This window comes from Bufo gargarizans, chromosome 6, assembly GCF_014858855.1.
Source record: "Bufo gargarizans isolate SCDJY-AF-19 chromosome 6, ASM1485885v1, whole genome shotgun sequence".
Classification (NCBI taxonomy): domain Eukaryota; kingdom Metazoa; phylum Chordata; class Amphibia; order Anura; family Bufonidae; genus Bufo; species Bufo gargarizans.
Genome location: NC_058085.1, coordinates 248,975,909 through 249,120,087, shown reverse-complemented (window position 1 = coordinate 249,120,087; position 144,179 = coordinate 248,975,909). Strand labels below are relative to the sequence as shown.

General features: G+C 44.4%; 1 protein-coding gene across 1 annotated transcript; it reads right to left on the bottom strand.

The window, feature by feature from the left end:
* Positions 1–31,698: 31,698 nt before the first annotated feature.
* LOC122940999 (anthrax toxin receptor 1-like) lies at positions 31,699–124,068 on the bottom strand. Its single transcript, XM_044297970.1, has 18 exons — positions 123,879–124,068; positions 95,560–95,631; positions 91,578–91,649; positions 89,825–89,906; positions 88,817–88,850; positions 88,194–88,273; positions 86,540–86,608; positions 83,340–83,420; positions 81,937–81,997; positions 48,360–48,458; positions 47,225–47,294; positions 45,388–45,466; positions 43,780–43,875; positions 42,965–43,003; positions 37,451–37,549; positions 36,546–36,713; positions 36,376–36,456; positions 31,699–35,410 (listed from the first exon to the last, which is right to left on the bottom strand). The coding sequence occupies exons 1-18, from the start codon at positions 123,995–123,997 to the stop codon at positions 35,189–35,191; spliced, it is 1,623 nt and encodes a 540-aa protein (XP_044153905.1). The 5' UTR covers positions 123,998–124,068; the 3' UTR covers positions 31,699–35,188.
* Positions 124,069–144,179: the final 20,111 nt, after the last annotated feature.

Here is a 144,179-nt window from a genome sequence, read left to right as displayed (position 1 = left end):
TGTGTGCATCCGTGTTCTTTCACGGACCCATTGACTTGAATGGGTCCGTGAACCGTTGTCCGTCAAAAAAATAGGACAGGTCATATTTTTTTGACGGACAGGATACACGGATCACGGCCTCGGCTGCAAAACGGTGCATTTTCCGATTTTTCCACGGACCCATTGAAAGTCAATGGGTCCGCGAAAAAAAACGGAAAACGGCACAACGGCCACGGATGCACACAACGGTCGTGTGCATGAGGCCTCACACTGATATTAAAATAAGACTTTCACCAATATATTCTTATATATCCGCTGCCGGCATCCTCCATTGTATGCAATTTTGCTGGGGATTGCTGCTAGCAACGGATCACATGTGCAGGATTTGCTCCCCCGGTTAGAAATGCCCAACAGCATATGGGGTCTTGAGCATTTTCTGCCTTTTAAGACCAATTTATTCAGTGATTTTGTCTGCATATGTATGCCTAGAGGTGAGGCAACCTCAGGTTAGAATGTGCCTTGATTTTGATCCATGGGTAACATTCAGGTGCACCTAGTTAGCCTGCGTCACATGAGACAGTTATGGGTGGGACTCACAGCCTCTTCCCATTGTATGTGTGATTTTACGCTGGAGGTAACTGGGAGCTGCTGGCTCTTTGTAGGACCTTATGCCCAGGCATGGGATTCAGACGGTTTCCTCCGGTTCTCCAGATCCGGTTGTTAAAATTACAGCCATATCGGAGAACCATGTTACCGGCTGAATCCCAATCTGGTGCGGCGGGATATGAGCGCTTGCATTGTGGAAGTGCTCATCTCCCTACATTCATCTGTATCACCGTCCTCAGGACGGCGATGCAGATGAATACTGCAGCAGGGCAAGGGAGAGGCGTCTTCCTTCCCTGTTCCTCTGATAGGCTGCAGACACTAGGCCGGAAGAGGCCTGCATCGCATCACTGACAGCGTGGTGGTAAGTGTTTTTTTTTTTTCTTTTCTGTTGTGCACTGGGGGCATTGTTGGCACATGGGGGACACTATTGGGGTATCTACTGGGGGCATGGCTGGCACATGGGGGACACTATGGGGGTATCTACTGGGGGGCATTGCTGGCATATGGGGGACACTATGTGGGCATCTACTGGGGCATTGCTGGCACATGGGGGACACTATTGGGGCATCTACTGGCACATCCTTGGGGACACTATGGGGGGCATCTACTGGGGACATTGCTGGCACATGGAGGACACTATGGGGGCATCTACTGGGAGAATTGCTAGCACATGCGGACACTATCGGGGCAACTACTGGGGGCATTGCTGGCACATGGGGCATCTACTGGGGGCATTGCTGGCACATGTGGGACACTATGGGGGCATTACTGGCACATCATGGGGGACACTATGGGGGCATCCTATACTGGTACATTATGGGGACACTATGGTGTTGGAGGGGGGAAAGAACACTATGGGGACATATTATATAGGCAAATTATGGGAGCGCTAAGAAGGGGCATTTATACTGGCACATTCGGGGGGACACTACGGGGGAATCTTATACTGGCAGATTATGGGGGCATTATGGGAAAGAGCAGAGGAGCACTATGTGGGCATTTACTTGGGGCATTATATAGGGGTATTGTATACTTGCACACATTATGGGGCATTATGGGGATATTAGCTCAACTGGGGCACTGAGGGAATTTTTTGTACTGGCAAACGGAACGGGAGCATTTTTTATCCACCTCAGGACCGCCTAACGCAGTTGTGCGGTCCGGAGGTGGCAGCGCTGCGCACAGTCACGCATATACGCGTCATCTCGCGAGACGCGAGATGACGCGAGTATGCGCCCGCGCGTGCGCAGTTCGCGCCGGCATTTAGTCGAGAAGTATTTCGTCAGCAACCTGCCAGCCAATGATCGTGGCTGGCAGGTTGCTGATTTTTAAAAAAGCCAATCAAAGTGCCAGATATCAGATCATATTAGTAAATATGATCTGATATATGGCTGCCTGCTCCTCTGCTGGTTCTTTTCGTCGGTTGGATCCAGCAGAGGAGCAGGCTTCACAGTGAGTACACCAAACACTACACTTTAGCCCCTGATCACCCCCCTGAACCCCAATTAACCCTTTGATCACCCCTGTCAATCACAAGTGAAAAGAAAAAAGTGATCAGTGCAAACTGTCACTTTTTTTTTTCACTGTTATTGACCGTTAGGTTTTAGGTATAGTTTAGGTCCCTTGGTTAGGTAGTTAGCACCCAGCCCACCGCACCGCAGTCCGTTATTCGCTGATTAGCGTATCGCTAATCAGCATTTGTACTTTTATAGTATCTGGAAGTGATCAAAACTGATCACGGTCAGATCTATAATAGTACTAGTGTCACTTTAGTTCGCCCTCCACCCAAAACGCAGTGTTTGCCCGATCAGGCCTGATCGGTCGCCCACACGTGCGTTCGCCCACACCCGCCCCACCGCAGTGACAAAAAAAAATTTTTTTTTGATCACTGCACATTCACTTTACACGCACTGCGGCGATAAAAAAATCAGTTTTGATATTTTTTATCAACCGCAGCGGCCTCCGGTACTTCGCTAGCCTCCCCTTTGTAAGACAGGCTTGCTTTTTTTTTCTTGGGTAGTCTCAGGAATACCCCTAAATTTAGTTGCCCACATGTCTAACAGGGGGTATTCTTCTGAAGAGGCCTACAGGCTTCTGACCCAGTCGGATGAGGAGTGGGAACCCTCATCTGATGAATCCAGCGGGTCAGAATACGAACCTGTAGAAAGCAGTGGCTCTCTGACCCAAAGTTCGGACGAGGAGGCTGAGGTCCCTGATACCACCAGGCGTACCCGGCCCCGTGTCGCTAGACCGCAGGTTGCGCAGGATCCGCTTCAAGAGCAGCAGAGTGGGGCTGGTGCTGTCGGATTACGTGGTGAGGCATACACCAGCAGCCCAGCCCTTCCTGGACCTAGTACCAGCACTGCCGTACAACCTGGTGAAGTAGCGAGCACCAGAAGGGCAGTTGAAGCTGGTACGGTGGCACGTGCAGTAGTGACCCCGTCGCAGCCACCGCAAAGACGTGCCCGTAGAGCCCCTAGAATCCCAGAGGTGCTGGCAAACCCTGATTGGCAGTCCCCAACTTCAGCCGCACCTGTAGTTTTCCCTTTCACTGCCCAGTCTGGAGTTCGGGTTGAGACAGCTCAGATCGGTTCGGCCCTGGGATTTTTTGAGCTGTTCTTGACTGCGGAGCTTTTAGACATAGTTGTGGCCGAAACAAACAGGTATGCCACACAATTTATCACCGCTAACCCGGGAAGCTTTTATGCCCAGCCTTTCCGGTGGAAACCAGTCCAAGTTTCCGAACTTAAAACTTTTCTGGGCCTCCTCCTCAACATGGGCCTGACAAAAAAGCATGAATTGCGGTCATATTGGTCCACGAACCCGATTCATCACATGCCCATGTTCTCTGCTGCCATGTCCAGGGCACGTTTTGAGGCCATCCTGCGGTTCCTGCACTTTAGTGACAACACCGCCTCCCGTCCCAGGGGCCACCCTGCTTTTGACCGGCTCCACAAAATTCGGCCCCTCATAGACCATTTCAACCAGAAATTTGCAGATATTTATACCCCAGAGCAAAACATCTGCATAGACGAGTCCCTGATACATTTTACCGGGCGCCTTGGCTTCAAACAATACATCCCAAGCAAGCGCGCCCGGTATGGGGTCAAATTGTATAAGCTCTGTGAAAGGGCCACAGGCTATACCCACAAATTTCGTGTCTATGAGGGAAAAGATCAGACCCTGGAGCCGGTCGGTTGCCCTGACTACCTGGGGAGCAGTGGGAAGACAGTTTGGGACTTGGTGTCACCCTTATTCGGCAAGGGGTACCATCTTTATGTGGACAATTTTTACACAAGTGTGGCCCTCTTTAGGCATTTGTTTCTAGAACGGATTGGCGCCTGTGGTACCGCGCGAACTAGTCGCGCGGGCTTCCCCCAACGGCTCGTTACCACCCGTCTTGTAAGGGGGCAGAGGGCCGCACTGTGTAACGAAGAACTGCTCGCGGTGAAATGGAGAGACAAGCGTGACGTTTACATGCTCTCCTCCATTCACGCAGACACGACAATACAAATTGAGCGAGCAACCCGTGTCATTGAAAAGCCCCTCTCAGTCCACGACTATAACCTCCACATGGGAGGGGTGGACTTCAATGACCAGATGTTGTCTCCGTATTTAGTTTCCCGACGCACCAGACGCTGGTATAAGAAGGTGTCTGTATATTTAATTCAATTGGCTCTGTACAATAGTTTTGTTCTCTACAGTAAGGCTGGGAGAACTGGATCCTTCCTCAAATTTCAGGAAGAGATCATCGAGAACCTCCTGTATCCAGGAGGTTCCGTGGCCCCAACCACCAGTGTAGTTAGCCGTCTACACGAGCGACATTTCCCCAATGTCGTTCCTGGTACCTCAACCCAACAGTCACCCCGAAAAAGATGTCGTGTCTGTAGCAGGAGTGGAATAAGGCGTGACACCCGCTATTTCTGTCCTGACTGTCCGGACCACCCTGCCCTATGCTTTGGAGAGTGTTTCCGGAAGTACCACTCACAGGTACACTATTAGCATAGGGATCATCTCACCAGGACAGGCACACAGGGCTATTAGGGCCCATTCACTCACTGCTGCTGCAAACGTCTCCTTTCACATGGGACAAAGTGCATAACGCACTTCGCCACATCTTTGGGCGATTTGCGCTTTGCACATTGACCCATGGGGAAGGAGAGGTTTGTTCTATAAAGGTAAAAAAAAAAAAAAAAAAACACACCAGTAAGCAAACACGTTAATGTTCAGTTAAAAAAGTTAAAGTTTATATGTTCTGTTGCAAAGTTAATAAAATTATTGCGTTGCGGCCTGGTTTTTTCTTTTTTTTTTTTTTTCTTTTTTTACCTTACAGGTGGACCAACCGATCGATTAGCTGCAGCACCGATGTGCATTCTGACAGAAGCATTGCGCTGCTGTCAGATTACACGCAAGTCGGTGTATGCGGCGCTGCAAGACGGGATTTTCTCCTCTGCAGTGACAGATACGTTTGCCAAGGCATACGAGCTGAGGAGGAGGCGGCGTTCCTATGCTTTGGCAAACACTTTGTATATATATATAAAAAAATTAAAAAAAAATCCCGGCAATGATTTATTCATCCACATCGATTGATGTGAATGGAGAAATCTGGTTTGCCAGGGCATACGAGCTAAGTGGGTATGGATGTAGGGCGGAGCTCCTATGTCCTGGCAGACGCCTTTCCCCTCCATTTATTTTTTTTGGCAGAGATTTTTTCATCCACATTGATCGATGCGAATGAAGAAATCTGTGCCGTTCATTTTTTTCTTTCAGCCCAGAGGCTGAACGGAAAAAAAAAATCTCATTACCTGTATGCTCAATATAAGGAGAATAGCAGAAACTCCTAATGCTGGCCATACATGTAATGATTGCGGAGACCCTCAAATGCCAGGGCAGTACAAACACCCCACAACTGACCCCATTTTGGAAAGAAGACACCCCAAGGTATTTGCTGAGGGGCATATTGAGTCCATGAAAGATTTAAATTTTTGTCCTAAGTTAGCGGAAAGTGAGACTTTGTGAGAAAAAAAAAAATATCAATTTCCGCTAACTTATGCAAAAAAAAAAAAAATTCTATGAACTTGCCAGGCCCCTCATTGGATACCTTGGGGTGTCTTCTTTCCAAAGTGGGGTCACATGTGGGGTATTTATACTGCCCTGGCTTTTTAGGGGCCCTAAAGCATGAGAAGAAGTCTGGGATCCAAATGTCTAAAAATGCCCTCCTAAAAGGAATTTGGGCCCCTTTGCGCATCTAGGCTGCAAAAAAGTGTCACACATCTGGTATCGCCGTACTCAGGAGAAGTTGGGCAATGTGTTTTGGGGTGTCATTTTACATATACCCATGCTGGGTGAGATAAACATCTTGATCAAATGCCAACTTTGTATAAAAAAATTGGAAAAGTTGTCTTTTGCCAGGATATTTCTCTCACCCAGCATGGGTATATGTAAAATGACACCCCAAAACACATTCCCCAACTTCTCCTGAGTACGGCGATACCAGATGGGGTACCTTGGGGTGTCTTCTTTCCAAAATGGGGTCACTTGTGGCGTAGTTATACTGCCCTGGCAATTTAGGGGCCCAAATGTGTGAGAAGTACCTTGCAATCAAAATGTGTAAAAAATGGCCTGCGAAATCCGAAAGGTGCACTTTGGAATATGTGCCCCTTTGCCCACCTTGGCAGCAAAAAAGTGCGACACATCTGGTATCGCCGTACTCAGGAGAAGTTGGGGAATGTGTTTCGGGGTGTAATTTTACATATACCCATGCTGGGTGAGAAAAATATCTTGGTCAAATGCCAACTTTGTATAAAAAAATTGGAAAAGTTGTCTTTTGCCAAGATATTTCTCTCACCCAGCATGGGTATATGTAAAATGACACCCCAAAACACATTCCCCAACTTCTCCTGAGTACGGCGATACCAGATGTGTGACACTTTTTTGATGCCAAGGTGGGCAAAGGGGCACATATTCCAAAGTGCACCTTTCGGATTTCACCGGTCATTTTTTACAGATTTTGATTGCAAAGTACTTCTCACACATTTGGGCCCCTAAATTGCCAGGGCAGTATAACTACGCCACAAGTGACCCCATTTTGGAAAGAAGACACCCCAAGGTATTCCGTGAGGGGCATGGCGAGTTCCTAGAATTTTTTATTTTTTGTTGCAAGTTAGTGGAATATGAGACTTTGTAAGGAAAAAAGAGAAAAAAAAAACATCCATCATTTTCCGCTAACTTGTGACAAAAAATAAAAAATTCTAGGAACTCGCCATGCCCCTCACGGAATACCTTGGGGTGTCTTCTTTCCAAAATGGGGTCACTTGTGGCGTAGTTATACTGCCCTGGCAATTTAGGGGCCCAAATGTGTGAGAAGTACCTTGCAATCAAAATGTGTAAAAAATGGCCTGCAAAATCTGAAAGGTGCACTTTGGAATATGTGCCCCTTTGCCCACCTTGGCAGCAAAAAAGTGTGACACATCTGGTATCGCCGTACTCAGGAGAAGTTGGGGAATGTGTTTTGGGGTGTCATTTTACATATACCCATGCTGGGTGAGAGAAATATCTTGGCAAAAGACAACTTTTCCCATTTTTTTATACAAAGTTGGCATTTGACCAAGATATTTTTCTCACCCAGCATGGGTATATGTAAAATGACACCCCAAAACACATTCCCCAACTTCTCCTGAGTACGGCGATACCATATGTGTCACACTTTTTTGCTGCCAAGGTGGGCAAAGGGGCACATATTCCAAAGTGCACCTTTTGGATTTCACCGGTCATTTTTTACACATTTTGATTGCAAAGTTCTTCTCACACATTTGGGCCCCTAAATTGCCAGGGCAGTATAACTACCCCACAAGTGACCCCATTTTGGAAAGAAGACACCCCAAGGTATTCTGTGAGGGGCATGGTGAGTTCCTAGAATTTTTTATTTTTTGTCGCAAGTTAGTGGAATATGAGACTTTGTAAGAAAAAATTAAAAAAAATAAAATCATCATCATTTTCCGCTAACTTGTGACAAAAAATAAAAAGTTCTATGAACTCACTATGCCCATCAGCGAATACCTTAGGGTGTCTACTTTCCGAAATGGGGTCATTTGTGGGGGTTTTCTACTGTTTGGGCATTGTAGAACCTCAGGAATCATGACAGGTGCTCAGAAAGTCAGAGCTGTTTCAAAAAGCGGAAATTCACATTTTTGTACCATAGTTTGTAAATGCTATAACTTTTACCCAAACCATTTTTTTTTTTTGCCCAAACATTTTTTTTTTTATCAAAGACATGTAGAACAATAAATTTGGCGAAAATTTTATATATGGATGTCGTTTTTTTTTGCAAAATTTTACAGCTGAAAGTGAAAAATGTCATTTTTTTGCAAAAAAATCGTTACATTTTGATTAATAACAAAAAAAGTAAAAATGACAGCAGCAATGAAATACCACCAAATGAAAGCTCTATTAGTGAGAAGAAAAGGAGGTAAAATTCATTTGTATGGTAAGTTGCATGACCGAGCGATAAACGGTGAAAGTAGTGTAGTACCGAAGTGTAAAAAGTGCTCTGGTCATGAAGGGGGTTTCACCTAGCGGGGCTGAAGTGGTTAACTAGTGCACTTTATTATTATTATTATTATTATTATTATTATTATTAAAGGTGGCAGGTGAGTTGTTAAGAAGGTAGGAGGATGATGGAAAAGTAGGAACCTAAGATGGCTTTTGTCAAACTGCAGAGACGAGAGATGGGTGAAAAATCATCTTGGTGGTCTGGTCTCAAAGGAGAAGGAGATATTGTATATGTGATTATGTGAGTGTAGTGTCTATATAGTCTGTTTATGTATGTATACCTCCCAACCATCCCAGATCTGGCATAACTACTGTGTGAGACTAAGGCTACTTTCACACTTGCGTTCAGAGCGGATCCGTCTGAGACGGATCCGCTGATATAATGCAGATGGTGGATCCGTTCAGAACGGATCCGTCTGCATTATATTGTAAAAAAAATTCTAAGTGTGAAAGTAGCCTCAGACGGATCCGTCCAGACTTTACATTGAAAGTCAATGGGGGATGGATCCGTTTGAAGATTGAGCCATATTGTGTCATCTTCAAACGGATCTGTCCCCATTGACTTACATTGTAAGTCTGGACGGATCCGCTTGCCTCTGCATGGCCAGACGGACACCCGAACTCTGCAAGCAGCGTTCAGGTGTCCGCCTGCTGAGCGGAGCGGAGGCCAAACGCTGTCAGACTGATGCATTCTGAGCGGATCCGCGTCCACTCAGAATGCATTAGGGCTGGACGGAAGCGTTCGGGGCCGCTTGTGAGAGCCTTCAAACGGAACTCACAAGCGGAACCCCGAACGCTAGTGTGAAAGTAGCCTAAGCAGGGTGCGGACATGTACAGATAGACATTGGGAGGAGTTAGATGTGAGGGCCAGCACTTTAAAAAAGACTTTGCGCGAAACTGATAGTTTAGCTCCTTAGGCTTTTTAAAAGTTTTGTGGTATGTGTGTAGTGTATACATGGTGTATATGTGTATGTGTTCCATGCATATGGTGTATTTATGTGTGTTGCATGTTTATGATGTATGTATATGTAAAAATGTGTCGTGACACCGCGTATCTGCCTTTGAGTAGGGAACCTGTTGTTAAAAATTTGAATCCCACCCCTGCTTAAGCCCCTATCAGAAATTTCCCATATGGCATAGGTAGGTTAGCGTTAGGTCCCGTGCCATATTGAGATACCTTGACAGGCAGCGCGGCTCTGGTATGTTCTTGCTATAAGAATTGTAAGAAGGAACAAGGAGCCGTCTTTGACGGAAGATACGTGTCACCGAGGTTCCTGGCCTCGGTGAGGTAAGAACCGGGTTTTTTCCTGAAGTGTCAGGTCTGTAGTGCAATCTGACACTTCAACTGTTAGAATGGCTGTAAAGCCAATCCGGGCCGGTTCTTATTGGGAGCAGCCAAAGAGCAGGGTGGGTGGCTGTTCCCCACGGTTCCAGGCCGGGTTTTGGCTGGAATATAAAAAACCCAGCCAGCATGTTCAGGTGGTGGATTATCCTCCATGACAGAGGAGCTGAGGAGTCTGTGGTTTGGAGACACTGAGTCATCTGTTTGTGTGAGCCATAGGCTGGGGAAACAGGCCACTAAAGACTGCTGCGGACTCTGGGTCATCTGCTGACCAGGTGACGTCTTTTTGCACTGTGAACTTTGTGTGGTGTGAACAGGCACCAAAACTGAACACTTTCTTTTGTCTTGTTTTCTTGCTATGTGTGAATAAACACTGAACTTTGATTTAAACCTTGTTTTTGCGTCTGTACTGCGTCCGCTTACCCTGCCTACCAAAGCGAATCCCCACATTGGGTGTCGGATGCGGGCAAACGCAGTGAGGCAGGCCTGAAGGCCGAAAAGTTTTTGTTTATCCGGGCACAAGTGCATGTCCTACATTAAGCCGGCAAGGTTACGACCCGTATCCCCTGACAAAATGGAGGCGGTCGTGAAGGCCCTTGTGGAGGCTAACTTGCAGCAGCGGGAGGCTAACAAGCAGCAACAAGAAACGAACCAGCTGCTATTGCAACATGTGATGGCGTTGCAGGCGTCAGGAGCGTCCCAGAATGTCCACGATGCCCGGAAAGCTGTCCGCGCGGCGATTCCGAAGATGACTCTATGACCTATCTGGCGGTCTTCGAAAAAGTGGCCGTGAGGGAAAAGTTACCCCGAGACCAGTGGGCTGAGGTCGTTGCTCCGTTCCTTGCGTCCGGTCCCCAGCAAGTATTGTTTGATCTCCCCGATGATCAGGCGGCTGACTACCCGACAGTAAAAGGTGAGATCCTGGCGAGACTCGGGGTGAATGTATTGGTCCGGGCCCAGAGGGTGCATCAGTGGGAATTTAACCCGGCTGAACCCGCTAGACCACAATATTATGATCTGCTGCACCGTTTGCAAAAATGGCTGCAGCCGGACATGTTGACTCCCACTGCTATGTTGGATCAGCTGTTGGCGGATGTGTTTTGGAGGGCTTTGCCGTACCCTCTCCAGCACTGGATCGGCCAGGTGTCTCCGAATAATGCCCTGGAGATGGTCGACCTGGTGGAGCGCTATGAGGCCACCAGAAATCTACAGGGGGGTTCTTTTGGGAGGGGGCCAGTCAAACCCCGGAAAACTCCACCCCAGACCCGGCGGCCGGTGCCAGCTAGACCCGCCCGGGATGTACCCCCTGCCGACCCCAACCCGGTGGTCTGCTGGCGTTGTCAGGAGCCTGGACACATAAGGGCTGACTGTCCCCATCGGGGGGAACCCATGGACACCAACTATGGCTTCCGCCACTCATTATATGCCAGGATGTTGTGTGCCACAGGAACTTCAGAGACTATGGACAAAAGCCACCTGTGCCAGGTGGAAGTGGGGGGCACTCTGGCGGTGGCTCTGCTGGATTCAGGGAGCCTGGTGTCCCTGGTAAGAGCTGCCCTGGTGCGGCCGGCTGAGTATACTGGCCGAAGAGTCGGTGTTGTTTGCATACATGGGGACTTAAAGGAGTATCCCACCGCCCTGGTCTCTCTGTCAATGGTGGCCGGCAGGTGGATGCATGAGGTGGCCGTCGCCACAAAGCTACCATATGACTTGATCATTGGGAGAGACTTCCCCGGGTTCCCGGCACTCTGGCCGGATACGAAAGTTACCCGGGAGACAGATGTACCCCTAGCAGAGTGGCCTGACTCAGGGGGGAGGCCAGAACCTTGGGAACCGGAGTCAGAAGGACCAGCTGTAGGGGTGACCGCCACTTCGGTGGAAGAGGGGGAGACAACCCCGTTAAGTGTGATGGTGGGAGACGTAGAGGATTTGCCGCCGGGTCCTGAGCTGGCAGACCTCAATGTCTCTAGGGATAATTTCGGTACAGCACAACACCAGGATCCGACTCTATCTCGAGCCTGGGAAAATGTGGTAGTAGTTGAGGGTGAGCCGCAACAACCGGGGGCCGAATCTATGTTACCCCGTTTTGTGGTTCAACAGGAGATGCTGTACCGGGTAAATAAACTACGGGGTGAACATATTGAACAGCTGGTGGTGCCCCAGGCATATCGCAAGCTCGTGTTGAAATTAGCCCACCAACATGTTCTTGGGGGACACCTGGGCCAGCAGAAAACGCAGAACCGGATTTTACAGCGGTTTTACTGGCCCAGTGTGTTCAGAGAGGTAGAAGAGTTTTGCAAGTCTTGCCCAACCTGCCAGATAACCAGCCCCCAGCCACATTTCCATAGTCCTCTGGTCCCTCTCCCGATTATTGAGGTTCCCTTCGAGCGGATCGCTATGGATCTTATAGGCCCAGTACCGAAGTCAGCTAGAGGGCACCAGCGCATTCTGGTCATCCTCGACTACGCCACGCGGTACCCGGAGGCGGTGCCATTGCGTCATACGTCAGCCAAACTCATAGCTAAGGAGTTAATGGAAATGTTTTCTAGAGTGGGTCTGCCTAAGGAGGTTCTAACTGACCAAGGGACCCCATTTATGTCCAAGGTCATGAGGGAACTCTGTAAGTTGCTCCAAATAAAACAGTTACGGACATCCGTGTATCATTCGCAAACGGATGGCCTGGTAGAGAGGTTTAACCAGACGTTAAAAAATATGCTGAAAAGAGTGGTATCTAAGGATGGGAGGGACTGGGACCTTCTTCTGCCCTATCTCATGTTCGCAGTGCGAGAAGTGCCCCAGGCCTCTACTGGGTTCTCGCCCTTCGAACTACTATACGGCAGACACCCTCATGGTTTATTAGACGTCGCCAAAGAGGCGTGGGAACAACAAACCACACCGCACAAAAGTGTAGTTGAGTATGTCACCCAGATGCAGGGACGGATGGAAACAGTGTTACCTCTGGTTAGGGAGCATATGGAGGCAGCGCAGCGAGCCCAGAGTAGGGTCTATAATCGGCAGGCTCGGGTCCGAAACTTTAACCCGGGTGATCGGGTGTTGGTTCTGGTACCAACGGTAGATAGTAAGTTCCTAGCTAGGTGGCAGGGGCCCTACGAGGTACTAGAAAAAATTGGACCAGTAGATTACAAAGTACACCAGCCAGGGAGGCGAAAGCCGGAGCAGGTGTACCATGTGAATCTGCTCAAGCCGTGGAAGGAAAGGAAAACCTGTACGGAAGACAGCCCACGACCAGGGTTCCTAGGGGAAGCGGTTTTGGCCCCTCAGTCTGAAGCTGGGGAAGCGGCTGTCACAGTGAAAATTGCTGACAGCCTCTCCTCTAAACAGGCTCAGGAAGCCAGGGAGTTCATTAGTCGGAATACGGATGTGTTCTCAGACCTCCCTGGACGCACGTCCGTAATCCGGCATGACATTGTCACTGAGCCTCAGGCGAAAGTCCGGTTAAAACCTTACCGGGTACCCGAGGCTAGGCGACAAGCCATCACGGAGGAAGTGCAGCTAATGCTCCAGCTGGGTGTCATCGAGGAGTCAAAAAGTGAGTGGGCCAGTCCGATAGTATTAATACCCAAGCCAGACGGGACATTGCGGTTTTGTAATGACTTCCGCAAACTTAATGAGGTGTCCAAGTTTGACGCGTATCCCATGCCCCGTGTGGATGAGCTTATTGAAAAGTTGGGCCAAGCCCGGTATTTTTCTGTGTTGGACCTCACCAAAGGGTACTGGCAGGTACCCTTGACGGAGGCTGCCAAAGAAAAAACGGCTTTCGTCACGCCAGAGGGGCTGTATCAGTACAAGGTATTACCCTTTGGTCTACATGGCGCTCCCGCCACGTTTCAAAGGTTAATGGATATTGTACTCCGTCCACATCGTCGATACGCTTCAGCGTACCTGGACGATATCGTTGTCCATAGCAACGACTGGGAAAGTCACTTACCTAAAGTCCAGGCTGTAGTGGACTCCCTTAGGAAGGCTGGCCTAACCGCTAACCCAAAAAAGTGCTCGATAGGGTTAGAAGAGACCAAGTACCTGGGGTATGTCATTGGGCGCGGAGTGATCAAACCTCAGGTGAACAAAATTGAGGCAATTAGGAATTGGCCCCGACCTGTCTCTACTCGGCAAGTAAAATCGTTCCTGGGTATGGTGGGGTACTATATGAGGTTTGTCCCCAATTTTGCTACAGTCGCCGCACCATTGACAGGCCTTTTGAAGGGACGCAAGTCAGTGACGGTCCACTGGAATGAGCAGGCGGAAAAGGCTTTCTCCGCTTTGAAGTCGGCCCTGTGTGGGTCCCCGGTTTTGGTGACGCCCGACTTCAAAAGGGAGTTTATAGTGCAGACCGATGCCTCCGAGGTAGGTCTCGGTGCTGTACTATCTCAAGATATTGACGGGGAGGAGCATCCCGTTGTCTTCCTCAGCCGGAAGCTCACCCCAGCCGAGACTAGGTACAGTATAGTGGAGAGAGAGTGCCTGGCCATCAAGTGGGCACTCGAGTCTCTCCGCTACTACCTTTTGGGGAGAAGGTTCCGTCTGGTGACTGACCACTCCCCTTTGAAATGGATGAGCCAGGCCAAAGAGAGGAATGCTCGGGTCACCAGGTGGTTCTTATCTTTGCAAAATTTTAAGTTTTCCGTGGAACACAGGGCAGGCAGGTTACAGGGAAACGCGGATGCCCTATCCCGCGTACACTGTCTGGCAAGTGTTCACCCCCTCAGGGTTGAATAAAGGGGGGAGGTATGTAAGAAGGAACAAGGAGCCGTCTTTGACGGAAGATACGTGTCACCGAGGTTCCTGGCCTCGGTGAGGTAAAAAACAGGTTTTTTCCTGAAGTGTCAGGTCTGTAGTGCAATCTGACACTTCAACTGTAAGAATGGCTGTAAAGCCAATCCGGGCCGGTTCTTATTGGGAGCAGCCAAAGAGCAGGGTGGGTGGCTGTTCCCCACGGTTCCAGGCCGGGTTTTGGCTGGAATATAAAAAACCCAGCCAGCATGTTCAGGTGGTGGATTATCCTCCATGACAGAGGAGCTGAGGAGTCTGTGGTTTGGAGACACTGAGTCATCCGTTTGTGTGAGCCATAGGCTGGGGAAACAGGCCACTAAAGACTGCTGCGGACTCTGGGTGAAAATCATCTGCTGACCAGGTGACGTCTTTTTGCACTGTGAACTTTGTGTGGTGTGAACAGGCACCAAAACTGAACACTTTCTTTTGGCTTGTTTTCTTGCTATGTGTGAATAAACACTGAACTTTGATTTAAACCTTGTTTTTGCCTCTGTACTGCGTCCGCTTACCCTGCCTACCAAAGCGAATCCCCACAGAATATATTGTTGAAAGTCTCATTTTAATATCAATGTGAGGGTTAGCCATATATTGTCAATTGCATTTACCATTGTAGTGCACCATTTCCAGTGATTAATATATATATATTTTTTCAGACAACTACTATCTGTTTTCGGAACTGTCACTCTAGTGCTACCTATAGGTATTTACCCTGTATTGCATGTCCTATCTCTTAACCAATGTCATGTTTTAAGGTACTTTATCAGCCACACCAGTCACCCATCAATACACATGGAGCAATAACTTAGATACAGTACTTCTGCGTATATCTTGTCTTGAATAACTGATGTTCCAAGGGTCAGGCATTTACTTACAGTCACTTTAAGGTGGCACTAGAGAAGCAGTTTTTTTTTTTTTGCTTCTGGAGAAGAGATATTTTGTATACCTTTTTCTATGGACCATTACATTGGGATCATTCAGATGAGCAAGTTTCTGTCCGAGTTTAGGATTGACAGAACCCAGACTGAATAGTGACCCATTATAGTCAATAGGGGTCATTTACTAAAGACTGGTGTTTCACACACCAGCCTTAGTAAAAACATCACTGGAGGAAGATCAGTCCAATATATTAAGAGACACATGCCTCTTAATAAATTTGTTGCATCTTCTATGGTCTTTACAACCAGAACAGAAATTCATTTTGGCCAGGAGTCGCAGTAGATTTTTGGTTTAATGCGTGCCAGTTTTATACTCATATATACCCCCACGAGTTTCATGATTGAGGTTCTCAGTTATCAATACATCTGTAAAAACTAGGGACGAGTGAAGTGAGCTTCGGAACCTAGATTCACTCAAAACTTTGGCTTAATGCTGTACGGAGATCTGTCTCTGTGCTGCATTAAAATGTACGGCCTCTGACGAGGCGAAGTCAGTTATTCCCGAAGACTTGCGAGACTTCAGTGAATAACTTCGGTAGTTGATTTTTAAACTGAAAGTCCATTAAACTTGGATCTCAAGTCGGGTTCGGGTCCAAAGTACTAGTTGAAACCAAAGTCGACTTCTAATCCAAGTTTTAAAATGTTTTTGCAGTTTAACAATCAAATACTGCAATTATTCACCAAAGTCTTCGCCTCGTCGGAGGCCATACATTTTAATGCTGTACAGAGAAGTTACTTCGGATCTAGGATCTGAATCTCGCTTCGCTCATCCCTAGTAAAAACAGTAAACACATAACTATGCAAACAGTATAACGTTAGCAGCAAGACAGGGTAAACAGTAAACTTAAAGGGAACGTGTCATCAACTTTGTAGCTTTGGCTGGCTTATGGTCTCTTTACCACAGTGACAATATAAACCCATACTGGCAGATGGACATTTGCACCCAGAACTTGCAATCACAGAGGATATCTCCTGTTCCTGTCTTTACGAATGCCTCCCACTTTTGAAGCCTCCCTATGACTATGTTCCTCGGATCCACGGTGATTGCTTCCTTCATGGCCACAGGGGTTCGCACTGTTTCTTCGCCAGGTGAAGCATTCTTGCTTACAATAGCAGATACCACATGACTCCATCCACATGTGGTGCATTTAAAAATACATCTGTATTTACCAGCCAGAACACGGATGAATTTAACACTGTTCATCTGAATGAACCTTAACGTTTTTTTTCCGGTACAAAATTACATTGTATCTAGTGCCTGCAGTCTGCCTCCTGAACCAGAAGATTCATACTTACCTGCTCCACGCCGCTACAGTCCTCTGTGCTGCCCCCCACTGTCTCCATATTTTTGTCCCTGCACTATTTACATACGGCTGGCTATTGGCATGGTCAACATGACTGTAGTGATCAGTGATCATGTGGCCACAATCAGCATGTCACCACTGAAGCCAGTCATTGGCTGGAGCAGTGCATCTAACCATGTCCGTAGTCAGCCGGATGTAAAAAGCACAGGGACCACAATATGGAGAAAGCAGGGCAGCGTGGAGGAACAGTGCGGCCGGGAGCAAGTAAGTATGAATCTTCTGTTACCAAAAAAAACCTTTAAAGGGGTTGTCTGGTTTCAGGAGAAATTTAGCCAACCCTCGGGGCGTGATTGAAATAAAGACCATTACTTACCTAGCAGATCCTGCGTTGCCACTCCTAGTCTCCCTGTTGGACTCTTTAGATCCAGCTGCAGTGGTGACATCATTGCGAGAACTTGTGACCGCTGTAGCCAATCATTGGCCACAGCACTGCACAGGGATCTGTTAGGTAAGTAATAGTCTGTTCTTTTCAGGCATGCCCCAAGTGTTGTCCAGCTCCTGGCATCTCTACATTGTATAGCAGATGTGCTTGGTATCGCATTCATCTAAGGTTGCCACCCAGCCGGTATCTCACCGGCAAGGCCGGTATTTTAGTGGCCCTGCTGGGGCCGGTAATTTTTTTTCTATGCCGGTATTTTCCTTTTACTAATAAGCACTTCCATTGCTGAGGTTTCATTATTACAGCCCTTAATTTCTCACCTCCTTCATTTGCTCGCACTGCTGACTGGATGTGCAGGACAGGACCTGTGAGGTGTCATCACACTGGAACGCAGGTCCTTACAGTCAGCAGGAAATGTTCACAGTAGAGCGAGCAAACGGAGGAGGTAAGTGTTGTTTTTTTTTGCAAAGCAGAAAAGGGGCACTAATGGGGGGCATTATTCTTCCTGGGGGGCACTAATGGGGGCATTATTCTTCCTGGGGGCACAAGTGGGGGGGCATTATTCTTACTGGGGGCATTAATTCTGAGGTGCACTAATGGGCCCATTACTCTTACTGGGGGGCACTAATGGGGGGCATTAGTTCTGGGGTGCACTGATGGGGGCATTACTATTACTGGGGGGCACTATTGGGGACATTAATATTACTGAGGGCACTAATGTGGACAGTATTAATTCTGGGTGGCGCTAATGGGGGCATTGCTATTACTGGGGGCACTAATGGGGGCATTTATATTTTTTGGAGCCACAGTATGATAGTGACTTAACACCCTTGCTGGTATTTTTTTGGGGGAAAGTTGGCAACCCTACGTTCAACCCTACACGTTAAGAAATTTTAGTTAACAGAGGGAGTGCTAAACATGATACATCTGTATTCACTTCAATGGGGCTGAGCTGCAACTAGGCCATATGACCGGTGTACAGTGATGTTACATGGCCTAGGAAGAGGCCGCCGTGCTCACGGAGCACTGGCCTCTTCTAATAACTGATCCTGGGTGTTGATCCCCTACCACTCTGATATTGATGACCGGTCATCAATATTAATTACCGAATAACTCCTTTCGTGAGGCAGAACTGTCTCTTGAGAAATTATTGTTGACACTTACCAGATATGACCAGCAGATGGCAGGTTAATACAACATATTTCTGCAATGTGCAAAGCCGCAACTTTTTCAGGCAATTACACCAGGGCTCAGTATTATGCAGATTAACCATTTATATGCAAGAATATAGATAGCATAAAGATCCATTAACATTTCAATAGTAATCATGATTTTCCTTGAAGGACCATATTTCATGTTTGCATATATGGGAAATAATTCTGTAATCTGGCTTCTCTGTTGTATTCTGTATGCAGCTGAGAAGAAAACCTATGCTTCTCTATGAAATCAGAGGGATACAGAGGTTCAGTAGGGCCCAGAAGGGTTTGCAAACGTGGGCATTTACCAGTTGCCAATTTACTATAAGTCCACTCATTTTAATACACCACTAGCAGCTTTATTATTAAATCCTTCATTTCCTAGACCATGTAGGACTAGTAACCCCTCCAATATTTAGGTATTATATAACAGTTACTCACCTCCTTGCCCCTTTTCAGTGTTGCTCTCCTACCAGTGGCCACTAGCTCTCTGCACACCGCCATGGGGTGCAATGACTGACCTGCTCAGAGGACTTCACAAAACTGCAACTTTAAAAGAAAAGATCTCGCTGGACAGCAGTGATTGTGTATAATGGCAAAATTACTAATCTTATAGATGGCGTAAATTTATATAGCCACGTAGACCTGCAGCAGATTTATCACAGGGGCTCAGGGTGGAAGAAAAATCTGTTGCATGGATAGACACTTCTGTGTATCTCTATAGCAACTATTGGTTGGTATCTGTAGTGACACTGTATCTGAGGTAATATATACAATATACAGTCAGGTCAATAAATATTGGGGCATCAACACAATTCTAACATTTTTGGCTCTATACACCACCACAATGGATTTGAAATGAAATGAAATGAACAAGATGTGCTTGAACTGCAGACTGTCAGCTTTAATTTGTTTCTGTCAACTCTCAAAATGAGATCCAAGGAGCCGTCTCTATCAGCGAAGCAAGCCATCATAAGGCTGAAAAAAAAAAAAAAACATCAGAGAGATAGCAAAAACATTAGGTGTGGCCAAAACAACTGTTTGGAACATTCTTAAAAAGAAGGAACGCACCTGTGAGCTCAGTAACACCAAAAGACCCGGAAGACCATGGAAAACAACTGTGGTGGATGACCATAGAATTCTTTCCCTGGTAAAGAAAACACCCTTCACAACAGTTTGCCAGATCAAGAGCACTCTCCAGGAGGTAGGTGTATGTGTGTGAAAGTCAACAATCAAGTGAAGACTTCACCAGAGTGAATACAGAGGGTTCACCACAAGATGTAAACCATTGGTGAGCCTCAAAAACAGAAAGGACAGATTAGAGTTTGCCAAACGACATCTAAAAAAAGTCTTCACAGTTCTGGAACAACATACTATGGACAGATGAGACCAAGATCAACTTGTACCAGAGTAATGGGAACAGAAGGGTATGGAGAAGGAAAGGAACTGCTCATGGTGGTGGTAGTGTCCTGGAGTGGGCATGTTTGCTGCCAACAGAACTGGTTCTCTTGTATTTATTGATGATGTGACTGCTGACAAAAGCAGCAGGATGAATTCTGAAGTGTTTCGGACAATATTATTTGTTCATACTCAGCCAAATGCTTCAGAACTCATTGGACGGCGCTTCACAGTGCAGAGGGACAATGACCCAAAGCATACTGCAAAAGCAAGAGTTTTTTAAGGGAAACAAGTAAAATGTTATGAAATGGCCAAGTCAATCACCTGACCTGAATCCGATTGAGCATGCATTTCACTTGCTGTAGACAAAAGTGAAGGGAAAATGCCCCAAGAACAAGCAGGAACTGAAGACAGTTGCAGTAGAGGCCTGGAAGAGCATTAACAGGGATGCAACCCAGCGTCTGGTGATGTCTATGTGTTCCAGACTTCAGGCTGTAATTGACTGCAAAGGATTTGCATCCAAGTATTAAAAAGTGAAAGTTTCATTTATGATTATTATTCTGTCCCATTACTTTTGGCCCCTTAACAAGTGGGAGGCTCATATGCAAACTGTTGTAATTTCTACACCGTTCACCTGATTTAGATGTAAATACCCTCAAATTAAAGCTGACAGTCTGCAGTTCAAGCACATCTTGTTTGTTTCATTTCAAATCCATTGTGGTGGTGTATAGAGCCCAAAATGTTAGAATTGTGTCAATGTCCCAATATTTATGTACCTAACTGTGTATATATAAATATATATATATAGATAGATAGATAGATAAATCACTGTTTTTGGTAGAAGTGAAATAATTTACTTGTAAGAAGCGAATAATTTCACTTGTAAATAACAGACACAACAATTAGGATAAGCATGCCGCTGTTTCTGAGTAATCGAATCATTAATTGAAAGCGGCGTTCTCAAAATAATATCAGTGAGGAGTTTAGTTGGTGTAGTCACTCATTCTTTGCAATAACAGGTGTCAATGTTGGCCCTTATTTAAGGTAGGATGGTGGCAAATGTTGCACATGTTGGTTATAGTGCATTTCCTTCTGAAATACTGGGGAAATAGGTAATTCCAGACATTGTTCTCATGAAGAACATACTTTAAGAAGTTGATTGGAGAGGGAAAAACATATAGAGAAATGCAGAAAATTATAGGCTGCTCAGCTAAAATGATCTCAAATGCCTTGAAGTGGCAACCAAAACCTGAAAGACATGGAAGGAAGCGGGGAACTAGTGTTCAAGTGGATCGAAGAATAACCAAAATGGCAAAGACTCAACCAAAGATCACCTCCAGTAAGATGAAAGATCTGAAGTTACCAGTGAGTACTGCTGCAATCAGAAGACTAATTATCAGCAATAACTCCCTGCCAAGTCCCGACATGTCCTAAATAGGTCAAAATCTGCCAAGAAATTGGACTGGCCCAAAGAGAAATAGTGCAACATTTTGTGAACTGATGAAAGCAACATTATTCTTTTTGGCTGAACAAGCCATAGTACTATGCAGACTGGAAAGCATGGTGGTCCAAATGTCATGATATGGGGATGTTTGTCATACCATGGTGTTGGGTCTATTTATCACATACGAGGCATCATGGTTCAGTTTCACTATATCAAAATAGTTGAGGAGATCATGTTGCCCTATGATGAAGAAGAAATGCCCTTGAACTAATTGTTTCAACATGACAATGACCCAAAACACATCAGTAAGCGAACAAGATCTTGGTTACAGACAAACAGGATTGAGGTAATGGATTGGCCAGCCCAATCCCCTGACCTCAGTCCCATGGAGAACTTGTGGGGTGACATAAAAAATTTGATTGATGAGGCAAATCCCAAAAATGGAGAAGAACTGTGGAATGTAGTCCAATTGTTCTGACTGGAATACATGTTCAGAGGGGCGAGAAGTTGTTTGGCTCCATACAACACAGATGTCAAGCAGTTCTCAGCAACTATGGTTATGCCGCTAATGTTGAAGTATCAAAAAAAAAATTCAGTTCATACATTAAATTTCAGAGCTTTTAAAGAAAAATGCTAGCACTGCTATTTTTTGACCAGCCTAATATTCCTTTTTCTCTACTTTCGTTAAAGGATTAACACAAACTGGATAACTGCTGTTATTGTGTTGATTTGGAATTGAATGTGTAATATTCCCACTGCATTTGAATTTATAGAAATAAAAGTTATTATAATGATTGTGCAATGTGTTGGCTTTTTTTTAAAACCTTACAGCTACATTTTTTAACACTACTGTATAATATAACGAGAACAACTGAGTAAATATGGCTAGCGGGTAAAGGGTCCTACTCTGTTTTGCCCCTGGCTCATTTTATAAAGCCAGTCCAGTGCATGAGGTGATGCTTTGCAGTGTCTGCAGTAGCATTCTTCAAAATTATTGTCTAAAATCTAGTTTATTTGACTTTGTATAATTTGTGGAAAATATTGATTTGTGCATATCTCTAAATATGTTTGAATGCCTGTGCAGCAAAGAGGAATACATGAAGCAGCTATGTGTGCTGCTCCCAACCTCACATTTGACTTGCGTTGCTCCATAATGCACTATGGCTGCAAGTCATCTCTAAGATTGGTTATGTGAGGCGTATGAAGCCTTCATGATTACAAAGACAGAAGCAGGGCCTCCACTGACAAATTGTTTGTGGCAGGCGGGTGGCCTGCGGTTACAAGGGTTGGTGAAAAGTCATCCAGTGTTTGTGTTATTCCACCATGACAGCAGAACAGTCCACATCTCTGTCTTCACATGACGCTTTCAATAAGATGTCACACTAACGATGGCCATTTCTTAGCAGTCATTCCTTACATTTCTTTATTAGGACAAGAAGAAAGCGACAATCCTTTCATTTGCCAGAAAGCTTTCTATAATGCTCAACATGTTAAGCTATTGACAGCTTAGCTTAGACTTATGGATGAGTGCACAAGGGTCTGCACCTAGGCTTCTGTTTTTTTTGTGTATCTTTTAAATTGTAAGCTCACATGGCAAGGCTCTTCTACCTACATCTTGTATTGTCCATTTGATATCTTCTTTATCATTCAGTGTAATCATACTTTTTTTTTTTTCAGAATCTGATATGGTGCAAAAGACGCTGTTTGTAGATTCTGGCTTTTTTCCTCCTTGAGTTTTCTTTTCCTTTAACTGGATCAACACTGCAGGATAATGAGTTGAACTAAATGAACCATTGTTAATAGGATTTTCTAGGAGCTGTAAACATGGCTGCTTACTATGGTTATCTGCCTCTAGTCTCTAGTCTCCACTGAAGTGAATGTGTTGCAAGCACTGGTTTTGGAACAGAGTAGCCACATTCAACTTAAAAGAGCAGACAAAAAAGTCCTGCATGCAGGGCTTTTAAAAAAGAAGTCACCCCCTAACAGAGCATAATAAATGAAATTGGTACACGGCTTAACCTTACTTTGAATGTCCAAGTTTGTACTCCATATAAGTATTAGATCCATAATTCTGTGCTGACTAATTTCTAAGTACTGTATATCTGTCATTGCTTTTCTGAAACATACTGTAGTTTTAAATCCCCTACATAGACAAATGATAAACTCCTGGCTGCCTGCAGCCACTATTAGGGGAGGTGTTTACTGTATAAGGTTTATACCCCGGACGCAATAATAAATGTGTATGTTGTAAGCTCCTAAACCCCCTCTGTATGACCTGGTTGAACAGCCATGCACCTGGATGGGGTTGTTGTGGGTGGATTTCTGCAAGTAGGTTTCTCAGTAAAATTTGGAGTGAGTTGGCTGGATGTTTACCTTGGTGCCTTTCCCTTCTCTGTTTTGGTGCTTAGGTTTATCCCAAGTCACACAGGAGCACCTATGTCTCCCTGATGCCGTCAGGCTGGTCGGTATGCCAGAGCTTCCTTTCCATTCCTTAAGTAAGCCTGTGTCTCCCTCTTGTGGAATATCTGAACTGTATTTGGAAGGAATGATCGTTGAGGGAAGGAATGATCACGATCCTATATAAGCGGAAGGGGGAGAGATGTGACTTGGGAAACTGACGTCCCATCTCTCTCCTGAACGTGGACTACAAGATCCTCGCCAAGATACTGGCCAACCGGCTGAAGGTCGTCATCGGCGGAATTGTCCACCCGGATCAGACCTGCGGCAGCCCTGGCCGCCGGATCGCAGACAGCCTCACTCTTGTGAGAGACACGGTACACTACATCCAGCACCGTCGTGTTCATGCCGCCCTGGTCAGCCTGGACCAGGAGAAGGCATTCTACCGGGTCTCTCACGAGTTCATGGGCAAGGCGCTGCGCAGGCTGGGTCTAGGCAGGAGGTTCTGTTATTTTGTTGACCTAATGTACCTTGACATTTGCAGCATGGTGTTGGTGAACGGCTGGAAGACTGACCCCTTTCCTGTCCTCTCTGGGGTCAGGCAGGGCTGCCCTCTTTCACCTCTCCTTTTTGTTTGTGTTATAGAATCCTTTGCGGAGGCTATCCAGCAGAACAGAGAGATCAGAGGGATCACCGCAACAGGACCAGGACACTACGAGGTCAAGTGCTTGCTGTACATGGACAATGTGACCGTCTTCTGCGCTGATCGGCATTCTGTGACTGCACTCGTCCAGACCTGCGAGGAGTTCGGACAAGCTTCAGGGGCCAAAGTCAACTGCGGCAAGTCAGAAGCCATGCTCTTCAGGGACTTGCAAATAGCCTCTTCTGCCCCCTTTCCATTCAACATCAAATCGGACTTCATCAAAATCCTCGGAGTGTGGTTCGGGAAGGAAGGCACAGCCCTCAAGTCTTAGGAAGAACGCTTGGCTAAGGTGAATCAAAGAATCGGACTGTGGAGCCTCGGACTCCTCACGATTGAAGGGAAAGCACTCCTCCTGCACGATGAAGTTTTGCCTATGCTCCAATACACCGCACAGGCATGGCCCCCTCTTGCCACCATTTCCAGGGTCATCACCAGGACAGTGTTTCGCTTCATCTGGGGATCTAAGATGGACAGAGTGAAGCGAGCCATCATGTATAAAGAGCCCCGCAAGGGCGGAAAGGGCATACTGGACCTGCCCACTTTATTGCGGATCGTCTTTGTTTGTGACAGCATTCGCCGGACTCTGAGGGCTGACAACAGCTCTGCGGGCAAGGCTTTGTCTCGCTTTTTCCTCCTACCCCTCTGGAGGGGTCTGGGCTGGGACAAGTGGGACAGCTCCATCCCTTACAACTGGCACGCTCCCTGGTTCTATTGGGACGTCGTCAGGTTTGTGAGGGAACATCAGCTGGAGGGCCTCAAGCCCGACTTGTGGAAGCCAAAAACTATCCACAAACTCATCAGAGCAAAGGATGTGGTGGAGTTAATTCCAGGGATCCATGATGACACTGCAGAGACAGTTTGGACTAATGTGTCGTCAAACAGGTTGACCAACGGGCACAAGGACTTATCTTGGATGGCCATTAAGGGCGGACTGCCAATCCGGTCATTCATGCATGCCCACAATCTATGCAAAACCCGGTACTGCCCCAGGTGCCCTTTCGTGGAGGAAACATCTTATCACCTGTTTTGGGAGTGCCCCTTTGCACAGCACCTGTTGGACGCCCTGGAACATGAACTCAAAGACTCTGTGCCCAGGAATAGCCTGCAATGCACTTCGTTGTTGTATGGACTATTTCCTGGGATTCATACTGTTGGGGCCATCCAAGAGGCCTGGCGCATCAAGAACTGTTTTAAGGATGCTATTTGGGTCTCCAGGAACTGGCTCGTGCTCAGGAGCGAGCGTGTCCGTCCTTGACTGCCGCAGACTTATCCACAGCCTGCTGCGGGATTACAACATCTCCGAGGACGTCAACCCCTCTCCTTCCCCCCTTCTCCCCCCGTGTGTTTTTGTCTTATCAATAAAGCTTCGGGCATATGATTTCCTTCTCCCTACCCCCTCCTTCCCACCCCCCCACCCACATCACTGTCTGTATGCTTTGTTGTAAGGTTAATTGTGATTGAATAGGTATGATAGTGTAGCATGCATTGCGATGTATAGCGTAGGTTAGCCTGTGTCTTTATATAACAATGCCATGCTCGCCAAGACGATTGTTTGTAATTTATTGAGTGCTGTGCTGCGTCACAGTACCACAGTATGTATGTATGACGATTGATTGTAATAAAGGCGTTTCAATCAAAAAAATCGGAACTGTATTTGGGGGTGTGAAAGCTGTCCAGCAGTTTCCACTTAGCAGAAGCCAGCCCTCCCACCTCTACAGACAATGGACAGGACACTGTGTGTGTCACAAAGGAATAGTCAGCGGCTGGTCATCAGATGACATCACAAAGGGCCCTGATGGAACCCAAAACAATAAGACCCGGACATCACAATCAACAATGGTGTTTTTTTTTTACTTTCAGCCAAGATAGGCCTGGACAGGAAACTGTGAATCTCTTCAAAGGGTTGTCTCCCTTCAGCAAATGCCATTTATCAAGTAGACAACGTTAATACAAGGCACTTACTAATGTAAGTGATTGTCCATATTGCCTCTATTTCTGGCTTGATTCATTTTTCCATCACATTATACACTGCTCGTATCCAGGTTTTACGACCAATCTGCAATTCAGCAGCAGTGACCGTGCTTGCACACTATAGGAAAAAGCTCCAGCTTCTCTGGAAAAAAGCAGTGTATAATGAGATGGAAAACTGAATCAAGCCAGCAAAGGAAGCAATATGGACAATAACAATACATTAGTATGTGCCTTGTATTAACTTTGTCTACATGATAAAAGCAATTTGCTGAAGTGAGATAATCCCTTTAAATACTTATTTTTACATTCCCCTAAGTGTTTGCCAGCAGCATGTGCCCCATAAGTGAATAAGATGCCACAGCTCTGTGCCTACTGAGGGTCAGTCACATATGCCCCCAAAGTGTATATGTTGACTTTTGGTTAAAGGGGTTGTCCGGGTTCAGAGTTGAACCCGGGCATACCTCCATTTTCGCCCCGGCAGCCCCCCTGACTTGAGCCTTGGAGAAGTTCATGCTCCGATGCTCTCCTTTGCCCTGCGCTAAATCACGCATGGAAAAGGCATCTTTTGGATATCCGGTGATGTAACGGGGCTCTTCATGGGGCTGCCAGGAAGCCTTGTGATGTCACCGGCACTGATGCGCAGGATTTAAACTGTAAAACAGCTAGGGCAGCGCTAAAGCCCGCCCATCAGAGCCGGTGACGTCACCAAACACACTGCCGGGCGGAAGTTTCCGCCCGGCAGTGTGTTATTGAAAACAAAAGAGACCTTGCCCTGCACGATTTAGCGCAGGGCAAGGGAGCACATCGGAGCATGAGATGCTCCGAAGCTAGCCTCAGGGCGGCTGTCTGGGTGAAAAGAAGGGTATATCCGGCCGGGTTCAGCTCTGAACCCGGAAAACCCCTTTAAGAAGACAATATATACACCCATTTGTCTTTGCTTATATGGGCTATTGAGGGGGATGATATTTCACAGTAGTATTTGGGGAATACAATATCTCCTTAAGGAGAGCGTCTTAAATGGCATGAGGAGTCTTATAGGCCAGACAATGCTCCCCTGGAGTTCTGGGAAGAGGGTATGCAAATGCAACAGGGAGACAGAGTATAATTGCATTGTTTTCCTTATGGATACCATACCAGTTCATAAGGCTTTAACAGCTGGAACATTTCTCACATGGTTCACAGCTAATACAATATGAAAGCATACATCTAATGAAGCTGACATCTGTATGTACGTATCCTTTAATCATTCAGTAACATTGACCAGTACAAATTGTGCTTATTAATACCTTGAAATGCGTCACTGCTCAGGCACAAATACTTCATAAAGACTACGGGAAATATCACAGAAGCTATCATTTGCAAACATAAGAATTATACAAAAAAGAGTTTTATTGACACCATTTATTGACTGTTTGATAGGAAAGGATTACAACATGACTTTATAAAGCTTGAACACACATGTACCTGGAAGTGTGTCATAGAATACGATATAAACATTGACAAACTGAAACTAGAACACTCCGTATTAATACTTCCTTCCTCATAGCTACTTCTTTGTGAAAACCATCAGGGCAGCCCATGTGACTGATATGGGTGCCCTGGAGAGGGGGGGGGGGGGGACCATTCTGGTTTGATCTTGTCTCTAAAATAGTAAGACAATGAGAACTTGCACAACAAATGTACTTGAGTCATGAAAAATTGTGACACCAGATCCTCCTATTGTAGGTGGTGAGGAGTGTGGTGGTCTCAAGCAGCTCCTGAAAGCCTCCCTCATTCATATTTTTTTACTATGAACCCCTTCACCCACCATATGCAACATAGTTAATATAAGGTCACTTCCCTTACTGAACAGCTTTGGATTTAGTATTGCCTTAAAGGCTGGAAGCAGTTTTTTGAGCCAGAACCAGAAGTGAATTCACAAGGAATGGGATATATAAAGGAGGAATTTAAACTTCTCCTTCCTGCTGGATCCATTTCTGGTTTTGGCTCCAAAAAAATGCATAAAAAACTATATTTGTTTACCAGCTTATGGTTGGTTTACACACAAGTTTTTTTGGCAGCTTTCTTGAGCCAATATAAGACGTGGGTTAAAAGGGAATGGGATATATAAAGGAAGGTCTTACACGTCTCCCATTTGATTTATCCACTTCTGGCTTTGGCACAAAAACTGCCACAAAAACCTATGTGTGAAACCACCCCAAGAGAGTCTGTTACAATGTCTAACCCCCATAAACTGGTGAAATTGTATTTGCACTCATTGGCATCCCCACACTAGTAGAATTGCACTCTGCAAATTTTCTTAAAGGAACACTTCCATCAAAATGTTTAATGTTACATATTATTAACCTATATGTGAATTTTTATTTTAAAAAAACGGTCGATGTTTTTCTGGATATAATTGTTTAAAGTCACTCCATGTATCTCACTTCCTGTTCTGGCTCTTTAACTTCCTCGTTGTTTGGGCATTTAGCACAGCAAACAGTCTTGCTTAACATTTCAGTCAAACCATCACTACAACCAGAGAGAGACCCCTGTAGTGACTCAATTAGAACATGACACATTACACTAATCAATACAATGCACTTCTTTGAGCAACTTCATCTAGGTCTATCAAGGGAACAAAAAGGCTGTCATACTGGTGTCCCAATTCTACACGTACTATTATCATGCAGATTACCATTCAGATAACATCTTCCCCTCTCTTTATTGCCACCACAACAGTACATAATAGGCAGAGTGAACTGGAGCAGAGTGAACTTTTCTCTACGCGGTGGACAAGACGTGCGGACATAAATATTAGGGATACAGAGGTTATAATTGGCCTTGGGTGCCTTATGAAGTCAAATGCCTATACCAGACAGGAAAAAAAACAGGACTATAAGTGAAAGTAGGGGGTTCTGGGATACATTTTGCATTTGGGCTCGGGAATTTCAAGTTACAACTTCAGAAAGAGGGAGAGACAATAAAGTTTAAAAGCGTCTCATACACATATGGTTGTGGTAGTCTGAGTTGCAGTAGAAGTTGTCAGCAATATTGTTTTCTGATTCCATTTCCCCGATGTAGCAATCATGCAACACATGTTCTAAAAGACAATAGTGCATCGGAACATGTTCTAATCTAGACAACCTTGGAAAAAACTATTAAATGTTTGTTAATATAAGAAATCCTATATAAAAATAGTACTGAAATGACAATGATATAGACCAGTTATTTGACCTGGAGTAATTCATCATCACTTTAAAAGATAATTTACAAGAATTGATGTTCAATTTAACTACACACCATTACGCTTAAAAGTCCATGTCCATCTTTGGCGAAACTTCCTTAGCAGCCTAGCCTTTCGACCAAGAGTGTAGATACCATAGAGGCAGTTCATGCAGCTGCAATTGGGCTTGAAGAGAGATATGGCCCTATATCATTTGCTATTGGCCATGCTCTGTACAGGACTTCCCTTTTGAGAGAATTATATTTTTGGAAATCAACAGTTGGACCATGAAAGGAAGTGAAAATAGCACCATAATGGGGGTCCATTTTACTCTATACTATGGGTCCCTATCTCGTGTACGTATGCCACTGTTTTGATGCTGTTTTCTGGATATCTAATTATAGAAAGTATCGTTTTAGAACTTCTATAGTCATCTGATATACAGATGGAGCTGTTGTAAACTTGAGTGTCATATCAATGTATGGTGCATTATCATATCACAAAAGCCATTCCATTGAAAAAGTCAATTCAAATTTTATTGCCATTGTTTACTTAATTTGTTAAGAATCATGATTGCTACATCTGTAATGTGTGGGATCTTCAGGCAATCATCTAAAAATTCCACAAACAACATAACCAAGAACCTTCAACAGAAATACCAATACAGAAATAGAAAGCTAAAGCGTACTGTATAACAAATGGCTTAATTTCTAAATATCAGAAAAATTTGAACGTAAAATATTTACGTTACAGTATGGTATATATACTGTATATATATATATATATAATTCTCTTATGTTGACTAACCTCCACTAGACAAGACAGCTTCCTTGCCAACATTGTTACACCCGAGTAAATATATTTGGTAAAAAAAAGTATGTTTTTTGGGGTTTGCTTTTTCTTTTATTAGAAAAAATCTTCTTAATGCATTACTGTGTAATGTGATCCCATATACTGTTTCTATGAACTTTCATGTCAACCTGTGTAACCTTCACTTGGTGGGGTCATCTCTCATTGTCTCCCTCCTTTACATTATACTTGTTATTTAGAAAATGACGACTTGTCAAACTTAAAGAATGGCCACCTCCAAATTACAATTCCAAATGTCCATTCAGCATGACAGTTTTTTCTACTTAAGATGGGTGAGTATAAAACAGCAGCACAATATTACGCAGCTTCTGAACCCTAACCAGGTGAACATGTCAAGAAAGGTTGTTGTGCCTGCTGACTGGTCTTAAGACACCCAAACTTAAAACTGCTGCAGTCTGCCTCTAGTCATCCTTATGCTGTCTAGTAGCTCTACCCCGGGTGAGTGACTACACATTTCTACATGGGATGCCCTATACACCTATATTTTGAAAACAGACAACAATGATAGAAAACAGAGGGTGGTTATTAATGGTAAATACTCAGATTGGGTCACTGTCACTAGTGGAGTACCTCAGGGGTCAGTATTGGGCCCTATTCTGTTCAATATATTTATTAATGATCTTGTAGAAGGCTTGCATAGTAAAATATCAATTTTTGCAGATGACACTAAACTGTGTAAAGTAATTAACCCTGAAGAGGACAGTATACTACTACAGAGGGATCTGGATAGATTGGAGGCTTGGACAGATAAGTGGCAGATGAGGTTTAACACTGACAAATGTAAAGTTATGCACATGGGAAGGAATAATGCAAGTCACCCGTACTTATTAAATGGTAAAACACTCGGTAACACTGACATGGAAAAATATCTAGGAATTTTAATAAACAGCAAACTAAGCTGCAAAAAACAGTGTCAGGCAGCTGCTGCCAAGGCCAATAAGATAATGGGTTGCATCAAAAGGGGCATATATGCCCGTGATGAGAACATAGTCCTACCACTTTACAAATCATTAGTCAGACCACACATGGAGTACTGTGTACAGTTCTGGGCTCCAGTGAACAAAGCAGACATAGCAGAGCTGGAGAGGGTCCAGAGGAGGGCAACTAAAGTAATAACTGGAATGGGGCAACTACAGTACCCTGAAAGATTATCAAAATTAGGGTTATTCACTTTAGAAAAAAGACGACTGAGAGGAGATCTAATTAATATGTATAAATATATCAGGGGTCAGTACAGAGATCTATCCCGTCATCTATTTATTCCCAGGACGGTGACTGTGACGAGGGGACATCCTATGCATCTGGAGGAAAGAAGGTTTGTACACAAACATAGAAGAGGATTCTTTACGGTAAGAGCAGTGAGACTATGGAACTCTCTGCCTGAGGAGGTGGTGATGGTGAGTACAATAAAGGAATTCAAGAGGGGCCTGGATGTATTTCTGGAGTGTAATAATATTACAGGCTATAGCTACTAGAGAGATATCGTTGATCCAGGGATTTATTCTGATTCCCTGATTGGAGTCGGGAAGGAATTTTTATTCCCCTAAAGTGAGGAAAATTGGCTTCTACCTCACAGGGTTTTTTTGCCTCCTTCTGGATCAACTTGCAGGATAACAGGCCGAACTGGATGGACAAATGTATTTTTTCGGCCTTATGTACTATGTTACTATGTTACTATGTAGGATTCCCAGACCGAATATAGACATGACCATGACAGTCTGGGGGTGGGGGTTTGTATTGTGGTACTGAATGGATTGGATGAGCTGTTAGTGACCCAATTGCAGGACAGAGGGCAGCCTAACACTTTGGAACCTAGACCATCCAGAAATGCAGAAGTGTCCTTGGAATTGCAATGGGTAAATAGGGACCAAAAATGAGAGAACTGCTGACAGGGCTGTCAGCTGAAAGATTCTATCAGTAACACTAAATAGGGACTTAGATGTAAAGAAGGGGTTTGGATTCACGTAGTAGTATTACAGTGGAGAACAGCTGTTTGTCAAAAGATGGCCAGTTGGGATGCTAGGTCATTATGAATACCTCCACAATTTCTGGTATGGACTGAGATTCAAATAAAAATGGGAACATGAGCCATGGTGGTGGTGGGCCGTAGTTATTACTGGCCAAAAATCTACAGAGAACCAGAGATCTGGTATGAGAATGAAAAGGAGCCCAACTTGTTTGCTCCTTTTCAGGACCTAAAGCAGACGCCACTGGACATGCCTTGAGTAGGCAGGGCCAGGCAGGCCAACACTTCAGAGTTGCTGAGGTGCAATTGATATTATCCCTGGGAGAGGATGATGCAACCACCTCAGGAGCTGAAGGAAGTAGTCACAGGGGAGGAAGCAGTCAAGGAGAAGCACAAGCCAGAGGCTAAAGGGGGAACCAGGAAAAGCTGATAGAGAGAAGCCCAGTGAGTTTGTGGGTCAGAGTTTCCTGAGATATCTGACAAAAATAAGATAGCAGTTAGGAGAGGAGACATTTTATATGATTACAAAAGCCTCGTACAGATGCCAATAACTGTTAATGTACCAGTGATTGTCAATTATGGTGCTGTGGTTAAGATGCCATAGTTTATCTTAAAAAGCTAAGACTTTATTATAGAACTAAAAGTGTTTTAATGTGGTTCATGCTACAGTATGTTGCAATTCTTATTGTCTTAGGTTGCGTGTAATTGTGGAGTACAGCAATTGTGAAATCGGGAGGGGGGTTTTATGTAAGGTGAACAGAAAGATTTCCCACTTTACCAGGAGAAGTTATTGTAATTAAACTCTGTTATTTAAATTTGCTTGATATGTTAACATGTGAATGTTTGGTAATGGTGCCACAGCATTGATAAGGGTAGACCCTCTAGTGAAGTGATGACCATAGTGTTGCGTTAGTACTTTTGAAAGAAATATAGCTATGTGAAGTACTGCCCTAGCTGCCATTACTGATGAGAGAGGGGAAAATGTGCCAGTTCCAGTTTCGACTGTGGGGGACTGATGATTCTGATGTCATGTCCCTCACATGGGCTGGGACTGGTATTTAAGGCCGAGTTTGGTTACTGCTGGTCGGACGATGTGTCAAGGAAAGATTTTGTATCTGCAGACTGCCTTTCAGTGACTCTAGGCTCTGGGACTTACATTTAATTGGAGCTGAGCCCAGCTGGAGGAGGGAAGAGTAGCCGCAGGTGAAACTCCTGAGTGAACTACCAAGAGAAGCTTTGCAGTTGAGAGGCCTGAATATAAAACCTGCTGAAGTGACATCTCTTCCACTGGTTTGAGCACTGTACCAATACCACCATCCCACCATGGGCAGAACTGTCAATGATGTGCTTTGCCAAAGTCAACCATAATGATATAGTTATCTCTTAGCTCTACTCTGGGTGAGATTGCACATTCCTGCGATAGTGGTCCCTTACATATGTAAGAAAATCTACCTGCTATGGGGCCTTCAAGAGATGAGTCCTGGTTGCTACTGTGTGGTATAGCCCAGTGTAAGTCTTCTATGTACAGAGAAATTATAATGTGCACCTTAATTGCTATGTTGCCCCTTCTCTACTGTGTATGCTACAGACAGATCCCTAGACAAGGAACCTTAAAACAGAGCCAACTGTTGGACTGCACTAGGTTACTATTATTTGTGGCATTACCATAGAGAGCTATGTGAGGTCAGGTGTTTCAATGGTGTTCTTGCTCTTCTCAAAGTTTGACAACACTTTTTTAGAAAATATCAACTATGTGCAATATCAGCCAACCAGTCTAATCTAATTTGTTTTTGAAAGTATGGTTGGAAGAACATTCTGTCTGAACACAGTGTCTTTCATCCATGCATTAATTTGCACTATTCCATCATTTTAAACTTAGAACTTGCAGGATACTGGTTCAATAACCTCAATGAAGATCAAACTACTGCCCCTCTAAATAGCTGTAGACTATTGTAGCGTGAAAGTCAAATTTTAAACATTTTAAATTGTGATTTCCAGAGACTTGTTGGATTGGACCTAAGAAAAATAAGATGGAATGATGGATTGTGTAGGCCTAAAATCCTGAAACTTTAATTATAGGGACAAACTTACAAACATATGTATTCAAATCAATCACATTCCTTCTTTTAGAAGATGAGATCTGAGTTAGAACCAATGAATTGTGACTTCTGGCTACTGGAATGGAGGTTATGGAGATTGTCAGCAGATCTTATAAATTACTTGAACTGCCCAGCAGTCACATGCTAATGCTGTACACAACTTTCACATACACATTTTATACAAAGAGATAGAATAACTGATGCCCCCACTGCAGATGGCAAGAGACCAGTCTGAGGCCAATAGTAGGCTAAGAACTTCAACTAGAGGAGCCATCATCTCAGCCCTGCTCTTGTGTTGGTCTTCTACACTAACCTGTCCTAGCGCTGTCCTCATATTTCTGCATGGGAACTGCTATTGATTGGGCCACTGGGACCTATTGGGATCAAGGAAGGGATCCTAGCTGGCATGCCTGACAGTACAAGCTGGTATCCAGTGCTATTCCTTTAATGGAATTTAGTATACGAATGTGAAGCAAAAAATGAAAACCTGATCTGAATAGAGTTTACATGATACAAGATTCAAAAGGAGATGACTGAGGTCAGGCTGTCACCTGAGCACAAATGGGGCACATTTTGCTGGCCAGCAACAAACTCCATTTGTCATTTCTAACATATAAAAACAGACAGAATAAATAGACTGAGTACATGTAACCCTTTGGCTGCCAGACTAGCATCCAAACAGCGAAGGAGTTAGAAGCAGCTGCACGCCACAGGATTCATGAAGCTCTGGGTTATAATGAAGACCTATGTGAGCACTGTAGTGGCCATATAAATATGCCATCTCAAAACAGAACAGTTGCAATGCATCTACTAGGGAAGGTAAAAATGACTATTATGCATGATGTGTCCTGTTCTTACTTCCAAAGTGAACACACCAGTCATATTGGTATTTCAGGATCTACTGCAGGCCAGAACTATTCTTTTACTGCAGTCGTGCAGCTGCTTTAACAAAGTGAAATTCAGTCCAGCGTACAGAAGCCAATGGCATGGGCTCAATTTATAGGCTCAGGAGGAGGACGAGAAGGGGGTGGACCTGGGGGCATTCGTGAAGGTGGAGGACCTGGTGGAGGTTGCCGCTGTGGTGGTTGATGAGGAGGCTGTTTAGGTGATTGCATTGGAGGTGGTGGAGGGCTTGGTGAAGCACTTCTGGCAGGTGGCTTATAGATAGCCTGGCTTCCATCAGCTTTAACTCTTGTGAAATTGATACAGCGTCCCTAGAAAAAAGAGAGAGAGAAAACACAAAAACACAATCAATTTTAAAGACTAACGAAAACTATGATATGCAGGGAAGTAACAAACTGCCTGTCCCTCAGTCATCGATTACTGATTCCTCTTCTGAATGTTACCCAGCAGAACAACAGTGCAGGCACTACACAGTCAATTAGTATTGGAAGTTTGTGGGAATTTGTCCCCAAAACAGTAGTTTATGGGAAATGATCAAAGGAACTCATAGTGAAGAAGTGGCAACTTCTTTTGACTTTTAAAAATCCATGTAGTAGAAAACGTTGACAAAACATATCAGTTCCACTGACTTTGAATTGAGTCGCGTGGGGCATGCTCACTTCTCCTATCTGTAGTCCTGTAGTAGGGTGGTGGACAAGGCTCCCCAATTCTGGTAATCAATGGAGGTCTTAGCAGTCACCTGCCCTATGATATAGCATTTATCTCCATTACTGTTGCTAGAATACCCTTTAATACAAAAGGCTTAAACTTCTCTAAGAATTCAATACTTGTCAATACTTCTGGCCCTGGTAACCCAGCAGGTCAGTGTGCTAATGGCAACACTTTTTGCCCTCCGTTACTATTATCATAGGGACATTGGGCCTCACATAAACCAAAAACAATCTAGCTTCAATCTTTCTAGCCTTGGCAATATGAGACTTGGATGGTTGCTATGTACAATGTTCCGAACACAGACCTGACAGACCATAATGGAAATAAGTGTCGCCATGGACAGAATGGAAGATACATTTTCCCACAAGATTCAGTTCACTGCCCTAGCCCTGTCTCAAAATACAGTACATGGGCCAAGAAAGTGGCTTGTGAGTGACCCTATTAGCACTGGTACAAATGCATACTTGTAGACCATCTTGGAGAACAAATATAAAGCCTGTTCAGATAATCTAAATGACCTCTCACAAGGAAGTTACTAGTGACATGTTGTGTCATATGTTCTTACCTTGTCTCCTGCCTGCGGCCTCATTAGTGACACTTGGTCATAGCCTCTCCTCAACAGAGCCCAAATCGCATCAAGCTTACCCTGGAGTAAAACATGAAGTCAGAAGTAAGTTCACCTACCATAATTCTAGATGTAGACAGAGATATGTTGTGAAGTAACATCTTGTTTACCTTGATTGGACTGTACCATTTCCTCTCCTGTGGATTATTACGGCGCATGTTTTTCTTTGGTTTAGGCTCCCAGGGTTCAAATTCTTGCTCTGGCAGTTTAATGACAGCATTTTTGGGTTTCTCTAGTTTTGCTCCTTCTTCTGTGGAGCCCTTATCACCCCACCTCACCTACAGTAAAAAAAAAATCTATAACATATACTACATCTACAGCTCTCTTGACGTGTCTGTTTTAGGACTTTTTCACACAAACTAGTTTTCCATCCGGATGCTATATGTGTCGTGATTGCATAGCATCCAGACTGAATCCTGACCTGTTTATTTCAATGGGCCTGTGTACATGAGCACCATTTTTCATCATCTGTGTGTTCATGAAAAATCGCACCATGTTCCATATTGTGTGTTTTTCACACAGCCCTGGCTCTATAGAAGTAAATGGGGCTTGTATGAAAAACGGAAAGAATCCGGATGCAATGCGTTTTTCACTGAGGGTTTCTGGGAGATGTAGATTGTTACTCCAGTTTTTTTTCAAGTGCATGAAAAACATGTGCAATCTGGATACAATCTGAACAGAGAGGGAGCACACGCGGAACACAATCGCAGACAGAACTTATTGAACTTGCGTGCAAAACCACCAGTTTTTTTCCTGAACAGCTCCTGACACAATCCATATCGCTTATGTGAAAGAGTCCTAAGCAAACACTTCAAATGAAATAACTATTCTGCAGTATATTTTCTTTGAACTTGCTCTGTGATGTCACTCTACCATTCCTGCTAGAAATGTATAAATACATGTACAACTTTCCCTTGTAACAGTGTGTGTCCCTACACACGCTGATGCTGTTGAACCAGTACTGTCAGTGTTATAGCTACTGGATTAGTAAACTCCACAACTGCCCCAGTTTTACCTCCATCCTCTTTATACCGCCAACGCCTCTTCCTCCATAATAAGATGCATCCACAGTTGGCCACTTTTTCTTTGGTAAACCATCCTCATCATCAGATTCCTGAATAAACAAGATTAAAAAAGGAAACTCATTATACATTTCTTCTGAGTAGGTGCGGACAGCACTATCAAGCAAGTTCAATAACATTTTAGGTAAAGGTAAGTGCTAACACTCCTATCATATATACCTCTTCCGAAGACCCACAAAAATCTAAACTATAGGCCACCCATTAGCAAGATTGTTGCACAGTATTAGTGTTAGGTGAACCCTAAACCATAAGCATGACTAAGACAAGTTTCTTTTGCCAGTTGAAAAAAAGTAGTTGTCTCCTCTTGAACATTAGTGGCATATTTTTAGGATATGCCACCAATGTCACATAGGTGCAGGTCCCACCTCTGTCTTAGGGGGAGCTCGACAATTTTCAGAAGTCATATAGAAGTGAAGTTCCCTCCATTCACTTCTATGGAACTGCCAGAAATAGCAGAGCCAGTGCTTTTCTATTTTTGGAATTCCCCTAAAAATTTATGTAGGGTGGTCACGCATGCACAGTGCAATCTCGTTTTCTTTGGGAGCTTCATTCTTTGGGTGCCACCAATGTTTCAGATGACAACTCCTTTAACTCTCTTGATGCAAAAGTTGTTCAGAACATTAGCCACAGCATGTTGACCTTGAACTATCCATCCCGCATCTCATCCCACTTAGTTTTTAACCATCTACAATCTGGCGTCGGCCCCAACAACTCCAGTGTCTCCCATTCACACACCACCTCTTCATAACACCTTCTCTCTGTTGACGACCCTCAAGGCTCTGTCCTGGGGCCCCTACTCTTCCACATTTATATCTTCAACCTGGGACAGCTCATAAAGTCCCACGAGTTTCAATGCCACCTCTATGCTGATGAGACCCAAATTTACTTCTCTGGTCCAGATGTCATCTCCCTACGATACAAAGCCTTAGCATGTCTGTCAGTCTTGTACAAACTGGGATCAAAATAATTTGACCCTTACCAGCTGGACATTGGACCAACTGGGCATTTCAATAAGTGTAATACTTAGTTTTTTCCTGCAGGGGCACTGCAGCAATAGGGAGCAGTTACAAAACATGATCAGCTTGGCTCACAATCTAAAAGGGCAGATCGAAAGAAGGAAACTCTTACAAAACTGGTGGATTGACCAGTTTTGTATAGCTACATCCTTGTATCTTGAGTAGTGAGCAACAGTATACATTTATGTAATGAGTTGAGAGGCATCAAAGATGATAAAGTATATATGAAAATACATTTTTTGTGGAAGGTTTTTGAATTCATATTTTTTTCATAGATGCAGTTGATAAGTCTCTTGATGTTATAGAACAATGGACACATTGTCTAGAGGTCGTGGTGAGACATACATAGGGAGGATTGAAAGGAAGCCTGTGTATATATATCCACAGAGTCAGAGTGGAAGAGGGAGGTTCTAGATAATGTATAGAACTATGAATGAAGACATTGTTGGATGGCACATGGCTAACCCAGCAGGTTAAAAAATGAAAAACCTCTTACATTCCAGTAACAGAATTTAACTTTTTCCAGGGTTTGTACAGGTTTTACTCAAATATTCATGTGTGATATTTCCTGCATATATTGCAGGAGTAATTATAATTTAATATTATTGTACTGTATAATATAAGATATGGTAGATAGTCATTGAAAGACATGCTTAAAGGGGTTGTCTCATCAATGACAGTCATTTATATACTAACAGAGTCGGAATGGCAAAAGTCTGACCTCTGTGACCTTTGCTGACCTCTAATATAAAGCAGTAGTGCTAGAAATGTGCCATGCCACTTGCCTCCTGTTAGGTCCATTTGGTTTTCTTTAAGGGCTGCATGGTCAGCCAATTATAGTCAATGACCTACCATGTGGCCTTCTAGAAAAAAAACACAGCACATTCCGAACTAGGCAGCACTTGATTTTCAAAGGGTGGTGTACAAGTGCCTTATTGCCCAAAATGGAGACAGGAAAGATTCCCTCTTATTAAAAATGTCTACATAAATTATATTAAACGGTGGGAAGAGGGGGCTAGATTTATCAATCTGGTGTAAAGTAGAACTGGCTTAGTTGCCCATAGAAACTAATCAGATTCCACTTTTCATTTTCCAAAGGAGCTGTGAAAAATGAAAGGTGGAATCTGATTGGTTGCTATGGGCAACTAAGCCAGTTCTACTTTACACCATTTTGATAAATCTCCATAAGAGTGTGCAAAGGCTTAGTAATTCAGTGTGGGCCATGAAAAACAGACCCCTGTCCCTTGTGTAGTTTGTACAGGATAATGCTTATCTGACCTCATTCATCAAAACTGTCTTTGTAGGCCATAGCAAGCAATCAGAGATCCGCTTTCATTTTGCCACAGCAGTTTAAGAAATACATGAGTCACACAAACAGCACCAAAATCCACTTCATGATCCAATCATTGGCATTTTGCACAGATTCTGGAACACAGCAGTGTATATGGACATATACGAGCAATTCTGAGCGTAAATACTTTTACTTCTAGAAAGACAGGGCGACTTGCCATACTTCACATGTGACTCTGTGCTGATTTCATGAAGCATTCACAAAAGAACATACAGTGAGCAAAGGGTTGTGGCCTCCATGGTCACCAGACGTAACAGTGAGTGATTTTATCTGTGGGGTTACATGAAGGGTGATGTTTATGAAACAAATTCCAGCCAGTCCACGAACTGAAATGTCTGGAATATGGGACATGTGGTGTTGCTGAAAGTGTTCCTGAACATGGTAAGACGGGCACAACTTTGCATAGCCTCGGTCAGAAACCACTTCCACCATCTCCTGTAACGGGTACATATCTCATGCTTCCATTATGCTGTACAAACCACACAAGGGGCACAGGGTTCTGTTTTTCGAGGCCTACCCTATAGTACTTCTGTAAGGGTCAGGTGGTCTAGAGTGATTTAGCTGTGAATACCTCAATTCTTGTTGGTCTAGCACAGTATTTATCGCTGTTTCTAAGCCAAGTAACCTCTCACTCAAATAAATTACTTCAAAGTACCCCCAAAGCTATGATCTTACACTATACTGCACAATCAAATCACAGCATTAGGACAGTGTCTGTACCCTCTAGACAGAGAGAAAGGGTGGAATTTATCATTCTCGTCCTCCATTTCTGGCAAAATAAAGTAACAAACTTCTGGGTTCATTTATCAAACTGGTATCAAGTAAAACTGGCTTAGTTGTCCATAGCAACCAATCAAATTCAATATTTAATTTTCCAAAGGAGCTGTCAAAGATAAAAGGTGTAATCTAATTGGTTGCTATTGGCAAAAAGGCCAGGTCTACTTTAAACCAGTTTGATAAATGACCCTATTCGTGTTTATGAGTTTTTAAACCTTAAATCTAGGCCCAAGTGGTTTCTACGCCGCCCACTACACTTTCCTAATAAGGGGCGTGGCAAGGCTGGGGAGAGGCCCAGCTTATATATTTTCGTTTACGACATGTTTCTGGCATCAAAGAAGACTGAAATCTATGCCAACTCTGAGCTGGCGTAGATTTCACTCTAAGCACACCGACTGCTGGAGGATGCACCCAATTTATGACAAGGTGTAGTCCAAAATGGTGGTCCATGATAAACCCCCCTGCAAACTTGAGTTATGTCCATAGGGTCTAACGTGTTATACTGCACATTGTCCATGGTAGTCAAGGGTGGCATAGCAATTAATACCTAATATGATTGCGGGGTTAATAATGGTGTTCTGTGACACCAAAAATATCTAATTAATTTGAATTACTTCAAATAGGCCCTGAATTCTTTATAAGGTTTGGGGTTCTGGTTTTCTGAAAGCTCCATATTCCATGCTTACCTCCTTTACACAGCAATAGAGTACTGTGGTGTTGGCCTGCAGCCATTGCTACAGGGCGCTCACTGCACAAAGGTTTATATAGCATTTAACTGATCTGCCCAGAGAGGGGGGCTACTATGATTTAGATCCCGCCAATGTCGATATGCCACCAAGATCTATGCTGAAGCAACCACTTTATAGGCCTCAAACGTGGCATGACATGGTTGATGTAAAAATTAAAATAAGACATCATATAGTACAATCTCTCAAAGCTAGAACCAGCTCTGTACCTCACATGGATCCAGAGCTCCCCCCATTTATTACTATTACTACTCCAATTACTATGCTAAATTCTCTTCAGGCTTACTCTGGTGGCAGTTTCAGGATGAAACTTAGCACCTGTGACCTCCTCAGTTAGTGGACATGCACATTACTATAAGGCTTAAACACCAGGGGGCACCATTATAATGATGTAATGAGAATATCTTACACCTGGAGCATATTTGTAACAGAAAGTAAATTATATTAAAATTACATTTAATGGAGACACAACCTCTTTAGATGCGATTCTAGCCATTTCTTAAGTTGGATTTACATGGCTCGAATATCGGGCCGATTATCGGGAGTGAACGTTCCTATGAATGCTCATTCCCGATAATCTGCTGCAGATCACCTGATTAATGAGCGGAATGCTTGTTCATAAGTTGAAATGATCTGAGGTGTGGACACCTCAATCATCGTTCCTTGGCAGCAGATTGTGGTGTGGTCTAAACAGCACTCTGTTGTCCAGGGGCAATGATTTTGTATGAGGACGAGCAGCAGCCATCGCTCATCCTCATACCGTGGAGGTGATCGCTGCATGTAAATGCAGTGCTTCACCTCCACTTAGGCTACTTTCACACTCGCATTTGGTGCAAATCCGTCATGGATCTGCACAGACGGATCCGCACAGATAATACAACCGCATGCATCCGTTCAGAACGGATCTGTTTGTATTATCTTTAACATTGCCAAAACGGATCCGTCTCGAACACCATTGAAAGTCAATGGGGAGGGGGGAGGGGGGCGGATCCGTTTTCTATTGTGTAAGTGAAAATGGATCTGTCACCATTGACTTACATTGTGTGTCAGGACACAAGCAGCGTTTTGGTGTCCGCCTCCAGAGCGGAATGGAGGCGGAACGGAGGCAAACTGATGCATTCTGAACGGATCCTTTTCCATTCAGAATGCATTAGGGCAAAACTGATCTGTTTTGGACCACTTGTGAGAGCCCTGAAACTGATCTCACAAACGGAAACCAAAACGCCAGTGTGAACGTAGCCTAACAAGCAGCCGACTGTCTGGAAGGAACACTTCTTTCCAGACAATCGGCTTCTCCTTGCCCGTGTAAATCCACCTTTAGTTACCTCTGCAAAAAGCTGTATGACAATCAATATGGCTTGCCATGACAGCTCCCACATGGGCTAATTCTACAACATGGCCAAAGCGGAATTTAGTTCTTGGAATCTAATGGGAAATATTCTTTATCAACCGTTACATCACACTCATAGTACAGTGGACAAATGGAGGGTGGAGAGGTCCAAGAACAAGGTGAAGGTTAGATGCATTGCATGCAGGTATACAAGGCTCAATACTCACTGGTGCTGGAGGAGGAGGTGGTGGTGGCTCTTTAATCACCTGTCAAAAAACAGACATATATTTCAGCATCTTTGCAGGAATGCAGATAACCCCTTCCCACCTGTCACATTCGGGCCTATGGATGTAATGAACATGGGTCATCAGCTTGGAACTACCTCTATTAAACAGAGCAGAGAGCGTCGAGAAAAAAATGCTCTAGTTTTGGCAGATGTGGTCCATTCATGGAGCCTGACATGTAATACTAACTTTACCCAGTAGGGGCCACTGCAGGGGAAATGTAGCACTGCCCAGCAGCGATAGGCGATCAATAGATTTCCTTCATGAAACAATGGTGATTTTCTAGGATAACAAAGGTCAATAAAATATTTTTATACACAATAGGCCTCATGCACACGACCGTTGTGTGCATGAGGGTGTGGACCCATTCACTTCAACAGGGTCGCAAAAGATGCGTGTGCTGTCGTTGCTCCGTTCCGTGGCCCCGCAAAAAAAAAATAGAACATGTCCTATTCTTGTCCGTTTTGCGGACAAGAATAGCCATTTCTACAATGCTTCCGTTTTTTGCGGACCGCATAAAAATGCACGGTCTTGTGCATGAGGCCATATACACATTTCTGGATGGAGAAATCTGCCGTGGAGAAACATCTCTTTAAATTGGGACATCTATAAGCAGCCTTAAAAGTTTGAATTCAAAGACTACAAGCAAATATCTTCAAAGCTAGGAGAAACTGCATATTGTATATTGCAGAAGATTTCGTCATACAATGAATAAATATTATTTGCTGAAAATGGATCACATCATTACCAGTACTTACCACAGTGCAGCAAAGTGGCCAAAACCACCAAAGCAAAGCCAGGAAAAGTAGAAGGAAGAGTATCAGCAGGGCAATGAACAGAATGATTCCAGTGCGCTGCGGAAGATATTGGATCTTATTATCACATAGGTACTTGGTGGCCAGATAGATACCAAACTATTATTCTATGACTGTGATGGCTAACCTCGGCACTCCAGCTGTGGTAAAACTACAACTCCCAAGATGCACACTTGCTTGGCTGTTCTCAGAACTCCATAGGTATGAAGGGAGCATACTGGGAGTCGTAGTTTCACTACAGCTAGAGTGCAGGAAATGTATTAGAGCAAAGTTTTGAAAGGCAAAATAGACTAAAAACACAATACAGACACATATGAATAATACTCCCATACAGTGTCCAACTATGTACAAGCTGCATAATACTGCCAACAAAATACTGTAGTATGCAGTATCCAAATAATACTACCCTTAAGAAACCAAAAATACTGTCATATAGTTCCCAAAAATACTGAAAAACAGCTCCCACATTCACTGCTAAATAATATTGAGAGGTTTCTGGGTTAATCTTCATCAAGAGTGATAAAGGGGTTAGAGGTGGCAATGCCTAGTAGTGGTGAAGTTTGAAATGGTGCCAACTCTGCCGTCTTTAGTAGCAAAAGATCTAAATGGGTTGCCCAAAGGAAATCTCTATCCCCTGACCCCTTGCTGCTGTTGTGAATGGAGAGGCTGCCACAAATCCATGAATTTCCATGTCTGTTCTGCAAGCCTTAAAGGGAGTCTTTCACCTATACTGACCGTTATAGAACACTAACACCATTATCAGCATTATAGTCCCCATATGTGAATGCTACTTACTGTTTAGCTTGCCGTCGCTTATTTTCTTCAAAAAACACTTTAATTCCTATTTGCAAATTAGGTCTGACGGTGCCCAGGGGCGGCGTTCAAGTGGCCGGTGCCCATGCCCCTCGTCGCTATTCATCTGAAACCCCTCCCCTTTCACCACTATGACCCGCCCTAGGTTCTTCTGATAACCTCCTCCCTTCAGTGTAAAATGCCGTGCCTGCGCTGTGCATCCGAATCACCGCGCCTGCGCACAGCATTACCCATTATCGGCATTGAGCGTTTATTGCACATGCGCCGGCCCCAACATCCCGATCTAGCCGGCGCGGCATTCACATATGGGGACTATAATGTTGTTAATGGTGTTAGTGTTCTATAACGGTCAGTATAGGTGAAAGACTCCCTTTAAATAATTAAGATAGGAACACTTTAATGGAGGTATCCCAGATTTTACGATAGTAGAGGGTTTAATGTTAACATCCACACAGAGGTCTAACGTGCAAAAGGAGCTAATTATAAGGTCTTTGGTATTCTAGGAAAGGGAAGAAGTCATTGGTTTAACCCCTGCTACTCTGGGACAGTGAAGAAGTTTATCATAAAGTCCCTGGTGGTCTAGGATTAATTATAAATCCCCTTGTGGTCAAGGCTGGCCTACAATATCGGAGGCCCAGTTTGCCACCTCCAAAACTGACTGTTTTGTTAGAGAGGGACAAGATATAGTTTGTGACACATAACTAGTCTGTCGTTTGAAGGTACACCCTTGATACTTACACAATGTGTACTAGTGATGCTCACAGAACTAGAGATAAAGTTGAGGCCCATGTTCATGCTGACCTGTAGATACATCACCCTAAAAAAGAAGATGAAGAAATTAAGACCACCTTCCACAATAAGAATGTTTGGAGTCCTAGACAGTGGCATAGCATAGGTTGCCAGCGCCTAGGGCAAGCCAAGTATTGCCTTCACTAACCTGTAGACACGTCCCTTTTTACACAAGCAGAGCTGATCAGGGTATGCTAAACCCTGCAGCACTGCTCTTCCCTCGAGACACCCAGCGATCACGTGATTCACTGCATAGTGCTCACTAAGCTCCAGGCATGAATGCTCTGATCACTCACCAGTGCATGCTCGCCCGATACTCCTGTAGGCCATTCAATCACTATGCAGTACCCCAGATGAGGTATCTGCAAATGTTTGATAAAGCACTGTTATGGTAATGTTCTGCATTTAATGTTATGTGATACACTCTTATGTAATATGACACACTCAGTATGTTCCAGCGTGAGTCAGGCTTTGCCAGAGTTAACTATCCTGACCTCGCCCTCTCTGGAGCTTGGTGTGGGCTAATCTTTCCCCATAACTCCAAAACATTATAGTGGAATTTATAGTCTATGAGTAGAAAGTGTGTGAGGACAGGCCTGGATGAGATAGCAGCCATTCAGCTCCTCTCCCCAGGCATTCAGCTTCAATGCTTCCGTGTGTCCTCTGCTACTTCCACAGAGATGGAGAGAAAAGATTTAGAGTATTGCCTACACCGTGAGTCAGTAAGATAACCAGCGGAGAGAATTGCAGTCTTTGCTGCTGCAAAAGGAATACAAGTTAAGCTACCCAATGCATCCCAGATAACTAACATAGGCGACAACGTTCTAGTCAGCAAGGAGATCATTGTACAGCATTTCCAGATCTGGCTGCAGTGGAGGGATACTGAGTTCAGACACCCTGCACACTTCATGATTTTGCCAGTGGTATTGTTGGAATCGCATGCTGCCATGCTATTTGCAGACATTGAGACAAATTGCAGTTGTAAGCCATTGATCCTAGTAGTAGAGACTGTAGCAAGAGAAAGAGTAATCAGAGGGCCATTGCTGTGAGCACTTGCTTAGCTCATGTTAGACATCTGGGTGAATCTTGCACTGTGTACAGATAATTGATGGATGTACTACAACTCCTAATTAGTACACAGTAAAGAGAGACTTTTGTTAAGTTCAATCTGGCCTGGTTACTGACTCTCCTAACACCACACTCAGGCCATTGCATCACTTAAAGCCCTGCCTTGCACCAACATGGACATTTAACATCAAGGCCACCCCAAAATCACCATCAGCTAGCTACAGGTGGCGCCCTGAGGGAACATAGCATGCCCCTCCTGCAACAACCCCAGGGAGCGACAGCCTGAGGGAGTACATTGGTAATAGATACTGTACGATAACAAATCACGTAGAACCCTAATTGTTCTATGGTGACCCAGTGCTGTATAGAGAGAGCCTAATTATTGATGAATATTTTTTTTAGTTATAGTATAGGGATCGGTCATAGAAGGTAGTAGGCATCATTCATGAGCATCTTTTTGCTACCTTATGAATGTCCAGCATCTTGTTTTTCCCAGTCACATCTGACCATGGTTCAATATTATTTTGGGGATAGTTACTACACAAGCACATTTCAACGCTGAATCTACAGATTAAAGATTGGGTATTGTACTGACTTGGACAAAGTATAGTGAAAATGACAGCGAAGCAGTCATTTGAGTCAAAAAAAAAATGTCTATCTGGACCCAACTAGTCACCCACTGGATGTGCCAAAAGAACCACAAATTAAAGATACATACTGTCCAACTTCTTCAATTACTGGAGCAGGGCATAGCAGGTAAGTGTTTTCTATGATAGACGGCTTCTCATCTGGAAGACACATAGACACACATGGGACATCGACTTTATAGAATACACTTTCCAGGGTTATATACATTTCCACAGAAGTGGAATTTTACAGTAAATGTATTACCATATTCTTTATAATTATTTATTAGGACCACTGTTTTGTAACAGAAGGTCCCGCTTCCTCTCCATTTTGGAGATGCTCAGCAATCCGAAAAAGCATCAGATAATTATTGCCATTTAGCATCAACATAATTAGCCATACAGCAGCCAGATACACATTGCATCCAGATCTCTTGTGTTACACAGTGTCCAGATAAACAGTTTCACCCAATATCTAGATAAATATTCCATGCAGCATTCAGATAAATCATGGCAACCCATAGTATTTTCCTTCCTTGGTAGTCTATGGTGGTGTAAGTAAAGGTAAAGTAAAAGGTAACATCCCTAGTGAGTTAGAGTAGAAAAGGTGGTAATGATAACATCACTGGTGGGTTAAAGGTAGCGAAGGACCTCTGCAGGTCTACCATGGTGATGGGTTACTGCTAGCATCCCTGGTGGTGTAGGGCAGAAAAGCTTTTTAATAATACCTGGTGCCCAGTGGGTTAGTCATTTTCCCAAGCTAAACCATTGTAACAGGTAACTGCAAATTTAGTTGGGACTCAAGGAGTTTGCCAGTCTGCAGATTTCTCGTGAGTGATAAAGGTTTGAAGCTAGTAGCAGGGGTCCTATCCAGCAGTGTCAACAATATGTCATGTCCTAATAAGCGTAGCAGCTAAAAATAACACTCCAATATGGTGGGCTGTGAGTGGCCTGAAGTGCTCAATGATGTACTGTATCTAAGGATGACATATCATGATGCTGATGGGTAAACTGAGGAGTGGCAGGAGATCTAGAAATTGGCAGCAGTGAAATCTCACATTACAAAGTACACCAAGGTAATCTTTGGACACTTTGGGTGAGATTTATAAAAAAACAGTGCAAGAAAACAGGGGAACTCTTTCCCATAGCAAGCAACCAATTGGTTGTCATGGGTAAGTGCTCCACTTCTCCTCTGTACTTTGTTATACTTTGCTGTGGTGTTCTTACTTATAGTGAAGCTATCATTGAGTTTAAAGCTGCACAAGACTTGACTGGTGTCACGGGCGCTCTGGAAGCCATTTCCTCGTACCACCACCTGGAAAGACTCTGAAAAGAGAACACACAAAGAAAAACATTCATAAGATGGTTCTAGATGAAAGGTCCTTTCATGGGGCATCAAACACTCAGTGCCATCATGAATGAAAACATCTGATGACCTGGAACTGAATCATAAAGTACTCATCATTCTAAATGACACATAAGGAAATGCCAGTAATCTGAGTTGCATTCGCCCAAACTGTAAACGTAAAGTTTAGAAGTAGGGCCGTATTGTAAGTAGGGGCAAGAGCTCATGGGAACTTGACCACCTAAGTTTAACAGAGAATTCCAGTAGTTAGTTGAATTAGACTACGCTTAAGTGGACCAGGGGAGGTCACCGTCATGGGGTTTTTGAGAGACTATTATGGTTACATGGGGCACATTAAGAAGGGCAGGCTTGGTAGTATGCTGCGTACCCTAGGGTCATCAGGGGATTTATAAATGGTGTCTGGGAGGGGCCATTGGCCACTTTTCCCGAGGGTGTGAAATGGGCAAAGTCCTCCAGCCTGTTATGATGTAACTGTAATGGATGCTATTGGTTGTTGGTTTGGCAGAATTTGGAATGGGGGATTAGTCATGCTGTAGCATGCTGGGGACTTGTCTCATTATCTGGGAAGGTGGGCTAGTGTGGGCTTCTTAAAGTTGGTAATAAATGGATGGGCTCAGAGATTGGCATGTAGCCATTGTAGCTCTCCAATTTACAAACAAAAGAAGGAGTTGCTTGGCTACAATCTAGAGCTTCCAGTGGAGGACCAGTCACTTACATGGGGGAGAAGGGGCTTGGGAATACCCCTCAGTCAGTAATTTGGTGCCTGCAAGCTATTGTTTATCTGCTGTAGGTACAGAAAGTGTTCTGTGAGCGTAATGAGGTTGTAGTTTGTGGCTTTGAGGAACTTCTTTGGATGAGTTAGAACTAATTTGTATATATGGCTATATAGGAAATTTAGTTATTGTTTCATTTTATGGTTTGGAGCTCGCTTGCTCCCGGTATATTTTACATATGTTTGTTAATCTCTTATATCTTGTATATATATATATATATATATATATATATATATATAAAAATGAGTTTCTCTCTGTCTGTCTAGACGTCTGTCTGGACGTTCTTTATGTGCGACCAAACGACTGGACCGATCTTTACCAAATTTGGTACACATGTACATCAGGTGTCCGGGAAGGTTTTAGACCAGGTCCCATCCATTTACATGGTCACATGTCCCTTATTAGCCAATAGAAGCTCGCAGGTCCTACTCCAGGTTGCCATAACAACTGATCACAGGTTTTAGCAGTTCGCAGGTCCTTAAATATTCAGTCACATGACTTATGACGGCACAACTATACTGCTACATGCATCCATCTTGGATGGAATTTTTGCGTCTGTCCTGTCGCAGTCGCAGCATGTCGCAGTCGCAGCATGTAGTATTGCGACATCATAGCCTATCATTCTAAAAATTGTTGCAAAACATTGGTATGACAAAATGTCGCTCGACATATGTCGTCATGTAGCCCTAGCCTTAAAGGGGCAGGGTGCTATGGAAGTCACTGCTAAGGGGGCAGGGGCCGCTATTAAAGAAGCAGCTGCTGTGGAGGTCACTGTTAAAGGGGCGGGCACTGCGGAGGTCACTGTTAAAGGTGGAGGGTGCAGTGGAGGTCATTGTTAAAGGGGTGGTCAATGTTAAAGGGGTGGTCAATGTTACAGGGGTGGGCACTGTTAAAGAGGCGGGCACTGTGGAGGTCACGGTTATGGGGTGAACGCTGTGGAGGTCACTGTTAAGGGGGCGGGCACTGTGGAGGTCATTGTTAAAGGTGCGGGTGCTGTGGAGGTCACTGTTAATGGGACAGGCACTGTGAAGGTCACTGGTAAAGCGGCGAGCGCTGTGGAGGTCACTTAAAAAAAGAGACAGGCACTGTGGAGGTCGCTGTTAAAGGGGAGGGCACTTTGGAGGTCACTTTTAAAGGGGCGGGCACTGTGGAGGTTATTGTTAAAGGAGTGAGCACTGTGTTGGTCATTGTTAAAGGGCCGGGCGCTGTGGAGGTCACTGTTAAAGGGGTGGGCACTGTGAAGATCACTTTTAAAGGGGTGGGCACTGTGGAAATCATTGCTAAAGGGGCGGGTACTGTAGAGGTCACTGTCATGGGGGGAAACTGTTGATATCTTTTTACGACACACGGAAACATAAAATGAAATAGATTAAATATACCCGTGCGAAGCCAGGTCCTTCTGCTAGTATATATATAAAAATAAGTTTCTGTCTATCTGTCTGTCCATGGAGGTCACTGTTAAAAGGGGCAGGCACTGTGGAGGTCACTGTCAAAAGGGGCAGGCACTGTGGAGGTCACTGTTAAAGATGCGGTCACTGTTAAAGATGTGGGCACAATAGATTAAATATACCTGTGCGAAGCCGGGTCCTTCTGCTAGTCTCTTATATATATATAAATGAGTATCTGTCTGTCTGTCTGGACGTCTGTGTGTTCTTTATGCGCGACCAAGCGACTAGACCGATCTTCACAAAATTTAGCATCAGGTGTCCGGAATGGTTTTAGACCAGGACTTAGCGCTCTAGGACTTACTAGTCCTGAGATATTCCCCAAAAAATGACCTGCATTAGCAAATAGAAGCCAGCAAGCCTTTCACTTAAATCTAAACTGCCATTTACATGGTCACATGTCCCTTATTAGCTAATAGAAGCTCACAGGTCCTACTCCAGGTTGCCATAACAACTGATCACAGGTTTTTGAAGTTCGCAGGTCATTAAATATTCAGTGATATGACATATGATGGCACAACTACACTGCTACATGCATGGGGGGAAGGGGCCACTATTAAACGGACGGCCACTGTGGACTTCACTGTTTAAGGGGCTGGTACTGTGAAGGTCACTGTTTAATGGGTGATTACAATTAAAGGGATGGGCAATGTGTAGGTCACTATTAAAGGGGTGAGCACTGTGGAGGTCACTCTTATAGAGGCAGGCATTTTGGAGGTCACTGTGGAGGTCACTGTTAAAGGGGCGGACACTGTTGAGGTCACTTTTAAAGGGGTGGGCACTGTGGAGGGCACTGTTAAAGAGGCAGTCACTGTTAAGGAGGCAGGCACTGTGGAGGTCACTGTTAAAGGGGCAGACACTGTGCAGGTCACTGTTAAAGGGGCAGGCACTGTGCAGGTCACTGTTAAAGGGGCAGGCACTGTGCAGGTCACTGTTAAAGGGGCAGGCACTGCGGAGGTCACTTTTAAAGGGGTGGGCACTGTAAAGGTCACTGTTAAAGGGGCAGGCAATGGAGGTCTCTGTTAAAGGGGCAAGCACTGTGAAAGTCACTGTTAAAGGGGCGGGCACTGTGAAGGTCATTGTTAAAGGGACGGTCACTGTTAAAGGGGCGGGCATTGTGGAGGTCACTGTGGAGATCACTGTTAAAGGTGCGGGCAATGTGGAAGTCACTGTTAAAGGGGTGGTCACTGTTAAAGTGACGTGCATTGTGGAGGTCACTTTTAATGGGATGGGCACTGTGGAGGTCACTATTAAAGGGGTGGGCTCTGTGGAGGTCACTCTTAAAGAGGCAGTCACTCTTGAAGGGGTTGACACTGTGGAGGTCACTATTAAATGGCCAGGCACTGTGGAAGTCACTGTTAAAGTAGACAGTATCACACAACATAAGATTAGATACACAGCTCAGCAGACAGTATCACACACGATAGGATTAGATACACAGCTCAGCAGGCAGTATCACACAAGATATGATTAGATACACATCTCAGCAGACAGTATTACACAAGATAGGATTAGATACACAGCTCAGCAGGCAGTATCACACAGGATATGATTAGATACACATCTCAGCAGACAGTATCACACAAGATAGGATTAGATACACAGCTCAGCAGGCAGTATCACACAAGATAGGATTAGATACACAGCTCAGCAGACAGTATCACACAGGATAGGATTCGATACACAGCTCAGCAGGCAGTATCACACAGGATAGGATTAGATACACAGCTCAGCAGGCAGTATCACACAGGATAAGATTAGATACACAGCTCAGCAGACAGTATCCCACAAGATATGATTAGATACAAAGCTCAGCAGACAGTATCACACAGGATATGATTAGATACATAGCTCAGCGGACAGTATCGCACAGGATATGATTAGATACATAGCTCAGCGGACAGTATCGCGCAGGATAGGATTAGATACACAGCTCAGCAGGCAGTATCACACAGGATAGGATTAGATACACAGCTCAGCAGGCAGTATCACACAGGATAAGATTAGATACACAGCTCAGCAGACAGTATCCCACAAGATATGATTAGATACACAGCTCAGCAGACAGTATCACACAGGATAGGATTAGATACACAGCTCAGCGGACAGTATCGCACAGGATATGATTAGATACATAGCTCAGCAGGCAGTATCACACAGGATAGGATTAGATACACAGCTCAGCAGGCAGTATCACACAGGATATGATTAGATACACATCTCAGCGGACAGTATCGCACAGGATATGATTAGATACACAGCTCAGCAGGCAGTATCACACAGGATATGATTAGATACACAGCTCAGCAGACAGTGGGGCGGGGTACTGTAGAGGTCACTGTTATGGGGGATTCTGTCGATATCTTTTAACGACACACAGAAACATTAAATGAAATAGATGAAATATACCCCTTCGAAGCCGGGTCCTTCTGCTAGTTTATAATAAAATGGCTGCTGTGGCTAATTAAATCCATTCCTGATGTCGCGTCATCATTTACATTGGGTACATTACATGGCAGGACTTGACAATACCCTGTCATGGGACTGAAGCTGAGCTGTATATGAAGCTGAACTGCAATACTAGGCGCAGGCTGTGGACAGGTGTGGCACTGTATTTAGAAGAAAGCAGCCATGTTTTTCTCGTCCTTTAAGTAGCAGGATTAGACCTTCCTTTGTCTGTACTGGGAGCAGCAGGAGATGATGTACGTTCTATTTACTAACACCACATACTCGCTCCAGGAATTTAGTCCTCACCACAACTTCCTCCGTATAATACAAAGATGCAGATCTGGCATAACAGTAAAACAGTGCAGTCAGCACCAAGAAAAGCAGCCGCTTCTACAGCAGGATGCTGACCATACCTTTCTTCTGATGGTCTGACCACAGGGTACCCAGAATGCATGGCCTGGATTATGAAAGTATGCTTCCCTGGTCCCTGTCTTTCTAGAATGTACTGTTTCTCTCATCTATCTATCTATTGTATCTATATATTGTATCTATCTGTCTTTTAATAATCTAAGGCTAAGTCATAGCTATCTATCCATCTATCTACTCTTTTTCAGTTCCATCTATCTTTCTATCTATCTAATATCTATCTATCATTTATCTATCTATCATCTTGCTATATATCAATTATCTAATATATACTTATGTCATTATTGTTATATCTATAATCTGTCTATCTATCTTTTATCTATTTAGCTATCTCTCATTTCTATCTAATATCAATTTATGTTCTATCCATCCATCCATCTATCCTCCTGCAAATTCTCAAAATGAGCAGCTAATGACAGTAATTTGGATCAGTGAATTTCTCTCACATGAAGCAGCAATATTACTGAGCGTCACCGTACCCCTCCTGAGTGAAGTCATTAAATGTCCTGGTAGGACCTGACATACAAGGCAGAATAATCAACCCTAGCAGGCAAAGCCTATCTCTCCACTTTTGTACCAGCATCTGAAGTGAAAATGAAAATGCTTAGCCTAATTGCATTGTGGATTCATCATTCTCAGGATGCCCAATAACTGTGTTAATTGAAACTATTGTCAGTACTAAGAACAGAGCATGTAGTAGATGTAGCTCCTGGCTATATGGAGACTGAAGCAATAGAAGATTTCAGTATCACTACAGTACCGTAGCCTGGAGCAGACCTCTGATTCATCATTGTGGCTGTCATAAAGAAATACCAGACTTGCCATGTTTAGCTAAAGTATGATAAAGGGGCTGAAAGATGGCAGATATGACAGATAAGACATATGAGTCTTAGGCTATCGCTACACTAGGACTTTCTTTTAAAATATACAGATAAAAAGAGTCTATAGGAACTAAGACCAGGTAGTGGGACTCCAGTGAAAAAAGAGGGCCTCCTCTATGTCCGATCCCCTGCTCACAGCCTACCTCCCCCACAACTTTCATATTCAGTGTGGCACTGAATGGGATTGCAGTTTGACCATAAATTTCTATCACAATGTCATGCAGGTGTTTTAAGGGTGCTGGGGAAGGACACATGGGGGATTTTGTTGTCTGTTAAACCAGACAATAAAGGGGTAACAAAAGGGAATCTGTCACCAGTGATCTCCCTGTCTAACTGTTTACATAGACACATAGCTGTGGTTCACCTGATTTTCTTCTGTTGAATGGAGGCTCCGTTCCCAAGTTATGATACTTTTTCATAATATGCAAATTAGTTATTTGGTGCAATGAGGACATCACCATTGCTCTTGTTGAACCCAAGGTCCACTTCCTTCTTTGGCCTGCCACAGAAATAAGCAGAGCTTGGGTGCAACAAGAGCAATAGTGATGCCTTCATTGCACCAAAGGCCTAATTGCTTATAAAGAAAAGGTATCAAAACTCGGGAACGGTGCCACAGATCAACAAAAAAAACTGCGTTTTAATCAAGTGAACCACAGCTATGTGTCTGTGCAAACAGTTTGATAGGGAGAGCACTGGTCACAGATTCACTTTAAGCTATATTGGGCAGCTATGTGGGAGGATTATTTGAATATTCTATATTATTTTGGCACTGTATAGCAGTATTATGTGGGCTGTATGTGAACGTTCTATGGGAGTATTATTTAGACATTGTCAGAAGCAAAACTTTAAGCTTTTAATCCACAATCTGTAACATCTTTAAAAAAATATTTTTGAGGAATTGAAAAAAAACACTTGGCAGCACTTGAGTCTTGAAACACAGTCCAGGTTCTAACAAGGAACACTCCTAAATCTAAGCAAGATTTGATGACTTTGACACAATGAACTTATCCTGACCGAGGAAAGCTTGTACAGCCAGACCCACCTAATGCATGGGAGTAATCCCAATACAATTACACAGCTAGAGAACTATATATGCTTCAAGCATGATAATACAGACACATATCACACTCTGCAGCTTCACAGGCACACCCAGCACCCAAGGGAACATGTTCCTGGAACTGTCTCAGGGTTTTTCAAGATGTCCGTCTTAAATATTTTAGAGGTACTGTGTGCATGCTACTAACGACTGGACCATTAGAAATAACTAGGTCCCATGCAGTAAACTTTCAAGCCCCCAGGGCTATCTGGAATTTTTCCTCTTGTAACCCATTATGGACATTGGGTGAGTAACTGAAGGAGGCAACTGAATATTTTGGGGAGAGAGTCACTTGATCATTATGAAGCATACAAATTGTAAAGATTTTGTAATATTCTACAATTTTAAGGTACTGTTTCAGATGCCTACCATACAATTCCTGGGCCCTTGGGAGGATAACAGAAGACTAATTGGAGCCTGTGAAATTAATAGGTACATATGTGTATGTTATATGCATTTAGTCCCATAAAGTGGCAGAGGGCAGCTGACAAATGAGGGTAGATTCTTTGGCTTGGGCCCTTGACCAGTGGCGGATTATAATTGGGGCGTTTGGGTCGGCAGCCCCGCGCCCAGGGTGAGTGAAGGGCCCATCGCCAATTTGCCATCCTAAACGCCCCATTTTGCGCCACCACCAGACTTCAACTTACTAAAATATATCTGCAGTAGCGACGCACAGCCAGCGCTGCCTGCTGCAGTGCAGACAGTAACAGCCGGCAGGCTTGCTTGAACCCGCCCCCGTCAGCGCCGAAGGCTGAAAAAATGAAGCAAGACGGATTCGGCGGAAGACAGAGTGCTGAGGAGAGGAGGGGGCACGTGACTCAGTCAGTCACTTACTGTAGCTCCGCCTCCTCTGTCACAGAAGGCGCGCTGCAGTGCTTTATTCCCACCACCGATGTTCCCGCCCCCAGTCTTCTCAGTGCCACCACTTACTATTGCCAGCGCCAGGAGTCGGGACAGCCTGGCTGGGTCTGTGAGAGAAAGCAGCAAGGAGGACCTGCTTAGTCGGAGTTAACTTCCAGCATTCCAGTGGGCAGGTGCAACAGCAGCCAAAGCTAGTAAATTTTAATGAATGGTGATGGCCTGGGCAGCAGGGCAGTGGGACTGTGGGCTGCCTGTGTCTGTGAGTGAGAGGCAGAGCAGCAGTGGCCATTTTAGTCAGATTACAGGCTACAGCCACTCTGCAGCTTTGGCTCTGCCTCTAATCTGACTGAAATGGCTGCTGCTGTCTGGCCTCTGCTCTGCCTCTTTTTTCACCACAGGTGCCACTGCCCATCACAAAGTGTGTTTGACTATAAAAATTATGGATTATTACACCAAGTGTTTGATATTAAAATGGTGGATTACAATTGATCCTTCTCTTTACAGGTGCCTAGCCCAGCACACCAAGTTTTTGACCATCAAAATGATGGATTATTAATCCCTGTATGATACAGGGATTAATAATCCACCATTTTGATGTTCAAACACTTGGTGTGCTGGTCTGGGCATGTGTGAGGAGAATGATCAATAGTAATCCACCATTTTGATGTTCAAACACTTGGTGTGCTGGTCTGGGCACGTGTGAGGAGAAGGATCAATAGGAATCCACCATTTTGATGTTCAAACACTTGGTGTGCTGGGCTGGGCACTAGGGATGAGCGAACTTCTGTTTTCAAGTTCGGCGTATAAAGTTCGGGTTATCTAAGAATTCCGTTATGGATTTTCCGCTACCACGGACCCTAAATTATGGTTCCTATTTGCAGAATCCATAACGGAATTCTTAGATAACCCATACCTTATATACCAAGCTCGAAAACAGAAGTTCGCTCAACACTACTGGGCACCTGTGAGGAGAGAGAAAGAGCAGTGGCACAGAGACATTGGCCAGCAGTCGCCATTTCAGTCAGAACCGAGCCAAAGCTCCAGAGTGGTTCCTCCTCAAATATAGAGATTACTAATCCACCATCATGTTATATTTATTCTACAGATCTGCTTATTCCACTATCATTACCTCCTGTGAAATCCAGCATCTCACAGAAGCAAAGAACACAAGAGCAGGCAGTCCTACAAGACAACGGCAGGCAGTCCTACAAGAAGATCACAAGCCATTCATTTCGACGGTAAGAAGCTGTGTCTATGCAAACTGTTTGGTAGGCAGGTCGCTGGTGAGAAATTCCCTTTAAAGGGGTTGGCCACTTTCTGGTAATTGTTGACCAATGTGTTTCTGAGATGATATGACACTTACTAATAGTCCTTGGTGAAATTCTGCACCATTTTCTATATTTCATAAGGTATGCGCCCGTTTACAAAGTCTCTTGTGCTGTCCACACAGAGATCCTGTCCATAAGATGGCCGCTGATGGAGGGTCATGTGACCAGGCAAATCACCTCGATGTGATGTCTCCTCTATTCAAAGACACTGCATCTGCCATCTGTACTTGTTCTGTTTGGAGTTTAGTACAGGTGCAGTGTGTTTGAATGAATAAGCCATCAAATGGAGGTGATTTCCCTGGTCACAGGACCATCAGCTGCTATTTTATGGACAGGATCTCTATGGAAATAAGGAAGCATACTTGATAAAATATAGAAAATGGTGCAGAATTTCAACAAGGACTATATTAGTAAGTGCTATATAATGATCTCACAAACACATTGATCAACAGTATCCAGAAAGTGTCCAACCCCTTTAAGAATTTTAGCATGCAGCTAGAATATGTTATTTTTATTCTACAGATATCATTATCGCCTCCGAAATACGTCTCACAGAAGCCTACAAGACAAGACGAGGGCAGGCAGTCCTACAAGAGATTCACAAGCTATTCATTTCAAAGGTGAGAAGTTAAATATATTTATATATGGAGCATATGTAAATCAGAAAACCAAATCCAGAGCCTTTGTTAAAATCAGCCCTTTAATAACCAGTTAAAGAAGCACTCCGTACTATTTTTCTGGGCCTATATAGTGCAGAATAATCCATTATAAAAAAAATAAAAAATAACCTGCCACCAGATAGTACAGTTCAAATCTGCTGTATGAAGGATTGATATAAAATATCAACAGATATGGAATAAAACTTGGCTTTCTTCAACTCGTCCTCAACTGTAAACATAACTTTTATATAGCAAAAGGAGCTTTATACGTTTTTTGGTTAAATATTCATCCAAACTTGTAACTTATACATGTATAACCCTCTGCTTTTTCTATACTTAAGCGGTTTTCACTTCAGCTAATGGCATTTATCTCGTAGACGATGTTAACATGAGCCACTTACTAATGTATAGTGATTATCAATATTGTCTCCTTTCCTGGCTTGATTCATTTTTCCATCACATTATACACTGCTAGTTTCCATAGGTACGACCACCCTATAATCCAGCAGCGGTGGTCATGCTTGCACACTATAGGAGAAAGTTCCAGACTCACTGGTGGCCGATACCACATGAGTGCACAATCTTTCCTATAGTGTGCTAGCATTACCACTACTGATGGATTTGATGGATTGCAGGGTGGTCATAATAAGCATGAAAATGAGCAGTGTTATAATGTGATGGAAAAATGCATCCAGCAAAGGAGGCAATATGGACAATCACAATACATTAGTAAGTGCCTTGTATTAACTTTCTCTACATGATAAATGCCACTTACTGAAGTGAGACAAAGCCTTATACTGGGGTCTCATTATACACAAGGCACATTTACTTGCGCCAATCTTGGAGGCAGTTACTGGGTGGAGAGTGCACATATGATTTTGTAATATTTTTTGTAATATTTTCGGATTCTAGATTGTTAATTTTTTTAACATGATTATGGGGGATGTTATAAATGTATGTGGTCTGTAAGAGTGTACAGTTGCAAGAAAAAGTATGTGAACCCTTTGGAATGATATGGATTTCTGCACAAATTGACCATAAAATGTGATTAGAGTTGAGCGAACACCTGGATGTTCGGGTTCGAGAAGTTCGGCCGAACATCCCGGAAATGTTCGGGTTCGGGATCCGAACCCGATCCGAACTTCGTCCCGAACCCGAACCCCATTGAAGTCAATGGGGACCCGAACTTTTCGGCACTAAAAAGGCTGTAAAACAGCCCAGGAAAGAGCTAGAGGGCTGCAAAAGGCAGCAACATGTAGGTAAATCCCCTGCAAACAAATGTGGATAGGGAAATGAATTAAAATAAAAATTAAATAAATAAAAATTAACCAAAATCAATTGGAGAGAGGTTCCATAGCAGAGAATCTGGCTTCCCGTCACCCACCACTGGAACAGTCCATTCTCAGATATTTAGGCCCCGGCACCCAGGCAGAGGAGAGAGGTCCCGTAACAGAGAATCTGTCTTCATGTCAGCAGAGAATTAGTCTGCATGTCATAGCAGAGAATGAGGCTTCACGTCAGCCACCACTGCAACAGTCCATTGGCATATATTTAGGCCCAGCACCCAGGCAGAGGAGGGAGGTCCCGTAACAGAGAATCTGTCTTCATGTCAGCAGAGAATTAGTCTGCATGTCATAGCAGAGAATGAGGCTTCACGTCAGCCACCACTGCAACAGTCCATTGGCATATATTTAGGCCCAGCACACACACAGGCAGAGGAGAGAGGTCCCGTAACAGAGAATCTGGCTTCATGTCAGCAGAGAATCAGTCTGCATGTCATAGCAGAGAATGAGGCTTCACGTCAGCCACCACTGCAACAGTCCATTGGCATATATTTAGGCCCAGCACACACACAGGCAGAGGAGAGAGGTCCCGTAACAGAGAATCTGGCTTCATGTCAGCAGAGAATCAGTCTGCATGTCATAGCAGAGAATGAGGCTTCACGTCAGCCACCACTGCAACAGTCCATTGGCATATATTTAGGCCCAGCACCCAGGCAGAGGAGGGAGGTCCCGTAACAGAGAATCTGTCTTCATGTCAGCAGAGAATTAGTCTGCATGTCATAGCAGAGAATGAGGCTTCACGTCAGCCACCACTGCAACAGTCCATTGGCATATATTTAGGCCCAGCACACACACAGGCAGAGGAGAGAGGTCCCGTAACAGAGAATCTGGCTTCATGTCAGCAGAGAATCAGTCTGCATGTCATAGCAGAGAATGAGGCTTCACGTCACCCACCACTGCAACAGTCCATTGGCATATATTTAGGCCTAGCACACAGGCAGAGCAGAGAGGTCCCGTAACAGACAATCTGGCTTCATGTCAGCAGAGAATCAGTCTGCATGTCATAGCAGAGAATCAGGCTTCACGTCACCCACCACTGCAACAGTCCATTGGCATATATTTAGGCCTAGCACACAGGCAGAGCAGAGAGGTCCCGTAACAGACAATCTGGCTTCATGACAGCAGAGAATTAGTCTGCATGTCATAGCAGAGAATGAGGCTTCACGTCAGCCACCACTGCAACAGTCCATTGGCATATATTTAGGCCCAGCACCCAGGCAGAGGAGAGAGGTCCCGTAACAGACAATCTGGCTTCATGTCAGCAGAGAATTAGTCTGCATGTCATAGCAGAGAATCAGGCTTCACGTCAGCCACCACTGCAACAGTCCATTGTCATAAATTTAGGCCCAGCACCCAGGCAGAGGAGAGAGGTCCCGTAACAGACAATCTGGCTTCATGTCAGCAGAGAATTAGTCTGCATGTCATAGCAGAGAATGAGGCTTCACGTCAGCCACCACTGCAACAGTCCATTGGCATATATTTAGGCCTAGCACACAGGCAGAGCAGAGAGGTCCCGTAACAGACAATCTGGCTTCATGACAGCAGAGAATCAGTCTGCATGTCATAGCAGAGAATCAGGCTTCACGTCAGCCACCACTGCAACAGTCCATTGTCATAAATTTAGGCCCAGCACCCAGGCAGAGGAGAGAGGTCCCGTAACAGAGAATCTGGCTTCATGTCAGCAGAGAATCAGTCTTCATATCATAGCAGAGAATCAGGCTTCACGTCACCCACCACTGTAAGAGTCAATTTTCATAAATTTAGGCCCAGAACCCAGGCAGAGGAGAAAGGTCCCGTAACAGACAATCTGGCTTCATGTCAGCAGAGAATCAGTCTTCATATCATAGCCTAGAATCAGGCTTCACGTCACCCACCACTGTAAGAGTCAATTTTCATAAATTTAGGCCCAGAACCCAGGCAGAGGAGAAAGGTCCCGTAACAGACAATCTGGCTTCATGTCAGCAGAGAATCAGTCTTCATATCATAGCAGAGAATCAGGCTTCACGTCACCCACCACTGCAACAGTCAATTGTCATAAATTTAGGCCCAGCACCCAGGCAGAGGAGAGAGCTCCCGTAACAGAGGATCTGGCTTCATGTCAGCAGAGAATCAGTCTGCATGTCATAGCAGAGAATGAGGCTTCACGTCACCCACCACTGCAACAGTCCATTGGCATATATTTAGGCCTAGCACACAGGCAGAGCAGAGAGGTCCCGTAACAGACAATCTGGCTTCATGTCAGCAGAGAATCAGTCTGCATGTCATAGCAGAGAATGAGGCTTCACGTCACCCACCACTGCAACAGTCCATTGGCATATATTTAGGCCTAGCACACAGGCAGAGCAGAGAGGTCCCGTAACAGACAATCTGGCTTCATGACAGCAGAGAATCAGTCTGCATGTCATAGCAGAGAATGAGGCTTCACGTCACCCACCACTGCAACAGTCCATTGGCATATATTTAGGCCTAGCACACAGGCAGAGCAGAGAGGTCCCGTAACAGACAATCTGGCTTCATGTCAGCAGAGAATCAGTCTGCATGTCATAGCAGAGAATGAGGCTTCACGTCACCCACCACTGCAACAGTCCATTGGCATATATTTAGGCCTAGCACACAGGCAGAGCAGAGAGGTCCCGTAACAGACAATCTGGCTTCATGTCAGCAGAGAATCAGTCTGCATGTCATAGCAGAGAATGAGGCTTCACGTCACCCACCACTGCAACAGTCCATTGGCATATATTTAGGCCTAGCACACAGGCAGAGCAGAGAGGTCCCGTAACAGACAATCTGGCTTCATGACAGCAGAGAATCAGTCTGCATGTCATAGCAGAGAATGAGGCTTCACGTCACCCACCACTGCAACAGTCCATTGGCATATATTTAGGCCTAGCACACAGGCAGAGCAGAGAGGTCCCGTAACAGACAATCTGGCTTCATGACAGCAGAGAATCAGTCTGCATGTCATAGCAGAGAATGAGGCTTCACGTCACCCACCACTGCAACAGTCCATTGGCATATATTTAGGCCTAGCACACAGGCAGAGCAGAGAGGTCCCGTAACAGACAATCTGGCTTCATGTCAGCAGAGAATCAGTCTGCATGTCATAGCAGAGAATGAGGCTTCACGTCACCCACCACTGCAACAGTCCATTGGCATATATTTAGGCCTAGCACACAGGCAGAGCAGAGAGGTCCCGTAACAGACGATCTGGCTTCATGTCAGCAGAGAATCAGTCTGCATGTCATAGCAGAGAATCAGGCTTCACGTCAGCCACCACTGCAACAGTCCATGGTCATAAATTTAGGCCCAGCACCCAGGCAGAGGAGAGAGGTCCCGTAACAGACAATCTGGCTTCATGTCAGCAGAGAATTAGTCTGCATGTCATAGCAGAGAATCAGGCTTCATGTCAGCCACCACTGCAACAGTCCATTGGCATATATTTAGGCCTAGCACACAGGCAGAGGAGAGGTTCATTCAACTTTGGGTAGCATCGCAATATAATGGTAAAATGAAAATAAAAATAGGATTGAATGAGGAAGTGCCCTGGAGTCCAATAATATATGGTTATGGGGAGGTAGTTAATGTCTAATCTGGACAAGGGACGGACAGGTCCTGTGGGATCCATGCCTGGTTCATTTTTATGAACGTCAGCTTGTCCACATTGGCTGTAGACAGGCGGCTGCGTTTGTCTGTAATGACGCCCCCTGCCGTGCTGAATACACGTTCAGACAAAACGCTGGCTGCCGGGCAGGCCAGCACCTCCAAGGCATAAAAGGCTAGCTCTGGCCACGTGGACAATTTAGAGACCCAGAAGTTGAATGGGGCCGAACCATCAGTCAGTACGTGGAGGGGTGTGCACACGTACTGTTCCACCATGTTAGTGAAATGTTGCCTCCTGCTAACACGTTGCGTATCAGGTGGTGGTGCAGTTAGCTGTGGCGTGTTGACAAAAGTTTTCCACATCTCTGCCATGCTAACCCTGCCCTCAGAGGAGCTGGCCGTGACACAGCTGCCTTGGCGACCTCTTGCTCCTCCTCTGCCTTGGCCTTGGGCTTCCACTTGTTCCCCTGTGACATTTGGGAATGCTCTCAGTAGCGCGTCTACCAACGTGCGCTTGTACTCGCGCATCTTCCTATCACGCTCCAGTGCAGGAAGTAAGGTGGGCACATTGTCTTTGTAGCGTGGATCCAGCAGGGTGGCAACCCAGTAGTCCGCACAGGTTAAAATGTGGGCAACTCTGCTGTCGTTGCGCAGGCACTGCAGCATGTAGTCGCTCATGTGTGCCAGGCTGCCCAGGGGTAAGGACAAGCTGTCCTCTGTGGGAGGCGTATCGTCATCGTCCTGCCTTTCCCCCCAGCCACGCACCAGTGATGGACCCGAGCTGCGTTGGGTGCCACCCCGCTGTGACCATGCTTCATCCTCATCCTCCTCCACCTCCTCCTCATCCTCGTCCTCCTCGTCCTCCAGTAGTGGGCCCTGGCTGGCCACATTTGTACCTGGCCTCTGCTGTTGCAAAAAACCTCCCTCTGAGTCACTTCGAAGAGACTGGCCTGAAAGTGCTAAAAATGACCCCTCTTCCTCATCCTCCTCCTCCTCCTCCTGGGCCACCTCCTGTTCCATCATCGCCCTAAGTGTTTTCTCAAGGAGACATAGAAGTGGTATTGTAACGCTGATAACGGTGTCATCGCCACTGGCCATGTTGGTGGAGTACTCGAAACAGCGCAACAGGGCACACAGGTCTCGCATGGAGGCCCAGTCATTGGTGGTGAAGTGGTGCTGTTCTGTAGTGCGACTGACCCGTGCGTGCTGCAGCTGAAACTCCACTATGGCCTGCTGCTGCTCGCACAGTCTGTCCAGCATGTGCAAGGTGGAGTTCCACCTGGTGGGCACGTCGCATATGAGGCGGTGAGCGGGAAGGCCGAAGTTACGCTGTAGCGCAGACAGGCGAGCAGCGGCAGGATGTGAACGCCGGAAGCGCGAACAGACGGCCCGCACTTTATGCAGCAGCTCTGACATGTCGGGGTAGTTGTGAATGAACTTCTGCACCACCAAATTCAGCACATGCGCCAAGCAAGGGATGTGCGTCAAATTGGCTAGTCCCAGAGCTGCAACGAGATTTCGCCCATTATCACACACCACCAGGCCGGGCTTGAGGCTCACCGGCAGCAACCACTCGTCGGTCTGTTGTTCAATACCCCGCCACAACTCCTGTGCGGTGTGGGGCCTGTCCCCCAAACATATGAGTTTCAGAATGGCCTGCTGACGTTTACCCCGGGCTGTGCTGAAGTTGGTGGTGAAGGTGTGTGGCTGACTGGATGAGCAGGTGGAAGAAGAGGAGGAGGAAGCCGAGAAGGAGGAGGTGGCAACAGGAGGCAAAGAATGTTGCCCTGCGATCCTTGGCGGCGGCAGGACGTGCGCCAAACAGCTCTCCGCCTGGGGCCCAGCTGCCACTACATTTACCCAGTGTGCAGTTAGGGAGATATAGCGTCCCTGGCCGTGCTTACTGGTCCACGTATCTGTGGTTAGGTGGACCTTGCTACAGATGGCGTTGCGCAGTGCACACTTGATTTTATCGGATACTTGGTTGTGCAGGGAAGGCACGGCTCTCTTGGAGAAGTAGTGCCGGCTGGGAACAACATACTGTGGGACAGCAAGCGACATGAGCTGTTTGAAGCTGTCTGTGTCCACCAGCCTAAATGACAGCATTTCATAGGCCAGTAGTTTAGAAATGCTGGCATTCAGGGCCAGGGATCGAGGGTGGCTAGGTGGGAATTTACGCTTTCTATCAAATGTTTGTGAGATGGAGAGCTGAACGCTGGCGTGTGACATGGTTGAGACGCTTGGTGACGGAGGTGGTGGTGGTGGTGTTGGTGGTACATCCCCTGTTTGCTGGGCGGCAGGTGCCAACGTTCCTCCAGAGGCGGAGGAAGAGGCCGAGGCGGCAGCAGCAGAATAGGCCGAGGCGGCAGCAGCAGAAGAGGTAGCAGGGGGAGCCTGAGTGACTTCCTTGGTTTTAAGGTGTTTACTCCACTGCAGTTCATGCTTTGCATGCAGGTGCCTGGTCATGCAGGTTGTGCTCAGGTTCAGAACGTTAATGCCTCGCTTCAGGCTCTGATGGCACAGCGTGCAAACCACTCGGGTCTTGTCGTCAGCACATTGTTTGAAGAAGTGCCATGCCAGGGAACTCCTTGAAGCTGCCTTTGGGGTGCTCGGTCCCAGATGGCGGCGGTCAGTAGCAGGCGGAGTCTCTTGGCGGCGGGTGTTCTGCTTTTGCCCACTGCTCCCTCTTTTGCTACGCTGTTGGCTCGGTCTCACCACTGCCTCTTCCTCCGAACTGTGAAAGTCAGTGGCACGACCTTCATTCCATGTGGGGTCTAGGACCTCATCGTCCCCTGCATCGTCTTCCACCCAGTCTTGATCCCTGACCTCCTGTTCAGTCTGCACACTGCAGAAAGACGCAGCAGTTGGCACCTGTGTTTCGTCATCATCAGAGACATGCTGAGGTGGTATTCCCATGTCCTCATCATCAGGAAACATAAGTGGTTGTGCGTCAGTGCATTCTATGTCTTTCACCGCTGGGGAAGGGCTAGGTGGATGCCCTTGGGAAACCCTGCCAGCGGAGTCTTCAAACAGCATAAGAGACTGCTGCATAACTTGAGGCTGAGACAGTTTCCCTGGTATGCATGGGGGTGATGTGACAGACTGATGGGGTTGGTTTTCAGGCGCCATCTGTGCGCTTTCTGCAGAAGACTGGGTGGGAGATAATGTGAACGTGCTGGATCCACTGTCGGCCACCCAATTGACTAATGCCTGTACCTGCTCAGGCCTTACCATCCTTAGAACGGCATTGGGCCCCACCATATATCGCTGTAAATTCTGGCGGCTACTGGGACCTGAGGTAGTTGGTACACTAGGACGTGTGGATGTGGCAGAACGGCCACGTCCTCTCCCAGCACCAGAGGGTCCACTAACACCACCACGACCATGTCCACGTCCGCGTCCCTTACTAGATGTTTTTCTCATTGTTATGGTTCACCACAACAACAAATATATTATTTGGCCCAATGTATTGTATTCAAATTCAGCGGGATATAAATTTGAGGCCTAGTATTTAGGCGCTGGGTGACCGGTATGGATTTAGTGACAGAATTAGACTTGGAAATGCACAGAAGCGTGTGTGTGAAGTTATTCTGAATGACCCTATGTGCACCTTCAATATTATATACCCTTTTAGGGATAGATTTCAAATAGCTCTGATATAGCAGAAACCACTAAATTATGAAATTGCTAAATTGGGAATTGTACTTCAACCCAGAACAAAAATGTGCTTTGACGGACACTAAATATCTTGCCCAGCAACAACAGTACAGCGGTGGGTAACGAGAGATTTAGAGGGATTTAAATTTGAGGCCTAGTATTTAGGCGCTGGGTCACCGGTATGGATTTAGTGACAGAATTAGACTTGGAAATGCACAGAAGCGTGTGTGTGAAGTTATTCTGAATGACCCTATGTGCACCTTCAATATTATATACCCTTTTAGGGATAGATTTCAAATAGCTCTGATATAGCAGAAACCACTAAATTATGAAATTGCTAAATTGGGAATTGTACTTCAACCCAGAACAAAAAATGTGCTTTGACGGACACTAAATATCTTGCCCAGCAACAACAGTACACCGGTGGGTAACGAGAGATTTAGAGGGAATTAAATTTGAGGCCTAGTATTTAGGCGCTGGGTCACCGGTATGGATTTAGTGACAGAATTAGACTTGGAAATACACAGTAGCGGGTGTGTGTGAAGTTATTCTGAATGACCCTATGTGCACCTTCAATATTATATACCCTTTTAGGGATAGATTTCAAATAGCTCTGATATAGCAGAAACCACTAAATTATGAAATTGCTAAATTGGGAATTGTACTTCAACCCAGAACAAAAAATGTGCTTTGACGGACACTAAATATCTTGCCCAGCAACAACAGTACAGCGGTGGGTAACGAGAGATTTAGAGGGAATTAAATTTGAGGCCTAGTATTTAGGCGCTGGGTCACCGGTATGGATTTAGTGACAGAATTAGACTTGGAAATGCACAGAAGCGTGTGTGTGAAGTTATTCTGAATGACCCTATGTGCACCTTCAATATTATATACCCTTTTAGGGATAGATTTCAAATAGCTCTGATATAGCAGAAACCACTAAATTATGAAATTGCTAAATTGGGAATTGTACTTCAACCCAGAACAAAAAATGTGCTTTGACGGACACTAAATATCTTGCCCAGCAACAACAGTACAGCGGTGGGTAACGAGAGATTTAGAGGGATTTAAATTTGAGGCCTAGTATTTAGGCGCTGGGTCACCGGTATGGATTTAGTGACAGAATTAGACTTGGAAATGCACAGAAGCGTGTGTGTGAAGTTATTCTGAATGACCCTATGTGCACCTTCAATATTATATACCCTTTTAGGGATAGATTTCAAATAGCTCTGATATAGCAGAAACCACTAAATTATGAAATTGCTAAATTGGGAATTGTACTTCAACCCAGAACAAAAAATGTGCTTTGACGGACACTAAATATCTTGCCCAGCAACAACAGTACAGCGGTGGGTAACGAGAGATTTAGAGGGATTTAAATTTGAGGCCTAGTATTTAGGCGCTGGGTCACCGGTATGGATTTAGTGACAGAATTAGACTTGGAAATGCACAGAAGCGTGTGTGTGAAGTTATTCTGAATGACCCTATGTGCACCTTCAATATTATATACCCTTTTAGGGATAGATTTCAAATAGCTCTGATATAGCAGAAACCACTAAATTATGAAATTGCTAAATTGGGAATTGTACTTCAACCCAGAACAAAAAATGTGCTTTGACGGACACTAAATATCTTGCCCAGCAACAACAGTACACCGGTGGGTAACGAGAGATTTAGAGGGAATTAAATTTGAGGCCTAGTATTTAGGCGCTGGGTCACCGGTATGGATTTAGTGACAGAATTAGACTTGGAAATACACAGTAGCGGGTGTGTGTGAAGTTATTCTGAATGACCCTATGTGCACCTTCAATATTATATACCCTTTTAGGGATAGATTTCAAATAGCTCTGATATAGCAGAAACCACTAAATTATGAAATTGCTAAATTGGGAATTGTACTTCAACCCAGAACAAAAAATGTGCTTTGACGGACACTAAATATCTTGCCCAGCAACAACAGTACAGCGGTGGGTAACGAGAGATTTAGAGGGAATTAAATTTGAGGCCTAGTATTTAGGCGCTGGGTCACCGGTATGGATTTAGTGACAGAATTAGACTTGGAAATGCACAGAAGCGTGTGTGTGAAGTTATTCTGAATGACCCTATGTGCACCTTCAATATTATATACCCTTTTAGGGATAGATTTCAAATAGCTCTGATATAGCAGAAACCACTAAATTATGAAATTGCTAAATTGGGAATTGTACTTCAACCCAGAACAAAAAATGTGCTTTGACAGACACTAAATATCTTGCCCAGCAACAACAGTACAGCGGTGGGTAACGAGAGATTTAGAGGGATTTAAATTTGAGGCCTAGTATTTAGGCGCTGGGTCACCGGTATGGATTTAGTGACAGAATTAGACTTGGAAATGCACAGAAGCGTGTGTGTGAAGTTATTCTGAATGACCCTATGTGCACCTTCAATATTATATACCCTTTTAGGGATAGATTTCAAATAGCTCTGATATAGCAGAAACCACTAAATTATGAAATTGCTAAATTGGGAATTGTACTTCAACCCAGAACAAAAAATGTGCTTTGACGGACACTAAATATCTTGCCCAGCAACAACAGTACAGTGGTGGGTAACGAGAGATTTAGAGGGATTTAAATTTGAGGCCTAGTATTTAGGCGCTGGGTCACCGGTATGGATTTAGTGACAGAATTAGACTTGGAAATGCACAGAAGCGTGTGTGTGAAGTTATTCTGAATGACCCTATGTGCACCTTCAATATTATATACCCTTTTAGGGATAGATTTCAAATAGCTCTGATATAGCAGAAACCACTAAATTATGAAATTGCTAAATTGGGAATTGTACTTCAACCCAGAACAAAAAATGTGCTTTGACGGACACTAAATATCTTGCCCAGCAACAACAGTACACCGGTGGGTAACGAGAGATTTAGAGGGAATTAAATTTGAGGCCTAGTATTTAGGCGCTGGGTCACCGGTATGGATTTAGTGACAGAATTAGACTTGGAAATACACAGTAGCGGGTGTGTGTGAAGTTATTCTGAATGACCCTATGTGCACCTTCAATATTATATACCCTTTTAGGGATAGATTTCAAATAGCTCTGATATAGCAGAAACCACTAAATTATGAAATTGCTAAATTGGGAATTGTACTTCAACCCAGAACAAAAAATGTGCTTTGACGGACACTAAATATCTTGCCCAGCAACAACAGTACAGCGGTGGGTAACGAGAGATTTAGAGGGAATTAAATTTGAGGCCTAGTATTTAGGCGCTGGGTCACCGGTATGGATTTAGTGACAGAATTAGACTTGGAAATACACAGTAGCGGGTGTGTGTGAAGTTATTCTGAATGACCCTATGTGCACCTTCAATATTATATACCCTTTTTGGGATAGATTTCAAATAGCTCTGATATAGCAGGAACCACTAAATTATGAAATTGCTAAATTGGGAATTGTACTTCAACCCAGAACAAAAAATGTGCTTTGACGGGCACTAAATAACTTTCCCAGCTACAACAGGACAACGGTAACGAGAGATTTAGAGGGATTTAAATTTGAGGCCTAGTATTTAGGCGCTGGGTGACAGGTATGGGTTTAGTGACAGAATTAGACTTGGAAATACACAGTAGCGGGTGTGTGTGAAGTTATTCTGAATGACCCTATGTGCACCTTCAATATTATATACCCTTTTTGGGATAGATTTCAAATAGCTCTGATATAGCAGAAACCACTAAATTATGAAATTGCTAAATTGGGAATTGTACTTCAACCCAGAACAAAAAATGTGCTTTGACGGACACTAAATATCTTGCCCAGCAACAACAGTACAGCGGTGGGTAACGAGAGATTTAGAGGGAATTAAATTTGAGGCCTAGTATTTAGGCGCTGGGTCACCGGTATGGATTTAGTGACAGAATTAGACTTGGAAATACACAGTAGCGGGTGTGTGTGAAGTTACTCTGAATGACCCTATGTGCACCTTCAATATTATATACCCTTTTTGGGATAGATTTCAAAGAGCTCTGATATAGCAGGAACCACTAAATTATGAAATTGCTAAATTGAGAATTGTATTTCAACCCAGAACAAGAAATGTGCTTGAACGGACACTAAATAACTCGCCCAGCTACAGCACTAGGGACAGATTTAGCTGGATATAAATTTGAGGCCTAGTATTTAGGCGCTGGGTGACCGGTATGGATTTAGTGACAGAATTAGACTGGGATATGGCCAAAAAATGAACAGACTATTGCTGGTTAAATGCACTTGGTGTGACAGCTTCACCCTGATGTAGGCTTTAGCCAAAAAACAACCACACCATTGAGGGTTAAATGCACTTGGTGACAGGCGCAGCTTGCCCCTGATTTTGTATATGGCCAAAAAATGAACAGACTATTGCTGGTTAAATGCACTTGGTGTGACAGCTTCACCCTGATGTAGGCTTTAGCCAAAAAACAACCACACCATTGAGGGTTAAATGCACTTGGTGACAGGCGCAGCTTGCCCCTGATTTTGTATATGGCCAAAAAATGAACAGACTATTGCTGGTTAAATGCACTTGGTGTGACAGCTTCACCCTGATGTAGGCTTTAGCCAAAAAACAACCACACCATTGAGGGTTAAATGCACTTGGTGACAGGCGCAGCTTGCCCCTGATTTTGTATATGGCCAAAAAATGAACAGACTATTGCTGGTTAAATGCACTTGGTGTGACAGCTTCACCCTGATGTAGGCTTTAGCCAAAAAACAACCACACCATTGAGGGTTAAATGCACTTGGTCGCAGCTTGTGCTGGCGCACCACAAGACACAAAATGGCCGCCGATCACCCCAGAAAAATGAGACTGACAAACGGTCTGTGCAGCCTAAAAACAGTGAGCAATTGAGGATCAGCAGCTCAATGATCCACAGCTGCAGATCGATCAGTTAATCAAGTCCTTTGGAGGAGTTAATCTGCCTAATCTCGCCCTACTGTCGCAGCCGCAACCTCTCCCTACGCTAATCAGAGCAGAGTGACGGGCGGCGCTATGTGACTCCAGCTTAAATAGAGGCTGGGTCACATGGTGCTCTGGCCAATCACAGCCATGCCAATAGTAGGCATGGCTGTGATGGCCTCTTGGGGCAAGTAGTATGACGCTTGTTGATTGGCTGCTTTGCAGCCTTTCAAAAAGCGCCAAGAAAGCGTCACAAAAGCGCCAAGAAAGCGACGAACACCGAACCCGAACCCGGACTTTTACGAAAATGTCCGGGTTCGGGTCCGTGTCACGGACACCCCAAAATTCGGTACGAACCCGAACTATACAGTTCGAGTTCGCTCATCCCTAAATGTGATCTGATCTTCATCTAAGTCACAACAATAGACAATCACAGTCTGCTTAAACTAATAACACACAAATAATTAAATGTTACCATGTTTTAATTGAACACACCATGTAAACATTCACAGTGCAGGTGGAAAAAGTATGTGAACCCTTGAAATTTAATAACTGGTTGAACCTCCTTTGGCAGCAATACCTTCAACCAAACGTTTCCTGTAGTTGCAGATCAGATGTGCACAATGGTCAGGAGTAATTCTTGACCATTCCTCTTTACAGAAACTGTTTCAGTTCAGCAATATTCTTGGGATGTCTGGTGTGAATCACTTTCTTGATGTCATTCCACAGCATCTCAATCGGGTTGAGGTCAGGACTCTGACTGAGCCACTCCAGAAGGCGTATTTTCTTCTGTTTAGGCCATTCCATTGTTGATTTACTTCTATGCTTTGGTTCGTTGTCCTGTTGCAACATCCATCTTCTGTTGAGCTTCAGCTGGTCGACAGATGGCCTTGAGTTCTCCTGCAAAATGTTTTGATAAACTTGGGAATTCATTTTTCCTTCGATGATAGCAATCCGTTCAGGCCCTGACGCAGCAAAGCAGCCCCAAACCATGATGCCCCCACCACCATACTTCACAGTTGGGATGAGGTTTTGATGTTGGTGTGCTGTGCCTCTTTTTCTCCACACATAGTGTTGTGTGTTTCTTCCAAACAAATCAACTTTGGTTTCATCTGTCCACAGAATACTTTGCCAGTACTGCTGTGGAACATCCAGGTGCTCTTGTGCAAACTGTAAACGTGCAGCAATGTTTTTTTTTGGACAGCAGTGGCTTCCTCTGTGGTATCCTCCCATGAAATCCATTCTTGTTTAGTGTTTTACGTATCATAGATTCACTAACAGGGATGTTAGCATATGCCAGAGACTTTTGTAAGTCTTTATCTGACACTCTAGGATTCTTCTTCACCTCATTGAGCAGTCTGCGCTGTGCTCTTGCAGTCATCTTTACAGGACGGCCACTCCTAGGGAGAGTAGCAGCAGTGCTGAACTTTCTCCATTTATAGACAATTTGTCTTACTCTGGACTGATGAACAGCAAGGCTTTTAGAGATACTTTTATAACCCTTTCCAGCTTTATGCAAGTCAACAATTCTTAATTGTAGGTCTTCTGAGAGCTCTTTTGTGCGAGGCATCATTCACATCAGGCAATGCTTCTTGTGAAAAAAAAATCCAGAACTGGTGTGTGTTTTTTATAGGGCAGGGCAGCTGTAACCAATACCTCCAATCTCATCTCATTGATTGGGCTCCAGTTGGCTGACACCTCACTCCAATTAGCTCTTGGAGATGTCATTAGTCTAGGCGTTCACATACTTTTTCCACCTGCACTGTGAATGTTTACATGGTGTGTTCAATAAAAGCATGGTAACAGTTAATTCTTTGTGTGTTATTAGTTAAAGCAGACTGTGATTGTCTATTGTTGTGACTTAGATGAAGATCAGATCACATTTTATGACCAATTTGTGCAGAAATCCATATAATTCCAAAGGGTTCACATACTTTTTCTTGCAACTGTATGTCCTCTGACACTTACTATTGTATACAGTATGGCCGGCCGGCATCCCCGGGCAAGTGCCGGGGCCCAATGCTCCTGGGGGGGCCCACTGAGCTGCTATGAGCACTTCCATCAATACAGATGGGAGCTCTCACTGCTGTCACTTCACTTACGCAGTACCCCTTTGGTGGGGCCCTCTGAGCTGCAGAGACTCAGACACGCCCCCTCTACACAGGACACACGCTGCCTGAGGAGAGAGACCCAGGGCTGGAGCTGGAGCTGAAGACAGTCTGTGAGTGAGTCTGCAGTCTGCACTGTGAATGTCTCTTGTCTGTGGGACAGAAGGGGGGGTCTCTTCGATCGGCTGCTGCTTCATTCTATTTAGTTGTGTTACTGTTTCATTAAGCAGTTTGCCTCCATGACACCTGCCCCCCCCCCACATCTGCCCCCCCATATCCTGTCCTATCTCATCCTCATGGGGCCCCTGCTGTCTCCTTTCCTCCCTCATGTATCCAGAGCTCCTGTTTCACCCTCCTATCTCCTGTTGCTGCCCTGCACAGACCTCCTGCCACTACTTCTTGTATGAATCCCCCTCAGAGCCCCTTCCCCCTACTTGCTGTGTCCACCCCTCCTGTCCACCCAGGGCCCCTGTCTCACTCCTCTGCCTCTCATTATGGTGGCATCTGAACAGCATTCACCATAAGGACCTTCTAACGTCACAGGGTCATGTGACTGTGCCCCCCACCCCGTACTGTGCCCACTTATACCCTGCATTGTGCCCTCTTACCACACCCTGTGCAGTGCCCATAGTCATTCCCTGTACTGTGCCCTCTTATACCCTTTTATCCGGTCACTGTATGGTGGTTTTATCATTGTATGGCGGTGTTATCACTATATGGCGGTGGTATCCAATAACTGCATGGCCATAACTGTATCCCTTTCCCTGCCCACGCCATCCTTTTTTAGACCTGGCATGAGCGGAAAAAGATACAGATTGTGGTGCTAAGGACCTTTGTGCCACAATCTGTGTCAGAAATACGCCTAAGGCTACTTTCACACCTGCGTTTAGGTGCGGATTCGTCTGGTATCTGCACAGACGGATCCGCACCTATAATGCAAACGCTTACATCCGTTCAGAACGTATACGTTTGCATGATAATGCAAACGGATCCGTTTAGACTTTACATTGAAAGTCAATGGGGGACGGATCCGTTTGAAAATTGAGCCATATTGTGTCAACTTCAAACGGATCCGTCCCCATTGACTTACATTGTAAGTCTGGACGGATCCGTTTGCCTCCGCACGGCCAGGCGGACACCCGAACGCTGCAAGCAGCGTTCAGGTGTCCGCCTGCTGAGCGGAGCGGAGGACAGATGGAGCCATACTGATGCATTCTGAGCGGATCCGCATCCACTCAGAATGCATTAGGGCTGTACGGATCTGTTCGGGGCCGCTTGTGGGAGCCTTCAAACGGAACTCACAAGCGGAGCCCCGAACGCAAGTGTGAAAGTAGCCTAACAGACGTATTTCTATGTAATAAATGACCCCCTAATTGTATTATTATTTGGGGGTAGGGCTAATATCTTTATATTATATGGATTCTAGTGTATTATATTGTGCACTGTATTTCCCAGTAGAAAATGATCCTTGGGAAGCACAGTCCTCATCCCTGACCACCAGGACCAGGTAGCGCTCTGTCAGTACATGGCGGCCTCCCCTCTCCGCCACGCTGCTCCGCTGTGTACTGGTCCTTATTCTGACACTAGGGTTGGGTTCACATCCCATTTGTGCCATCCATTTAATGTATACCAAAAATGTATGCGTTACCAGATGCCTCAGACTGATGCCGTACAGTGGCGTCCGGTCACCATACAATCCTCAGACTGATGCCGTACAGTGGCGTCTGGTCACCATACAATCCTCAGACTGGTGCCGTACAGGGGCGTCCGCTCACAATACAATCCTCAGACTGATGCCGTACAGTGGCGTCCGGTCACCATACAATCCTCAGACTGATGCCGTACAGTGGCGTCCGGTCACCATACAATCCTCAGACTGATGTCGTACAGTGGCGTCCGGTCACCATACAGTTCCATTGTAAAAAACCATATACGTTAACGTATGCATTTTTTACTTGACTCTGCAGGATACAAAAACGTGGAGCGCTGCACATTTGTATACATCAAACCGATAGGAAAAACGTGATGTGAACACACATTGGGGAGGAGGGGGGCGTACTAAAATTTGCTGTGGGGCCCAGTCAGTTCCAGCTACATCACTGCACATCTCCTTCTCTCCTCCAGGTTAGGCTCACTGCTGCAGCGGCCGCCTGAGAGAAGGAGCGCAGGGAGCTGCGGTTAGTGATGGACAGGACGACCAGCTCCCCTGCAATGATAGGTATGTGAGGGGGCCACTGGGGGGTCATTCATCATACTGTGAGGGCCCCTTACACAGTATAATGACTCCCAGTGCCCCCCATTTAGTATAACGATCCCCATTGACCCTCCATTTAGCATAATGACCACCAGAGCCCCCATTAAATATAATAACCCCTCGTGCCCCCTCCATACAGTATAACCCCCAGTGTGGTGGCGACTGGGGGTCATTATTCTGCATGGAGTGTCGCTGTGGGGTCATTATACTGTGAGGGCCCTTTACATAGTATAATGACCCTCAGTGTCCCCCATTTAGTATAATGACCCCCAGAGCCCCCTCCATACAGTATTCCCCCAGTGTGGGGGCTACTGGGGGTCATTATTCTAAATGGGGGCGACTGGGGGTTATTATTCTGAATGCAGGGCCACAGGTGGTCATAATACAGGGGGGGGGGGGGAATTGGGGGTTCATTATACTGTGTGAAGGGCCACTAGTAGTCATTATACTGTGTGAAGGGCCACTAGTAGTCATTATACTGTGTGAAGGGCCACTAGTAGTCATTATACTGTGTGAAGGGCCACTAGTAGTCATTATACTGTATAATGGTCACTGGGGGTCATTATACCGTGTGGGAGCCACAGGGGGACATGTCAATGTAAAAAAATGCCTCACGGGGGCCCACTGGGATTTATCGCCCAAGGGCCCACATGAACCTGGAGCCGGCCCTGTATGGCACTATTGTACATTTTCCAAACTGGTTGTACAGAAAACCGACTTGGTTGTCCCGAGCAACCAATCAGATCCCACCTTTCATTTTTCAGATCTCATTTGGGAAATGAAAGGTGGAATCTGATTGTTTGCTATAAGTAACAAGTCACTTTTCCTTTTAATTTAGTTTGGATAAATCTTTCCTTGTAATAAAATAAAACTAAAAAACAAAAACATTTAATATATTATTTGAAGGACCATTTACCATTGTTATAAAAACTTCAATAAAGGTTCAAAGTTTGCAAATAATTTCATGTTGTGTAGTTATCTTTAAATATTTACTATAAATATGGGGCAGAACACCGAATTGGGGGGGGGGGGGGGGCGGGGTCATTGATAAATAGAGAAAAGGGGCCCAAGTTTGGGAAACAGCCCCGGGCCTATGAGGCACTTAATCCGCCCCTGCCCTTGACTATAGTACTACCTGTACTGGCCTAATGCCAGCCCTGGATCTGGGTATTACCTCCTGAATACAGACTGTAAGGCTTCAAACGAAATGGGCGTGTTATAGCTCCAAGTCTTACCTATCTGTAATAGTGCACCCATAGACTTTTATTGGACCCTGCTATATGTCGGAATGCCTCTGAGATTTTTTCTGTCTGAAAAAATGTGTCATGTTTCATTGGATGCAGTGCACTCTAAAATACAATTACATTATGCAAATCTGAAAGAAGCCCATATAGATGGAGAACAAGTCCTCCTATTGATGTCTCACGTTTATTTATGCCATTTATTGTTGTATCTAGACAATTATTTTCTATGCTCCCTAATGTGTTATATAATATAACATACTACAGAAAAGTTACAAGAGCCATATAGTAAATGAAAAATATCTTCGGAGTTCCCCCTACCACATATGAGGAGATCAGTATCATAAATAACATGTAATAGGTGTGGGGTCTGTTTTAATTGGGGCCCATTTTATGCCTCCAGAACCAAATTACAACCAGTTTAAAAAATGTATTTATACCACACACATTATACTGTACATATTCTGAAAATAAATTTGATCATCCCCCCGATGTTCCAGTTCCCAAGAACTGCTCATTTCACTCGCTGCCAAGTGGTTAATCTAATTTCCCTCAGTCACTGCATCCTTTTCTTACCCAGTTATTGTCACTCTGACCATCGCTGATTGTGACAGGGCAGCACAGAGGACTGGAAAAGGTCATTGGGAGGATTAAATTGGGGTAGTGTTAGCAGCATGGGGAGGAGGAGAGGTTGGGCTTGGTGCGGGTGATGGCAATGCTTCAGGCCCTCCTCCCCCACCAAGTAATGAAAGCATCACCACTCTACGGCCGGCTGGGTTGCCTGTGTGCTCATTCACATTGTAGAGATAGATGAGTGATGGAGACATCGGGTTGTCACACATGCCAGTAACAGGCTGCCATCCTGCTAGAGCGGAAACATATTGCTGATGTGCGCTTCAATCCGAGCATTGTTCTTAGCAACAGGACATTTATTGTTTGATTTCTCCTCATAGATTTTGGCTGCTACCCCTACAATGGTCATCACATAGTTGGCATTTGAGGAACAGCTGGAAAAAAGTCTAATTTGGTCTTAAAGCCTAACTCAGCTTCTGTAATCTAATAACAATGAAATACTGTGCACCCTGCTACTGCTCATACTCTTTTATATGTATATTATCTGCTATAAAATGAGGTAAGAAGACTGGTGTTGTGAGAGTTTGCGACCCAGAGATTCTCTTTCAATGATGATGTCTTTTAAAAATGACACTTTTAAAAGGAGCCAGTAAAGAGGTTGTCCAAATGTTTAAAACTAATGGCCTATCGTCAGGATAGGTCATCAATATCTGATTGGTGGGGTCTGACTCCCAGAGCCCTTGCCGATCAGCCGTTTGAAGAGATCTTTGTGCTCCATGAGTGCCGCAGCCTCTTCCAACCCATGATGTCATGTTCATCGGTCATATGGCCTAAGTCCAACTTCATGTGAATGGGGCTGAGCTGCAATACCAAGAACAAACGCTATCCAATGGACGGCGTTGTGCTTCGTAAGCTGCCAGGACATTTGATTGTCACGGGTCCCGAGTGTCAGAACCCCTGCCGATCTGATATTGATTATCTTTCCTGAGAATAGGTCCTCAATATCAGAATCTTGAAAGACCCCTTTAAGCTGACTTTATGTCTTCATGGACAGCTGGCAACATTTTACTGCCACATCATGCATTCCAGGTCTCTATGACCCAATAAAAAATATTTAATTATATAAAAACCCGCTTCTGAAAAGTTTTATAGTGTCAGCATGAAGCTCCAGGACAAACATTATACCTACGCCCACCACATACCAGCCAGTGATGCCACATGCTACTGTAAATGACCAATGTACACTATACAGGTAAAGTACTTATCAGTCTAGTGAGATAGCTATATATACCATGATTACAGTAATGTGCAGTCAGAATGATATATGGTAGTCCATCCCTGTACGGCCCCATTTTAGTGGAACAAAAGTTTTTTGACCTGAAGTCATCATGATGATATTCATACTGTAGAATGTAGAATTGTAAATTGCTGAAATGAAAAGCCCTGCAATACAATCCATCTCACTATAACATACTATGCATTCAATTCCCTGTAGGAGATATACACCCTTTCAATAGCTTCACTTGAATTCCAAATATGCATCTGCCTGTTACCCCTCCTGTCCCAAATGTCTATAAATCAGAGTAGACAATGGAATGTAAAGAACATTGAGAGAAATGCTCATTAATATTTCCCTTGCTAGGCCCATATAACGGTCCTTTTACAAAGGCTGATGGCCAGGCAATTATCAGGAAGAACTTGAACACTCCCAATAATTGCCTGATTATGAGTTGAGGTAATAGCTGCATTTACATGCAATAATCATCTCCTCTGTATGGGGACAAGCGATTGCTACTGCCATCTGTAGTATAAACTATACTGTATAGGCCCTCTACAACAGTTCCTGAGATTTGCTTTATAGCAGGCAACTGGGAGTTCAGGGAATGTTGTGGGCATGCCTATAGAAAGAGTCAGGGTGTTGTGACCGTAGTACCAATATTAACATAACTGTATTATTCAGCATGAAAGCAGACTTAAAAGGGTTCACCCATCTCACAGATTAATGGCATATCGCTAGGATACGCCACCAATGTCAGATAGGTGCAGATCCCACCTCTATGACCCACACCTATCTCTAGAACAGGTCCCCAAACTGTATGAGAGTGCATGCGCAAGTGCGGCCACCGTCCATTCATTTTTCTGGGAGGGCCAAATAGAGGTGAATGAAGAGGTGGCCGCTCTTGCATGGTGCGCTCTTCATTCACTTCTATGGAGCTTCCGGAATAAGTCGAGCGTGCTTGTGTGGCTCTTTTTTGAGGGCTCCTGTAGAAGTGAACGGAGAGCACTCTGCGGATACGAGGTCCTTCACTTTGGATGACCCACCCTATTTGACATTACTAGAATATCCTAGCAATATGCTACCAACGAGATGGGCTAAACCCTTTAAGATGGTGCTTGAGGTAGTTCAAAATAATGAACTGGTAATGGTGGAGAGGGACGGGGGTTTGGGGGTCCAGGTGGCCTGGATGCTTTTTATGAGTGGGGTCCAGAAGAAATGTTTGATCACCTACTGGCAGTGATTTGATTTAGTCCTAATAGAGGTGTTAGGCTCGAATTAGACAGGTAAACAAGCTGATATTATTTCCTTAATTTGCGGCAAGCGATGATTTAGTGAGTTGTTTGAGTTCAAAAGACTTTAAATTACCCAAAACAATAATCACTAAATATTCTTCACTGTTTTCTCGTTATTGCGATCATTGCTCATTCGCCACTACAGCATTTACACCTATAATGACTGGCAGATTCCTTATTAGATGAGGGGATGTGGCACCGGCTAATGATAATTTTTTTACGCAGATTCTTCTGATCCACAGAAAATGAACGCTCAACGTTTGTTTGTTGTATGCTATTACATTTAACAAAACTTGCTCAAATCTGAATAATTAGACACATATTCAAGCGATAATTGCTCTGTCTAATAGACCCTTCACAGTTCATTGTAGATTTGAAAGGGCACAGTGGACAATTGGAAAATTGCAAGATTTCAGCCAGGATTTAATTTTGAAATGGTGTCAAAGTTAAAACATATATGTTTGCCATAAAGACTTTAATGTGTCTGACATTCAATGCTATGCCTCTCCTACCTTCTTCTGAGCTAACCTCCCAATTAGTATACAAACTGGAAGTTAGCTGCACTAAAATTGCAGGCAAAATTGGCACCGTCTTTTTCCCAAAGAGTGTACCTGGTCTCATCAAAGAAGCACCAATATGAAAACAATGACCAGACAGAAGCATATATAGAGAATAAAGAGGGGGTACCAAAGCAAAGATCATAATAGGCTCCTCATTATGGTGCCAAACTTGGAGGACATGTAGGACAGAAGTTACTGGTGTTTGTTTCCCCACCCATCTCCGTTCGATGATACCTGGGCCAATTCCTCACATCCCTGTTTGCTAACAATACAGTTTTTCTGGAGATATAGAAGTCTTTAACGTTTTGTACCAGCCAAGTATCAAAAACGATGTGACCAACTAATATTCGGCCCCCAATTGTCAAGAACGCCTTTGTAGCTGGATCTGTGAAACCTTGCACCAGTATGTGCAGCCTTGCACCAAATCAGTGACACTATGGAAAAAAAAATCTGCAACCCATACCACAATGTGGGGTGGGGGGGGGGGGGCAAAAGAACTTTGGGCTCAGGGATGGGATTTTTCCTTGTCATGCCTGAAGATAACCACTGGAATCATATTGATCACTCAGCTTACTAACTGTAATACAGAGCAAATAAGTATCATTGACTTAGCAAGGCCACTTTAAAAATGCTAGATATTCCAATGTCTTTTCAGACCGTTAAAACTGTTCATTCCTGTGGTAACCATGTACTCACCCCCAGCACAGACACTGGACGGCTCTGCAGCCAGAATTTCTATGCAGAATTTCTTCAAGATCTGAAAGAAGAAGCAGTTCTCTGTTTGGCATCTTCTGGCAGCTAAGATTAAGTCATAGAAAAAATATTGCATATCCATTACTGCTTATACAAGCCAACAATTCAGTCTTCTCTTCCTCTCTGATGTTGAAGACAGACCAATGAAAATGTTCACATGCCATATACAAAATATACCATGATAAATGTACAGTAGTATAGTAAATATAGTAAAAACATGATTTTAATAGCTCCTATCTGAAAGAGGTTGTCACTGACAGAAATGTAGCCAAATACCTAACTAGCTTCCAGTCTTTATGTGCCACAGAGGGAGGCCACGTGGCTGCTATGGGGGCCCTGTTGAAGGGGAGGTATTGCAGGTTGGTCTCATTTTCTTTTTATTGGGTGAGGACAACCTGAAAAGGATCTGTTCAAACTTTTGGCAAACAAGTCATGAAAATGGATCTTCTGTAGGGGGTTTGCTGGTGTCAAACCACACCCAAAAAGGGTACTATCATGGAAAAGTAAGAAATAAAATGTTAAAAATGTTAAAGATAACCATATTACTGTATCTGTAAGACAAGGTTCCTAGTACCACTAGTGTGATAATAGCAAAAAATAAAATTATACCAGGAAAGAGAGATGCTCCCAGGACCAAGTAATGCCCCCAGGACAAGGTAACGAACTGGGTACCCTATTCTTCACCCTGGATGCTCTACATAAAAAGAGCTCCAACCCTGACAAGGACAATCCCATCCAAGAGCCTCCTCCGGGCAGAGATAAGGTTAGTCAGGGGGCTGCCTTAGAGAATAAAAATGAATGATGTAAATTTGCCAGGGGCGGACTGGGAACTTAAAGTGGTCCTGGAAAAAAAACTAAAAGTGGCCCAATTTTGTAGGCAGGTCAAAATTAACAGAAGGCATGGGTGGCACCCTGGGGCATCAGCTTACTGGGAAATTTCCCTGTAGGGTCTATGGACAATTCACCCCTGGATGTTGCTGATGCCGATTGGCCAGATAATGGCTAGACAGACATGCATATGAAAGAGACAACGATCATCCGGCTCACAGTGGATCCACTTACTCTAACCCGAGCCTATGCTTGCAGTAAAGTTGCATTCAGCTGTTATCCTGATCATGCGCATGATCGACATAACAACTGATTGCACCTTTGCCACAAGAATCGGCAGATGGTCACGTGTCTCCTGTATCACTTTTATCTCTTTTTTTTTACTCACTCTGAGCCCTTTGAGAATTTTTTTCCTTGCTGGACATCCCCTTTAATTACATTTGTACTTTTTAATGAGATGGATTGAAGGCATATGGCTCCATTTTTTGAAGTAGCAGTATATATAGATGTATACTCACTGAGTCAATAACTCCATGTAGAGCCTGGAATCCACCTGTCACGGGGAATACATTGTCGAGGCTGTCAGCAATGGTGGAGAGCTATGGAACAGAGAGCTCATTTAGCACTTGCTACCCAATATTACCACTTGCATCTACATATGGTATGAGTTTCTTGCTGCTGATACGTATGTCATTAAAGTCAACTGTTGAAAATTCCCATTTAGAGTGCTTCCACATGACCATATTTTTGGTCCGACCCACATTTTTTGTGGATCACATGCAGACCCATTAATTTTAAATTTAGCCGCAAAAAGTGCGGACAGCACATGGATGCTGCAAATTATAGAACATGTCCAATTCGTGTCCATTTTGCAGTGTGAAAAGTGCGGGATTCACACAGACCACATCTGTATTTAGCAGATTCTTGATTTGCGGACTGCAAAATAGATACAGTTGTGTGATGCACCCTCAGGGTATGTCGACATGGGGCATAATTTGTGATGTAAAAATCTGCTTTGGACTTTGCGATGGATCTGAGGAAGAATCTGCCAAAAAATTTACATCATAATCTGCATGAGTTACGAGTGGATTTGTTGAAGTTTTGCCACAGATGTCACCCAGTACATTGCAAAGGATGAAGTTCACAGTGGAAAATATGGAGAGAGGGCTCATGCACACAAACGTATTTTCTTTCCGTGTCTGTTCCTTTTTTTTGTGGACCGTATGCGGAACCATCCATTTCAAAAAGTTACTCCGTGTGTATTCCGTTTCCGAATGTCAGCATTTCCGTCCCGCAAAAAAATAGAACATGTCTTATTATTGTCCGCATTACGGACAAGGATAGTACTGTTCTGTTAGGGGCCAGCTGTTCCGTTCTGCAGATTTAAAATCATGCTGCAGATTTAAAATCCACACTGCAAATGAATGGTAATATAGCTGGTAATGTAAAACGTGCCGCAAATACGAAACAATTTAGTCCTATGTGGATGTACCATTCCCTTTTTTAAACATATACACAATGGGGGAGAATTATCAAAACTGATGTAAAGGAAAACGGACTAAGTTGCCCATAGCAACCAATCAGATTCCACCTTTCATTTTCAAAAGGAGCTCTGAGAAATGAAAGGTGGAATCTGATTGGTTGCTATGGGCAACTTAGTCCGTTTTCCTTTACATCAGTTTTGATAATTCTCCCCCAATGTATAAAGGTGACCACCTAGTGTTTGCATACGTTTGTACTAATAACTGGGGATGTTACTTCAGTACGTACTACTGCTGCACATGTATAATAATATCCTGCCCTCAGTGCCCCTGCTGAAAAGCTCTCTTTATGACAGTCTGGCTGTTTCCATCCTGTCTGTGTCCATGTAAATCTGCCTCACTGCCCACGGCTGTCTCTGTCCCTCTGCTTCATATCATGGATTCAGACTTGACAAACTATTTAATGTAACATGGAATGAAAGCACATCGTACAAGATGGGTACAAATGAGCAGCAAGGGGCAGTTCCCGCAGCTGAAACCGAAGGGAGTAGAAATGTGCAACAAATTGTATATGGAAGGATGGTCGTAGGGCTTTTGTGGCGTAGAGAAGCTAGCACCCTGTCAGTTCTATGAATGTTACATCTAATTTAAGAAAGGGCACAATGCCAGACAATTGTTACCATTGCTGCATAAGTCACGTTACTAGATATAATATGTGATACAATTCATTGCACAGTACATCAATATTGAGAGCAGGGCTATTTTATCGAATATTGTGCCCGGGCAACAAGCAAAGTAGAGCTCCCTTTAGACAGTTTTTTCTCTCTAAAAAAGCTACATAAATAAAAAAATACTGCCTTACAGCGTCTAAATAATAACTTTATTGCCCACAGAAAACTACAGTTCACTAGATACTGCAATTCTTGAATAATACTCCCAAATAACTTCCAAATAATACCACCATATAATAAAACTTCCATCCAGGATCTGAAAAAAACACTACCATAAAAAAGCTACATAATACTATATAGCTCCCAAAAGGGTAACAGTGCTACAGGAGGTAAAAACGTACAAAGCAAGCTATGGTCACTAGACACAGAAATCCAGATTTAGAGGGGTCAGGCAGGTAGAGTAGACAGTGAAAATCCAGGGTCAAACACACATAACAGCGGGTACAGGCAAAGGCTACTTTCACACTAGCGTTCGATCGGATCCGTTCTGAACGGATCCGATCATATTAATGCAGACGGAGGCTCCGTTCAGTACGGATCCGTCTGCATTAATAACTTAGAAAAAATTCTAAGTGTGAAAGTAGCCTGAGCGGATCCGTTCAGACTTTCAATGTAAAGTCAATGGGGGACGGATCCACTTGAAGATTGAGCCATATGGTGACATCTTCAAGCGGATCCGTTCCCATTGACTTACATTGTAAGTCTGAACGGATCCGCTCGCCTCCGCACGGCCAGGCGGACAGCTGAACGCTGCAAGCAGCGTTCAGCTGCCCGCCTGGCCGTGCGGAGGCGAGCGGAGCGGAGGCTGAACGCCGCCAGACTGATGCAGTCTGAGCGGATCCGCTCCATTCAGACTGCATCAGGGCTGGACAGAGGCGTTCGGGTCCGCTCGTGAGCTCCTTCAAACGGAGCTCACGAACGGACCTATGAACGCTAGTGTGAAAGTAGCCAAACAGAGAATAAAATAGCTCCAGGGCAACTAGAGATAATAAAAATCTGGGACGAGGCCCCCAATTAATCACTACCCGTTCTCTACCATCTCTCTCTGTAGCACCGGTCCAGTCACCCTACCGCTGCTTGTTTACAAATGGCAGCACTGACGTGGCGGTATTGTCTGCAGTGGCCATATGTCATACACCTGTATATCATGGACACAGTATGTATCTACTAGTTACCTGTGCTGTGCGCAATGTTATTGGACAGAAGCCGCTGATGATCGGGTCTGGTCACCCCATCAGTGGCCAGGCTGGGACTGTGCAAATAGGGATGCTGACACTACACAAAGGTGGGGGGTTCACAGCACAGCAGGGAGCACATTACAGTATATTAGTAAATTGATTATTTCCAGCCCTTTTGTAAAATATAGTTGAAGTGATCAACCCCTTTAATGAATTTAAATTGCATCCTTTAGTGTCACTAAATGGTGGTGGCCAAGAAAGAAGCACTTTGAAAACACCTCTCATGCTCCATAGCAGTAGCAGTAGTGGTTGTAGTAGTTGTACTTACCTGTGTTTCATTAAAGTCTTTTACTCCCACACAGTAAACAATGGCACCCAAACTCCGAGCTCTATCAGCCTGTAAAAGAAAGAAATAACCATAACTCATCTCTGTTGAGTCCATACCGCAGCTTGTGTGGGCAAATATAAATAGTGTTCCCTTAACGTGACTACAGATCAATCGTTATTGTAATATTGATGGCAAAATGTCTATTTAACACAATTTAACTCACAATTCAACCCCTGAAAACTGCTGTTTACATAAGTATTCTCCTACTCCTGTGGTGCAGAAGCTCACATCAGATGTATGGTAAAGATACAAACATGTATAAGATAGGAAAAAGCTACAAGTAATATTCAGGTGTTTGAATAGTGAGCAATGTTGGCTCAATAATGAGGAAATGGAAGCTGAATCATACCACCCAGGTCCTGCTTAGACAAGGCCATCCCTCACATCTCAACATCAAAGGAAGCCAGAGAGAGGCCAACAATTGCATCAAGGAGCTACAAATTTCTCAGGCCAGGGCTCATTCACACGGCCGTTGTTTTGGTCCGCATCCGAGCCGCAGTTTTTGCGGCTTGGATGTGGACCCATTCACTTCAATGTTGCTCCGTTCCATGGTCCACAAAAAAATATAACCTGTCCTATTCTTGTCCGTGTTTTGCGGACAAGAATAGGTAGTTATATTAATGGCTGTCCGTGCCGTTCCCCAAAGTGCAGGTTGTGTGCATGAGGCCCAAGAATGAATGAAGGTGCACCAGTCAACCATAGCTCTGCATACAGACACTTACCTGTCTGGGAGAGTAGCGAGAAAAAAGTTATTACTAAAGAGAAGATGTATCAAAGCTAGAAAGCATCAACGTGACCCAAGATAAAGTGTGGAAGAAGGTTTTTTTTCCAAAGAGACCAAGCTGGTGGGTAAAATTTTAAGTAACGCCAGAGGCATATGCCCAGAGTCATTTTCCCTTCCAATCTAAATACTTAAGAGATTTTGAGTGCCCACATCACAATTTTAATTACTTCACAATCCCCCCCCCCCCCCCCCGACCCTAAAAAAAAAAAAGTGGCCTAAGTGTTTTCAGAGTCAAGGAACTCACAAATCTGCCATTGGATGTTCATCAGCAGACACCATGAAGTAAGAGGATTGCAGCATCATGTTGAGGAGATGCTTTTCCTCAGTGGGTGTCGGACATTGTATTGGAACTGAAGGATGCCTAATTCATATAAAATACAGGAAGATGCTACAAAACACAGTCTGCAGCTAAAAACCGGAGAAAGTACATATTTCTTAGAAAGTGGAAAAGTGTTTTAAAGAGTGTATATGAGAATAAGAGAGTATGAGAGAGTGTGAGGTAATGTCAGAGTGAGAGAGAGTGTATTTAAGGGAATGTGAGAGTGTAAACAGATGAGTCACTAACAAGGAGTGAGAGACAGGGTGTAGGAGAGAGAGATGAGTGAGGGAATGCAAGAACATGAGAGAGTGAGGGAGAAGGGTGAGAAAGAGTGAGTTTGTGAGAGAAAAGAGGGCTGAAAAAAAGAGAAAAAAGAGAGAATATAGGAGAGTAAGTGAGTGACACAAGTGAGAGAGAGAGGGTGGGAGACTGTGTAAGGGAGTGTGAGAGAGGTCAGCGAGAGAGTGTCAGAGTGGAAATCTTTGGGGTACCTCATTTTCTGCATAGTTGAACTGGTTTTGCTGCAGTTCCCCATCAGTGAGCGCTATGATAACACTGGCCGCACTGTTACCTGAGGGTAAAAATGCAGATATCACTTACAACAATGACATTTCCTTTATCGTTTCATGCTTTGCCTCACTATAGTGTAATGTCCATATTTACTATATACCTCACAAGTTCTGTATGTATTGTTAGTGTATATACTGTAGAAATCTGCTATGTTCCATGACAGTGAGAGAGATTTGCCAACGATGAGCTAAAATGAAATGTGATAACCAACAAACAAGTCTCTGCAGCTTTAGTATTGTACTGTGTAGGCCCTTCTGTGAACTGTGACATTTAGAGAGCATGGCAATCTATACATATGATTCATCTATACCAGGGATGCTCAACCTGCGGCCCTCCAGCTGTTGTAAAACTACAACTCCCATCATGCCCTGCTGTAGGCTCATAGCTGTAGGCTGTCTGGGAATGCTGGGAGTTGTAGTTTTGCAACAGCTGGAGGACCGCAGGTTGAGCATCCCTGATCTATACCCATACAGCAGGTGACATATGCAGGCGGAGTGCATCTTTATTGTATATGATCATACATGGTAAATACGGTATAACTTACTTCTTCTGTTCTCCTGATTGATCTGTTCATTCGCCTGTGAAAAATATTCAGTAACAGTCAGGATGGATGAGTGAACAACTGGAGATACTATTATCATTAATGTTGGACATGCCTTAGGTTATTGTAACCATTGTGGTATAATATTAAAAGGTATATTAGACTGAATGCTCCTGGATATGAAGACATCATAAGTGGTAAGTGTCATGGACTGGTTAAAATGTGTCACGTAAAGGGCACAAACCTTTAAATATTACGGTCATTGTGGCAAGTACGATGATCATCCTGGGTTAGGCGCCGATACCAGCCGACAATTTTTGTAGGAGTAACAGTGTAGTACATGAGTGGTGTCCTATGCAGAGTACTCAGTTCTACAATGGTTGTATATCCTAATAGGGCATTTGGGATCCAAATCGGCTTCATTTGTTTCTCAGTTGAGGAACATTGTTTGGGACCCCTTCGTTTTCAGGTCCTAGAGCACTACCAAACTTCTGGACCACTAGGTCTCATGCACATGGCACAGTCGCTGTGGTACACTGCAGGGGGTGCCTAATAATGACATGACGTTTGGACGTTCATCAAGGAGATTTTACTCCACAGGATAGCTGATAAATATTACTAAATGTCTGATCGTATGACTGCTGGGACCCCCCAGTGATCCAGGGAATAAAGGGTCTTTGATCCCTTCTCTGAATGGAGTGATAGTGTGCTTGCCGGTAAACGGCTCCATTTACTTTTGTGGGACAAACATGGACAACTAGGTAAGTCCCAGGGAAGTGAATGGAGCAGTGGAACGGCATGCAGGCTACCACTCCATTCATAGAGGGATCTGGAGGTCCCAGCAGTCAGACCCCCATCAATCCGACATTAATCACCTGTCCTGTGAATAGGTGAAAACTACTTTTTGTAGGTAATGCCCTTTGAATTATGAAGATGGGATCTTATAATGTGTAGAAAATATCAGGGTTTATTGGTTTGACACCTTTATATCAAAAATACAACTTTACTTACCATTTTAAATCCTTCATGCATAAATGTGTCACCCCCAGGCACCTCTGTTTGAAGCTTTTGGAGGCCTTGGCGTATCAGTTCTCTGTAAAGGACATATACACAGTGACAGTAAATGACATATTAACATAGCAACATGGGACATTTTTATACAAAATAATTTCATTTTTGCATCCACATAAAATCACTAATTAAGGCCTCATTCAAATGTCCATGAATCACGGACGTGTACTCCGTGGTCTCCACAGACAGCACATGCACCCTTCGACTGTAATTTGTGTATTTACAGTGATTTTCCACAGATCGTGGGTCTATGGTGACACCATGAAGCATGCCCTACTTTTGTCCATGATTAGGGATCCCTCAAGTTAAAACAGACTATGGATCCATGAAAACCAGAGGCACCATCCGTGTTTGGTCCATGTTTTACACAGATTGTTGATTGGAGATGATCTAGAAACCAATTTTCAGCCTAGCAGTGTTCATGGAGGGCAAAAAAAGGGACACACGGAGAAAACATGGATTCTTCATAGACATCTTCACGGATGAACCAGTGACCATCTTGTCACACATGTCATCAAGGACGTGTGAAAGAGTCCTAAGACATGTATGGCAGGAAGGAATACTTGGTTTTCCTATTTCTTTTAGCATGTGGGAGCCCTTGAACAAAAATGTTAACCACCTTGGCAAACCACTACCAATAGATAAGTGGGCCCCAATGCAACATCTGTAACACAGCACACCCTGTTATGACCCTGCATTAACAATACTGGTCTCCTTACCAGACCGGTTGACCTTTTGGCTTGGGCCCAGTTGCATCAACTGCAGCCAAACAAATACAGTAAAAACATTTACTTCAGCAAAGTATGACACTTAGCACCCTAAATAAAATTATCAAAGCAGATGCACTGTCATATAGGAAAGCTGCTTGATAAAGTGCAAAGGTCCCTATTAGAGGAATAAATGTCAATTAAAGCAAGTTGCCAAACTCCCTTTCTGGTTCCACAGAACTGCAGGGAACCACTGGGCCCAATTTTGGAACAGAAAATCTCAAACAGCTCAGCAGAACCCTACTCTGAACTGATGAGTAGCAATAACTCTGTAACTTCACAGTTTACAGCTGGGTGTCTTGCAGTACTACACACAGCCTACAAACAAGAGGGGCACTGTGTTTCTAATCTCAAGCAGACTATTTCATCGTGCACAAGTGATTTAAATAGTCTTCCCTTTTCTGTCTCCATGGCCTTTTTCACACAAGCGTATGGAAATCTGTGAGTTTTCCGCCTCCGGAATACACACGGATTTCGGATGATATGCCATCCAGACTGCCATCAGTATTGAATCAGTAATTCTTCCACATTTACATGCGTATACCTTCCTTCCTGCATTTTTATGATCTCTCATAGACTAAAATGTGCATATTTGGAAGCCAATACACACAAAACTAGGACATGCTGTGGTTTTCAACACTGACAGAAATTATACGTCTATATGGATAGCTCTATTCGTTAACATTAGCCGTGGGCCATAAAAACCAGGCCATATACGGCTTGCAAAAATGCTCGTAGGAAAGCATCTTTTGGGAAATCCTCAATACCTGTTGGGGCTCCTTGAGCACAATATTGGGAACACCAATCTAATATATTATATATATAATATATTGTGTTGGCTTGCACATTTTTGGGCTGTTTGGTGAATGGACTTGATAATTATAAAAATTGGTTGCAGAAAATCCACAGTCATGCTAGCCAATTACCTCTTTTCAGTCAACTTCATGATGGTTGTTGCCCGGGAGGAGAAGACAATAAATGACATCCTGAGCATGGGACTGTACCAAAAGAAACACAAACATTCATAAAATCAGGGAAGTCCAGTGAATACATGATGAATGCACAGTAACTAACTATACAGAGAATATGGTGAGTGGGAAAAAAAGGCAATGAGGATCTTACAGTCACTTCTATATTTAATTATCTTTTAAAAAACTTTGGTGGGAGGCCATATTGGAGGTGCACACTTCCATTCTGTACTGTCTGTAACAGGTTGTGTGTAGCAATGGCCTATTTACATGGGCGGATATGATCAGGGACAAATTGTTTATTTCCAATCACTGGTACCTGATTGTTCGACTGTGTAGCTCCTCCTCTTCTACAAGGGGATAAACAATCACTACTGTGATTTTTCGTCCCCATGTAAATTCATGTTTTTTGGCAGCATATCCCTGTTTACACAGCGCAATGGGATTCTGACAAATAACTATTTTAGGTGCTGCACCTCTAGGCCTCAGGCACACGACCGTGATGCGTTTTGCGGTCCGCAAATCGCAGATCTGCAAAACACTGATGGCGTCCGTGCGCATTCCGCAATTTGTGGAACGGCACGGAGAGCCTTTAATATAACTGGCTATTGTTGTCCCAAAGCGCGGAAAAGAATAGGACTTGTTATATATATTTTTTTGCGGGGCCACGGAATGGAGCAACGGATGCGGACAGCACACGGAGTGCTGTCCGCATCTTTTGCGGCCCCATTTAAATGAATGGGTCTGCATCCGAGCTGCGGCTCAGATGCGGACCAAAACAATGGCCGTGTGCATAAGGCCTTACATGGGGCAATTATCAGGAATGAGTGTTTGTACGATAATTGTCTTAATCCATAGTCATTCCCCCCACTGTTTACCTGACCCTTATAGCATCTGTAATAAATGACATAGAAATGTCAGTAGACACAGTCTATAGCGGCAATGACTCAAAATTTTAAAAAGGCGGGTTTGAACAGTTTGAACAGTTAAGCAAGTTGAAAATGACATAATCTCCAAAAGAAATAGAGTTAAAGATGACACATTGCCTTTGTATTCTAAGCAAAACCATTTAAAAAAAAAAAATCTTTTTCATTTTCAAAATAATATAAAATGAAAAGGGCCCGAAGCAAAACTTTGGGCACCCAGCATGGCTAGTAGGTAGTAGCACCCCCTTTGGCAAGTACCACAGCTAGTAAATGCTATTTGTAGCCAGCCAAGAGTCTTTCTCTTGTTATCTGAGGGATTTTCATCCATTCTTCCTTGAAAAAGTTCAGTGAGATTCCTGGGCCATCTTGCATGCACTGCTCTTTTGAAGTTATCCACAGATTTTCAATAATCTTCAGATCAGGGGACTGTGAAGGCCATGGTAAAACTTTCAGCCTGCGCCTTTTGAGGTAGACTATATCGGATTTTGATGCGTGTTTAGGATCATTATCTATGTGCACAAGCCAACTTCAGCTTTTTACAGTTGGTGTTATATTTATTTCCAAAATTGCTGGAATTTTATTGAATCCATTCTTCCCTCTATCTGTGCTATTGCCCACCACACAACCCCAAAGCATAATTGATCGATCCCCATACCTAATGGGTGAAGAGGTGTTCTTTTCATGAAATTCTGTGCAGTTTTTTTCTCCAAACATACCTTTGTTCATTTTGGCCAAAGAGTTCTATTTTACCTCATCAGTCCACAGGATTTGTTTCCAAAATGCATCAAGCTTATTCATGTTCTTTTGCAAACTGATGACGCTGAATTTATGTGGTGAGGATGCAGGAGAGGTTTTCTCCTGATGATTATTCCATAAAGGCCATATTTGTGCAGGTGTCGCTGAACAGTAGAACAATGTATCACAACTTCCTGAAGGTCTTTTGCAGTCCAGGGGGGATCTAATTTGCCTTTCTAGCAATCATACAGTGATTGTAAACAAGCCTTAACCCTAATGGGCTATTTAAGGTCTGAGGACTTGGTCAATCCTATCGGAGCGTTCAAACATTCTTATGTTCCCATACTCATGGTACTCCTTTACTTTTTCACTCTAAAATTGTACAAAACCAAATAGTACATTGATATTGCTTAACTTTATGCCTTTTGGAGATTATTAATCTTCAACTTGCTTAACTGTTCACAGCAACAGTAATTTTGACCAGGGGTGCCGAAACCTTTGCATGTCTCTGTATGTCATTCCTTTTCAGTATTTTGTGGCAGTTTCTTGTGCTGTTTTTTGAGCCAAAGCCAATAGTGTATTCAAAATGGGAAAGATGAGAACTTCCCGAAACAGCGCTCTAGCAGCTGGAAAACCTCTGCAGTTCTCAGAGATTAATTGATCCCATGTGGACTTATTGTGGTAAATGGAAAACTTTCCACCTTTGTCACACAGAAGTTACTTTACAACTAATATACTGAATACTTTGTCCAACCCTCATGATGATAAAAAAAAAGGTCAGTAGACACATTGGCAACCTCCTGAGGTCAGGGCTGATGGTACAGATAAGTGTTGAGCACTGTATATATACTATTTACTGTATTCGAATATGCAAAACTATTAGGCTTATTTGTTAGTACCGCTAACAACCATAAAGACAATAAAATGTGCCAGAACAAGATATAAGAAATAGTACAATTGCTATTTAATTCATAGAATAAAAAACTCAAAATCGCCACTGGTACCAGGCTAAACATAGAATGGTACATTACCAAATAGTACAAGATAAACCAATAAGCAAGTCAAAGAGTAAAGGCAAATAACAAAGCAGTAATAGGTACTAACTCTAATTTGGGGTATCACCTATCGTCTAAAGCAATTACCGTAAGGGACTGGTGAGCAGAGTGTCTATGTGTGTGTCAGGATGCACAACTGATATCATATAGGGGTGTCCTGTACACTCCTACAAAGGGATGTAGAGAAGATGTAACAGCACTATGTGGCAAGGAAGGTGGTAAAACATGTCTACCAATCTCTTAACTCCCAGAGGCAAAAAAGGAAATTAAAAAAGCCAAAGACTTCTTTCTCCAACATCTGTCATTGGGGACAGTTGAAACCCCATACATGGTAGATTGCAGGCTAATTCCACCAATACTGGAGAGTTTTGACTAACACATATGACCAACTTTAACAATGAAGCCCCCAAGAATGCTTTAGCCTCCATTAACATTTTCTAGAGATGTATTCTTCTTAGAATTTCTTGAAGCACAAGTATCAGGCTAAGCACTGCAATTGTTTTTGTAATGTTTTTATCAACAGATGAGATGTGATATGAATGATGAGATTGGAGGACCAGACAACTGGACTTGTGGATAAATAATGGACAAAAAGTACAAAGTGACACAGGCAGTGGATGTAAACCAACTGTGCCAACCAACCGGTCTGTCATAAGGTTAGTCCTAAGGGTGTTATACTGGCAGTCCCCTGTTTTTCACTCTTTCACTCTATACAGGGATCTGGAGTTTGCTGTAGGGGAGCCACCCGGCCGATAACTCTTGGAATAGTCCTGCTGTGGTTGGCTGCTCACCCATGGAGATCAGAGACCCCAGTGTGAAACACAAAGGGCTTTAGGCAATACTAGTAGTCAGGAACAGGCAGAGGTCAGGACAGGCAAAGTAAGTACGAATCTGTGAAACTAGTCCAAGGTCAGGGCAGGGTCAATACAGTAAACATGAAAAGGTCAGGTCAGGCAGCAGAAGGTCAGAATCAGTAAACAGACAGGTACACAGGTCAGTAGAAAAACAGAACAGCACACCTTCGCAGAAATCTAGCAAGCTAGACAACCTAAAGCTCAGGCATCCTCCCCTAGGGGAAGGTGTCTTAAGTACCTAGAGGCAGCCAGCCATTGGACCATCACACAGCAGAGAAGCCAGCTGGGTGAGTAATGCAGCACCTGTGCTCACTAGAAGAGGGGCAGCAACCAGCATGGGCCACCTGAGCAACACAAACTTCATTCATACCTTGTAAATTTTTCAGTAAGGCTCTCAACAAAGTAGTAAATTTCATGCCAGTGGTTCTTCACACTACCAGACCTGTGGAAAAATAACATAATTAGATCAATCAATAGCCAGTACTGGTGGTTAAATGTGGGCAGTACCGTTCTTTTACAAATAAAGATGCACATGGAGCTTGTACATTATAAGATCAGAAGGGCTCATGCACATGATCAAATTTCAAGTTGTACAGAGTTAAAATACACACTCAAAGATTCATACTGTACCTCCATGCCTTCAGCTCTTTACAGAGCCATACACATACGAAGTCTAACTGGACTATATCACATGGAATACTTTGAGAAAAACCCTGTGATTTTGCTGTAGACCACAAATATTCTAACAGACTACATTTCCAAGATAGAATTAGAGCTGGATATTGTGTGTGCTCCACAACACCTCAAGAAACCTAAGCCTGAAAACCTCTGTCTAGCACCCAACACTGGATGCGAAGATCCAAAACACTACTGCTATGATGGAAGATAATGTTACATACCACCTTTGAACAGAAAACCTGATGGGAGATCCCACCTTTTCTGAAGATGAGACCTAACCGTCTCAAATGGTATAATAATGCACCATTGACTGAAAAGGCCATGAAACAGCAATCTACCCACCAATCTAATAGTCAGGGCCGGTGCTACCATAAGGCAGACCAAGCAGCTGCCTTAGGGCGCACCCTGGCAGGGCCGGTGCAAGGATTTTTGCCAACACAAGCGAAGCTACATTTTGGCGCCCTTCCCCCCCCCCCCCCCCCCCCCACGCTTCTCCTCTCTGTGGTCCTGGTATCTTCTCTCTGCTTCAGACAATGGCTGGTTTAAAGGACCATATTTTTCGCCCTCTAAGACACACCTAGGTTTTAGAGGAGGATAATAAGAAAAAATATTTTTCCATTACACCTCGGGTCAGACCAGCAATCAGACCCCCAATGTTAATCAGACCTCAGATCAGACCCCCATGTCAGACATCATCCCCCAGCCATCAGTCCCCCATGTCACATTTCTCCCCCTCCATGTCACATTTTTCCGCCCTCCCCCAGGGTGCGCCCTAAGGCGGCCGCTTAGTCTGCCTTATGGTAGCACCGGCCCTGCACCCTAGGGGAGGGCGGAAAAATGAACCAGGGGTGTGTGACTGGCGAGTGACGCAGCGGCGGCAGGTGGCAGCAGGGAGCTGACTGTGTCTGTGAGTCTGACTCACACACAGCCAGATTGCCGTAGCAGCAGGACAGATGGGTAGGTGATCACTGATGAGCGCACTAGCACCAGAGTGCACGGCATAAATGTGTTTTAAAAAAATTATTACACAAACAACAATCATAAATGGAGGGGGTGACTGTGACTTGATGGGAGGGGGAAAATGTCTGCAGTCTGTGACATGGGGATGGGGCCAGGGCCGGCCATGGGGGAGAAATGTGACACAATAGGGGGTAAAGATGTGATCATGATGTTACACAAAGGGGGTGATGTGACATGGTTTGGAGGGGGAGAAATGTGACATGGATGGAGGGGGGAAAATGTGACATGGAGGGGGGGAATGTGACATGGAGGGCTGATGTAACATAGGTGATTTGACATGGAGGGGGGGAAATGTGACATTGAGGCCTTGAGGTAGAGAAATGTGACTTTATCGGGGTTGAAATGTGACATGGAAGGAAAGAAAGTTGACATAGAGGGGGAGAAATCTTACATGGGGGTGATGTGACAGAGGGGATTATGTAAAATGGAGGGGGGATGTGACATGGAGGGGGAGAAATGTGACATGGGGGGCTGATGGCTGACATGGGGGCATGATGGCATACATGGGGGACTGGTGGCCGACATGGGGGCTAATGGCTAACATGGGTGGCTAATGGCTGACATTGGGGGCATGATGGCTGACATGGGGGCATGATGGCTAACATGGGGGGCTGATGGCTGGCATGGGGGTCTGATCTGAGGCATTGGGGGTCTGATCTGAGGTCTGATTGCTGGTCTGACCTGATTCATTTAGGGTGCATACACACGTTCAGGATTCATGTGCGGAGAATCCGCACTTAAATCCGCAGGTGTTTGCAGGCAAATCCGTGCGGTCAAGTTGCATGTGGATTTGGTGCGGAAAAAGAAAATCCGGTCAGAAAAAATAAAATAAATTGACATGCTGTGGATTTTAAAATCCGCTCTGCAGATCAAAATCCGTGTGGAAAAAATCCTCATCATGTGCATTGAGAATTTCAAATTCTCATAGAATACAATGTACATGACCTACGGTGCGGATTTTCCACATGCAAATCCGCGTGGAGAATCCGCATGCAATCCTGATCGTGTGCATTTAGCCTTACTGTCATTGTGCCTCCTGATAAATAATGAGACTACTGATGACCTTGCTTTCTCCTTTGTCCCATGTACACAGCATGGGATGCTGATCTGCCTTTCAATAGATGCTAATGACATACATTGGAGCCATATATGATGGTACATTTTAGTTGTTCAGTGACAAATGGGACAGTTTGCAGGTATGGGTAATGACAGCAACTATCAGTCCTGCATTTATTCTGATCCATGTGATTACATGATCTCTATGGATATCTGGATAAATGCGTATTTTACAGTTTTAGAATTCATCAGCATAAGGCCTCATGCACACGACCGTTGTGTGCATCCGTGGCCGTTGTGCCGTTTTCCGTTTTTTTTGCGGACCCATTGACTTTCAATGGGTCCGTGGAAAAATCGGAAAGTGCACCGTTTTGCAGCCGCATCCGTGATCCGTGTTTCCTGGCCATGAAAAAAATATGACCTGTCCTATTTTTTTCACGGCCAACGGTTCACGGACCGATTCAAGTCAATGGGTCCGTGAAAAATCACGGATGCACACAAGATTGTCATCCGTGTCCGTGATCCGTGTCCGTTTTTTCCTATCATTTCAATGGCAAACCTGACTTAGATTTTTTTTTCATTTTTCATGTCCGTGGATCCTCCAAAAATCAAGGAAGACCCACAGACGAAAAAACGGTCACGGATCACGGACCTACGGACCCCGTTTTTGCGGACCTTAAAAAAAAACGGTTGTGTGCATGAGGCCTAATAGTCTATTTTTATATTTCAGATTCTATTTTTTGTATTTCATTTCAGATGTGCAAGAAACAATGAATTTCCTACATGTGATAATTTATTTCCACTCCCAGCATGCTGGAAAAACTCATTTGTACAGAAGTAGCCTTGAATCTGGCATATTTTATATACGTAACTAATGAATGACTTCATCGAGCGAGTGCTCATCAATCAATGACATCATTACCATAGAACCAGTGAAGATGACATGGCCCAGGTGGAACTATGACCTCAAGTGTTGTTTAATCTTTATAATGGCCAGCACTCCTTTTTTCAGATACAGAGCTCCAAATCACCTGCATAGATGTAGAGTGATGAGATAATATTCTGGCTGCCTGCAGATACCAATGGACAGAGCTTACTGTATACTGCTGATACATCATACTCAATAAAGAAACAGTATTCAGTAAACTCCTGAGCTCCTCCTAGTGGTGGCTGGTGGCAGCCAGTATTCCAGCATTTAAGGGATTGGACCACAAAAAAGTGATAAATGTATAATTGTTGGAGGTATCAGAGTTGGGACACCTAGGGATCACAGGAACAGGAGTCCTGTGTTTGAATGGAGCAGGGGTCACGCATGTGCACCGCTGCTCAATGTCCAAGGGACTCTTTGCCTCAGAGGTTGCCTTGTTGAGACAATTAAAAAAATGTACAGAACTACAAAAATGCTATTGTACTTTGTATTTTGAGATTAAACCAATAATTAATATGCACCAGAGATGAGAATGATTCCGCTTCATGTTACTGCTTGACTACACAATTAAAATAGAACGTCTGAGACGTAAAACTATATAAAGAATTCATAGATAATTATTACTCGGCAGTATTTCAGTTCAGACTGTCTACACAAAAAGGATATGTTCAGACACCTACTAAATGCAAACATACAGTGCCTATCAAATAGCCAAGTATTTGTATCCATTAGTTTCTCACTGACACTTTTCAGCAATGATTATGCACATGGGATCAAATACAGTAACAATGGGCAGCAAAGGACATGTGCAACTTAAAGGGGTTCTGCAGTTTTTTTTAAACTGATGATCTATCCTCTGTATAGATCATCAGCATCTGATCGGCGGGGGTCCGACACCCGGGACCCCTGCCGATCAGCTGTTTGAGAAGGCAGTGGCGCTGGCAGTAATGCCGCGGCCTTCTCGCTGTTTACTGCAAACCCAGTGATGTCACGACTAGTATCAATGGCCTGGGCGGGGCTAAGCTCCATTCAAATGAACAGAGCTTAACCCCGCCCAGGCCATTGATACTAGTCGTGACGTCACTGGGCCTGCAGTAAACAGCGAGAAGGCCGCGGCATTACTGCCAGCGCCGCTGCCTTCTCAAACAGCTGATCGTCAGGGGTCCTGGGTGTCGGTCCCCACCGATCAGATGCTGATGATCTATCCAGAGGATAGATCATCAGTTTAAAAAAACTGAAGAACCCTTTTAAAGGGGGATTCCAATTTAAAACATTCATTACATAGCCACTAGATAGATGTCAAATGTTGCAGGGACCCCCATGATCACAAGACCAGAATATCAGATTCCACATCCCCAAACCAGCACGATTGCGGCTAGGAGCATTAGAGTTCCAGAGACTGCCAAATCAGAGGAGGAGGATGTGGTACACCCAGAATACATTTTTAAGGGTGCTGTCTCAGAATTGGTGGCATCAGGGCCGTCTTTAACGCGGGGCAAAAGTGGCAGCTGCCCCCGGCCCAGTTGCTCCTGGGGGGCCCAAGGCAGCTGCCTCTTGAGCCCCGCTGGCCACTGGAGGACCTTTAATGGGTTCATACTTGCATGCGTCGAGCCCAGTGACACTTTTGAAGCTGTTGCCCTCAGGAGCTATTTGATCGCACAGGCGCAGGCAGTCAGCGGTACTTGCGCCTGCACAAGCCAGGCGTGTAGCTTGAATGTATTAGTTGACGTAGCGGAGGGAGCGGCGCCGTTCACCTCGGCTGTGGGATGATATTTCATAATAAGTAGGCGTGCTTGGACTCGAAATTAAGGCGGGCTGGGCACTGCAGGGGGGCATTACTGGGCTCAAGAGATGAAGAATAACGCCCCTCTGGGCACCTTTGAGGTTCATTTGCATATCACTAAAAGCTTTTTTTATCAAAATGAAACCATGAAGAGAAGAAAGAAGACCACTGCAGGAAAGAAGGTAGTTTATTGTACATGCCAATGGTGACAGCTTAACCACTTCAGCCCCGCTAGTTGAAACCCCCTTCATGACCAGAGCACTTTTTACACTTCGGTACTACACTCCTTTCACCGTTTATCGCTCGGTCATGCAACTTACCACCCAAATGAATTTTACCTCCTTTTCTTCTCACTAATGGAGCTTTCATTTGGTGGTATTTTATTGCTGCTGACATTTTTACTTTTTTTGTTATTAATCAAAATGTAACGATTTTTTTGCAAAAAAATGACATTTTTCACTTTCAGCTGTAAAATTTTGCAAAAAAAACGACATCCATATATAAATTTTTCGCCAAATTTATTGTTCTACATGTCTTTGATAAAAAAAAAATGTTTAGGCAAAAAAAAAAATGGTTTGGGTAAAAGTTATAGCATTTACAAACTATGGTACAAAAATGTGAATTTCCGCTTTTTGAAACAGCTCTGACTTTCTGAGCACCTGTCATGTTTCCTGAGGTTCTACAATGCCCAAACAGTAGAAAACCCCCACAAATGACCCCATTTCGGAAAGTAGACACCCTAAGGTATTCGCTGATGGGCATAGTGAGTTCATAGAACTTTTAATTTTTTGTCACAAGTTAGCGGAAAATGATGATGATTTTATTTATTTATTTTTTTTCTTACAAAGTCTCATATTCCACTAACTTGCGACAAAAAATAAAAAATTCTAGGAACTCGCCATGCCCCTCACGGGATACCTTGGGGTGTCTTCTTTCCAAAATGGGGTCACTTGTGGCGCAGTTATACTGCCCTGGCAATTTAGGGGCCCAAATGTGTGAGAAGAACTTTGCAGTCAAAATGTGTAAAAAATGACCGGTGTAATCCAAAAGGTGCACTTTGGAATATGTGCCGCTTTGCCCACCTTGGCAGCAAAAAAGTGTCACACATCTGGTATCGCCGTACTCAGGAGAAGTTGGGGAATGTGTTTTGGGGTGTCATTTTACATATACCCATGCTGGGTGAGAAAAATATCTTGGTCAAATGCCAACTTTGTATAAAAAAATGGGAAAAGTTGTCTTTTGCCAAGATATTTCTCTCATCCAGCATGGGTATATGTAAAATGACACCCCAAAACACATTCCCCAACTTCTCCTGAGTACGGCGATACCAGATGTGTCACACTTTTTTGCTGCCAAGGTGGGCAAAGGGGCACATATTCCAAAGTGCACCTTTCAGATTTTGCAGGCCATTTTTTACACATTTTGATTGCAAGGTACTTCTCACACATTTGGGCCCCTAAATTGCCAGGGCAGTATAACTACGCCACAAGTGACCCCATTTTGGAAAGAAGACACCCCAAGGTATTCCGTGAGGGGCATGGCGAGTTCCTAGAATTTTTTATTTTTTGTCACAAGTTAGCGGAAAATGATGATTTTTTTTTCATTCTCTTTTTTCCTTACAAAGTCTCATATTCCACTAACTTGCGACAAAAAATAAAACATTCTAGGAACTCGCCATGCCCCTCACGGAATACCTTGGGGTGTCTTCTTTCCAAAATGGGGTCACTTGTGGCGTAGTTATACTGCCCTGGCAATTTAGGGGCCCAAATGTGTGAGAAGTACTTTGCAATCAAAATCTGTAAAAAATGACCGGTGAAATCCGAAAGGTGCACTTTGGAATATGTGCCCCTTTGCCCACCTTGGCATCAAAAAAGTGTCACACATCTGGTATCGCCATACTCAGGAGAAGTTGGGGAATGTGTTTTGGGGTGTCATTTTACATATACCCATGCTGGGTGAGAGAAATATCTTGGCAAAAGACAACTTTTCCCATTTTTTTTATACAAAGTTGGCATTTGACCAAGATATTTTTCTCACCCAGCATGGGTATATGTAAAATGACACCCCAAAACACATTGCCCAACTTCTCCTGAGTACGGCGATACCAGATGTGTGACACTTTTTTGCAGCCAAGGTGGGCAAAGGGGCACATATTCCAAAGTGCACCTTTTGGATTTCACCGGTCATTTTTTACAGATTTTGATTGCAAAGTTCTTCTCACACATTTGGGCCCCTAAATTGCCAGGGCAGTATAACTACCCCACAAGTGACCCCATTTTGGAAAGAAGACACTCCAAGGTATTCCGTGAGGGGCATGGCGAGTTCCTAGAATTTTTTATTTTTTGTCGCAAGTTAGTGGAATATGAGACTTTGTAAGGAAAAAAGAAAAAAAAAGAAAAATCATCATTTTCCGCTAACTTGTGACAAAAAATAAAAAATTCTAGGAACTCGCCGTGCCCCTCACGGAATACCTTGGGGTGTCTTCTTTCCAAAATGGGGTCACTTGTGGCGTAGTTATACTGCCCTGGCAATTTAGGGGCCCAAATGTGTAAGAAGTACCTTGCAATCAAAATGTGTAAAAAATGGCCTGCGAAATCCGAAAGGTGCCCCTTTGCCCACCTTGGCTGCAAAAAAGTGTCACACATGTGGTATCGCCGTACTCAGGAGAAGTTGGGTAATGTGTTTTGGGGGGTCATTTTACATATACCCATGCTGGGTGAGAGAAATATCTTGGCAAAAGACAACTTTTCCCTTTTTTTTTATACAAAGTTGGCATTTGACCAAGATATTTTTCTCACCCAGCATGGGTATATGTAAAATGACACCCCAAAACACATTCCCTAACTTCTCCTGAGTACGGCGATACCACATGTGTGACACTTTTTTGCAGCCTAGATGCGCAAAGGGGCCCAAATTCCTTTTAGGAGGGCATTTTTAGACATTTGGATCCCAGACTTCTTCTCACACTTTCGGGCCCCTAAAAAGCCAGGGCAGTATAAATACCCCACATGTGACCCCACTTTGGAAAGAAGACACCCCAAGGTATTCAATGAGGGGCATGGCGAGTTCCTCGAATTTTTTTTTTTTTGCATAAGTTAACAGATATTGCTTTTTTTTTTGTTTTTTTATCACAAAGTCTCACTTTCCGCTAACTTAGGACAAAAATTTCAATCTTTCATGGACTCAATATGCCCCTCACGGAATACCTTGGGGTGTCTTCTTTCCGAAATGGGGTCACATGTGGGGTATTTATACTGCCCTGGCTTTTTAGGGGCCCTAAAGCGTGAGAAGAAGTCTGGAATATAAATGTCTAAAAATGTTTACGCATTTGGATTCCGTGAGGGGTATGGTGCGTCCATGTGAGATTTTATTTTTTGACACAAGTTAGTGGAATATGAGACTTAGTAAGAAAAAACAAAAACAAACAAAAAATTTCCGCTAACTTGTGCCAAAAAAAATGTCTGAATGGAGCCTTACCAGGGGGGGGGGGGGGGGGGGGTGATCAATGACAGGGGGGTGATCAATGACAGGGGGGTGATCACCCATATAGACTCCCTGATCACCCCCCTGTCATTGATCACCCCCCCTGTAAGGCTCCATTCAGACATCCGCATGATTTTTTACGGATCCATGGATACATGGATCGGATCCACAAAACGCATGCGGACGTCTGAATGGAGCCTTACAGGGGGGTTATCAATGACAGGGGGTGATCAGGGTAATCAGGGTGATCACCCCCCTGTCACTGATCACCCCCCCTGTAAGGCTCCATTCAGACATCCGCATGATTTTTTACGGATCCATGGATACATGGATCGGATCCACAGAACGCATGCGGACGTCTGAATGGAGCCTTACAGGGGGGTTATCAATGACAGGGGGTGATCAGGGTAATCAGGGTGATCACCCCCCTGTCACTGATCACCCCCCCTGTAAGGCTCCATTCAGACATCCGCATGATTTTTTATGGATCCATGGATACATGGATCGGATCCACAGAACGCATGCGGACGTCTGAATGGAGCCTTACAGGGGGGTTATCAATGACAGGGGGTGATCAGGGTAATCAGGGTGATCACCCCCCTGTCACTGATCACCCCCCCTGTAAGGCTCCATTCAGACATCCGCATGATTTTTTACGGATCCATGGATACATGGATCGGATCCACAAAACGCATGCGGACGTCTGAATGGAGCCTTACAGGGGGGTTATCAATGACAGGGGGTGATCAGGGTAATCAGGGTGATCACCCCCCTGTCACTGATCACCCCCCCTGTAAGGCTCCATTCAGACATCCGCATGATTTTTTACGGATCCATGGATACATGGATCGGATCCACAGAACGCATGCGGACGTCTGAATGGAGCCTTACAGGGGGGTTATCAATGACAGGGGGTGATCAGGGTAATCACCCCCCTGTCACTGATCACCCCCCCTGTAAGGCTCCATTCAGACATCCGCATGATTTTTTACGGATCCATGGATACATGGATCGGATCCACAAAACGCATGCGGACGTCTGAATGGAGCCTTACAGGGGGGTTATCAATGACAGGGGGGTGATCAGGGAGTGTATATGGGTGATCACCCGCCTGTCATTGATCACCCCCTGTAAGGCTCCATTCAGACGTCCGCATGTGTTTTGCGGATCCGATCCATGTATCCGTAAAAATCATGCGGACGTCTGAATGGGGCCTTACAGGGGGGTGATCAATGACAGGGGGGTGATCAATGACAGGGGGTGATCAGGGAGTGTATATGGGTGATCACCCGCCTGTCATTGATCACCCCCCTGTAAGGCTCCATTCAGACGTCCGTATGCTTTTTGCGGATCCGATCCATGTATCCGTGGATCCGTAAAAATCATACGGACGTCTGAACGGAGCCTGACAGGGGGGTGATCAATGACAGGGCGGTGATCAATGACAGGGGGGTGATCAGGGAGTTTATATGGGGTGATCATGGGTGATCAGGGGTTTATAAGGGGTTAATAAGTGACGGGGGGGGGGGTGTAGTGTAGTGTGGTGTTTGGTGCGACTGTACTGACCTACCTGAGTCCTCTGGTGGTCGATCCTAACAAAAGGGACCACCAGAGGACCAGGTAGGAGGTATATTAGACGCTGTTATGAAAACAGCGTCTAATATACCTGTTAGGGGTTAAAAAATTCGGATCTCCAGCCTGCCAGCGAGCGATCGCCGCTGGCAGGCTGGAGATCCACTCGCTTACCTTCCGTTCCTGTGAGCGCGCGCGCTTGTGAGCGCGCGCGCCTGTGTGCGCGCGTTCACAGGAAATCTCGGCTCTCGCGGGAGGACGCGTATATGCGTCCACCCAGAAGAGCAGGACCGCCGGCAGGACGCAATCCTGCGTACGGCGGTCCTGAGGTGGTTAATATGCTCAAACCAGGTGACAGATTCCCTTTAATGCAGACTGGCCATCTCTGTAAAAGAATATCCACATCCTGCAGAGGACATTGTGAACCTATACAGTAAGGGTACTTTCACACTAGCGTTATTCTTTTCCGGTATTGAGTTCCGTCCTAGGGGCTCAATACCGGAAAAAAACTGATCAGTTTTATCCCCATGCATTCTGAATGGAGAGCAATCCGTTCAGTCTGCATCAGGATGTCTTCAGTTCAGTCACTTTTACGGTATTTGGCCGGAGAAAATACCTCAGCATTGAAATTCCATTGAAAAACTGGCACCAAGTTTTTTGGAAAAACGGATCCGGTTTCCCGGTCTGCGCATGTCCAGACCTTTAAAAATGTGAAAAAAATAAATACAGGATCAGTTTTTCTGGATGACACCAGAGAGCCGGATACGGTATTGCAATGCATTTGTGAGACGGATCCGCATCCGGATCCGCCTACAAATGCTATCCATTTTCATACGGATTTCCTGATCCGGCAGGCAGTTCTGGCGCTGGAACTGCCTGCCAGAATCCAACAACGCAAATGTGAAAGTACCCTTAGGCCCCTTTAACACGGGCGAGTATTCTGCGCGGATGAGTTGAACGCATTGCACCTGCACTGAATCCGGACCCATTCATTTCTATGGGGCTGTGCACACATCACTTGTGAGTTGCGTGAAAATCGCAGCATGCTCCTCTTTGTGCGTTTTTCCCATAAAGCAGGCCCCTTAGAAATTAATGGGGTTGCGTGAAAATCGCCAGCAACCGCAAGCAAGTGCGGATGTGCTGCGATTTTCACGCACGGTTGCTAGGAGACGATCGGGATGGAGACCCGATCATTATTATTTTCCCTTATAACATGGTTATAAGGGAAAATAATAGCATTCTGAATACAGAATGCATAGTACAATAGTGCTGGAGGGGTTAAAAAAAAAAAAAAATAATTAAACTCACCTTAATCCACTTGCTCGCGTTGTTGCGTTGTTGGATTCTGGCAGGCAGTATCGGCGCCAGAACTGCCTGCCGGATCCGGCCGGCATCTCTTCTGTCTTCTTTTTTTCTGTGTGCAGGAAAAGGACCTGTGGTGATGTCACTCCGGTCCTCACATGGTCCGTCACATGATCTTTTACCATGGTGATGGATCATGTGATGGCCCATGTGATGACCGAAGACAGAAGAGAAGCCGGGCTGCGCGAGCAAGTGGATTATTTTTTTAACCCCTCCAGCGCTATTGTACTATGCATTCTGTATTCAGAATGCTATTATTTTCCCTTATAACCATGTTATAATACAATACAGGGCCGTCTTTAACAAGGGGCAAAAGGGGCAGCTGCACCGGGTCCAGTTGCTCCTGGGGGGCCCAAGGCAGCTGCCTCTTGAGCCCTGTTAGCCACTGCCCCAGGTGTCAGGCTGTCAGCTACACAGGGGGTGCTGCCATGCCATGCCTGCAGGCACTCAAGGCAGCAAACTGTGAGAGCTGTGATTCTCTAGGAATATTACTGGTCACATAGCTATGAGGTCATCAAGGTCCTTTCTACCAGGAGTGTTGCTGTAGAAGTTTGCCTTAACTATGGAGCTTTTTTTGTGAAGATTACATCAGAAAAAGGTGACAGGGGCTGTTATGCTAATATACTGTAAACTACTGTATAGTGGGGTGCTGTATAGTGTGGGGTGCTGTATAGTGTGGGGTCCTGTATACTGTGGGGGGCTGTATACTGTGGGGGGCTGTATACTGTGGGGGCTGTATACTGTATACTATAGGTGCTGTAAATTGTGGAGTGCTGTACTGCTGTACTGTATAGTGTGGGGGGCTGTATACTGTGGGTGCTGTATATTATGGAGTGCTATACTGCTGTACTGTATACTGTGGGGGCTGTATACTGTGGGTGCTGTATATTGTGGAGTACTATATTGCTGTACTGTACTGTGGGGGGCTGTATACTGTGGGGGGCTGTATACTGTATACTGTGGGTGCTGTATATTGTGGAGTGCTATACTGCTGTACTGTATAGTGTGGGGACTGTATACTGTATACTGTGGGTGCTGTATATTGTGGAGTGCTATACTACTGTACTGTATAGTGTGGGATGCTTTATTGTGTATAGTTTGGGGTGCTGAATACGGTGAGGTGCTATACTGTTCTACTGTATACTGTGAGGTGTTGTATACTGTGGGCTGCTATACTGCTCTACTATATACTGTGGGGTACTGTATAGTGTGGGGTGCTATACTGCATACTGTGTGGTGCTGTATACTATAGGGTGCTATACTGCATACTGTGGGTTGCTGTATACTATAGGGTGCTATATTGCATACTGTGGGGTGCCGGGGTGCACTGTAACTCTAGGGTAAGCCGAGCCCTGGACTCCTTCCTGCAGAGCGGTGCCTACTTTCAGCCTGAGCCCAGCTGCCCAGAGCGCTGATCCTGAGCCGCTGGAGTCTTCAGAACTGGAAGTATTTATAGTCATTCACTGTACTCTACCAGATGTGTGTATTTTTTGTGTGTGTGTTGTGGTGGAGGGCGTGATTGCCTGCTAAGGTGTGGGAAGGCGGGATCCAGGGGGCCCAAGTAACTTTTTGCCCAGGGTCCAATCAATATTAAAGACGGCCCTGATACAATATACAGAACACCGATCCCAAGCCCGAACTTCTGTGAAGAAGTTCAGGTTTGGGTACCAAACATAACGATTTTTCTCACGCGCGTGCAAAACGCATTACAATGTTTTGCACTCATGCAGAAAAATCATGCATGTTCCTGCAACGCACCCGCACCTTTTCCCGCAACGCCCGTGTGAAAGAGGCCTTAGTAGAGCAACCTATTTAAAAACATTGCAGAGCATAGTCTGATGTTAAGGATCCACCCTGAGGTTGCATTGCAGAGAGAAAGTGTTGCACCCCAACATTAGAGAAGCTAGAGAAGTGCAGTATAAGGAATTAAATGCAGTATCAGTAAATTGTTTGTTGCTAACCTGACTTCATTATTCCCTGCACTGGTACATTGCACTGACATCTACAGCTGCACCAAGGAACCCTGCCTAAGGGCTCATGCACACAAACGTTTTTTTGCGTTCAGTATACTGGCCGTTTTTTTCGTTCAGTATGCGTTACTTATACTGAACCATTCACTTCAATGGGTCAGCAAAAAAAAACTGAAGTGTCTCCGTTTGCATTCCGTTTACGTATTTCCGTTTTTCCGTTCCGTTCAAAGAAAGAACATGTCCTATTATTGCCCGCAAATCAAGTTTCATGGCTCCATTCAAGTTAAATGGTCCGCAAAAAAAAAACTGAACACATACTCCGTATGTCTTTCATATCCGTTCCGTTTTTGCGGAACCATCTATTGTAAATTTTATGCCCAGCACAATTTTTTCTATGTAATTATTGTATACTGTATAAGCGATACGGAAAAATGAAACGGAACCGGAAGCACTACTGAAACCAAAAACGAAAAAAAACGGATCCGCTAAAAACGGCCCGCAAAACACTGAAAAAGCCATACAGTGGTGTGCATGAGCCCTAAGAGTATTTTCACACTATCATTTTGCTGGATCCGGCAGGGTTCAGCAAAAACGCTTCCGTTACTGATAATACAACCGTCTGCATCCGTTATGAACGGATCCGGTTGCCAAGACGGATCCGTCATGAACTCCATTGAAAGTCAACGGAGTACGGATCCATTTTCAATTGTGTCAGAGAAAACGGATCCGTTCCCATTGACTTGCATTGGGGGTCATGCCGGATCCGTCTTGCTCAGCCTCCCAGGACGACAAGCAAACTACAACATGTTCCGGTTTGCTCTCCGGTATAAGAACACACCAAACGGAATGGAATGCATTTTGGAGCATTCCGTTCAGCTCAGTTTTGTCCCCATTGACAATGAATGGGGACAAAACTGAAGCGTTTTTTTTCCGGTATTGAGCCCCTATGACGGAACTCAATACCGGAAAACTTAAACGCTAGTGTGAAAGTAGTTAGGCCTCAAGACCTTAAAAATCAAGGGCAGATTCACTGACATCAGGCAGAAGGATCCCACAACCAGACTGTGCCCCGAAGGGAATAACAGGAGCACCCTCATCCTCAATGCATGGCCCAGTGGAGCAACAGAATGAGACAGTATTCGACCACCGTCTTGTTACTATAACTCTTTTCCTCTTCTCCTGGGCTCGCTCCAATATCTCTGACCAGCTTTACAAAAATATTCTTTTCATGAAGCAATGGCTCAAGGGGAGAATACCTTCATAGCACAGGGTCTGAAGGACAATGCTACAAGGAATCTGCCAGAACACTGCATCTGTATGAAGACATATTATGATTCCAGAAAGCTCGTAGGTTTAGCATGAGGCCTAAATTATATGAACTTTCTCATGGTTTAGATTTATCCTTTACTAGTGAAGCTCAAACAATTCTCTGGTTACCATTCAGACAAAAATTTGCAGAGATGAACTTTTTTTGGCAACGTTAACAAAACCTTGAGGTTTTTCTAACCAAGGAATTATGTGCAAAAGTGCTTATCGAAAGAATCTGGGCAGGAGAGAAACTAGGAAACAGAAGAAAACAAGTCTAACAAAAAGCAGATTTGTCAGCACTTACTGATGAGTAGACTGCACTGTGGTCAGACGTTTGTGAACGTTAGTTCAGAAGGTACTGCTGTAACCTAAAAGGTGATCTACACCAGTGTTTCTCAGTCTACTAAGGGTACTTTCACACTAGCGGCGAGGAACTCCGACAGGCTATCGCTCCGGCCCCATTGACTATAATGGAGGCTGGCCGGAGTTCCGGCGGCAGCATGGCAAACATGCCGAATAAAACTACATGTCATAGTCAATGGGGCCGGAGCGGTAGTCCGGGGGCACTAGCGGCAGCACGGATCCGACAGGCTGTTCACCCGCTGGAACAGCCTGCCGGAGTTCTTTGCCGCTAGTGTGAAACTAGCCTAAGTCAAGTAACCCCTAGTCAGTAAATGGGAACAAAGTCCACGCAAAGCTGTGATATATCACAATTTTGAGCAACCAAAGAAAGTGGCCGCTTTCCTCACTTAGGCCTCATTCACACATTAGTGTTTGATCTGTTTTTTGCAGCTGTGATTGTGAGCCAAAACCAGACTGGAAGCTACACAGACATAAGGTATACTGGAAATATCTGCTCCTGTTCTGTATTTTTAAATGGTAACTGGTTTTGGCTCAGAATCACTGATGGAAATCACTGACCAAACACTGTATGAATAAGGCCTTAGCTAAAAAAATGATTTTTGTATTCAATATTTTCAAGCAATGTGCCGATGCAGTACACATTGCTTACATTACAATACAAATTGCTTAAATAAAGCTTTAGTAGCAGCTAAAATTTTGCAAAATGGATGGGTAAAAAATATTCATAGCATTTTTTCGCATGAGGAGTGCTGCCACTTCCTTTGAAAGTTTGAAATTTGGCCCAGATCTCCCTTGGCTTGCACCCAGAGGAGAAGATAACATTTGTGCTGCTTGTCTCTCTTGTTTTACAGTTTTGAACAAAACTTCTCATATTACACTGTAAAGTGCAATTAATGCCCACATATTAATCCCAATTACTAAGAATTACTAAGATTCAGCACTCATTTAAAGGGGTATTCCTACCTGAGACAATGGGGGCATCACTAGGATATGTCCCCATTGTCTGATAGGTCCACCACTGGGACCTGCGCCTATATCTTGAACAGAGAGGGGAAGGTGGTGGCTGTAGACCCCAGGTTACTCCGGGTCCAGCCACCACCAAGCACTCTCCCCGTAGTAGTGAATGGGAATGCACCGTGCTTGCACGGTCACCGCTCCCATTCATTTCTAAGGGACTGACGGAAATAGCCAAGCCAGCGGTCGGCGATTTTCAGTGGCCCCATCAAAATGAATGGAGGGCAGCTGTGCATCCCCACTTTCAGGGCTCCGTTCTCAGTGTCCACCACTGGGATCCGCACATATCAGACAAACGGGGGCATATCCTAGCGATATGCCCTCATTGTCTGAGATGGGAAAGCCCCTTTAATGCTATCATTGACTGTTCAGGTAATAACACCATTCAGTGATCAGTTAATGCCAATTGTCAGTGCTCAATTAATGCAACTATTCGGTATTCATTTAACACTGCATACCAACTATTACTGCATACTTTTTATCTTTTCTATGGAATTACTAATGAATGTTGAGGAAAACAAATGACGCATTACTTACAAGCAAGTGGAGTGTTGGGTGCTTCCCTATCATCATTACGTCTTACAGGACTGCAGTGGAATCCCTAATTTTCTGTATCTTTTTTCCATAGTATTCTTCAGAAGTGGATCTCATTAACTCATCTAAGCAAGGCAAGACAAGGGGCACTCTCAACACTCTACACTGATGGTCAAAAGTTTTGAGACTGACACAAATTTTGCTTTTTACAAAATTTGCTGCTTCAGTTTTTACAGTGGCAAATTGCATTAACTGCATTAATCGCAAAGTCATGCCTTGCCAAAATTAACTTAATCACAAAAAAACTATTTCCACTAGATTTTAGCCCTGCTACAAAGTGACCTGATAACATCATTTCAGTGATCGTCTTGTTAGTTCAGGAGAAAGTGTTAACAAGGACAATGTAGCTGCTATCACTCTGCCATGCTAATTAAATTAGAAGAGCAGACTGGTTGGTGCTTGAAATCATTGTATTATTTTGCTAACAACGGTTATCTCTAAATAATCACATGCAGTCATCATTTGCGTTGCATCAATAGAGCTTTACGGCAAGGACGTTGTTTCTTGTAAAAAATCACTTAAGTCAACCATTTATTGGATCATCAAGAACTTCAACAAGAGAGGTTCAATTGCTATGAAAAAGGCTTCAGGGTTCAAAAAAAAACACCAGCAAGTGCCAGGACCGTCTCATAGGGATAGGGTCACCACCAGTGCAGAGCTTGCTCAGGAATGGCAGCAGGCAGGTGTGAATGCATCTGCCTGCTCGGTGAGGTGAAAGCTTTTGGAGGGTAGCAAAGAAGGCACTCCAAAACAAACCCATCAAGGACAGACATACATTCTGTAAAGGATTGGACTTCAGAGGACTGGGGTAAAGTTATTTTCTCTGATGAAGCCCCCTTCAGACTGAAAAATGTAGAAAAATTATTGGAGAAGAAAAGATGAGTGCTAAAATGAGTCCTGTGTCATGCCAATAGTAAGGCATCTTGAGAGCATTCATGTGTGGGGTTTCTTCTTATCCTAAGGAGAAGGCTCACTCACAATTGTGCCTAAGAACATAGCCATGAATAAAGAATGGGATGAAAACATCCTCCAAGAGCAACTTCTCTCATCCAGGAGCAATTGGGTGAGGAACAATGTTTTTTTTGAGCATGATGGAGCACCATGTCAAAAGACAAAACTGATAACTATGTGGCTTGATGATCAAAACATTGACAATGTGGCCAGGAAACTCCCCAGATCTCAATCCCATAGAGAACCCGTGGTCAATCCCAGAAACAAAAACACATATGGTGATGGTTGCCATCCGTCAGGATTTGGCCCAGAAGCTGATATCCAGTGTGCCAGGGCTAACTGCAGAAGTCTTAAAAAAGAAGGATCAATGCTGGAAATATTGAGTCTTTGCATAAACTTGATGTATTTGTCAATAAATGTTTACAGAAATTATGAAATGCTTAGAAATGTACTTACACCTGACAAAAAGATCTAAAAACCTTTAAGCTGCAAACCTTGTGAACACCAAAATGTGTCAGAACTTTTGGCCACGGCTGTACACCAAACAGAACTGTGCCCACAGTGACTCTTTATAAGCAGCCTTGACTTTGAGTTAGACATTAGCAAAGTGATATATGTTTTTTATGGTTTTATTTGAGCATAATGGACTATCTTCTTTTATGGTGTACCTTTCAGAGAACAGAGTGCATGCATTTTAATGACCATGTTGACCTCTATTGACCAGTTTCCAGTGAACACATTACCATTAGTTAATAAAGAGATGGCCCATGTAGCTAAAGGCAAAGCATACCAAGAGTTGAATGATGTCTTGTGTGATATCTTCTGCTGCCTCTACCCCTATATGATGTACTGTTATACAACATTAAAGACAACAAACCATTTAGGGAAGTTGTCATTGACTGCAGGAGACACTGGGTAAAGCACCTGAAAGGGTTAATCTGAGACTTCCTGGGCTGCTGTGTTCTCCCCTCCCTGGGAGCTGTCATGTGGCAGGGGAGGGCGTGAGGGAGGAGGGAGTTAGGCTACCCCCTGGGGAGGGTTTAGCATGTGTTCCTTACCGCTCCTAACCCCCTCTCCTGCAGGCTGTGATTAATGGCACTGTCCGATCTGTGTTAATATAAGGGGTTGCTTGATGCTCCACCTACCTCTTTCACCGGTGGATTGCTGGAGCTTCCGGCCCTCCCGCCCTCTCTGTTTTGGTAGTTTGCCTTGTGCCATTTGTTTACGTGCTTCTGTTGACATGTTTTTCTTGTTTTAGCAGGATTTACTGTTTTCAATTTCCTGAGGTCACAGCTGGCGGTTGGTGGTTGTTTGGAGATGAGGTGGTGGAGCTGAGGGGTGGACTTGTCCACCAGGGGCGGTGGTTGGCATACCGCTTCAGCCCCCCCCCCCCTTCTGGTTACAATGTTTGGAGAACAACTTTGTGATTATAATTAATCAGTACAATAAGCTGTGACCGACCCCCAGCCAAAAAATTGGTTTTGTTACACATCTGAGGGGTTGTGTGTCCTTCTTTAAGTGGGAAGTGGGCCATTGCTTTTTCCCATAGAGTGTAAACACGGCCACCACTGCTTGATTACAGGGTGGTCTTAACCCCTGGAAACAGGTAATGGAAAAAAGAATCCAGCCAGCAAAGACAGAAAAATGGACGATCACAATACATTAGTAAGTGCCTTGTATTAACTTTGTCTACATGATACATGCCATTTGCTGAAGTGAGCCAACCCCTTTAAAGTTAGCCTTGCATATTGTGTACCAAGTTTCCTTACTATTGGGGACAAAAAGTAGATGAAAGGACCTTGTAATTATTTCGAATTGCTGTGTGACATCAGCATTGAGGAAATGGAAGCGAGATAAGATCATCAACATGACATGGGAATCTGAAAATTTCTCAACAAACAAACTGTATCTTTTCTTAACGATTGTCCTGAAAATACATCAGCAGGCGTCCAGTTTTTTTGTGGTAAGAGTGGGTTGACCTGAGGCTTCCATATTCTTTGCCGGAAGCTTGCATTGCTATTAAAGTAACCCTTTCAGGGAAAACTCTGTTTGGTTCGCCAGTAGGAAGGCTATATGCTTGGTTAGGAGTATGTTAGACAAATACCTAGGAGGTGCAGATGTTGCATCTGCGCCAGGAGACAAATTAATGGGTTCATTTCTTTTTATTGCCAGTGTATTCTGCACATATACAGTTACAATACTGGACACAGTGCATATACATTTTTAGTACTAGGTATGGTACCGTACATGTTTAACCAGCCATAATGCATATATGTAGTTACACTATCGAGTATAGAACATTAATGTATGCATTTCTATTAGTAGCTATAAAGCACATAGTGTATGTCATTCTGCTAGCAGGCATAGAGCAGATATATATTTTTAGTACCATATATACTCAATATATACAGTTATATATAGAGAGCAGATATATATTATATATACAGTTATGTAGAGCAGATTGATAACAAAGTAGAAAACTGATCCAGCATGCATGGTAAAAGGAGTCCAAACTTCACTGAAATATTCCAATCTACCTAAAATCACAAAGGACAACACAAGAGTCAGGAGGCCGCCGTATCCTAGCTTCAGGTATAACTACCTGTTTACTTTGTTTTTACACTTTTAATTGCCTCAGGAAAACATTTCACATTTTCAGGAGATATGACTAAAACCAAATAAATAGCTAGAAGGAGGAATGACCTGTGATGAAGTAGTGGAAGTGTTTGAAGTTTCTCTTTGCTCTGGAACCTATACACAATATGCTTTTGAAGGAGGCTTTTACCCATAGCAACGAGACGGGTTCCTGTTTCTTCTCTACATCAATCTGAGCTTTACTCATGGAGGACATTCATTCTCCTAAGCGTTAGGAGTCTTATCAGTCTGACCCTTGTCAATCACACATTGATGTTATATTGTAAACAACTGTGAAGTCTTTGTCATGTCTGTAGGCATGAAGCTACCATTCTACATCATGATTTCTTGCAATCAGATGCAAAATGGCTCAGGAATCTTCTGAGTGCTTAATGGGCTTGCAGAGACTGGGAACCCCTTTCAATATTGCCAGGCAGTATGCAGGGATTATAACAAAAAAAGCTCCCCTCTTGCCTGCAATCTGGTTCCAGAACCAGAAGCTCTGGTCCCCACTGGACTGGAAGTGTGAGGTACCATCAACACGCTCCCTGCACTCTGTCTGGCAAAAGGGTTCCCAGTCTCAGAGAACCCCTTTAATCTATAGGATTTCTTTTTATTTATTTATTTTATTTTTATTTTTTAAAGCAAATTTTATTGAGCTTAGTAATCAGATACAATAAACGAGTGTTGGAGGTGAGACAATCCTCCACACTTCTACGTTTCACAGAACATAGAAAAATAACATAGCAGAAACTGCAGGTCAGACAATGCGATGCATAAGCGACAGATATAGTCAAGATATAGATCACAAGGCGCCAAATCCTTAGTTTACTACCATCAATCTTTGCATTAGTCACCTAACTTTACTGACAACAAGAGTCCCAGTGTATCACGCTTTCCCTCATCCAAGACAGGTTGGCGAGGAGGGGGGGGGGGGGGGGGTTCTTATCTGCAGATGGGTGTCAGATAATGGGGAGTAAAGGGGCCAGAAAAGAGACTGTAAGATCCAATATATGTGGTTGGCTCCTATGCGTGAAGTTGGTAATGTAAGATTAGTTCGTACTAATCTTCTGGTATCCTCTGAATGAGATCCATCTATCCCAGGTCTTAAGAAATTTATGGTGTGACCTAAGTTCCCATGAAGATAGTTCCTCTAGTCTATAGATCTGATCTATTCTCTGAAACCATTGATCCAAAGGAGAATCTATAGGATTTCTAAAATGAGGTGTGAGGGTTTTCTGAGACTTTAATATTTGGGGAGTGGGTTCAAACTTTAGATCAACTGAATGAAGGAGCCACAGCACTCCCCTTCATTGTTTATCCTGGCATGGTGTCATACACATGGTTGCAGTTGCACCTGGCACTGCAGCTCAACCATATGTTCAGTGCTGAGACTAGGTAAACAGTTAAGGGGTATGGTACTTGTTGATGGATGAGGGTGCCAGAAATCAAACTTCTACAATTTAATTACTGATGACCTGTCCTAATCATAGGCCATCATCACAATCGCCTTTAAAGAAGACTTTCCAAAGAAGAGTTTCCATTAAAAGCAAAGTGTATATTAAATATAGTCTTATGGTAGGTCTTCTTTAACAGGTTTTACCCTTTTTTTTAATTTAACTCCTTATAAATCATCTGTCCTAAAACAGTGTTGTGCCGCTTTTCTATGCCAAGTAGCCCCACCTAAACAAATTAGATAAAAATACCACCTAGAGTCATGATATGTAACTCCTCAGTATGTGTATCACACGTTGAGAACCAATGGCCTAAATTAAATGTTTTCAGCATATAATATAATTAGTTTTTGCAGCATTTTGTCCATTCTGTCTCACATGAGCCTTGTTAGGGCATATGATCATCACAGATGGTGGCCTCTCTGGGGAAAGAAGAACGGAATATGTGCTGCTAAGTTCCTCATCAGAGGTTAACCAAAATAAGGTTTTAACCAGTAAATTAATTTTCCTGTGAAGTTCCAGATAATAGTTTTCTGGTTAACATTCAATTCAATTTGTAGGCTGTCATAGGTTACATCTAGCTTGTGTCCAGGTCCTGCAACATGTTTGTTGGGCATCCCAAGCTAGACCATTCCCTGTCATATGCTCCTGCTCATTGTATTTCCAAGTATTGACCTCGAAGATGCTGGACCATTCCCTGTTATATGCTCCTGCTCATTGTATTTCCAAGTATTGACCTGGAAGATGCTGGGCCATTCCCTGTCATATGCTCCTGCTCATTGTATTTCCAAGTATTGACCTGGAAGATGCTGGATCATTCCCTGTCATATGCTCCTGCTCATTGTATTTCCAAGCCTTGACCTGGAAGTTGCTGGGCCATTCCCTGTGATATGCTCCTGCTCATTGTATTTCCAAGCATTGGCCTGGAAGATGCTGGACCATTCCCTGTCATATGCTCCTGCTCATTGTATTTCCAAGCATTGACCTGGAAGATGCTGGATCATTCCCTGTCATATGCTCCTGCTCATTGTATTTCCAAGCATTGGCCTGGAAGATGCTGGACCATTCCCTGTCATATGCTCCTGCTCATTGTATTTCCAAGCATTGATCTGGAAGATGCTGGATCATTCCCTGTCATATGCTCCTGCTCATTGTATTTCCAAGCCTTGACCTAGAAGAAGCTGGGCCATTCCCTGTCATATGCTCCTGCTCATTGTATTTCCAAGCATTGGCCTGGAAGATGCTGGGCCATTCCCTGTCATATGCTCCTGTTTATTGTATTTCCAAGCATTGGCCTGGAAGATGCTGGACCATTCCCTGTCATATGCTCCTGTTCATTGTATTTCAAAGCATTGACCTAGAAGGTGCTAAACCATTCCCTGTCATATGCCCATGCTCATTGTATTTCCAAGCATTGATCTGGAAGCTGCTGGACCATTCCCTGTCATATGCCCGTGCTCATTGTATTTCCAAGCATTGATCTGGAAGCTGCTGGACCATTCCCTGTCATATGCTCCTGCTCATTGTATTTCCAAGCATTGATCTGGAAGGTGCTGGACCATTCCCTGTCATATGCTCCTGCTCATTGTATTTCCAAGCATTGACCTGGAAGGTGCTTGACTATTGAGAAACATTATTCACAGATGTTATCCTGTGAATACAAAGATTTTTCCTTGTGTATTCCAGATTACATGAATTTTAAGTCATCAGGTTCTAACCTACAGAAAATGAGAAATATACCCTATTCATGGTTTTGGCATAGTCTTGAACGAGAAAATTGGAAAAAATACATTTTTCAATTGTTTTAATACAGTATATTGTGGGTGTTGCCTATTTAATCTCAGATTTTTCAGAGACCCGGATTACGTGCCAAATTTATTTGGAATCTGCAAGGATGAGCTCATTGTCAAGGGAAGCACCCACTACACAGGGGTTATCCAAAGTGGACAATTCTTTTAAAGAGGACCCATCACCTTGTATGACATGTATATTTCAGTAAATACTTGCATTCCCAAAAATATTGATTCTGGAGAATCTTTTCTTAGGGCTCATGCACACGACCATTTTTTGCGTTCCATATACGAGCCGTATTTTGAGTCCGTATACGGAACCATTCATTTCTATGGCTCCGCAAAAGATGCGGACAGCACTCTGTGTGTTGTCCGCATCCGTTGCTTTGTTCCGTGGCCCATCAAAAATTATGAGGCATGTCCTACTCTTGTCCGTTTTGCGACAAGAATAGGCATTTCTATAATGGGCCTCCTGTTCCGTTCCGCAAATTGCGGAAGGCACAAGGGCGGCATCCGTTTTTTGTGGACCGCAAAAAACAGAACGGTCGTGTGCATGATCCCTTAGAGCTCTGTGTTGTGCCTTTCCTCAGTAATTTCTTCTAGAAGTTGAAGAATAAATTGAAACCTGGGAGCTACCTTTCCTCTTGTCAAAGTCTGGCACTGGCTGAATCGATACAGGCAAACCCCAACTGGTAACACCCCATTGTCAATATATTCATACATTTCTAGGAGGTATAATAGAGGAATGGTACAATGCAGAGGAATAAGAAAAGAAGCTCCCAAAATATTATAGTAAGACAAGAATTTACTAAAACTGACATATCTGTAATATAAACAGATCCTTTTTAAATAGAAAATGCTCCAGTTAATTTTGGTGTTGTTCTTTGTCTTCTAGAAACAGACAAGGCAGTCCATACAGAATAGAGGAAGGAAGTATACATCAGGATGTATACACAGGCGATCCATGTATATGCTGTGATTTGTACAGGATGTGCATCTAGTAATACAAACTAAAGGCAAAACCAATATATTCTGGGGTCCTAAGCCCCCCTCTGTTTTCCTTTTTTGTGTTTTTGTATCTGCAGGTCTATCTGTGTATGTTTGTTTGTTTGGTGTTTTTGTGTATGTGTGACGTGATTATGTTTGTCTGTATATCTGCGCTTCTGTTTGTGTGTGTCTGTATGATGCATATGTCTGTGCATGTCTGTCAATGCATCTGTGTTTCTGCATGTACCTATGTGCTATATGTGTGTGTCTGTGTGGTGTATGTGCATACCTTCCAACTTTTTGGATGGTCAAAGAGGGACTCTTATGGTTCATTGTGTGATAGATCCATTTTCCTGCATATCTATACAGTTCAAAAGTTTTCTTTTAGACAATTGTGCAAAAAACATCTGAATATAGAAATTTCTAAAATCCAAATTGCATCAAATAATGAACAGGGCGGGCTGTAATATACTGATCAGAACTAGAGAAACACTTTCTGGATCAATATTGTAAAGGTAATGCAAATCTATACTTCGGATAAAAAAAGGGACATTTAAGGAGCCAAGAGGGACATAAGGATTTGGGTCAAAAGTAAGGACTGTCCCTCCATAAGAGTGACACTTGGGAGGCCTGTATGTGCAACTGTGTGGTGCATGTGTGTGTCTGTGTGGTATATATGTGTGCCTGTGTGCTGTATGTGTAAGGTGTATGTATGTCTCTGTGGCATATATGTGCATCTGTGTGGTGCATGTGTGTGTCTGTGTCATGTATGTATGTGTCTGTCTGGTATATATGTGTGCCTGTGTGCTGTATGTGTGAGGTGTATGTATGTCTCTGTGGCATATATGTGCATCTGTGTGGTGTATGTGTGTGTCTGTGTGGCATGTGTGTGTGTCTGTGTGCAGAATCTGTGTGTCTGTGTGCAGTATGTGTGTGTCTGTGTGGCATGTGCGTGTCTGCATGTGTATATGTGGCATATGTGTGTGTCTGTGTGGCAGTATGTGTGTGTCTGTGTGGTGTATGTGCATCTGTGTGGTGTATGTGTGTGTCTGTGTGCAGTATGTGCGTGTCTGTGTGCAGAATGTGTGTGTCTGTGTGCAGTATGTGTATGTGTCTGTGTGCAGTATGTGTGAGTCTGTGTGGTGTATGCATGTGTCTGTGTGGTGTACTGTGTCTATATAGTGTATGGGTGTCTATGTGGTGTATGCAAATCTGTGTGGAGTATGTGTGTGCCTGTGTGAAGTATGTGTGTGTCTGTGTGGTGTATGCACATCTGTGTGAAATATGTGTGTGTCTGTGTGGTGTATGTTTTTTCTATGTGGTGTATGTGTAAGTCTGTGTGGTGTATGTGTAAGTCTGTGTGGTGTATGCATGTGTCTGTGTGGTGTACTGTGTCTATATAGTGTATGGGTGTCTATGTGGTGTATGCACATCTGTGTGGAGTATGTGTGTGCCTGTGTGAAGTATGTGTGTGTCTGCATGTGTATATGTGGCATATGTGTGTGTCTGTGTGGCAGTATGTGTGTGTCTGTGTGGTGTATGTGCATCTGTGTGGTGTATGTGTGTGTCTGTGTGCAGTATGTGTGTGTCTGTGTGCAGAATGTGTGTGTCTGTGTGCAGAATGTGTATGTGTCTGTGTGCAGAATGTGTATGTGTCTGTGTGCAGTATGTGTGAGTCTGTGTGCAGTATGTTTTTTCTATGTGGTGTATGTGTAAGTCTGTGTGGTGTATGCATGTGTCTGTGTGGTGTACTGTGTCTATATAGTGTATGGGTGTCTATGTGGTGTATGCAAATCTGTGTGGAGTATGTGTGTGCCTGTGTGAAGTATGTGTGTGTCTGTGTGGTGTATGCACATCTGTGTGAAATATGTGTGTGTCTGTGTGGTGTATGTTTTTTCTATGTGGTGTATGTGTAAGTCTGTGTGGTGTATGTGCAAGTCTGTGTGGTGTATGCATGTGTCTGTGTGGTGTACTGTGTCTATATAGTGTATGGGTGTCTATGTGGTGTATGCACATCTGTGTGGAGTATGTGTGTGCCTGTGTGAAGTATGTGTGTGTCTGTGTGGTGTATGCACATCTGTGTGAAATATGTGTGAGTCTGTGTGGCATGTGTATGTGTCTGAGTGGTGTATGCATGTGTATATGTGGTTTATGTGTGAGTCTGTGTAGGGTATTTTGTGTCTGTGTGTTAGAGGTTTTTGTAGTTGTCAGTAAACACACATACACCGCAGCTCAGTCGCTGACGCAGCATCAGGTCAGTGCTACAGAAACCTAACAAAGAGAGTTTTATGTAGTCTTTCCCAAGACCAACTCCACATGGATCCTCCAGCCAGTCTCACTACAGAGCCCACTGTCACAAAATGCTCAGCCGTGTGCAATGCTGTACACGTCCATGTACCACAAGAAACCATGTGAACTGAGATGTTACACCAGAGATTGTCCAAAGCAAGTCCTATCACAGTGATGTGCTACTCTGTCACATGCTCAAAGTTCAGGTCCCATCCCATGTGATTTGTGAGCCCAGACTCAAATATCCCCAGGGGAGGGCCGCAGTATTGACAGAGTGTGAGCCTGAGTAGTGTGGATAGCCGACTGAAGTGCTTCACATAATGGAAGCCTCCTGAGATAATTCAATTATTGTCCTGCACAAAGCATGTGAAAGAAAAGCTTCTAGAAATATATCACACAAATCTGTATGTAAATGGAGGCTGAGGTTTGTGGAGCCAAATAGTTTTCTAGACGTCCAGTCATTAATGCTATTGATGAATGGACAGCATATAGCATACAATAGATATATCATTAGAAATGTGTGTCCACACTGTCCAAAAGAACGGCCCCATTGAGAATCTTAGGGTACGGTCAGGTTTCCCCATTCAGTTTTGGAAAACAAAACCAGGAGTGAATTCAAAAATGATGAAAATTGGTATCTGTCCTTAATACTTTGGGTGCAACCACGTGGCGCGGAAGTGTGTCACTTGCGTTTGAGTACTGCATGGCCGCGTGGGCCGCTGAAGGCTCTAATAAGACCGCACTGTTCAGTGCGTCTTTATTGTTAATGGCCAAACGGTATTGCAGGTGCCACGCAGCCATTACCAATACAGACTGTCTAAACAGTGCGATCTCATTAGTTTAATTAGAGCCTATATTAGAGCGGCCCGTATGGCTGTGCGGTACTCGAACGCAGCATGGCCGCGTCGCAAGCACCTTCATGACAGCTCCATGTAGTCATACCCTTACTCTCTTTTTATGATCTGCACCTGATTTTGGCTTCCAAAACTGCATCAGGAAAGTGAATGCACGGCTGTACCCTTAAAGTCAGCCACGTGCCACAGGGGACTGGCGAGACAGTTGCCCAGTGTGCTGGGTGCCAACAAGTCACTTTGCATTAACCAGAGATTGTAGATACAGGACTAGGGCTGTAGCGACGCCTCTGTTTAATAAGTCAGATGGCGGTACTTTTAATAGATTACATTTGGGATTCTCCAAAAAGTGAAGAAATATGCCATAACATTCAGGACAATTAAGAATCCTGCCCAGCGAAGTACACGTATATAGTAGTATGGATATTTAAGGTCCTGGTACAGGCTTAGCAGGTCTCAGTCCATATTTTGGATCTGGATACAGCACTTAGCCTTGTATGCACTCTCTCCCTCCTTGATGCAAACTTCTCCCATGTCTTGCAAACTCTGCCTTTGTTGTCTCCTGCCTGCCTCCCCCTCATATTCCCCCTCTGGACACTCACTTGTCAAGAATGAAGTACAGATCAAATGCCCCATCACAGGACCGCTGTTCTTCAGTCTCCTGAGCCTGGCACCACAGAGGGACTAGGGCTACAAGGGCTAGTAGGATCCCACTCTTCATGGCCCAGTGTTTCCCTGCGTCTCCTCACCCAGGACTGAGAGAGAAAGGAGGAGGAGAGGGGGCAGCAGCCAGGGGTGGGAGAAAGCGATGGAGGAGGAAGAGGATGTAAGGGAGGAGGAGAGGAATGTCTGTCTTTGCTGCTGAAACCCCAGGGGAGAGGATATTAACCCATTCAGTACATGGCCAAGCACACTTGCTTGTGGGAAAATACTGAACAACTATTTGAAGGAACTTTATGGTAGATGTGGGACTTTGCACTAGAAAAGGTCCTTAGCACAAATCTCATTTGAAGATAGTAACTTTGTCATGTAACTGTTGGTTCTGCATTGAACAGTGGTATGCAAGTTAAGATAATTCAGTGGGTTTGCATGCAGTATATTTTCAAGATGTCCTAAAATGAATCACCTGAGATGGTACTATGAGAAATGGGGCCATCATCAATGACCCATTCTTTTTTTCTAGGTAGCTGTGTGTATATATATATATATATATAATAAATATATTTATATATATTGTAGGAAGGAACACACACAAGGGGTTGTCATTGATGGGCCGTATGTATCACCGAGGTTCCTGACCTCGGTGAGGTAAGAGACGTTTTTTTTTCCTGAAATGTCATCATTGCAGTCTGACACTTCAGCTGGTTAGTTTGGCTGTAAAGCTGATCCGGGGCGGCTCTTACTGGGAGTAGCCAAAGTGTTGGGTGGGTCTCTACTCCCCACGTTCCAGGCTGGGTCTTGGGAGGCTTATAAAAAGCAGTCACCATTAAGCAGGTGGGGTGGATTATGCTCTATCTCACAGTGAAGCTGTGGTGTCTCTGTGGTTTGGGATCTGAAGATGTGTGCCGTGCTAAAGGGCTGAGGGCCGCATGTTGGAAAACAGGTCCCTAAAGCCTGCTGGGGACCGCTGATGAAAAACTGCTAACAAGGTGAATGTTTTGTTCTGTGGACTTTCCATGGTGTGAACGAACACCAAGACTGCGAACTGTATTTTTGTTTTGCCTTCTGTGTGAATAAACACTGAATTGTTTAAGTTAAAGACTTTGTGGTTGCCTCTATACTGAGTCCTCTAACCTGCCTACCAGAGCGAATCCCCACTATATATATATATATACATATATATATATGAACAATAAAAGATCCGCAGCACTCCTTGCTGGGAGATTGCAGCTGTATATAGTAAATGAGGAGGATAAAACTTTCTTCTTAACAAGTTAACAAGCAAGTTTTATCCTCCTCATTTACTATATACAGCTGCAATCTCCCAGAAAGGAGTGCTGCGGATCTTTTATTGTTTATTGACCGTCCTGAATCGAGGGATTACCGCGGGCACCCTACATCCTAAACTTCAAGGGAGTGCTGCCAGACCTTTCTTATGGATATATATACCTCCATACAGTAATCAACTAATACTACCAGATAGTGTCCTCATTACACAGAGATATATATATACTAGCTGGCTTTCTGGCGCAGATTGTGGAGCAAAGGTCTGCGACTTTTCCCTGCTCACTCCATGTCTAAAACAGTGGATGGTGACATGGGCAGGGAAGGGAACGGGTCAGTAGGCCTGTTTTATTTACCATTTTCTACGCCAGTTTTAGGCATACAAAATAGTCTAAATGTAAGACAGCTATGAAGCTGTCTTACATTTAGAAGCAGTGGTGGATCCGCCGAAGTTTTGTACTGTAGAGTCTGGCACCTCTACAATACTGCGGCAGATACACCATCAGTGCAGGGCTTTATTAAGATAAAATAACTTAATAAATGTGCCCCATAAACCTTATTTATATAGCGAAAACAAAATAATTTATTACATAGCAACAAACAAGTCAACAATTAAGGGTACTTTCACACTAGCGTTTTTCTTTTCCGGCATAGAGTTCCGTCACAGGGGCTCTATACCGGAAAAGAACTGATCAGGCATATCCCCATGCATTCTGAATGGAGAGTAATCCGTTCAGTTTGCATCAGGATGTCTTCAGTTCAGTCGTTTTGACTGATCAGGCAAAAGAGAAAACCGTAGCATGCTACGGTTTTTTCTCCGGCGAAAAAAACTGAAGACATGCCTGAACGCCGGATCCGGCATTTTTTCCCATAGGAATGTATTAGCGCCGGATCCGGCATTCAGAATACCGGAATGCCGGATCTGTCGTTCCGGCATGCGCATGCGCAGATCGGTAAAAATGCGAAAAATGTACAAGACGGATCCGTCGGTCCGCATGACAAGCGGAGAGACGGATCCGTCCTTGCAATGCATTTGTGAGACGGATCCGCATCCGGATCCGTCTCACAAATGCTTTCAGGCAGCAGCAGATCGGCGGATCCGGCGGCCAGTTCCGACGACGGAACTGCCCGCCGGATCACACTGCCGCAAGTGTGAAAGTAGCCTTAAACAAGAGGAATGAGCTTACAATCTATGATGAAATAGGGGTGATACAGAAGGTAAAAAAAATGCTTATTTTGCCATCTTAATATAATAGGGGAGTACTTAAAGGGAACCTGTCACCCAAAAATCGCCTATTAAGCTGTTTACAGTACCTTATAGTGCTGTATAGTCGTTTCCTGATGCACTTTTTGTTAGTTTTGCAGCATGTATGCTCAGTCAGAAATCGATGTTATATTCAGCTGCTGCCCCGTGCTTCAAGTCAGGCTTGAAGTCACGGGGGCAGCGGCCTCGGCGTCTTACATGGCCCTCTCCCCGCCCCCTGCCTCTGTGACTGACAGCCGAAATCCGATTCCGGGACCGCGCTCAACGGCCGCATGCGCAGTAAAGGGCGGCAGGAGCGCTGTCCCGGCTGCCGCGCGTACTACGCGCCGTCTTACTTTCGCCGCACTGCGCATGCGCCCGACATCCTGTATCAAACGCGCCCGCGCCCGGCATCTGGGCGCGGGCGCGTTTGATACAGGATGTCGGGCGCATGCGCAGTGCGGCGAAAGTAAGACGGCGCGTAGTACGCGCGGCAGCCGGGACCGCGCTCCTGCCGCCCTTTACTGCGCATGCGGCCGTTGAGCGCGGTCCCGGAATCGGATTTCGGCTGTCAGTCACAGAGGCAGGGGGCGGGGAGAGGGCCATGTAAGACGCCGAGGCCGCTGCCCCCGTGACTTCAAGCCTGACTTGAAGCACGGGGCAGCAGCTGAATATAACATCGATTTCTGACTGAGCATACATGCTGCAAAACTAACAAAAAGTGCATCAGGAAACGACTATACAGCACTATAAGGTACTGTAAACAGCTTAATAGGCGATTTTTGGGTGACAGGTTCCCTTTAAAAAGGTGCATAGGCCAGCCACCAGCCGATATCTGTAGTGCTTCTGAGTGAATAGGATGTGGTAGATACAGTTAGATGATGGATCAGGTTCTGAAGAATGAAGTTGAGGGGGAAGGTGAGAATGGAGAAGAGTTAGATTAGGAGATATGATAGACCACACTAAAAAGATGCATTTTTAGTAAAGGTCTCAAACTGTGAAAGTTGGGAATTAACTTGATTATCTGGTGTAGAGCTGGTGCAGCTCGAGAGAAGTCTTGGAGACATGAGTGAGAGGTTCAAATTATGGTTGATGTTAGTCTTAAACTGACCATACACATTATACTTTTGTCGGCTGAACCCGCTAAGAATGGTAGTTGCGGCCGTCATAATTATGTGGGGAGCTCCCCGCTTTCCCTCGACAGATGATGTTGGGGGAGACAAGGCAAAATTTATATATTCTCCCAGGAGATAAGCTGCCACCAGAACAGTGTCAGATGCTGCAGAGAGAGCCCGAAGAATGAATAGAAAGTAGTCACCATTGCATTTAGCTCTCAGGAGGTCATTTGTCACTGTTGTAAGCGCAGTTTCTCTAGGACAGCGGTGCACAACCCGCGGCCCCCTAGAACCAAGTTTTGCAGACCCCGTCTTGCTGGGCAGAAACACAGCTGATCGTGCGCCGGAGGATGATGGATGATGGCGGCTGCTACTGTAATGGAAGTGATAGTGAGGGAGCGCCTCTGCCTTCTCCTCAGATAGATGAGCGGCGTGATGAGCGGCTTGGGGCAGAGGTGCAAATTGCTGCAGGGTCAGGAAACCCTGATCAGCTCTGCCTTCTACAAACTCCCACAGGAGGCTGGTTTCCCCTGTAACGGGCTCCTTTGGAGTAGTAAAAAAAAAAAAAGTCTTTCAGTGACCTCTTGGGGACAAATTATGTGGAAAAAATATATTAATTTCTTTTTTTTTTTATTATATTTTTTTTCAAACTATAATAAAATACAAATAAAAGAAAACAAAGAAATAAAATATGTGGCAAAAAAATTGAATATTATAAAAAAAAACATGAAAATGTGCAAAACAAAAGAGTGTTCACTGTCCCCCAACAGTCTTTTTATGACCATTTGGGGAACATATTATGTGGCAAAAATATATTTAAAAAAATAATAGAAAGTTCTAATATATATATATATATATATATATATATATATATATATATATATATATATATATATATATATAAATAAAATAAAAAGTAAAAATGTATAAAAAAAAACAAATAAAATAAAAAATAAAAAGGAAAAAGTGTTCATTGTCCCGAACATACTTTTTATGACCTCTTATTATTATGTGGCAAAAAATATATTTAATAAAATAAGTAATTCACCAATTATAAAAAAATATGCTATAAAATATTAATAAAATACAAATAAAAGTAAAAAGTTTAGAAAATTGAAGAAAAAAGGGCCAATGTCCCCCAAAGGTCTTTTTATGACCTCTTGGGGGACATATCATATAGCAGAAACGTGAAACTATACATATTATATAACAAAGTGGCCTATACAAAATAGGGAACTAATTATAATAATAGAGTCAGTTTGCATAGAATAAGGAGCTACAGGGAGTGCAGAATTATTAGGCAAGTTGTATTTTTGAGGATTAATTTTATTATTGAACAACAACCATGTTCTCAATGAACCCAAAAAACTCATTAATATCAAAGCTGAATATTTTTGGAAGTAGTTTTTAGTTTGTTTTTAGTTTTAGCTATTTTAGGGGGATATCTGTGTGTGCAGGTGACTATTACTGTGCATAATTATTAGGCAACTTAACAAAAAACAAATATATACTCATTTCAATTATTTATTTTTACCAGTGAAACCAATATAACATCTCAACATTCACAAATATACATTTCTGACATTCAAAAACAAAACAAAAACAAATCAGTGACCAATATAGCCACCTTTCTTTGCAAGGACACTCAAAAGCCTGCCATCCATGGATTCTGTCAGTGTTTTGATCTGTTCACCATCAACATTGCATGCAGCAGCAACCACAGCCTCCCAGACACTGTTCAGAGAGGTGTACTGTTTTCCCTCCTTGTAAATCTCACATTTGATGATGGACCACAGGTTCTCAATGGGGTTCAGATCAGGTGAACAAGGAGGCCATGTCATTAGTTTTTCTTCTTTTATACCCTTTCTTGCCAGCCACGCTGTGGAGTACTTGGACGCGTGTGATGGAGCATTGTCCTGCATGAAAATCATGTTTTTCTTGAAGGATGCAGACTTCTTCCTGTATCACTGCTTGAAGAAGGTGTCTTCCAGAAACTGGCAGTAGGACTGGGAGTTGAGCTTGACTCCATCCTCAACCCGAAAAGGCCCCACAAGCTCATCTTTGATGATACCAGCCCAAACCAGTACTCCACCTCCACCTTGCTGGCGTCTGAGTCGGACTGGAGCTCTCTGCCCTTTACCAATCCAGCCACGGGCCCATCCATCTGGCCCATCAAGACTCACTCTCATTTCATCAGTAAAACCTTAGAAAAATCAGTCTTGAGATATTTCTTGGCCCAGTCTTGACGTTTCAGCTTGTGTGTCTTGTTCAGTGGTGGTCGTCTTTCAGCCTTTCTTACCTTGGCCATGTCTCTGAGTATTGCACACCTTTTGCTTTTGGGCACTCCAGTGATGTTGCAGCTCTGAAATATGGCCAAACTGGTGGCAAGTGGCATCTTGGCAGCTGCACGCTTGACTTTTCTCAGTTCATGGGCAGTTATTTTGCGCCTTGGTTTTTCCACACGCTTCTTGCGACCCTGTTGACTATTTTGAATGAAACGCTTGATTGTTCGATGATCACGCTTCAGAAGCTTTGCAATTTTAAGAGTGCTGCATCCCTCTGCAAGATATCTCACTATTTTTGACTTTTCTGAGCCTGTCAAGTCCTTCTTTTGACCCATTTTGCCAAAGGAAAGGAAGTTGCCTAATAATTATGCACACCTGATATAGGGTGTTGATGTCATTAGACCACACCCCTTCTCATTACAGAGATGCACATCACCTAATATGCTTAATTGGTAGTAGGCTTTCGAGCCTATACAGCTTGGAGTAAGACAACATGCATAAAGAGGATGATGTGGTCAAAATACTCATTTGCCTAATAATTCTGCACTCCCTGTATAGTTTGAAAAAAAAAATACTTTTTAAAAATGTTTTGTACAGTTTCCCCCAAATAAAACTACCAAAAATAAATGATAAAGCCCTATGTGTCATGTACAAAATTGTTGCAAAAATTATTTTGGTAGTTCAACAAATAAGATAGTTACAGCTGTTTGAACCACTTGTGCTAAATCATAAAAAAGTGTCTCGTCATTAGGGCCTTTTCAAGCCTGGTCATTAAAGGGTTAACCAATGAGCGCCTTCCCCATTAGTAAATTAAAGCACTTACTGGTTATTGCAGGCCCCTATAACGGCAGGAGGCGGTAATAACCAGTGAGCGCTAGCCTCTGAAGTGAAGGAAAGTGCTTCCTGGTTATTACAGGGCTCCTATAACGGCAGGAGGCGGTAATAACCAGTCAGCGCTAGCCTCTGAAGTGAAGTAAAGTGCTTACTGGTTATTGCAGGGCCCCTATAATGGCAGGAGGCGGTAATAACCAGTGAGCGCCGGCCTCTGCAGTGAAGGAAAGCGCTTACTAGTTATTGCAGGGCCCCTATGACTGGCAGGAGGCAGGATGGAAGGAAATGACGCTAATTTTCCGGTAAAAATGATTTTTAACCAGTTCCTGCAGCATGGCCCCTGAAACAAAAGGTTCATACTTACCTGCTCATCGCAGGTCTTTCAGTCTTCTGCGTTGCCCTCACTGCCTCTATCTTCTGGTCCCCGCACTATTTACACCTATCAGTGCATGGCCATGGTCACTTGCACCTCTACAGCCAATGTCTGGCTTCAGCAGTGACATGCTGCTTGTGGCCACATCACCGCTGAAGCCAGTCCTTGGTTGGAGGGGTACATGTGATCATGGCCATGCACTGCCAGGTGTAAACAGCGCGGGGACCGGAAGATGGAGGCAGTGCAGAAGACCAGAGTGGCAGGGAGCAGGTAAGTATAACTCTTTGGTTTCAGGGGCCATGCTGCAGCACAATATTTGGGACAAGTACTGGGAAAAAGTGTTCATAGGAGCTGATATCTGGCCGGTATAATCGTGCTGCTGATCAGTTGATAAACAAGGAATCACTCGTTTGTCGGCTGATTCGCATATTTTATCAGGATGAAAGGTTTACAATTATCAGCAGCACATCTCACCGTGTAATCAGGGATGGGCTACCAATATCAATATAACTAAATGAAGGCGGAATAACTGTGATAGCGATAATTTTTCCCCAATCACTTTGCACTGGCTTGAGTAATAGACTGATGCAAATTAGAGCCGATCAACATTTTTTATTTATTTGCGGCCCCTTGAAATAGAGCAATGTGACAATTAGTGTTGAGCTCGAATATTCTAATCACAAATTTTTAGTGCAAATATCAGCACTTCGAGAATTCATGAAATTCTAGAATATAGTGCTATATCTTTGTAATCACGAATATTCTAGATTTTTTTTATCACTAAATAAAGCTATAATATTTTTTCACTTATTATGCATAGCTTCTCTTTATCCTCATTATGCTATCTATCACCCATACCTTTTTTTTATAGGTATTATTTAACCTATCATTAATTACCTTTCATTAGAAATATTTTCCTACCTATCATTAATAATCTCTTATTATAGATACTATATTATTTTTAAAGTAAATCATTACCTATAACATGCAATAGACAACATGTAACAGACAATCACATAAAGGCTATATGCCAAAAGCCAGGTATGTGCAAGCCAACAATCAATCTATGAGATAGGTAGTCAGCATACCCTTTAATGGCAGCCTTGTGTGCAATAAGACATTCAGGACCAGCTCTCATCTGACTGAGAGCCTGTAAGCCTTAAAGTTGCTTGATTTGAGTTGGATGGCTTGGGGGACCTACGTACCTACATAATTATCATTAGGGTGACAAAAAAAATAGTTTTTGGGATGCCAGCTAACTCTCCTCTCACTGCTTAGGAGGGCTGCATAAAAATTTTCAGTTTTCTAATTGTCCTAACGTTTATATTCAATAACCTTTCTGTACTGTTTTGTCATGTAAACTCATTTGCATAAACACCGGCACATGGGAAAGACATGTAGATAGTGTTTCAGCTGAAAAACAAGGCAAATTCTGCTAATTTGCATGTCTTTCCCATATGACCATGTTTATGTAAATGAGTTTGCATGACAAAACAGTATAGGTTATTGAATATAAACGTTAGGACAATTAGAATTTTTTGGGATGCCAGCTAACTCTTCTCTCAAAAATTTTCAGTTTTCTATTTTTGCCACCCTAATGATAATGATGTAGGTGCGCAGGTCCCCCGAGCCATCCAACTCAAATCAAGCAACTTTGAGGCTTACAGGCTCTCAGTCAGATGAGAGCTGGTCTTGAATGTCTCATTGCACACAAGGCTGCTATTGTAAGGTATGCTGACTACCTGTCTCATGGATGGATTGTTGGCTTGCACATACCCAGCTTTTTGACATCTAGTCTTTGTGTGATTGTTTGTTATAGTTAATGAAATTGTGTGTGCAATATGAGCATATTACATTGCTGATTTTTGCAATTACAAATTTATCGCGAATATTCAGCAAAAAATTCACGTGGTGTAGAGTTTAGTAATATTCTAAACCAAAAACAGGCATAGAAAATTATAAATGAGACGTGGTGACCAGCCCGCAGCCTTCCCCGCCCACTTCACGCCCTTTTTTAGCCACCTCAGAAAACTGGAGTGAGTGGGGAAAAGTCACAGATGTGGCTGCAAATCCCCTTAGTGACCGAATCTGCGATAAAAGTACTCCAAAAAGTGGCGTACTTATCTTCATAAATGACTCCCATAGTGTATTTCTCATACACTCCAATGCTAACAGGGCCGGCCTTTGGGGTGCGCGGGCTGTGCGGCCGCACAGGGCGCCATAGCAACAGGGGCGCCGGCGGCCAACAGCTCGCAGTGTAATGGCAGCGGCGGCTGGGCACATGGAGATGAGCGCTTCCATTGTGGAAGCGCTCATCTCCAGTCATCTGTATCGCCGTCCTCAGGACAGCGATACAGATGCCTGCCTGTGCTGCGGTAGGGGAGGGAGAGTCGTGTCCCTTTCCCTTCCTCTGATAGGCTGCAGGCACTAGGCCGGCAGCCTATCAGAGGCCGCCTGAGCCATACAGCGTGGGACACAGGCCAGAAGAGGCCTGCATCGCATCACTGACATGGAGGTAAGTATGTGTTTTTTTAAATTATTTTTATTATGTACAATACTATTACTGGCAAAGGGGGGGGGGCTGTTATTACTGGCAAAGGGGGGGGGGGCTGTTATTACTGGCAAAGGGGGGGGCTGTTATTACTAGCAAAGGGGGGGCTGTTATTACTGGCAAAGGGGGGGCTGTTATTACTGGCAAAGGGGGGGCTGTTATTACTGGCAAAGCGGGGGCTGTTATTACTGGCAAAGCGGGGGCTGTTATTACTGGCAAAGGGGGGGCTGTTATTACTGGCGGGGGCTGTTATTACTGGCACAGGGGGGCTGTTATTACTGGGGGCTGCTATTACTGGCACAGGGGGGCTGCTATTACTGGCATAGGGGGCTATTATTACTGGCACGGGGGGGCTGTTAATACTGGCACATGATTGGGGGCACTATAGGGGCATCTACTGAGGCCACAAAGAAGGGGTATTTTATATGGGCTCTCTGTACAGTACAATTTTATACTGGGACACATGGTGGGTACTATGGGGAAGGGGGGAGAGGAGTACTATGGGGTCATCTACGGGGGGCACTAAGGGGTATTTTATACTTGCAAATTATGGGGGACACTGAGGGCATCTACTGGAGCATTTTATACTGGTACATTATGGGGGGCACTAGGAGGAAGGAGGGTGTGGAGCACTATGGGGTCATTTACTAAGGGCACTATATAGGGGTATTTTATACTGGCACATTATGGGGGCACTATGAGGACATTAGCTCAAATGGGGGCATTACAAGGGGGTATTTTTTGCACTGTCACATTATAAGGAGAATTATTACTACTGGGGGGGGGCATTATGGTGGGCTTTATTACTCCCCCATGGTATGACCCCCTAGTAGCAGCACCAGCCTCTCCCTGCTCTGCTATCCCTCTGCCCCTTCTCCAAATACTTATTATGAAATCTTTCTCATTAGGATTAAAACACATCATCAGCTCAGCCGAGCCCCCGACCAAAGTGTGGAAGTGGCGTCCGAGATCCCCAAGGGCCAAGCCAAGTAACTGTAAGTTTTCATGTGAAATATGTTTGTTATACACATATAGCCTACACTGTGCCACACAATATTTTATTTTTTTGAGGGGGGGGGGGGGGGGCGCCACAAGGTTAGCTTGCACAGGGCGCCTGAACACCTAAGGCCGGCCCTGAATGCTAATGCATTGGAGTGTATGAGAGAAGCAATCTAATGCCACATATGTGGCATAACTACTATGAGGGGGCACATATCTGGCATAACTACTGTGAGGCGGCACATAGCTGGAATGGAATGAATAGCACTTTAATAATATTAATAACAATAATAATAATAATAATAATAATAATTAATCTGAGAAAGCACAGATCTGGCATAACTACTAAAAAAAAGGGTAAAAAAGAAATGTTTTTAGAAATACAAAGAAATGTAAAAAATATAAAAATTTAAATCACCCCCTTTCCCCAAAATGTAAATAAAAATATATAAACAATAAAAAAAACATCATGGGCATGCGAAACGCATACATTTATATGATTATAAGGCAAATGGCGAAACGGAAAAAAATCAAAATGGCCTATTGGCCGTTTTTTGTTTGCTTCACCTTCCTCAAAAAATTAAAAAGTGGTCAAAAAGTCATTTATACTCCAAAAGGGTATCAATGAAACGTACAGATCACCCTGCCAAAAATTGAGCCATCACACAGCTCCATAAACATAACTACAAAAACAGTTGTACGGGTCAGAATATGGCTATGAAAAGAAAAAAAAATGTTTTCAAGTTTTTGTTTTTTTTTACTATTAAAATGCATGATAAACGATACATATGTGGTATCACCATAATTGTACCGACCTGTAGAATTAAATTAACAGGTCCTTTTTACTGTATAGGGAAACCCGTAAAAACAAAACCCATAAACTGTTGCGGACTTGCGTTTTTTATTCCAATTTCACCTCATTTGGAATTTTTTTATGCTCCCCAATAAACCCTATGCAATATTTAATTAGCAAGTGCAACTTGTCCCGCAAAAAACAAGCCCTCAGATGGCTATATGAACAAAAAAAATTAAAAAAGTTATGGCAGGGAGTGAAAAAAGGCAGAAACGAAAAACACTTGAGGGCTGAAAGGGTCAAAGCTCCCATTCCAAAAAATAATGGCACACAAAAATTTCCCAGTTTACCATCCTCTAAATTTCTACCTGCTTGACATAGTAACATAGTAACATAGTACATAAGGCTGAAAAGAAGACATTTGTCCATCTAGTTCGGCCTGTTATCCTACAAGTTGATCCAGCCAGAGGAAGGCAAAAAAAAACTGTGAGGTAGAAGCCAGTTTTCTCCACTTTAGGGGAATAAAAAATTCCTTCCCGACTCCAATCAGGCAATCAGACTAAGGCTACACGCACACGACCGTTATGTGTTTTGCGGTCCGCAATTTGCGGATCAGCAAAACACGGGTGGCGTCCGTGTGTGTTCCACAATTTGCGGAACGGAACGGACTGCCATTAATATAACTGCCTATTCTTGTCCGTTTTGCGGACAAGAATAGGACAGGTTATATTTTTTATGCGGACCACGGAATAGAGCAACGGATGCGGACAGCACACGGAGTGCACATCTGGACATAGCTACTGTGAAGAGGGTGATATCTGGGCATTGTTACTGTGAAGGGGGAACATGTGAACATAAATACATTGAGGGGCACATATGGGCATAACTACTGTGAGGGGCATAACTACTGTGAGGGGCATACAATGTGGGCATACCTACTATGAAGGGTGCTTATCTGGTCATAGCTACAGTGAAGGGGGCACATCTGGACATAGCTACTGTGAAGAGGGTGATATCTGGGCACAAGTACTGTAAAGGGGCACAATGTGGGCATAGCTACTGTGAGGGGCACAATGTGGACATTACTGTGAAGGGGGCACAGTGTGGTTACTACTAATATGTGCTGGCACAAAGGGGGAATAATTACTATGTGGGGGCATCAAGGGAACTCGGTATCTATTTTTGGCAGAGTTAGGCTACGGTGCGGATCCGTCTTGTACCTGCACAGACGGATCCGCACCGATAATGCAAATGCTTGTATCCGTTCATAACTGATCAGTTTGCATTATTCATTTAAAAAAAAGTCTAAGTCAAAACGGATCCGTCTTGACTTACATTGAAAGTCAATGGGTCACGGATAGGGATGAGCGAACTCGAACTGTATAGTTCGGGTTCGTACCGAATTTTGGGGTGTCCGTGACACGGACCCGAACCCGGACATTTTCGTAAAAGTCCGGGTTCGGGTTCGGTGTTCGTCGCTTTCTTCGCGCTTTTGTGACGCTTTCTTGGCGCTTTTTGAAAGGCTGCAAAGCAGCCAATCAACAAGCGTCATACTACTTGCCCCAAGAGGCCATCACAGCCATGCCTACTATTGGCATGGCTGTGATTGGCCAGAGCACCATGTGACCCAGCCTCTATTTAAGCTGGAGTCACATAGCGCCGCCCGTCACTCTGCTCTGATTAGCGTAGGGAGAGGTTGCGGCTGCGACAGTAGGGCGAGATTAGGCAGATTAACTCCTCCAAAGGACTTGATTAACTGATCGATCTGCAGCTGTGGATCATTGAGCTGCTGATCCTCAATTGCTCACTGTTTTTAGGCTGCACAGACCGTTTGTCAGTCTCATTTTTCTGGGGTGATCGGCGGCCATTTTGTGTCTTGTGGTGCGCCAGCACAAGCTGCGACCAAGTGCATTTAACCCTCAATGGTGTGGTTGTTTTTTGGCTAAAGCCTACATCAGGGTGAAGCTGTCACACCAAGTGCATTTATCCAGCAATAGTCTGTTCATTTTTTGGCCATATACAAAATCAGGGGCAAGCTGCGCCTGTCACCAAGTGCATTTAACCCTCAATGGTGTGGTTGTTTTTTGGCTAAAGCCTACATCAGGGTGAAGCTGTGACACCAAGTGCATTTAACCAGCAATAGTCTGTTCATTTTTTGGCCATATACAAAATCAGGGGCAAGCTGCGCCTGTCACCAAGTGCATTTAACCCTCAATGGTGTGGTTGTTTTTTGGCTAAAGCCTACATCAGGGTGAAGCTGTCACACCAAGTGCATTTAACCAGCAATAGTCTGTTCATTTTTTGGCCATATACAAAATCAGGGGCAAGCTGCGCCTGTCACCAAGTGCATTTAACCCTCAATGGTGTGGTTGTTTTTTGGCTAAAGCCTACATCAGGGTGAAGCTGTCACACCAAGTGCATTTAACCAGCAATAGTCTGTTTATTTTTTGGCCATATCCCAGTCTAATTCTGTCACTAAATCCATACCGGTCACCCAGCGCCTAAATACTAGGCCTCAAATTTATATCCAGCTAAATCTGTCCCTAGTGCTGTAGCTGGGCGAGTTATTTAGTGTCCGTTCAAGCACATTTCTTGTTCTGGGTTGAAATACAATTCCCAATTTAGCAATTTCATAATTTAGTGGTTCCTGCTATATCAGAGCTATTTGAAATCTATCCCAAAAAGGGTATATAATATTGAAGGTGCACATTGGGTCATTCAGAATAACTTCACACACACCCGCTACTGTGTATTTCCAAGTCTAATTCTGTCACTAAACCCATACCTGTCACCCAGCGCCTAAATACTAGGCCTCAAATTTAAATCCCTCTAAATCTCTCGTTACCCACCGCTGTACTGTTGTTGCTGGGCAAGATATTTAGTGTCCGTCAAAGCACATTTTTTGTTCTGGGTTGAAGTACAATTCCCAATTTAGCAATTTCATAATTTAGTGGTTTCTGCTATATCAGAGCTATTTGAAATCTATCCCTAAAAGGGTATATAATATTGAAGGTGCACATAGGGTCATTCAGAATAACTTCACACACACGCTTCTGTGCATTTCCAAGTCTAATTCTGTCACTAAATCCATACCGGTGACCCAGCGCCTAAATACTAGGCCTCAAATTTAAATCCCTCTAAATCTCTCGTTACCCACCGCTGTACTGTTGTTGCTGGGCAAGATATTTAGTGTCCGTCAAAGCACATTTTTTGTTCTGGGTTGAAGTACAATTCCCAATTTAGCAATTTCATAATTTAGTGGTTTCTGCTATATCAGAGCTATTTGAAATCTATCCCTAAAAGGGTATATAATATTGAAGGTGCACATAGGGTCATTCAGAATAACTTCACACACACGCTTCTGTGCATTTCCAAGTCTAATTCTGTCACTAAATCCATACCGGTGACCCAGCGCCTAAATACTAGGCCTCAAATTTAAATCCCTCTAAATCTCTCGTTACCCACCGCTGTACTGTTGTTGCTGGGCAAGATATTTAGTGTCCGTCAAAGCACATTTTTTGTTCTGGGTTGAAGTACAATTCCCAATTTAGCAATTTCATAATTTAGTGGTTTCTGCTATATCAGAGCTATTTGAAATCTATCCCTAAAAGGGTATATAATATTGAAGGTGCACATAGGGTCATTCAGAATAACTTCACACACACGCTTCTGTGCATTTCCAAGTCTAATTCTGTCACTAAATCCATACCGGTGACCCAGCGCCTAAATACTAGGCCTCAAATTTAAATCCCTCTAAATCTCTCGTTACCCACCGCTGTACTGTTGTTGCTGGGCAAGATATTTAGTGTCCGTCAAAGCACATTTTTTGTTCTGGGTTGAAGTACAATTCCCAATTTAGCAATTTCATAATTTAGTGGTTTCTGCTATATCAGAGCTATTTGAAATCTATCCCTAAAAGGGTATATAATATTGAAGGTGCACATAGGGTCATTCAGAATAACTTCACACACACGCTTCTGTGCATTTCCAAGTCTAATTCTGTCACTAAATCCATACCGGTGACCCAGCGCCTAAATACTAGGCCTCAAATTTAAATCCCTCTAAATCTCTCGTTACCCACCGCTGTACTGTTGTTGCTGGGCAAGATATTTAGTGTCCGTCAAAGCACATTTTTTGTTCTGGGTTGAAGTACAATTCCCAATTTAGCAATTTCATAATTTAGTGGTTTCTGCTATATCAGAGCTATTTGAAATCTATCCCTAAAAGGGTATATAATATTGAAGGTGCACATTGGGTCATTCAGAATAACTTCACACACACGCTTCTGTGCATTTCCAAGTCTAATTCTGTCACTAAATCCATACCGGTCACCCAGCGCCTAAATACTAGGCCTCAAATTTAAATCCCTCTAAATCTCTCGTTACCCACCGCTGTACTGTTGTTGCTGGGCAAGATATTTAGTGTCCGTCAAAGCACATTTTTTGTTCTGGGTTGAAGTACAATTCCCAATTTAGCAATTTCATAATTTAGTGGTTTCTGCTATATCAGAGCTATTTGAAATCTATCCCTAAAAGGGTATATAATATTGAAGGTGCACATTGGGTCATTCAGAATAACTTCACACACACGCTTCTGTGCATTTCCAAGTCTAATTCTGTCACTAAATCCATACCGGTCACCCAGCGCCTAAATACTAGGCCTCAAATTTATATCCCGCTGAATTTGAATACAATACATTGGGCCAAATAATATATTTGTTGTTGTGGTGAACCATAACAATGAGAAAAACATCTAGTAAGGGACGCGGACGTGGACATGGTCGTGGTGGTGTTAGTGGACCCTCTGGTGCTGGGAGAGGACGTGGCCGTTCTGCCACATCCACACGTCCTAGTGTACCAACTACCTCAGGTCCCAGTAGCCGCCAGAATTTACAGCGATATATGGTGGGGCCCAATGCCGTTCTAAGGATGGTAAGGCCTGAGCAGGTACAGGCATTAGTCAATTGGGTGGCCGACAGTGGATCCAGCACGTTCACATTATCTCCCACCCAGTCTTCTGCAGAAAGCGCACAGATGGCGCCTGAAAACCAACCCCATCAGTCTGTCACATCACCCCCATGCATACCAGGGAAACTGTCTCAGCCTCAAGTTATGCAGCAGTCTCTTATGCTGTTTGAAGACTCCGCTGGCAGGGTTTCCCAAGGGCATCCACCTAGCCCTTCCCCAGCGGTGAAAGACATAGAATGCACTGACGCACAACCACTTATGTTTCCTGATGATGAGGACATGGGAATACCACCTCAGCATGTCTCTGATGATGACGAAACACAGGTGCCAACTGCTGCGTCTTTCTGCAGTGTGCAGACTGAACAGGAGGTCAGGGATCAAGACTGGGTGGAAGACGATGCAGGGGACGATGAGGTCCTAGACCCCACATGGAATGAAGGTCGTGCCACTGACTTTCACAGTTCGGAGGAAGAGGCAGTGGTGAGACCGAGCCAACAGCGTAGCAAAAGAGGGAGCAGTGGGCAAAAGCAGAACACCCGCCGCCAAGAGACTCCGCCTGCTACTGACAGCCGCCATCTGGGACCGAGCACCCCAAAGGCAGCTTCAAGGAGTTCCCTGGCATGGCACTTCTTCAAACAATGTGCTGACGACAAGACCCGAGTGGTTTGCACGCTGTGCCATCAGAGCCTGAAGCGAGGCATTAACGTTCTGAACCTGAGCACAACCTGCATGACCAGGCACCTGCATGCAAAGCATGAACTGCAGTGGAGTAAACACCTTAAAACCAAGGAAGTCACTCAGGCTCCCCCTGCTACCTCTTCTGCTGCTGCCGCCTCGGCCTATTCTGCTGCTGCCGCCTCGGCCTCTTCCTCCGCCTCTGGAGGAACGTTGGCACCTGCCGCCCAGCAAACAGGGGATGTACCACCAACACCACCACCACCACCTCCGTCACCAAGCGTCTCAACCATGTCACATGGCAGCGTTCAGCTCTCCATCTCACAAACATTTGATAGAAAGCGTAAATTCCCACCTAGCCACCCTCGATCCCTGGCCCTGAATGCCAGCATTTCTAAACTACTGGCCTATGAAATGCTGTCATTTAGGCTGGTGGACACAGACAGCTTCAAACAGCTCATGTCGCTTGCTGTCCCACAGTATGTTGTTCCCAGCCGGCACTACTTCTCCAAGAGAGCCGTGCCTTCCCTGCACAACCAAGTATCCCATAAAATCAAGTGTGCACTGCGCAACGCCATCTGTAGCAAGGTCCACCTAACCACAGATACGTGGACCAGTAAGCACGGCCAGGGACGCTATATCTCCCTAACTGCACACTGGGTAAATGTAGTGGCAGCTGGGCCCCAGGCGGAGAGCTGTTTGGCGCACGTCCTGCCGCCGCCAAGGATCGCAGGGCAACATTCTTTGCCTCCTGTTGCCACCTCCTCCTTCTCGGCTTCCTCCTCCTCTTCTTCCACCTGCTCATCCAGTCAGCCACACACCTTCACCACCAACTTCAGCACAGCCCGGGGTAAACGTCAGCAGGCCATTCTGAAACTCATATGTTTGGGGGACAGGCCCCACACCGCACAGGAGTTGTGGCGGGGTATTGAACAACAGACCGACGAGTGGTTGCTGCCGGTGAGCCTCAAGCCCGGCCTGGTGGTGTGTGATAATGGGCGAAATCTCGTTGCAGCTCTGGGACTAGCCAATTTGACGCACATCCCTTGCTTGGCGCATGTGCTGAATTTGGTGGTGCAGAAGTTCATTCACAACTACCCCGACATGTCAGAGCTGCTGCATAAAGTGCGGGCCGTCTGTTCGCGCTTCCGGCGTTCACATCCTGCCGCTGCTCGCCTGTCTGCGCTACAGCGTAACTTCGGCCTTCCCGCTCACCGCCTCATATGCGACGTGCCCACCAGGTGGAACTCCACCTTGCACATGCTGGACAGACTGTGCGAGCAGCAGCAGGCCATAGTGGAGTTTCAGCTGCAGCACGCACGGGTCAGTCGCACTACAGAACAGCACCACTTCACCACCAATGACTGGGCCTCCATGCGAGACCTGTGTGCCCTGTTGCGCTGTTTCGAGTACTCCACCAACATGGCCAGTGGCGATGACACCGTTATCAGCGTTACAATACCACTTCTATGTCTCCTTGAGAAAACACTTAGGGCGATGATGGAACAGGAGGTGGCCCAGGAGGAGGAGGAGGAGGATGAGGAAGAGGGGTCATTTTTAGCACTTTCAGGCCAGTCTCTTCGAAGTGACTCAGAGGGAGGTTTTTTGCAACAGCAGAGGCCAGGTACAAATGTGGCCAGCCAGGGCCCACTACTGGAGGACGAGGAGGACGAGGATGAGGAGGAGGTGGAGGAGGATGAGGATGAAGCATGGTCACAGCGGGGTGGCACCCAACGCAGCTCGGGTCCATCACTGGTGCGTGGCTGGGGGGAAAGGCAGGACGATGACGATACGCCTCCCACAGAGGACAGCTTGTCCTTACCCCTGGGCAGCCTGGCACACATGAGCGACTACATGCTGCAGTGCCTGCGCAACGACAGCAGAGTTGCCCACATTTTAACCTGTGCGGACTACTGGGTTGCCACCCTGCTGGATCCACGCTACAAAGACAATGTGCCCACCTTACTTCCTGCACTGGAGCGTGATAGGAAGATGCGCGAGTACAAGCGCACGTTGGTAGACGCGCTACTGAGAGCATTCCCAAATGTCACAGGGGAACAAGTGGAAGCCCAAGGCCAAGGCAGAGGAGGAGCAAGAGGTCGCCAAGGCAGCTGTGTCACGGCCAGCTCCTCTGAGGGCAGGGTTAGCATGGCAGAGATGTGGAAAACTTTTGTCAACACGCCACAGCTAACTGCACCACCACCTGATACGCAACGTGTTAGCAGGAGGCAACATTTCACTAACATGGTGGAACAGTACGTGTGCACACCCCTCCACGTACTGACTGATGGTTCGGCCCCATTCAACTTCTGGGTCTCTAAATTGTCCACGTGGCCAGAGCTAGCCTTTTATGCCTTGGAGGTGCTGGCCTGCCCGGCAGCCAGCGTTTTGTCTGAACGTGTATTCAGCACGGCAGGGGGCGTCATTACAGACAAACGCAGCCGCCTGTCTACAGCCAATGTGGACAAGCTGACGTTCATAAAAATGAACCAGGCATGGATCCCACAGGACCTGTCCGTCCCTTGTCCAGATTAGACATTAACTACCTCCCCATAACCATATATTATTGGACTCCAGGGCACTTCCTCATTCAATCCTATTTTTATTTTCATTTTACCATTATATTGCGATGCTACCCAAAGTTGAATGAACCTCTCCTCTGCCTGTGTGCTAGGCCTAAATATATGCCAATGGACTGTTGCAGTGGTGGCTGACATGAAGCCTGATTCTCTGCTATGACATGCAGACTAATTCTCTGCTGACATGAAGCCAGATTGTCTGTTACGGGACCTCTCTCCTCTGCCTGGGTGCTGGGCCTAAATTTATGACAATGGACTGTTGCAGTGGTGGCTGACGTGAAGCCTGATTCTCTGCTATGACATGCAGACTGATTCTCTGCTGACATGAAGCCAGATCCTCTGTTACGGGACCTCTCTCCTCTGCCTGGGTGCTGGGCCTAAATTTATGACAATGGACTGTTGCAGTGGTGGCTGACGTGAAGCCTGATTCTCTGCTATGACATGCAGACTGATTCTCTGCTGACATGAAGCCAGATCCTCTGTTACGGGACCTCTCTCCTCTGACTGGGTGCTAGGCCTGAATATATGCCAATGGACTGTTGCAGTGG

Coding starts and splice junctions, on each gene's coding strand:
- LOC122940999 (XM_044297970.1), bottom strand. CDS start 123,997: ATGAAGAGTGGGATCCTACTAGCCCTTGTAGCCCTAGTCCCTCTGTGG. Junction 91,650..95,559: donor CTTACTGAAAAATTTACAAG/GTATGAATGAAG, acceptor CTTTTGGTACAG/TCCCATGCTCAGGATGTCAT. Junction 83,421..86,539: donor AAGACTTTAATGAAACACAG/GTAAGTACAACT, acceptor TCTGTTCCATAG/CTCTCCACCATTGCTGACAG.